Source organism: Balaenoptera borealis, assembly GCF_965194805.1.
Source record: "Balaenoptera borealis genome assembly, chromosome: 4".
Lineage (NCBI taxonomy): Eukaryota > Metazoa > Chordata > Mammalia > Artiodactyla > Balaenopteridae > Balaenoptera > Balaenoptera borealis.
This window is the reverse complement of record NC_138861.1, coordinates 145723238-145867416: the sequence shown is the minus strand read 5'-3', so window position 1 is coordinate 145867416 and position 144179 is coordinate 145723238. Positions and strand designations below refer to the sequence as shown.

Below are 144179 nucleotides of genomic sequence, written 5' to 3'. Positions count from 1 at the left end.
AACTTGTACACAAATGTTCATAGCAGCATTATTCATAATAGTTAAAAGGTGGAAACAACCCAAATATCCACCAACTTATGAATGGATAAATAAAATGTATGTCCATATAATGGAACATTATTCAGCCATAAAAAGGAATGAAGTACTGACACATGTTACAACATGGGTGAATCTTGAAAACATTATGCTGAGCGAAAGAAGCCAAGACACAAAAGGCCATACATTGTAAGAATCCATGTATATGACATGTCCACTATAAGGCAAGTCCCTAGAGACAGTAAGTAGATTAGTGGTTGCCAGGGTCTGAGGGAACGGGAGGAATGGGGAGTGATTGACCATGGGCATAGGGTTTCTTTTTGGGGTGATGAAATGTTCTGGAGTTAGACAGTGATGATGTTACACAGGCTTGTGAATATACTAAAAACCACTGAATTGTATATTTTCAAAGCATAAATCTTAAATATCTCAGTTTTTTAGAATGAAAAAACAAAACCCACTTCAAACTGTATCTTTAACATTCAGAAAGAGATTTAGGGAATAATTCGCATGACCTACATAAAAGCTGTCCAGAGAAACTGGAACTGATCTTTTCCCTTTTAGTAACATTCTTGCAGCTCAGGTATTCAAAAATCATTTCATCGATGGACACAAATGAACCTATATACAAAACAGGAATAGAGTCACAGATGACAGATGTATTATAGAAAACAAACTTTGGTTACTAAGGAGGGAAGCGGGGGGGCGGGGGGGAGGGATAAACTGGGAGATTTGGACTGAAACAGACACACTACTATATATAAAAAGATAACTAATAAGAACCTACTGTATAGCACAGGGAACTCTACTCAATGCTCTGGAATGACCTATATGGGAACAGAATCTAAAAAAGAGTAGATACCTGTATAATAGATTCACTTTGCTGTACAGCAGAAACTAACACAACATTGTAAATCAACCATACGCCAATAAAAATTAATTTAAAAAATCATTTCATCAATGAAGAATTATTTATAATGTTTTAAGCAGAGTATATTTTTAAGTTAAAAAAATAATAAAAAGCACGCAAAAAGGAAATATACCAAAACATTAACAATGGTTGTCTTTAAGGCAATTTCCCCCTTTATTTCTACTTTACTCTGTTTTCCACAACAAACATACATTTGTTCTAGTTGTTTTAACAAACTAAAGTTTAAAAAACAAAAATTATGCAGAATTTAGACCTGCCTCAAAGAACTGTAGAAGTACTCAATAAATGTAAGTGGTGATGATTAGGATGTTTATCCCTAAGAAAACCACTTGCTTGTTTTAGGCTAGGATTGACTCAACGATACCCCTCTTCCCATCAGCCCTGCTCAAAACATTCTAATTGTATCAAAACTTCCAGGAAACAAGAAGTCGTAAATAATAACTCTGCACACTTTATTGGAGAACCGTAAAAGTAAATACTATGTTAAGTGAGGCACTTACAAAGAAGTACAGCTGTCTCTCAGTATCCATGGGGGACTGACTGGTTCCTGGACCCCACAAAATACCAAAATCCACGGATGCTCAAGTCCTTTATATAAAATGGCATAGTGCTGGCATTTAACCTACACACATCCATATACTCTAAGTCATCTCTAAATTACTTATAATACCTAATGCAAAGTAAATGCTATGTAAATACTTGCCAGCAGTGGGCAAATTCAAGGTTTGCTTTTTGGAACTTTCCGGAATTTTTTTTCCCCAAATATTTCCCCATGGATATGAGGGGCCGAGTGTATCTAAAAGGAAGCTTCAAAATTTCACTCACCGAATTGCTAGAACCAGTGAAGGCAGAGGACACAGACACAGTGTTATGCTGCCTGCTGCCTTTCAGGTCTGCACAGGACACTGAGGTGAGGGCCAGCGGGCTGCGGAAGGAGCAGTGAGAGACCCGGCAAAGAAAGGACAGGACAACTAATAAAAACTGTCAGCCACAGAAGGCCAGAGGAAACTTTGACTGAAAGAGAGGGACACATATAGATACGCAGCAGGGAACAAACCTCACGATAACCTAGAAAAATCTTGAGCTTTAGCTATGAGTGGAGTGGTTCACAATGCTTTAAAAAAAAAGAGAAAACGACGCTCTGGAACCTAAGGAAGTGACATGCTTTTGTCCCGGGAAATGTTAAGTTAGGAAGTATTTTCAAAGCAATTTTTCCCAATTTAATACTTAATATTTTAAGAAAGAAAACGGCTCAGAGGTGCTTCTACAAGATATTACTCCCATTTTAAACATTATAAAGATAACATAAAATATACGTTAATAATATTTCATGAATCTCTACTTTAAATTCCAATATCAAGTTCCAACAAAAATGACAACCTAATTGCTAAATACTAAGGGCAGATTCTTTTTTTTTTTTTAACGTCTATTCAATGCTTTGCCCAGTTTTAATTATTTGTCTTTTTATTATTGATAAAGTGTGTGTGTGTGTGCGCATGCACGTACACATATAGATTCTGGACACTAGACCCTTGTCAGGTATATGATTTGTAAATATTTGGTCCCATTCTGTAGATTGTCCTCTTATTTTCTTTCTCTCTTTTTTTTTAAAAATAAATTTATTTATTTATTTATTTATTTTTGGCTACATTGGGTCTTCTTTGCTGCGCGCAGGCTTTCTCTAGTTGCGGTGAGCAGGGGCTACTCTTCGTTGCGGTGTACAGGCTTCTCATTGCGGTGACTTCTCTTGTTGCGGAGCATGGGCTCTAGGTGTGCAGGCTTCAGTAGTTGTGGCACGCGGGCTCAGTAGTTCTGGCTCGCAGGCTTAGTTGTCCCGCGGCATGTGGGGTCTTCCCGGAGCAGGGCTCGAACCCGTGTCCCCTGCATTGGCAGGCGGATTCTTAACCACTGCGCCACCAGGGAAGTCCCAAAGAGCAGATTCTTACTGTTCATGAAAGCTCTTTTTAGTAGTTTTATGACCAAAATGAGAAATGACCTGGCTAAATTGATTTAATGCTTTTTTTGCTTGACTGAAAAGGATAAAGGTATTAGCCCAGATGACCTTTCTTTGTTTGATCAGCTATCAAATTTCCTCTTTCCCTGTTCTTTCAAAGAACACGTTTTTATTATTTTTGCTTCTAAGCAGCCTATATAAAAGATCATCTGGTAATTACATAAAAGTTTCTATTAACAACTTGATGATGTAAATCAACATCATAAGGAGTATAAGTAACATTTCAAGAGAACTCTTTTTGCTTTGGGTATACAGAGTAGAAATATGTACATCTGATGTATAGATCCAAATGGCAAATTTTAAAATTTATTTTAAATTTTAGGGGTTTTTAGCTTCCCTAACAAGGAGGAGTAACAAATTTTGTGTGACTATTTGAAAGGAATACTTCAAAGGAAGAATTTAATTATAGCCTAATGAAAGGGATAGGAAGAGAGTAAGCAGGGAGAGAAAGGAAGCAAGAGCTGGGAGCCCTGGGTTGTAAATTCCAGCACTGCCACCTCCACCTCACCACCACAGTTTAGGGATGGGCAGGTGTCACAATCCCCAATCAGAACCACGGAGTCTCCATTTCAGGACTGGTGTTGGAACTGGCAGAAAGAGAACTTTACTTCTGGGTTTCCAGTTACGTGAAACAAAAAATTTTCATTTTGCTTTGCTACTTTGAGTACAGAGTCCCGACACAGACTCTAAAGCACAAGATCTTGATTACTGATTAAAGATTCCTGGAAAGTAAATAATTCTATCACATCTCACCACCTGAGTACACACACCAATGTTACCACCTGCAAAGATGAGGTACAAGAATCACAGGCTTCTGAAATCAGGCTGGAAGAAGAATGGGACTCTGGCCTGGTTCCAGGGATCCTTCAGATAGTAGAATGGCTCGGGTCTGTGAAACGTATATTGCTTGTACCATACAGGCCTCACCAAACCACTGCAATACAGAATCTCTGTCAGACTAGACCCAAATATCCCAAAGTTTTCTGAGCTAAGGAGTCACAAATTAAGATTCTTTTTAGGGTACCCCAACTGTTAATACTCTCATTCTCTGAATTCCAATGCAAATCAAATCAAGAGGACCAATTTGGTATCTCCCTACCCACCATCACCACATTTTAAGATGAATTATCATTTTAATTCTAGTAAGGTAAGGTATGAGATGATGTCTTATAAAATATGCTTTGACTTATAAACATTAGATGACTTTTAATAAATATCAAGACAGAACAATGGAGAAGCGTAAATCATCTGATTTATATTTGGCTTCAGCATTCATTGCATATCATCTTCATCACGCCATGAAACAAAGCTCTCCTCCACTCCCTATGCATTTAACTAAACTGGGCATTTTGTTCTCATCCATCTATGCTCCCCGGCTTCAACTTCATATTCAAGATTATCTCCTCCAATTCCACACTTCTAGCTGCGAATCTGACATTTCCATTTGAGCACACCACCATCTCAACAAAGAAATGACTATGACAAAACTTTTTACGGAGCCTTCAACGGAAACTTCAATCTTCCATGTTGTACTTCTCACCTCTACTAAAGGCATACCTACCTCCAGCCAATCAGACCCACACCCTCAGCCATCTGAGTCCTCTTCCTTCTCATCACCAAAAGCCAGTTCCTGAAGCCTTTTGGGTTTATCATCAAAATGCCTCTCTTACCGCCTCTTTCTTTCATTAGCTTCCCTTATCACGCCGATTTGGATTTCCAGAGCAGCCTACCAATTGATCTGCTGCCACCAAGTAGGCAGCACTTATCCGAGCCCTGTTTAGAAACTGAGCCAGACACTGGAAGACGTCTACGGGGTTATCAGACACGTGCCCTGTCCTGAACAAGACTGAGTAAGACCTAATAAAAGAGGTGGATGCATATATAGCACAATGAGGAAAGAGAGAGAGTTTAAAGGCGCAGGTAAGGTGCTAAAGGAAGCTGACAGAAGGAAGAAATAGAATTGAGAATGAGAGGCAGGGAGATTCCTAATACAGACACACTGAGTTGAATAAGGAAGAATTACATGTGGTGAAATATGGGAAGGGGGGATATTCCAGGCAAACAGTGGGAAATGTAAGAGGAAAACATAGGAGTCAGGAAATAATTGGCTGGACTATAGGGTACTTGAAGGAAACTAATGGGGAAAAAAAGTTAAGTTAGAAAAGCAGTCTGGAGCTAGAGAAGGAAGGCCTTATGTTAATTTAAAAAGTTGGAACTTTACAAAATAATGGAGAACTACTCAGAGCATCTGAGGCAGGGGAGATTACTCTCCCCAAAGCGCTACACTCATCTGGCATTTTGGCAACAATGTACAAAACAGATTAATTGAGGAGTGGGGTTGGGTGAAGTTGAGCTGCTGCAAGAGAGCAGAGCGTAGAAAAGATGAACTAGGATTCCGAAGGAAGGGTGAATGAGAGAAATCATCCAGGTAGAAAACTAAGTGGATTTAGGGAGCAAAGGAGAGAGGCGAGGCCTCCGGGATGAGGAGGTAACATCAGGACTACCTAGGTCACGTCGAGGAGAAACAGGAGAGGCAGATTTGACAGGGACGATGAACTCACGTCGGAATTTTGCGGGGAGGGAGGGATTATCCAAATAGCCATGTCTACAAAACAATAGGAAATGCAGAATGACAGATGAGGAGAGAGGTCTGGGCCAAACAAAGATTTGGAAGTTATCCTCATAGACGTGACAGGGGAAGTCAAGAGACTTCTAAAGGAGAGGATGTAGATAGAAAAACAGGTCACGGGGCAGATCGAGTCTCTCTCAGGATTCCTCCTCAATCGCTGCCACATTATCTTCCTAGAACACTTGGACTTTTTGCCACGCGTACAAAATCAAGCTACACCCTAGCTGTTTTCCAAACTCTTCAGAAACGTTGCTACCAAAACCTTCACAGTCTTCTCACTTGCCACTTTCCCGCAGGAACCTTTCATCCTGCTGGAGCATCCTGCTGACTTTCCCCATCAAAACCTCCCTCCAAGTGAGAACGATCCCTCCACCAACATCCAAACCAATAACTTGGCCCTCACCTACTGCCTGGTTTTGCTAGTCATCTTTTTTAGGTATATAAATCTTACCCCTATCTAGGACAGCAAATCACCTACGGAGTACATCAGGGTCAGCAAACTTTTTCTATGTTATGTTAGGCTTTGCAGGCCTAACAGTCTCTGTCACAACCACTGCTCAACTCTGCCATTGTTGTGCAAAAGCAAGCACAATATGTAAACAAATGAGCCTAGCTGTGTTTCAATACAACTTTATTTAGGGACACTGAAATTTAAATTTCATAAAATTTTCACTTGTCATGAAATCTTATTCCTTCGATTTTTTTTTTCCTACAACCATTTAAAAACGTAAAAATCGGGACTTCCCTGGTGGTCCAGTGGCTAAGACTCCGTGCTCCCAAGGCAGGGGGCCTGGGTTCGATCCCTGGTCAGGGAACTAGATCCCGAATGCCGCAACTAAGAGTTCTCAGGACACAACTAAAAGCTCCTCCCGCATGCCGCAACTAGAAGATCCCGCGTGCTGCAACTAAGACCTGGCGCAGCCAAATAAATAAATTTTTTTTTTAAATGTAAAAATCATTCTTAGCTTGCAGGCCATATAAAAACAGGCAGTGGTGCATAGATGGTTACTGGACTTATTGTGGTGATCATTTCATAATGTATGCAAATATCAAATCACTATGTAGTACACCTGAAACTAACATAATATTGTACGTCAACCATATTTCAACTTAAAAAAACTAACAGGAAAACAAATTAAAGAAACAGGCAGCAGACTGTATTTAGCCCTGAGGCATGGTTTGCTGATTCCTGCACTGAATCATAATTCTTTGTGCCAAACAAAATGTCTTCTTTCCAGCAATTACTCATTAAATGTTAGATTGACCAATGGGGCAAGAAGTCCTGGTTGTTTTCCTTTAGTTAATATTAACATGGGAAAATTTCATATCACTACAAATAATAAGTAAGCTATCTCAAAGTTCAAATAGGAACTGATGATCCCTAGTTGAGAAAGAGATTAAATCCAACACTAGGCTTTAATGATTCTGCTGGTGTCTGCCATTGTCACACACTGATACGAAAGGAATACGGCTATGAGGAGGACACACATAGAAGGAAGGAGCATGAGGATTAGAGTCGCAATTTAAAAAGCAAATGTATGGGCTTCCCTGGTGGCGCAGTGGTTGAGAATCTGCCTGCCAATGCAGGGGACGCGGGTTCGAGCCCTGGTCTGGGAAGATCCCCCATGCCGCGGAGCAACTGGGCCCATGAACCACAACTACTGAGCCTGCGCGTCTGGAGCCTGTGCTCCGCAACAAGAGAGGCCGCGATAGTGAGAGGCCCGCGCACCGCGATGAAGAGTGGCCCCCACTTGCCACAACTAGAGAGAAAGCCCTCACACAGAAACGAAGACCCAACACAGCCATAAAATAAAAATAAATAAATAAGCAAATATGGTTAAGAAAAAAAAAACCCAAAAAATCAAATGTATTTTTATTTAAGGAATTAATTCTATAATTTTATTTAACTTCCAAAATTCTACAAACAAGATTTTACTCTTTCAATTATACATATATAGTACTTAGGACAGACTAACAAATATAGATTTAATTACATTTCGTGAAACATTTTAAGTGATTCTGAAATAGCACTGCTGTAAGCCATGCTCTCTGAAAAATTTCCAGGCCACAAAACATTTAACACAATATCTCACTTTTATCAAATAAAAATAATGTCTAGAATGTCATTTTATTAGTAAAGTAACATAGAGCTTCCCAGTTTTCACTTTAAGATGAAAAATTAGAAGAAATGTCATTTCAGGTTAAGCTTATAATTTTCCAAAGAAATAATATGAACATTTCAGCAGCACTTAAGATATATTATAGGTTAACAAAAGAGAAGTAGCAGCAACACATGGAATGAAGCTCTTCTATATCACTTCAGGGTTTGTTTTTTTCTTTTTTAAGACACCAAAAAAAACCTTGAAAAAATTTTCCAAAATAGCCATGTCTTTTTCTACTACAGAAATCTCTGAACATTTCTGTAATCTTTTCAACCTCAATAAAAATCTCTCTCAAGTCTTACAGTTGGAGATACAAGTCAATGGATAAGGCCTTAGGAAGAATAAAAAGAGGGAGTTCCCGGGCAGTCCAGTGGTTAGGAAGGACTCGGTGCTTTCACTGCTGTGGCCCAGGTTCAATCCCTGGTCAGGGGACCCCGTAAGCTGTGCGACTCAGCAAAAAAAAAAAAAAAAAGAGGGCTTCCCTGGTGGCGCAGTGGTTAAGAATCCGTCTGCCAGTGCAGGGGACACGGGTTCGAGCCCTGGTCCGGGAAGATCCCACATGCCGAGGAGCAACTAAGCCCCTGCGCCACAAGTACTGAGCCTGTGTTCTAGAGCCCGTGAGCTACAGCTGCTGAGCCCATGTGCCACAACTACTGAAATCCGTGCACCTAGAGTCTGTGCTCCGCAACAAGAGAAGCCACCACAATTAGAAGCCTGCGTACCACAACGAAGAGTAGCCCCCGCTCGCTGCAACTAGAGAAAGCCTGCACACAGCAATGAAGACCCAACACAGCCAAAAATAAATAAATAAATAAATTAAAAAAAAAGAAAGAAAGAAAGAAACTCAGTGTCCCTATCAACTAGGATATCAACTAAGGGACCCTATCAACGTATCAGGTTGAGCTGAAGCTCAGGAAGAACAATCCCAGAGAAAAATGTTTCTCCTTGCTCTTCTCAACCAGAGGGATCAACTCCGTGCTCCCAGCTTCATCACATCTGTGGTTCTGCTTTACTTATCACTGCCACCACTAATCCCAGTAGCTAAGCCTTCGATGTGACGCACCGGACATATTTTATATACTTTTAATATGCTGTAAGTATCTCTTAAATTTGCACCTGATTCACCTGTGATCTTAGAGTATAAATGGCAACCCGGAGGCAGGTAAAGGGCCACTGAACCCCAACTCCTCCCCTGCCTCCATCCCCTCTATTCTGTTACTATCCTGCTTCCATGTGAGGGGAATTTCTCTTCCCTTCAGCTGTGTGCCTATGCCCTACTCCATCTCTGTTTCGCTCTCGGGTTGTGCAGCTGCAGAACTGATGGTGCCAAAGAGAAAAAGTGATGTTCAACCACCAGGGAAGAAGAATCTTCTTAAGATTACCAACTATGCAGCCAGGTGCCTGATGTATGTTCTCGTCTCTCCCTCACATTAGCCTGATGTGGTGCTACTGTCCCAATTTTTCAGATGAGAAAATAGTCTCCGGAAGATTAAGGAAACTGCCTAACGACTAGAGTAACCAACCACCCCAGTCTGCCTGAGACTGAGGGGGTTCCTGGGAACGTGGGACTTCAGTTTCAAAACTGGGACAGTTTTGGGCAAAGCTGATCGCTCTACTAAGGACACACAGCCCTTCCATAGGTTCAGATTTGAGCCAGGTCAGTTGGGCGCCAAAGCCCCTGCACTTTTTCTCAGAACTCCTTCTTCTCCCAAACAAACTCCCTCTCAAACCTCAGAAAGAAGTCCCACTACTTTCCTCCCCCAAAAGGTTCCTGGCCCTAACTTAGTTCTGATGGAAAAGAGCCTCTTGGGCTTCCCTGGTGGCGCAGTGGTTGAGAATCTGCCTGCCAATGCAGGGGACACGGGTTCGAGCCCTGGTCTGGGAAGATCCCACATGCCGCGGAGCGACTAGGCCCGTGAGCCACAACTGCTGAGCCTGCGCATCTGGAGCCTGTGCTCCGCAACAAGAGAGGCCGCGATGGTGAGAGGCCCGCACACCGCGATGAAGAGTGGCCCCCACTTGCCGCAACTAGAGAAAGCCCTCACACAGAAACGAAGACCCAACACAGCCATAAATAAATAAATAAAAGTTTTTTTTTTTAAAAGAAAAGAGCCTCTTATTCTACCTTTTTCTTTGCAATGTATACAAATCTTTCTTAACTCACTAATACGGTGCACCCAAAGGACCACCACTCACAGCTTGAATGGGACAATGAAAAATTAAAGTGAAGATTAAAAGGCAAAAGGCCCTACAGAAGACTGATGTCTTTTCAACCCTATTTCTCCTTTACTATCATTAGCAGTAAAACCCCTTTGGGGGTGGGAAGGTGAGGCAGTGGTTAGGCAACTAAAAAATAAATTGTTTGTGCCTCAAGGATGTGAGGGTGGGAATGAAGTGAGCCTATTTTTTCCCCATGGGGGGCTGAGGTAAAGATGAACATCCTAATTTAAAGTGAAAAAATAAATGCAGTATAAGGAAGGCAGAGCAGTTCCTCGGGCCCACGTGTTTTAAGGGATGGTATCAGCAGGTAGCTGAGGGGTTAGTGGTGGCTCAGACTCAAGAAGTGTGTCTAAGGATTACATCATCAGGAGGCCTCAGCCCTGTCACTGATCCTTACTCTCCAACGTCCCCATTGCAACCCCTCAGAACCCCAGGCTCAGCCTTGGGCTTACTACCTTCTCCACTGTTACTGTGTCTCCAGTCTCGGGAACCACCAGTAAGGCTTAAAGAAGACTTGAAAGCGGGTAGCACCGAGAATGTGCTCTGGCAATCCAAGTAGGAACCAAGTACAAATTACAGAATGTTTCTGCAGGAAATCAGATTCTTCTCAACAACTCAATGTCATACCAAAACTACTGTAACAAAACTGTATGCAAAAGAAGATCTAAGTACCTCCTCAAAGGCAAAGGGGCTTTACTTCCACAGTACCTAGGGCAGTGCTAAAATGAATGTTTAACAAGTAGTATTTCCTTAATGAAATTCCCATGCTTGAGAAATTTCGCTGTTTTTCCTTCGGTCTTACTTCACTAACTCCCAGCACGTGAGACACAGCCCATGACTCAGTGGATACCCCCTACACCCTGGCTACTCAATGTGTGGTCCACAGACTAGCTGCATCTGCATCACCTGAGACCTGACCGAATTAGAATTTGCATTTAGTTAAAAAAAAAAAAAATCCCCAGGCAAATCTCATGCATAGCAAAGTTGGAGAAGCACTGCCTTAGAAGTTTGCTATATACAAATCCTTCCAATACCCAACTCCCATCTCCATACCAGCGTTTGAAAAGATGGAGCGCACGCCCCGCACCGGGCCAGCAATTAACCCACGGAGCGGTTGGGACCCTTGTCATCCCCGGGACAACCTTCCTCCTTGACAGTCTGCCATCCGCTCACCTTGATACGCTCCCCATCAATCTCCACCGCTCGTTCTCGGAAATCCACCCCGATAGTAGCCTCGGTGCGGTCGGGGAAGCGGCCGGCGCAGAAGCGGTAGGTCAGGCACGTCTTGCCCACATTGGAGTCGCCAATCACGATGATCTTGAAGATGCGGGAGCGAGCCGGGGGCAGAAACCCTGAGGCCCCTGACATCGCACCGCTGGACGAGAAGCTCGCCTCGAGCGACGACTCCATCTCCGAAGCCATTCTCCTGCCCCGCCCCAAACCGAGGCGGAGGAAAGGAGACGCAGAGAGGCTGGGCGATTACGCCACCGCCGGCGAGCTCGCCCAGTCCGCGGGCTCCGTCGCTCAACGTCCCGGGAGCCACCGCCCTCCGGGCCGCCAGCGCGCGTGCGCACCTTCCGGCCCCACCCCCGCCCCGCGCAGGTGTGGCGTCCCCCGAGACCAGCCTCGCCGACCCTGCCGCCCGGCCCGCGGCTCCACCCCGGCGTCACTCAGGCCTGCGCCGTCTACCTGGGAAGGGACGGGGCCTGTCGGGGGCTTGACGGTGGCGTGGAAGCCCAGCTGCTGAGAGGCCGAGCAGAGCGCCCCAGGCCCGGCACCCGGGCTGGCCCGGCCCCGCCACGTCCGAGGCTCCCGCCCCCCGGAGGAAGCCGCGCGAGCACTCGGGGGGCGGGGAGAGAAAGACTGCTGAAGGGAAGGAGGTGCCACCAGGCACTCTCTCGCGAGAGGGCCGAAGAGCCGGGGGCGTGTGCCTGCTGAGGACGTGTAAGGTCTCCGGAAGCTTCGGGCGTCACGTTCGGCGCTCTCACCGACGTATCGGTGGGGCTCCGCCGGACCTGGAGGTGGAGGCGGGTTCCCTTGGCTTGCAGCTGGGGGCCGGCTGCTCTGCCTGCCTCCTCCGGGCTCTCGGGACCGCGGGCGTTGGGACAGTGACAGGGGCCGGGGAGGTGGAGGGCTGGGGGGTGCGAGGCTCCGCCGGAGGCCCGCCGGGCGCGGGAAGCCGTTAGAAGCGAGCGCCGGGCCGCGCGGAGCTTGAGTCTTGGCAGGAGCATGGCTGTCAGTGAGCAGGCGGGAGTTGCAGGCCGCCCGCCGCCTCCCCGCGGAGGCTTTCGTTAGGCGCGGGGCACCGGCCCAAGAGGTAGAGCAGGTGGACCCTTTGGCGGCGTTGAACCCGGGAGCTGGTACTAGACGGCCTCTCTGGTGAGAGTAAAACCCACTGTGCCCTAGTTGTGTCTTCGTGCCTGGGTGACGGTAGCGGAGCCATTAAATATTACCGAGCGCACACAGAAGTTCTCTAGATCCATATATCCGAGGAAAATGGTAATAGGCGAGACCAGCCAGCATTAAAGAAGAGTCTCTGGATCACTGAGACTCTTCTGAGGAAAGCTACCATACATTAAGTCACAGAAAAGGTCCAACATGTGCAACCATATCGCTTTCTGTGAGAGGTTTTGTTTTGCAGTGTCAAGACTGGGGCTTGGGGGTGTTTTGTTTTTTCTGTTTGAGCACATAGTTATGCCGTTTGGAAATTCAGGGACTGTGGAGAGGAGGACAGGCATGCCTTAAATAGAATGAGGGCAACAGTAGAGCACTGAACGCCGTAGGGAAGGAGATAGACTGCTTATTTCTTAAATTTATTTATTTATTTATTTTTGGCTGCCTTGGGTCTTCGTTGTTGGGTCTTCTTTGCGGTGCGCGGGCTTATTGCGGTGGCTTCTCTTGTTGCGGAGCAGGGGCTCTAGGCGCTCGGGCTTCAGTAGTTGTGGCTCGTGGGCTCAGTAGTTGTGGCTTGCGGACTCTAGAGCGCAGGCTCAGTAGTTGTGGCACACGGGCTTAGTTGCTCCGCGGCATGTGGGATCTTCCCGGACCAGGGCTCGAACCCGTGTCCCCTGCATTGGCAGGCGGATTCTTAACCACTGCGCCACCAGGGAAGTCCCTAAACTGCTTATTTGAATAGAGAAAATGAAAATGTGGTCAGAGAGAATTTGTGGTAGAACCTGAGCATGCCGAGTTGCCAGGAATTTGCAAAAGCCTTTAATATACAATAATTTCCGTTGCGATAGAAAAACTTTATACAGTTACTGATACACCAACTTAACGTTAGCCAGGAGGAAAAAGTTTACACACCTGGTTGAATGTGTTTACCAATTATATTTATTCAGTTTCCTGTTACAAAACCAGAACATGGCTTGGAAAATCCTAATTGTTTACCTGTGACATTATTTCCATGAAGAGTAATCATCCCAGAAACTATTAGAGGGCCTTGGAATATATTCATCTGACCTATTCTACCTATCCCATTTAAAGGACAGCATCTGAAGATTTAATAACAAAAAGCAGTTGAAGCATTCCAAGCTGGATAATCAGGTAATTTCTAAGGATGGTGAATAAGAGCATCAATGTCTCTGCATCCCAAGACCCTTGCTCTCTCTTTGTTGTATTCTGGCTTTTTTGGTTTAGCTCGTGCTAAACTGCATTAGAAATTCTTTTTCTTGTCTATTTATCCGATCCTTTTCGTATTTCACATCCTAGCTCAAAAGTCTCATCTCTGTGAAGCTTTTCCGGCTTACTTCAGCTCAGAGTGTTCTTGATTTATTCTAAATCTAATACGCTTTTTGGGGTATTGCTCACTGGGCTTTGGAATACTGTCTTTGCTGTTTAAGTTTCATGGTTATGTGCTGTGCCTTCCAACTAGATTGTCAACTCTTGACTACTGACTGAGAGCTCATTGTTACTCAGCAAATGATGAATAAATGAGCGAGAAATTTCTTGTGTAAGCATTGTCAATTTGAACCCTTTGCCAGTTATACACACTTCAGCACCACTTAGTTGGAAAAATCATTGTAGACACTTGACATTGTTATGAAGAGTTTTATATTTTCAATCTGCAGTTTGAGAGGCTACTTATGTGACTAAAGTGTATGTCACTCTTCTTAATTGAATAACCCCAGAACCTGCAGGTTTGATGCTTGAAGGAGAGTCTGCTGTTGGGAAGAGTGGATGGATTACGCAGCCCTGTTTTCTGAGAATTCATTTTGTTCTTGGAGTTTTTCACTACTTGCTGCCACTACCGCTTGGCCTCAAAGTATAAGCATGTTAACCCTTCTTTCCTTAATACTTTACTTCAAAGCTGAGGAGAGACTGAATTTGGATCCTTTAGCAGTACAACTGGAATATTATACATAGTTTAGGGTAAGATGGGTATTTAAAAGTATTTTTCTAATAGGAGAAAAAACTGAATGGATATTAAAAACAAAATAAGGGTAATCTTACGTACAAAATATAACTACTCATGTTCAACTTTTGTTTACTACAGAGATGCCACCTCCCTGTGGCAAAGGCCATTTTTTAACTGGTCTTACCAAGGAATAGCTCCTAGACAACTTCACTCTTTAAGTTCTGGCCTGAGCACAGAGGACAAGAGAGTTCACTTGCTTGCCTATGTAAGGGTTTCTCGACCTTGGCACTACTAACATTTTGAGCCAGATAACTTTTTTTTTTTTAATTGAAGTATAGTTGATTTACAATATTATGTTAGTTTCAGGTGTATAGCGTAGTGATTCAGTGTTTTTGCAGATTAAACTCCATTATAGGTTATTACAAGGTAATGGCTATAATTCCCTGTGCTATACAGTATATCCCTCTTGCTTATGTATTTTATACATAGTAGTTTGTAAATCCATACCTCTAATTTCTCCCTCTCCCTTTTGGTATCCACAGGTTTGTTTTCTATATCTGTGAGTCTCTTTCTGTTTTGGATATACATTCATTTGTATTATTTTTTAGATTCCACATATAAATGATATCATACAGTATTTGTCTTTTTCTGTAAGCCAGACACATAATTCTTTGTTGTGGGCAGCTGTGCTGTGCATTGTAAGATGTTTAGTAGCATACTTGGCTTCTACCACTACCTGCCAGCAGTACTCCACCCCTAGTTGTAACAACCCAAACCATCTCTAAACATTGCCAAATGCCCCTGGGGGGTAAAATTATGTCCTCTCCCCCCATTCATTGAGAATCACTGGCCTATATAAGGGCTCTTCTGGCAATTCTGGTTCCCTGTCCATCCCATTGGACAGCAGGAATCATCTCTCCCTTAAAGACAGAACTCCAGTTCCCCAGAGAAGAACAGCTTTGGTCTTGTTGGCCTCCACCAGGTTACCATATCACTGGTTAATGGTAACCCCAGATATCTTACGAGAGATACTACATTATAAATAACAGGGACTTTAATTTTAGTACCTAAACAGCAAATTACCATCAACATTTTATAGGTAAGTTTACTGAGTTTCAGAATTCTTCAAGTCATATCTTCATAAGTAGGGTCATTGAGGATTTATGAAAGTTAACTATTCTGTATATAGCACTGTGCTAGTGATTGGGGCAGGGGAGAAGACTTCAAAAATTCTAGATGTGTTCAAGTATGGAGGCAGACTAGGAGCTAGGATGGAAGGCCTTCTTGTAGTGGACAGTAAAGATGAGTGTGCCTCTGGTAGTGGCATTCTAGATAATAAACTCAAATTATGAGGAAGCAAGACTTACAAATATTTGATATATGTGCAAAGTGCAGTCACAGTGGCCTCTGTTGTTTCCGTTCTCATTCTGTTTCTCCCTCCTCACCTTTAGAATGTTTGATTATATAGCATTCCCAGTATTTGACATATCAAAGGCAAGCTACAGACAGTAATTTTGAAAAGGATCTAAAGTAGGAGATTTAAATACTAAACTTTCTAACTTGCAGGTAGAGAAGGCACTTTCTTAATGTGCATGTTTATAAAAATTTATTTTTAAAATAAATGCACAGAAGAATCTCAATTTTAAGTTATACTCTCTGATACCAGAGCAATAAAAACATAAGCTTTTTTTTTTTTTTTTTTTTTAAGTAAAAGGATGAAAGAAAATCCATCATCTACTGTACTTGGAAGCTAAGAGGAAAATCTCTTATATAATTCTCGTTCAAGGAGAAAATCACAATTGCTGATTTACAAAGTATTTAGAAATTAATGACAATGAGAACAATAAAATTGAAACATAAGGATTCAGCTGAAGTAGTATATAAAGGAAAATCACAGATCAATATTTTAATATTAACCAATATAGAATGAATAAAAATATACCAAATGGTCTACCTATCACTTATACAGTACTTAATGTGTCAGACAATGTTGTGTTCTGAAAAAATTTACTCATTTAATCTTCACAATATACCTATGAAGCAAGTAACATTCTCCCTCTTTTACAGATAAAGAACCAAAGCTCAGAGACGTTAAGTGTCTTTCTGAAGTTTATTCAGCTAATAAGTGATAAAGTCAATAATCAAACCCAATCTTTTAACCACTACACTATACTGCCTCTTACCTTAAATGAGAAAAACACATAAAGTTTTAAGGAAAAGCAGGTAAAATAATTAATAAAGCAATGAATTAGAATCCAGAAATATAGATCAAAAAAGGAAAGAACTGGTTGTTTGAAATGATCAATAAAATAAGTATGGCAAAATAAAAATAGCAAAGATTTTTAAACAGGAGAGATGATGTTAGAAATTAAAAAGGAGGTATATTCAGATACAAAGGGAATTTTAAATATGAGGGAATAATTTGTATAAGTCCATGTATTCATAAAAATATTTTATTGAGCACCTACCACATAACAGGCAGGCCCTGTACATGTCACTAAGGATACGGTGGTTAGCAAAAGGATGCAATTTGTGGAATTTGCTTGACAGAATACCAGAGAAGAAGGAATTTACTCCAAGAAGATTTACAGAAATCTTGAGTCTTGGGCTGACTGCTAATCTGAGCATGTGTAGAGTAATACTCCACAAGGCCAACCAAAGATCAACTACCAAGGAAAGAACAATTACCCGGGAGCTGTAAATTGAAAAATTCCCAGAGCTCATAACGGACTGAACAACTTCAGAGTTACAAGCTTGAGTAAAGACCTCATTGAACATCTGAGGAATTCAGTAGAGACACCTGAAGGCTTATGCCTTTAGTAATAGGGCTACCCTAGCCCTAGATTAAAAGCTACTCTAGATTTAACCTAACAACATTTAAAAACAAGCCTTGAAAGGATAAAGCTGATCCCACAATAACTTAACTTCCTGCCAAAACAAGACTCAATACTTAAAAACACACACACAAAATCAAGACAATCAGCAATATAATGTTCACAATGACCAATATACAATAAACAATTACTAGATATGTGAAACTTCAGCAAAATTTGATCCATAACTGGGAGAAATATCAGTTAACAGACTAGAGATGACAGAGATCACAGAATTAGCAATAGGACATTTAAAAAGGGCTGACAAGTAAATGTGAACATTATGATAAAAATGGAAGATATGTAAAAGAATGAAATGCAACTTCTGGAGATGAAAAATACAGTATCTGAAAATTTTAAACATCACTGTAGAAGCTTAACAGCAAATTAGACACTGTAGAAGATTGGTGGGAGAGTGAGTCAAGATGGCGGTGTGGGAAGACGTGGAGTTAGCATCTCCGCACAACTAGGGCACCTGCCAGCCGCTGTTGGGGGACTCTGATGCCCAAGGAGATGGGAGGAACCCCAGAGTGAACTGGTAGGACATAGGGGGACTGAGGGGAGAGGAGAACTGGAAGCCAGACAAGATCGGCGCCCCTGAGGCTGGGGAGATCAGGAGAGGCAGGTGGGAGGGACCCTCTGGGAAGAGTAGGAGAGGAGCGGAGGGCGATTGCCCTGCCCACTGGGGCCCAGGGAGCCTGCTGAGCTCCCAGGCTGGTCCCCTGCAATCCAAAGCCCCCTCCAGGCCGCGTGGGTCTTGGGGGCATAGAAGGGAGGCCGGGGAGGTCATGAGAAGCAGGTGGGAGGGGCCGTCCGGGAGGAGTGGGTGAGGAGCGGAGGGCGATTGCCCCACCCACTCGGGAATGGGGGCCTGCTGAGCTTCCAGGCCGATCCCCTGTCCTCCAAAGCCCCTCCAGGCTGTGTGGGTCCTTGGGGGCATAGGAGGGAGGCCAGGGAGATCAGGAGAGGCAGGTGGGAGGGGCCCTCCCAGACCCTAGACGGGAGGAGCAGGAGTGGAGGACATTTGCCCCACCCACTTGAGCCCAGGAAGCCTGCTGGGCTCCCTGGTGAGGTCCCCTGCCCTCTGAGACCAGGACTGGGGGGAATGCCTGGGCCCCTTCTGTTCCTTGCACCTAAGCCCCACCCCCCACAGCCCCCAGGGCCTTTTCCAGCCCTGTGGGTCCTGAGCATTGGCCCCGCTCACTGCCCAAACCTCGCCCTTGCTTAGGCCCCACTCTCCACAACCAAGGCCTTTCCCCTGCCCCTTTTTTTTTTTTCTTTTCCTTCCTCTTTTATACTACTGTGGTACTGATGTACCGTCTGGTTATTGATTCATCTATATTTTTATTTTTACAGTCTTTCTAACATATCTGTTGGTTTCCCTTTTTTACTTTGTTATTGTTCTCTCTTTTTTTTTTTTTTTTGCCACCCCACGTGGCTTGTAGGATCTTGGTTCACGAGCCCAGGGTCAGCGGAAGCTCCTGCAGTGGGAGCTCCGAGTCCAAACCACTGGACTAACAGAGAACCTAAGACCCCAGGGAATATTCATCATAGTGAGGTCTCACAGAGGTCCTCATCTCAGCACCAAGACCCAGCTCTACCCAACAGCCTACAAACTCCAGTGTTGGAAGCCTCAGGCCAAACAACCAATAAAACAGGAACATAATCCCACTCATAAAAAAAAAAAAAATGAGATGGCAAAAAAATATGTCACAGATGAAGGAGCAAGGTAAAAACCTACAAGACCAAATAAATGAAGAGGAAATAGGCAATCTACCTGAAAAAGAATTCAGAGTAATGATAGTAATGATGATCCAGAATCTCGGAAATAGAATGGAAGCATGGATTGAGAAAATACAAGAAATGTTTAACAAAGATCTAGAAGAACTAAAGAACAAACAAACAGAGGTGAACAACACAATAACTGAAATGAAAAATACACTAGAAGGAATCAATAACAATAACTGAGGCAGAACGAATAAGTGAGCTCGAAGACAAAATGGTGGAAATAACTGCCAAGGAGCAGAATAAAGAAAAAAGAATGAAAAGAATTGAAGACGATCTCAGAGGCCTCTGGGACAACACTAAACACACCAACATTCGAATTATAGGGGTCCCAGAAGAAGAAGAGACAAAGAAAAGGTCTGAGAAAATATTTGAAGAGATTATAGTGGAAAACTTCCCAAACATGGGAAAGGAAATAGTCACCCAAGTCCAGGAAGCACAGAAAGTCCCATACAGGATAAACCCTAGGAAAAACACACCAAGACACATATTAATCAAACTAACAAAAATTAAATTCAAAGAAAAAATATTAAAAGCATCAAGGGAAAAACAAAAAATAACATACAAAGGAATCCTGATAAGGTTATCAGCTGATTTTTTAGTGGAAACTGCAGGCCAGAAGGGAGTGGCAGGATATACTTAAAGTGATGAAAGAGAAAAACCTACAGCCAAGATTGCTCTACCCAGCAAGGATCTCATTCAGATTCGATGGAGAAGTCAAATGCTTTTCAGACAAGCAAAAGGTAAGAGAATTCAGCACCACCAAACTAGCTTTACAACAAATGCTAAAGAAACTTCTCTAGGCAGGAAACAAAAGAGAAGAAAAAGACCCACAAAAACAAACCCAAAACAATTAAGAAAATGTTAATAGGAACATACATATCGAAAATAAACTTGAATGTAAATGGATTAAGTGCCCCAACCGAAAGACACAGACTGGCTGAGTGGATACAAAAACAAGACCCATATGTATGCTGTCTACAAGAGACCCACTTCAGACCTAGGGACACATACAGACTGAAAGTAAAGGTATGGAAAAAGATATTTCATGCAAATGGAAATCAAAAGAAACCTGGAGTACCAATACTCGTATCAGATAAAATAGACTTTAAAATAAAGACTGTTACAAGAAATAAGGAGGGACACTACATAATGATCAAGGGATCAATCCAAGAAGATATAACAATTGTAAATATATATGCACCCAACATAGGAGCACCTCAATACATAAGGCAAATGCTAACAGCCATGAAAGGAGAAATCGACAGTAACACAATAATAATAGGGGACTTTAACATGCCACTTACACCAATGGACAGATCATCCAAACAGAAAATAAATAAGGAAACAGAAGCTTTAAATGACACAATAGACCAGATAGATTTAATTGATATTTATAGAACATTCCACCCAAAAGTGGCAGAATACACTTTCATCTCAAGTGCACATGGAACATTCTCCAGGATAGATCACATCTTGGGTCACAAATCAAGCCTTGGAAAATTTAAGAAAATTGAAATCGTATCAAGCATCTTTTCTGACCACAACGCTATGAGATTGGAAATCAATTACAGGGAAAAAAAACTGTAAAAAACACAAATACATGGAGGCTAACCAGTGTGCTACTAAATAACAAAGAGATCACTGAAGAAATCAAAGAAGAAATTTTAAAATACATGGAAACAAATGACAACGAAACACGATGACCCAACACCTATGGGATGCAGCAAAAGCAGTTCTAAGAGGGTAGTTTATAGCAATTCAATCTCACCTCAAGAAACAAGAACAATCTCAAATAAACAATCTAACTCTACACTTAAAACAACTAGAGAAAGAAGAAGAAAGAAAACCCAAAGTCAGTAGAAGGAAAGAAATCATAAAGATCAGAGCAGAAATAAATGAAATAGAAATGAAGAAAACAATAGCAAAGATCAATAAAACTAAAAGCTGGTTCTTTGAGAAGATAAACAAAATTGATAAACCCTTAGCCAGACTCATCAAGAAAAAAAGGGAGAGGACACAAATCAATAAAATTAGAAATGAAAAAGGAGAAATCACAACAGATACTGCAGAAATACAAAGGATTATAAGAGACTACTACAAACAACTATATGCCAATAAAATGGACAACCATGAAGAAATGGACAAATTCTTGGAAAGGTACAATTTTCCAAGACTGAGCCAAGAAGAATTAGAAAATATAAACAGACCTATCACAAGTAATGAAATTGAAACTGTGATTAAAAATCTTCCAACAAACAAAAGTCCAGGACCAGGTGACTTCACAGGAGAATTCTATCAAACATTTAGAGAAGAGCTAACACCAATCCTTCCCAAACTCTTCCAAAAAATTGCAGAGGGAGGAACACTCCCAAATTCATTCTGCGAAGCCACCATCACCCTGATACCAAAACCAGAAAAAGATATCACAAAAAAAGAAAATTATAGACCAATATCACTGATGAACATAGATGCAAAAGTCCTGGACAAAATTCTAGCAAACAGAATCCAACAGCACATTAAAAGTATCATACACCATGATCAAGTGGGATTTATCCCAGGTATGCAAGGAGATTCTTCAATATATGCAAATCAATATGGTACACCACATTAACAAATTAAGGAATAAAAACCATATGATCATCTCAATAGATGCAGGAAAAGCTTTTGACAAAATTCAACACCCATTTTTAATAAAACCCTCCAGAAAATGGGCATAGAGGGAACCTACCTCAATATAATAAAGACCGTATATGACAAACCCACAGCAAACATCATTCTCAATGGTGAAAAACTGGAAGCATTTCCACTAAGATCAGGAACAAGACAAGGATGTCCACTCTCACCACTCTTATTCAACATAGTTTTGGAAGTCCTAGCCATAGCAATCAGAGAAGAAAAAGAAATAAAAGGAATACAAATGGGAAAAGAAGAAGGAAAACTGTGACTGTTTGCCGATGACATGATACTATACATAGAAAATCCTAAAGATGTCACCAGAAAACTACTAAACTAATCAATGAATTTGGCAAGGTTTCAGGATACAAAATAAATGCACAGAAATCTCTGGCATTCCTATACACCAACAATGAAAAATCAGAAAGCGAAATTAAGGAAACACTCCTATTTACCATAGCAACAGAAAGAATAAAATACCTAGGAATAAACCTGCCTAAGGAGGGAAAAGACTTGTACTCAGAAAACTATAAAACACTGATGAAAGAAATCAAAGATGACATAAACAAATGGAGAAGTATACCATGTTCTTGGATTGGAAGAATCCATATTGTGGGAATGACTGTACTACCCAAAGCAATCTACAGATTCAATGCAATCCCTATCAAACTACCCATGGCGTTCTTCACAGAATTAGAACAAAAAATTTTACCATTCGTATGGAAACACAAAAGATCCTGAATAGCCAAAGCAATCTTGAGAAGGAAAAACTGAGTTGGGGGAATCAGGCTCCCTGACTTCAAACTATACCACAAAGCTACAGTAATCAAGACAGTGTGGTACTGGCACAAAAACAGACGTATAGATCAGTGGTACAGGATAGAATGCCCAGAGATAAACCCACGCACATATGGGCACCTAATTTACGACAAAGGAGGCAAGAACATACAATGTAGAAAAGTCAGCCTCTTCAATAAGTGGTGCTGGGAAAACTGGACGGCTACATATAAAAGAATGAAATAAGAACACTCCCTAACACCATACACAAAAATAAACTCCAAATGGATTAAAGACTTAAAGGTAAGACCAGACACTATAAAACTTTTAGAGGAAAACATAGGAAAAACACTCCTTGACATAAACCACAGCAAGATCTTTTTTGACCCACCTTCTAGAGTAACAGAAATAAAAATAAACAAATGGGACTTAAACTTAAAAGCTTTTGCACAGCAAAGGAAACCATAAACAAGACAAAAAGACAACCCTCAGAATGGGGGAAAATATTTGCAAATGAAACAACAGACAAAGGATTAATCTCCAAAATATAAAAACAGCTCATGGAGCTCAATATCAAAGAAACAAACAATCCAGTTAAAAAATGGGTGGAAGACCTAAATAGACATTTCACCAAGGAAGACATACAGATGGCCAAGAGGCACATGAAAAGATGCTCAACATCACTAATTATCAGAGAAATGCAAATCAAAACTACAATGAGGTATCACCTCACTCCGATTAGAATGGCCATTATCAAAAAAGCTAGAAACAATAAATGCTGGAAAGCATGTGGTGAAAAGGGAACCCTCCTACACTGTTGGTCGGAATGTAAATTGATACAACCACTATGGAAAAGAGTATGGAGGTTCCTTAAAAAACTAAAAATAGAACTACCATATGACCCAGCAATCCCACTACTGGGTGTATACCCTGAGAAAACCATAATTCAAAAAGAGACATGTAGGGACTTACCTGGTGGTGCAGTGGTTAAGAATCCGCCTGCCAGTTCAGGGGACATGGGTTTGAGCCCTAGTCCGGGAAGATCCCACATGCCGCAGAGCAGCTAAGCCCATGCGCCACAACTACTGACCCTGCACTTAGAGCCCGTGAGCCGCAACTACTGAGCCTGCATGCCACAACTACTGAAGCCTGCGTGCCTAGAGCCCATGCTCTGCAACAAGAGAAGCCACTGCAATGAGAAGCCCACGCACTGCAACGAAGAGTAGCCCCCGCTCGCCGCAACTAGAGAAAAGCCACGTGCAGCAACGAAGACCCAACGCAGCCAAAAATAAATAAAATAAAATAAATTAAAAAAAAAAAAAGGAGAGTCATGTACCACAATGTTCGATGCAGCTCTATTTACAATAACCAGGACATGGAAGCAACCTAAGTGTCCATCGACAGATGAATGGATAAAGAAGATGTGGCACATATATACAATGGAATATTACTCAGCCATAAAAAGAAATGAAACTGAGTTATTTGTGGTGAGGTGGATGGACCAAGAGTCTGTCATACTGAGTGAAGTAAGTCAGAAAGAGAAAAACAGATACTGTATGCTAATGCATATATATGGAATCTAAAAAAAAAAAAAAAAGGTACTAATGAACCTAGTTGTAGGGCAGGAATAAAGAGGTAGACATAGAGAGTGGATTTGATGACATGGGGTGAAAGGGCAAAGCTGGGGCAAAGTGAGAGTAGCATCAACATACATACACTACTGAATGTAAAATAGTTGACTGGTGGGAAGCAGCAGCATAGCACAGGGAGATCGGCTCTGTGCTTTGCGATGACCTAGAGGGAAGGGATATGGGGATATGTGTATGCATATGGTTGATTCGCTTTGCTGTGCAACAGAAACTAACATGGTATGGTGAAGCAATTATACTCCAATAAAGACCTATTTTTTAAAAAATTGCTGAACTTGAAAGCAGCAATAGAAGCTATTCAAATTATAGCACACAGAAAAAAAGGGAAGAGTTTCAGTTTCCTGGGGAACAATAAATATGAAGTGCTTTAATATACATGTAATTGGAATACCACTGAGAGAGGGCAGTATTTGAAAAAATAATGGCCAAAATATCTCCCAATTTATTTTTTAAATAAATTTATTTATTTATTTATTTATTTATTTTTGGCTGTGTTGGGTCTTTGTTGCTGTGCTCAGGCTTTCTCTAGTTGCGGCGAGAGGGGGCTGCTTTTCGTTGCAGTGTGCGGGCTTCTCATTGTGGTGGCTTCTCTTAGGCACGCGGGCTTCAGTAGTTGTGGCACACAGGCTTCAGTAGTTGTGGCACATGGGCTCAGTAGTTGTGGCTCGCGGGCTCTAGAGCTCAGGCTCAGGAGTTGGGGCGCACAGGCTTAGTTGCTCCGTGGCATGTGGGATCTTCCCAGACCAGGCTCACACCCGCGTCCCCTGCACTGGCAGGCGGACTCCTAACCACTGTGCCACCAGGGAAGCCCCAACCTATAATTTTCTATGGAGCAAACTTATCTTTCAAAACTGAAGGCAAAATAAGGCCATTTTCAAACAAAAGCCAAGAGAATGTGTCACAACAGACCTGTGCTATGTAAAATATTAAAGGAAGCTCTTGAGGCTGAAGGAAAATGATACCAGATGGAAACACAGAACTACACAAAGGGATGAAAACCACCAGAAATGGTAAATATCTGGATACATAAAGACTCCTTTCTCAGTTTAAAATTTCTTTCATAGTTGACTGTTTAAAGTAAAAATAATAGCAGTGTACTGTGGGGATTATAACATATAGAAAGAAAGTGTATGCCCACAATATCACAGAGAATGAGAGGAAAAAACAGAAGTATATATATTACATTATATGTGTTGTAGTATGACAAAAGTAGACTATGATAAGTTAAAGATGCATATTGTAAAACTTAGAACAACAATGAAAATAATGAAAGAAGCATAGCGAAGGCAGCCAATAGAGGAATTAAAGTGGAATATACTACAAATTAGTCAAAAAGAAGCCAAGAAAAGTGAAAAATTAAAAATGTAGATTGAACAAATAGAAAACAAATATCAACTATATTAGTAATTAAATACATTGTAAAAGGTCTAAACCCTGCAATTAAAAAGACATACCTCTCTAACTAAAAAAGCAAGGCCCAATTATGTACTGTTTACAAAAAAAGGCATCATCACCACAAAGACACAGATAAGTTCAAAGTAAAATGATGAGAAAAGATATGCAAACAGAATAAAGCTGGAATACCTATATTATTGTCAGACAAAGTAGACTTTAGGAAAAGGAATTTGGCCTATCTTCAAGACAAGGGATAAAGAGGGACGTTTCATAATAATAAAAGGGTCAGTTCATCAAGATGTAGTTACAAAGCTTCAGATTACATGAATTAAAAACTGACAACAGAAAAGAGAAATAGAAAAATCCACAATTATAACTGAGATTTCAACATTCCTCTCTCAATTTTTGATAGACAAGTAGATTTTAAAAATCAGCAACGATATAGAGGACTCGAACAATTTTATCAACCAATTTGACCTACTTGATATTCATAGAACACTACATCAAACAGTGGCAGAGTACACATTTATTTCAAAATGCATATGGAACATTCACCAACATAGACCAAAAACTGGGAGATAGTTTTTAAAATTCTCAGTAAATTTAGAAATGACTGAAAGTATCAGCCAAGGTCAATCAGAAAATAGAAACCACAGTAATCCGACCATGCAAAGTTTAATATAGAGAATTATTGGGCTTCCCTGGTGGCTCAGTGGTTGAGAATCTGCCTGCCAATGCAGGGGACGCGGGTTCGAGCCCTGGTCTCGGAAGATCCCACATGCCGCGGAGCAACTAGGCCCGTGAGCCACAATTACTGAGCCTGCACATCTGGAGCCTGTGCTCCGCAACAAGAGAGGCCGCGACAGTGAGAGGCCCGCGCACCGCGATGAAGAGTGGACCCCGCTTGCCACGACTGGAAAAAGCCCTCACACAGAAACGAAGACCCAACACAACCATAAATAAAATAAATAAATAATTAAAAAAAAAAAAAAAGTGAAGAGAACTCTAAATATAGGAATATCAGATATAAGAAGTAATTACTACCCCTAGGGCTGAGATAGGTTCCCCAAGGTACCCCCGGTCCTGCCCCCAGCTGCAGGCTGAGATCTAGACCTTGTTAGAGAGGGCAAGGCCATGGCTTATTGACTGGCAGGGAATTTGCTTTGGTTGTGTGCCAGTGAAGCATGCTAGAAATCCACTTTCTGGAATTTACTGAAAATTTACTCTCTAGGGTACCAGAGAAAGCTGTTCATGGGTCTGTGTCTTGTGGGAGCCACTCTGCTCCAAAAGTCTGAAGGTGGATCTGGGGAAGCTGCTGGGTGCTGGGGAAATTGCCCAGAATGCAGGAGCCTGGTGCTGGGGAAGCCACTTGCAGTGTAGCAGCGAGGCACTAAGAAGCTGTCTGTAGTGCAGCAGCCAGGCAAAGGCAAAGCACTGCAGGATGGGGGGTGTGAGAGAAGCTATGTGTGTTTCAAGTGTCAGGCAAGAAAGCAAGCAAGAACTAAGAAGGAAAATGCTTTCCAGCACCTTCTACCGACATAACATTGTGCCAGCTGGCAAAGGCAAAATATTTAAAGAGCACATTTCCTGTTTTAGAGCAGGCAATGAATCTAGGAGATAAAACAATTCTTAATAAATTGCTTAAAGGAGAAAAATCTTATCTGTCATCGTCTCTACACATACTGAAAAGGCATTTGATATAAAAATTTAACATCCATTTTTAATTTAAAAATCTTTGGTAAATTAGGAGTAGGATACTTCCTTTACAAATAAAGAATATCAAATATTTTCTTCCAGAAGCACGGCTGGTAAGGCTCTTTGAGGGGTCCTCCTCCAGCAGAATGGGTATAATCTACATGAGATATGCTCTATAAGGCATCACTGATCCTCAAGAAGTTGAGAAAGTCCTAAGGAAGCCCTACCACCACCACCCACGCACAAACCCTTAGCCCAGGCTGATCAGCAAGCAGATAGGAGGACCTATCAGGATAAGTCCTATCAACAGCTGCAATCTTGATACACAGCCCTGGACCAGTTGCCAAGTGGAAAGCCATGCATGGGGCTCCCTCACTGAAACAAGACTCTCTATGGGAGCTGAATTAATTTTAAATCTGTGTTGCTCCCTGGCTATGAGCAGAAACAGAAGCAAAACTTTTCTGGAAGAAAACATCCCCAATTTAGGTCAAGAGGACTCCCAAGATTAAGGTCAAGCAATGAGCTCACAGTCAAAGAACTACAAGCACCAAGAAGCCAAACTTCTGTGAGTGAGTATCTGCAGAAATAATATTCGACAGATATATAACTCCAAGGACCATAGTAGTGGAGCTGATAGAGTATAGAATAACTATACTCCAAATGTTAAAAAAAAAAGTAAAGGATGTAATCACAAAAGATGAGCAAGGCCTAATGAATAGGCAGGGGGGAGGCAGGTGGGAGAGGGTAGACTTTCTGCACATGAGAAATGTAATTGTTGTAATGACAAAACTCAGTGCAAAGATTAAAGAAAAAATGAGATGCAAATGAAAAGAAAGTTAATAAATGAGAAGATTTATCTGAAGAAATTATCTAGGGTATACTACAGAGAGACAAGGGACTAAAAATATGAAAGCGATAATTAAGAGATGGACACTAGGATGAGAGAGCCTGTTATATAACTAATTGTAATCTCAGAAGGACAGAATAGAATAGAGGAGAAGCAATATAAAATAAAATGTTGACAATAATAGTATATACCTCATGGAATTGTTATGAGGATTAGATGAATTAGTAGAAAATAGAACTTAGGGACTTCCCTGGTGGCCCAGTGGATAAGACTCCATGCTCCCAATGCAGGGGGCCTGGGTTTGATCCCTGGTCAGGGAACTAGATCCCACATGCATGCTGCAACTAAGAGTTCCCATGCCACAATTAAGGAGCCCGTCTGCCGCAACTAACACCCAGTGCAACCAAATAAATAAATAAATATTTTTTTTTAAAAAACATAATAATATCATAATCCAAATTAAAAAAAGACAATAGAACTTATAACAAAACCTGGCATAAAGTAAGTGCTTTGTGAGAGCTTTTAAAAAATTTTTAAAAAGAAATTATCCTAGAAGAATGGTCTGAGGTGCAAGATAGAATGGTAAGTGAATCAAAAGGTAAACTTGTCAACTAAACATTGTCTAAAAAAATGTCTGATTTGTGAGGTTTATAAAAATGTACAGAACTAATACCTTGAATAACACTAGCATGTAGGCGTTGGGAGGAGGAGTAGTCATTTTGTTTAGAAGAAGGGTTAATATACTGTTTACATTTTGTTAAGTTAGAGGTACAAGAAAACTTCTAGAAAGTACAAATATAGTGTACGAATTCCAAATAAAGGGAGAAAATGGAATTTTAAAACTCTGAACAAAAGTTAATTTTTAAAAAAATACCTCCAAAAGAGTGAAAAAGTGGCTCAGAAAAAGCAAGGTAAACATAAACAAAAATGATGTTGAAATAAGTTCAAATACATCAAAAATCAAAATAAATATATACGTATTAAAACTACCAGTTAAAACACAGAAATTGAAATTAAAAGAAAAACCTAGCTAGATGCCATGTATAAAACACTTAGTTCCTCTGGGAATTGGTTCCAGGACCCCTGAGGATACCAAAATCCATAAATGCTCAGAGACCTTATATAAAATGGGGTAGTATTTGCGTATAACCTACACACATCCTCCCATATACTTTAAATCATCTCCAGATTATGTATAATACCTAATACAATGTAAATCCTATGTAAATAGTTGCTAGCACATGACAAATTCAAGTTTTGCATTTTGGAACTTTCTGGAATTTTTTTTCCAAATATTTTCCACCTGAGATTGGTTGACTCCATGGATGCAGAGCCCTCAGATAGGGAGGGCGGACAGTATATATGGGGAAATGGTTTTTCAGGCAAAGGGAAAAGCAACTGCAAAGTCCTAGAGGCAAAAACAAGGTTCAAGGAGTGCAAATATTTAAACTTTTTATATCTGCTTAGAATCAATTTTTTTCCCCCATTTCAAGTGAAATAAAGAACCCTTGGGGCTTCCCTGGTGGCGCAGTGGTTGAGAATCTGCCTGCCAATGCAGGGGACACGGGTTCGAGCCCTGGTCTGGGAAGATCCCACATGCCGCGGAGCAACTGGGCCCGTGAGCCACAACTACTGAGCCTGAGCGTCTGGAGCCTCTGCTCCGCAACAAGAGAGGCCGCGATAGTGACAGGCCCGCGCACCGCGATGAAGAGTGGCCCCCACTCGCCGCAACTGGAGAAAGCCCTCACACAGAAACGAAGACCCAACACAGCCAAAAATAAACATAATAAATAAATAATAAATAAAAATTAAAAAAAAAAAAAAAAAAAGAACCCTTACCACCACATAGGCCCATTTATCCTCTCCCCTTTATGTTCTAGTTGTCATCAGTTACATCTACATGTGTCAAAATCCCCCCTCAGACAATGTTGTAATTTTTGCCTTTAACATCAAACATTTTATGAATTCAAGAGGAGAATAGTCTACCATATTTATACAGGTATTTACCATTTCTGGTGCTCTTTCTTCATTCCTGATGTTCCAGTTTCCTTCTAGTATCATTTCTCTTCTGTCTAAAGAATTTCTTTTAGCAATTCTTTTAGAACAGACCTGCTGGCAGTGAGTTCTTTCATTTTTTCTTCATCTGAGAATGCCATTATTTCACCTTAATTTCTGAAAGATATTTTTACTGCACATACTATTATGTGTTGACCATTCTTTTCTTTCAGCACTTTAAAAATGTTGTGTCCCTTCCTTCCAGACTGCATGGTAACTCAAATTGTTGTTATTCTGTAGGTAATATATTGCATTTCTCTGGCTGCTTTCAAGATTTTTTCTTTGTCTTTATTTTTCAGCATTTTGATGATGATGTGTCTGGGCACAGACTTCTTTATGTTCATTATGTTTGGACTTTGTTGAGCTTCTTGAATCTGTAGGTTTATGTCTTTTGCCAAACTTGAGACTTTTCATTCATTATTTATTCAAAAAATTTTCAACACCTTTTGTTATTATCCCACAGGTCCCTGAGATTCTATTCGTTGTTTATCCAATTTTTTTTCTCTGTTGTTCAGGTTGGATAATTTGCATTGATCTGTTTTCAGTCTCACTGATACTTTTCTCTGTCATCTTCTCTGCTACTAAGACCATCCAATGAATTTTTATAATTTTGGCTACTATATTTTTCAATTCCAAACTAAACATATGTTTCTTCTTTATATTTTCTATTTCTTTGCTGATACTTTATATTTTTCCATTGGTTTCAAAGGTGCTTTTGATTGCTTGTTAAGAGAATTTTTATAATAGCATTGAGAACTTTGAAGGGCCTGGGATTTTACCTTACTTGCAAGTTAACAAGTTAGGCTGCCACAGTTTAATGGATAGTGGCAGAAGTTGTGAGTCTCCTGGGTCAGAGACAAAGGACAATTTATTACCTAGAGCAGTAGCAGGAAGTAGAATATCAGCATTTATGCCAGTTTCCTGAGCCCCAGGTCCCACCAAGTAATGCCAGGAGGACCAGGTGATACCTGCACATGCAGTGAGTTTCATTATAGGAGAGGAACTTTATGGGAAACTCCAATTTGTAATGAGGGACTAGCAAACCTATCCAACTGTGCCCTGGAGAGAGACATTATCTTTTTTATTCTAGACAGCAAACAAATCTGCCCTTGGCCCCAGAGGAAGACATTATCTCTGTCTTCCAAGGATGTTTGCTATACAAAAATCCCTGAAAAGATAGTCTAGGCAAAAAGCTGTTAATGCCCTTGCCCAAAAGACATACAAAAATACAAGAGATCAATGGAGAATTGTCTGTCAACAAATAGCTGCTTCAAAGCCTTTGTCAGATAACTCCACTATCTGTGTTCTCTCAGCATTGACATCTTTTTTGCCCGTGTGAATTCAGATTTTTCCTGGTTCATTGTATGGTTAGTAACTTTGATTTTATCCTGGATATTTTGACTGTTCTGTTTGTTTGTTTTTTTTCAAACTGTATCTGGCTTTATTAGAGATACTTTTCATAAACAATCATGGTATTTCAGGCAGGACATGGGCAGACAATCGTTAACAGTATAAAACAACTTTCAAACTCCCTTTTTCAGTGGACCACCAAAATCTGAAAGCCACTATAAAACCCAGTGAAGTCTTCATGTGATGCTCTGAACAGGGAAAGTTTAGAGTGAGGGTTGACATTTCACATTTAGCATGTTGTTTAACAACTTTTCACAAGCCGACCCTGACTTTCAGGAAATGGAAGTGAAAATGGCAGAAGTATCAATCTGAAGATCCACAACCTGAAAAAGGAACCGCTGCTCTTTTGAGGGACGCCATCTCAGTGGTCACACTGGAAAGTCCAGATTGCCTGACGTACTGGTAACCAACTTTGAGGGGTCAGGTTCCAACAGGTCTCTGGGTTTAAGGGAGTCAAGTCTAGGCTGAAGGTGGAGACGGAGAAGAGGACATAAAAACTAAATTTAGTTTTTCCACACCACAAGGCATTTGTGCCAAGGTGGCTACTGTGTGTCAACATCAAGGAACCCCTCCTTCCTGGGAACCGAGAGGAAGTCTCTCAAAACCAGACGGGAAGGATGTTCTTTTTCCCACGTCAATCCAGCTTCGGGGACAATCTATTAAGTGACATGTGCTCTTCCACCAAAAAAAACAATGAAGTGTTCTGTATGCTACCAACATAGCTTAAAAAAAAAAAAAAGTAAAACAAAATTCTGCATTTTTGTAAAACTTGATAGAAAATAGTACTTCAAACTGTACAGTCAGCAGAAGCACACAGTCATCAAGAATGCACACACTTCACTTGGCATCTCCTGCACCCTCAGCTTTCTGTGCCTGGTCTGTTTGGGCATCTCCATTTTCTGCAGGGTTATTCCCACCCTTGCCTGCATCAGCTTTCCCCTTTTTCCCTTTGGGTACCTTCTCTCCCTTCTTTGCAGGGGCCTTTTTAGGCTTGGGCTCTGGCTTTGGAGGAGCAGGTTTAGCAGATGACCTTGCAGATCTTCTCTGTGGTTCGTCCTTCACCTTGGTTTTATCTCCTTTAGCATCCCCTTCAGCCTTTCTCTTGGGCATGGTGGCGACGGTGGCGGGACGTAGGCGCTGGACACGGGGACGCAGTGGCGCGCGGCTTTGGCCGGTCCAGGGGTCACTCTCACCTCTTCTTCACACTGCTCCGACTGTTCTGTTTTGAAACTCTGTGTATTGTTTAAATTCTATTGAGAATGTTGATATTTTGGTTTTAGCAGGCAATCAGCCTGGGTGGGTTCAGGCTGTAGTGTAATGGTATGCATCTCAAGGGAACTAGGATTTTGGAAGGGAGGGGAAAGGTTTGGATTTGGCAGTGGAGAGCAAGCAGGACTCGAAGGATTTAAAACAAAACAAAACAAAACACCTACAACTTGAGAGTATTGCAAGGAAACAAGGAGACGCCCAGGTTTTTGGTTAGAGTAAGATGATAAAGGGAAGGGTTAGAAGAGTTGTTAAGGGCAACAGGGGATTTGACTCATGACAGCAAAATGAAAGAGTCAGGATAGATTAAGAGAAGTGGGAAGTTAGGCTAGATTAGAGCAAAGCATTATGGGGTTAAGAATCTATATGATGAGTTCAAAAAGAGACATGCACCACAATGTTCACTGCAGCACTAGTCACAATAGCCAGGACATGGAAGCAACCTAAGTGTCCATCGACAGAGGAATGGATGAAGAAGATGTGGCACATGTATACAATGGACTATTACTCAGCCATAAAAAGAATGAAATTGAGTTATTTGTAGTGAGGTGGATGGACATAGAGTCTGTCATACAGAGTGAAATAAGTCAGAAAGAGAAAAACAAATACCGTATGCTAACACATACACATATGGAATCTAAAAAAAATGATTCTGATGAACCTAGAGGCAGGACAGGAATAAAGACGCAGACGTAGAGAATGGACTTGAGGACACGGGGAGGGGGAAGGGTAAGCTGGGACGAAGTGAGAGAGTGGCATGGACATATATACACTACCAAATGTAAAATAGCTAGTGGGAAGCAGCCGCATAGCACAGGGAGATCAGCTCAGTGCTTTGTGACCACCTAGAGGGGTGGGAGAGGGAGGGTGGGAGAGGGAGGGTGGGAGGGAGACGCAAGAGGGAGGGGATATGGGGATATATGTATACGTACAGCTGATTCACTTTGTTATACAGCAGAAACATTGTAAAGCAATTATACTCCAATAAAGATGTAAAAAAAAAATCTATATGATGAACTTGACCTGTTAAAAGAGGCAAACAGGCATTTGAGGTATGATGCAATTATTTCTAATTTTTTTAAAAAGGAAATTATAGCCTGTTGGGATTGTTCTTTTAAGTGGTTTGTAGCCTCTAATAGTGGTCTCTTGGGATTGTTCTCTTAGGCAGTTTATATTGGTGAAGCAGGTAGATTCCATTGAGATTTGGGAGGGGAGGGAAAGTAGACTTGCCAGGAGCACACTGAACTCTGTGAGCCTCTAAAGTCCAATTGGGGTTGTGGCTGGAAGGACTTGTGGAGCCATTCTTTAAGTCCAGAACACTGAAAACCCTAGAAGCGTCCTTTATAGACTAAATCTTTGGTGTTGCTGCCACTGGACAGGCAATCTTCCAGGAGCATGGAAATCCTGCTGTGGGTGGGAAGTGTATAATGATGTATATATATACCTACTGGGAAAACCCAAGAAAAACAACATCATTTTAGGTCTCTCCTCAAACTTCAACCTATCAGAGGGGGCTTATTTGAACATGTTAACTGAAATAGTATTTTTTGTGGTCACTTTCCATCCTCTTACTATGCTTCCCCCACCTTCTTAGCACTTATCACCACCTGTCATATATTTATTTGTTTAGTATTTCTTCTCAGTAGAATATAAAGATCTTGAGAACAGATTTTTTTTTTTTTTTACTGCTTATTTCCAGGACCCAGAAGAGTGCCTGAATATTTACAGAATGAATGAATGGATAGATAAGAATATTAGACCCATTAAGTGAGTTCAGTATCATGGCCAATTACAAAATCAATAATCCTAAAATTAATAGTGTTCCCATATACCAGCAAAAGCCTTCAGAAGAATATTTTAAAAGATAATATTTATTAACAGCAAAAAAAAAAATATAAAATATCCAGAAAAATATAAAAATATATAAAATATATTTATATATAAAATATATTTATATATATATTTATATATATAAAATATATAAAAATATAAAATATCCAGAAGTAAACTAAATGGAAACTAAATAATATGGAAATTTTACTGACAGAATTGAATGAATAGTGACCATATTGCTGGATGGAAAGACATAATATTGTAATGATGAAAATTCCCCCCAAATTAACCTATAAATTTAACACAGTATCAGTCAAAATCCCAGCAAAATTTTTAGGGGAGACAGAGGGGCAAAATTTGATTAAAAGATTTAAAATTTCATCAGGAAGAATAAAGGCTTTAGATAGTCAATTAAATTCTGAAGGAAGGCACTGATAAGGGACCTTGCTCTACCAGACACAAAACCAAAAAATATAGGAAAAGACAAATTTGTGGTATGTATCAAAGCCTTAAAAAAAAAAAAAAAAAAAAAAAAAGGTGCATAACCCAGGCATTCCACTTCTGGAAATTTTTCCAGTCAGTGTTTGCTAAGTAGAGGATGGTTCAAACAAATCATGGTTTAAACAAATACCTGTGGAATACCATGGAGCTTTTAAGAATGACGGTGTAGAACCACATTAATTGCTATGGAAGGTGTTCACCATATATTTTTGTGTTTAAAAAATTGATTACAAAACAATACGTCTGTTATCCTCATTTCTTATAAAATTGAAAAATAATAATTTATATATATATATATATATATATGTGAAGAAATAACCTGGATGGAAGGTTATACATGAAAATTTTAATGGTAGTTCCTTGGGAATAAGGATTACAAATGATTAAAGTTTTTTGTTGTTTTTTTGTATTTGTATACTGAAAAAATTAGGAAGTTTCCCCCAAAATGGGATGACAGTTAAACTCTTCACTACTGCACCTGGTGGCTACCACTGAAAGATATCATTTCTTTTCTATCACCTTAAGAAAAAACACACATAACATCATAACTATAAAGTTGTAAAGAAATCTGCAGGATCACCTAGTTCTAGCCATCATTTTATGGCTGAGAAAATAAAAGGCAAAAACGTTTAAGCCATTTGTCTAGAGTCACACTGTTAGTGAAACTTATTAATAGTAACAAACTCTTGTTGAGCCCTTTGGCTAAGTTCTTTATATAGACTGTCTCATTTTATTCTCATAGGAACCTATGAGGCAGTTCCTATTTTTACTCTCATTTATCCCTATTTAACAAATGTGGATCCTGAGGCTCACAGAAAATGACCTACCCGAGGCTGCACACTCAGGGCAGAGCAGGCATTCTGAGGTCCACAACCCTTTCCTGAACCTCTGCTACGCTGCCATCTTAGTCTCTGAATTGCCCTTGCCCTTTCCACTATATCTCACTGCCTCTTCCTTCAGTGCTTTTGGTGAAAACTCTTAAATATGCCCAGTGTTATGTTCCTCCAGGTTGAAAAGAGAGTATAAACATTTAAGGAGAGAAATATAAAGAAACAAAGTAGTTTTACCCCCAGCTCCTTTTAAGAATCTTGTCCAGATGGAAACAGACTTACTTTGAATTGTTCCAGTGTCCAGATCCTAAGGAATCTTAGAGACTTGGGACCATGGAAAGGCTTCCCTGGGTTCCCTGCTCCAGTCTTCCGCATGCTATGTTCTCCCCTTAAGTTTTCATTTACCAGAGCTGAAGAGTTACTATCACTATATGCAGTTGTCCGTGTACTTCTTCCCTTCTCTCTTCTAGCCCTTGACCAAATTCTTAGGGAAAATAGTCTCTAGCTCTGGATCTATCTTCATGCGTCAAAAACAAATGGCATAAGTGCTAATAAGTGCAAAAATTGTACTAGGGATAAATCTTTTGAAGGTGAAATTAGAAATGGGAAATAACTAGTGCGATTAGCCTCTGTAGCCCTTGAGAACCTAAAAAGTCTTTTAGAATTGTTCCCAAAATGAATACATACCTTTGAACTATCATCTTGTTAAAGCTGACTTTTCTTTTTTTTTTAAATAAATTTATTTATTTTATTTATTTATTTCTGGCTGCGTTGGGTCTTCGTTGCTGTGCACAGGCTTTCTCTAGTTGTGGCGAGCTTTCTCTAGTTGTGGGGGCTACTCTTTGTTGCGGTGCGCAGGCTTCTCATTGCGGTGGTTTCTCTTGTTGTGGAGCACGGGCTCTAGGCACGCGGGCTTCAGTAGTTGTGGCACGTGGGCTCAGTAGTTGTGGCTCGCGGGCTCTAGAGCGCAGGCTCGGTAGTTGTGGCGCACGGGCTTAGTTGCTCTGCGGCATGTGGGATCTTCCCGGACCAGGGCTCAAACCTGTGTCCCCTGCATTGGCAGGCGGACTCTTTTTTTTTTTTTTTAATTTTTTATTTATTTGTTTATTTATTTATGGCTGTGTTGGGTCTTCATTTCTGTGCGAGGGCTTTCTCTAGTTGCGGCAAGTGGGGGCCACTCTTCATCGCGGTGCGCGGGCCTCTCACTATCATGGCCTCTCTTGTTGAGGAGCACAGGCTCCAGACGCACAGGCTCAGTAATTGTGGCTCACGGGCCTAGTTGCTCCGCGGCATGTGGGATCTTCCCAGACCAGGGCTTGAACCCGTGTCCCCTGCATTGGCAGGCAGATTCTCAACCACCGCGCCACCAGGGAAGCCCGGCAGGCGGATTCTTAACCACTGCGCCACCAGGGAAGCCCAAGCTGACTTTTCTTAAGTACAAGTTTGCTTCAAAATAAATTAAATCTTTTAATTTGTACTAGTGCTGTAAAAGTGTTATTTTTCTAAGCTAGTGAAAAGAACTTAGTTGTTAGACAGTCTTGAGTTAAAATTCACATATAAGCTATGACTTTAGTAAATCATTAAATTTAACTTAAATTACTATTTTTTCTTATCTCTAAAATTAAGGATAATAATATCACCAAAGGTGGTGGAGAGGATTCAATGAGATGACACATGAAAATGACATACAGGCATCTAGCAGATACACACTTCCTTCCCTTCTCCCTGTGTTATGTACTTATCTCATCCAAACGTTCTTCACACACCTGGGCTAGGATTTCTTTGAAGGAATCAATTCTACCTCAGCCAGCGTGAGGTGTCTGAGGCTCTTTACTTTTCCTCTTTCACATCCCATCTTCAGTCTGTCAGTAAGTCCTGTGGGCATCACTTTCAGGATAGATGCTCAATTTGACTTTTTTTTTTTTTTTTTTTAACCCCTCCACAGCTACCATGCCGGTCCAAGCCATCATCATGTCTCATCTGACTGGTGCAGTAACTTCCTAACTGGACTCCCTACTTCCTTTCTTGCTCCCTACCATCTATTCTGCACATGCAGCCAAATTATTTGTTTACAAATTATGTCACTTCTCTCTTCAAAACCTTCCAAGAGGTCCCCATCACTCTTGGACTAAAAATCTAAAGTCTTCACCAAAGACTACTAAACCTCTGTGACCGGAACCCTGCCTACCATTCTCATACCTCCCTCCTACCTCGCTCTGCTGCAGCTGCACTGGCCTCCTTACCTTTTTAAAAACAATTGAAGTAGAATTGACTTACACTATTATATTAGTTTCAGGGGGCCTCCTTGTTATTATTCTTTGCTGCTGCCAACCATATTCCTGCCTCAGGACCTGTGTATCTGTTGTTCTCTCTGCCTGGAATGGTCCTCCTAGATCTTTAATGCCTTGCCTTTTCATACCTCAGAGAGGCTGAACCTAGGCACCCCATTTAAACAGATACCCTTCCCAAACTCTCTCTCTCCTTAAGCTTCTTTATTTTTTCTCGTAGCGTTTACCAACTACCTTGGCACTGAAAAATACATACATACATATACATTTCTCCATCTTCTCACTTGAAATGTAAGTTCTGTGGAGATGGAGACTTTGTTTTATTCTCTTTGTATCACTAGCATCTAGAACAGTGCCTGGCATGTGCCAGGCATTCAAAAATATTTGTTAAAAAAATATATTTGTGGAATGAATAAAAAAACTCTTAGCTTCCTGCCATCAAGTCAGCAAACTTGCCTCCTTCTATAGCCATCCTTTCCCCTCTTCCTCCTTTAAGTACAAGAGATGTTTTTCTTCTTGTCTGAGGTTGATGTCTCACCTATGCTGCCTCCTCAATGACCTTGACTTAGCCTTTACATTCCCCTCTCCCGCCTGCAGAATTCTCTTTCTAGCAGGCACACGTCTCTCCCATCTTAAATAAAAATCAAAAGAAAATCCTGTGTCCGCATCTCTTATCACCTGCCACTCTCTCCTGCTCTTCACAGCCAAACTTCTTGAAATATTTCTTTACCCTCCTTGCATTCCTCACCTCTCCCTTCATTCTGGTTTCTCTAAAACTCCTTAGAAACAGCTCACGCCTGCTTTAATGTTTCTCTTCGCTGAGCTTTTCCAAGACATTATTCTCTGAATGTTTTCTCCTACTTCCCTGACTGCTCCTCTTCCTGTCCCTCCCTAAAATTTTGTGTACCCGTGTTCTGATCAGGGTTCTTCTTATTCTACAGATTCTCCCTCAGCAATCTTACCCATGCCCATAGTTTCAGTTACCACCCAAATCTGTATGCCCAGCCCTCATCTCCATCTACCAGGCTCACAATTTATATGACCTACTGCCTACTTGATCCCCACTTGGATTTCCACAACCACCTCAAAACAGAGATGTCATCTTCCCTCTCCTAACTTGTCTCTCCTCCGGTGTTACTTATTTTAGTGAATGGCACCGTCATCCACCAGTTGTTCGCGGAAGCTACCCTTGGTTTCTCTTCTCCTTCAAAGCCCCTCACCCCCATCCAGCCAATCAGTAGGGTCCCATTAATTCTCCTACATTGGGTCAAATTGTTGCCCCACCCCTACCCCCCGAAAGATATATCCAGGTCCTAACTCCTGGCGCCTTTGAATGTGACCTTTTTTGGAAACAGGATCTTTGCAGGTATGATTAAGTTCAGGATCTCGAGATGAGAGCATCCTGGATTTCGGATGGGCCCTAAATCCAATGTCTGGTGTCCTTATGAGAGAAAGGAGAGGAGGGAGAGGCAGATTTGAGGCGCAGGCACAGGGGAGGGGGCCATGTGAAGACCCCTGTGAAGACGGAGGGAGGTTCTGGAGCTATGCCGCTACAGGAACAACAAGGATTGCCAACCCTGCGGACGCCGTGATTGCAGACTTCTGGCCTCCAAAACTGTGAAAGAATGAATTTCTGTTGTTTTATTCCCCAAGTTTGTAGTAATTTGTTACGGTAGTCCTAGGAAACTAATACATCTACCTTCTAAATATCTTGAAATCCATCCACGTTTTTCCATCATCCTTGTCCCCATCTCGTTCAGACCGCGATTACAACAATCTTCTGCCTCGTCTCCCTGCTGCTAGTCTCAGCCGATCTTTCTAAAATGCATGGAATTTACTTCACTACCGACAATCTGTGAGTGGTTTGCCAGTGACTCCTGGATTAAGTCTAGATGCCTGGTCCAGGACTTAAGAGTTTGGCTTCTGCTTACTTGGGTAGCCTTATTTCTCATCTCTCTTCACCCTCACCCTTTATTCTGTGCTCCAGACTTAGTAATAATTTCTTTCTTTTTATTTTTTGGCTACGCCGCACGGCATGTGGGATCTTAGTTCCCCGACCAGGGATAGAACCCACGCCCCCTGCAGTGGAAGCGCGGAGTCTTACCCACTGGACGGCCAGGGCAGTCCCGTAGTAATCATTTCTGATATTTATGGGATACTAACTCTGTGCCAGACACTATTCTAAGAGCTAGATCTCACAACGGCCTATAAGACAGGAAACAGGCTTCTTTCAATGCCTCTGCCTCTGGGACATTGCTCACGCTGTTCTCGCCTGAAGTGCCCGCACTTTGTCTTCCCTTGCCCTTTGTCCCCTCCTCATAATTCACACCCACCCTTTAGGTCTCAGCTTATTCAGCACTTACTCCATGAAGCAGTCCTTGATATTCCTAATCTCGGTTACGTGTCCCACCCCTACCGTCCATATTCCTCTCACACCCTGTACTTCCCCATCATGATATAAAACATTATAACTGTCTATTTACTGGTGTCTTAGTCTGTTCAGGCTGCTATAACAAAACATCACAGACTGGGTAACTCAAAAACCACAGCAATTTATGTCTAACAATTCTGGAGGCTGAAAGTCTAATATCAGGGTGCCAGCATGGTCAGGCGAGGACCCTCTTTCGGGCTGCAGACTTCCCACTGTGTCCTCACATGGTGGAAGGGGTAAGCAAGCTCTCTCTGGGGCCTCTTTTATAAGGGCACCAATCCCATTCATAAGTGCTCTACCCTCACTCATGACCCAGTCACCTCCCAAATGTCTCACTTCCTTGTACCATCACCCTGGGGGCTAGGATTTCAACATAAGCATTTTGGGGGAACACGAACATTCAGACCATCCAATAGGCCCACAGCTCACACTGTATTTTATGTTTCCTGAGGAAAGAGGCTGTTCCTATCTCTTGCCATTGTAACCCCATCCCCAGAATCTAGCACAGTGCCTGGCACATAAGAGATACTCAACATATTTGAGTAAATCAAAGAACCTTGAATAAAGGCTGTTAGTACCATATGTCTCTACTGACATAGAGTAGGAAAAAATGCACCCCTAGACCTAGATGCCAACTGTCCCCTCCCTCAGAATTCTGATGCCTCCTAAGCCTTTGCTTGGGCCCATTCTGAAATATCTTCTCATAAGAATTTCCTGAGACACCCAAGGCCAGTTACTCCTCACTTTCCCATCACACTCAGCACTTCGTCAAATACAAGGCTCTCCAGGAAGCTATCCTCTCCCATTCCACTCTGCAATCCTCCCAAACCCTTCCTCTTCTGGCTCTGTCCTCTACCCTGTGTCCTCTGGAACTCCTGCCTATTCAAAACAAACTCACCTATAGTCTCATCCTTATAACAAAATACTCCTTCCACCTCCTGGTCTTAAGCAGAAACCTGGTTTCCCTTTAGGAAACGACTCTTTCTACTCCCATCTGGGGTGGAGACTGTTAATCTGTCTCACGCTGATGGGGAAGCCTCTCCTTTCAGAATTATATTTTTCAACCATCTACCTCTCCTGCTGGTTACTGCCATCTGCCAACTTCCTAGTTATTCTTTTCTCTAGTTTATGGTCTTTATCTCCGTGTGAGTCCCACCATCATCTGGGATCATTTGCTTGTCCATTTGGACAGCCCTATCTTCTACTTCCTTGAATCCTCTCAATCTGATGACCTTTAACACACTACACTTGATCTATTCCGTGACTGTACTTAGGTTTGTCTCCAGGAACGGCTCTACCTCTTAAATCCTAAATTTCGGTATCTTCCATTCTTTTAGCACATTAATTTTCTTACAAAGTCCTGTCCTGCCACTTCATTTCTTAATCAGCCTAGATGCATGGCTCAGCTTTTCATGATCCAGCTTTTCACAGACACCCTCACTACCTTGTACCCTTGTTTACCTGGCTCAGATGCAGCCTGGGAACAATCGAAGAATTTACTTTTCATCCCTATACCCAGGCTTCTGAGTACTTGCCTGGGCTAGAACTCTTTTGGTTGGTTGGGATGAAAATCAATTCAAAATAGTTTAGAGAAAAGGAGAGTTTCATGGAGCTACCAGAGTAGCTCATGTAAGCAAACCCCAGGAAGGGCAAGAGTACAGCTGGGGCTCCAGGACAGCTGGAACGACAGCCTCCTGCTGCTGGGATTCACCCTGGCTTTTCTGCTTCTCTCAATGTACTGGTTTTCTCCACATGACAAGAAAGAGTCTCAAGCATCATATCCTATGGTTCCTAGAAAGTTACTTTTTCCTCTTATTAGCGTTCAGAAAATCCCAAGGGAGGGCTTGGACCTAGCTTAGATCAGGTGTTCACTCACGGACCAATCACGTATAACTAGACAAGGTACTTGAGTCAGTAGCTTCCATTAGAACGAGATGACAGAATCAAGGAAGGAACAGTTTTCCCACGGGGAGAGAGTAGTAGACACACAGAATAATAGATGGCTGCCTCAGAACTCCTAGAGATCGGTTAATTGATGCCACTGTAAACTTATAATAGCAACTTTAGAAGGACTCTCAGAACTGTCCAGAAGGTCTGCTTGTCCTTAAGGACTTTGTTGAATCTCCCTCTGTTCTTACAGTTCCTCAAAATAGAATTTTGAGCGCTTCCGTAATCATACTGGATTAATCTTTCAGAACCCTGTCATGTAGTACATCTGGCCCTCGAGGTTTTAACTCAGTTATCAAATTTGACCATTTCTAAGCAATGGCTATTGCATAACAGAAGAATTAGGGTTGTCTAAAAGGATTTGAAAACAATAGTAAAAGTGCTTATTTTGAAAAGAACCTATGACCATGTATTGCTTGAAAATTTTCACTGGACCTAACCAGTGGCCTCTGAATTTCTCTCACAACTACGACATTCAAAACGAAAAAAACAACAAGTGCCACCTCTACCTTGCAGAATACAGAAACACGACGTATGCTGCTGATACTACTACTTGGCAAGTGCTGGGTTTCCTCTAGGTTATATAATCCACAGCTCAAGGCATACAGTTACTGCAAGTAGGAATGGGGTCTTATCAATTAAATGCCTGGTTTAGAGCAGTACCTACACTATTGATTTAATCTTGGCCCATGGTATGCTTGGTTTTTTGGCAAATGCTAAAAAGCATTAGCTTTTTCTTTTATAATTTACCTAATTTCTAACCTCACATGAACTGTTAGACTTCGCAGGTGCTAAGCTCTAGCAGTAAGGTTCCTATAACCCCAAGTGCAAGTTGAAATGACAAGTAATCTCTTTTGAGCACCTTCTGGTTTCTTCTTCTGGCTCACTGAGCCAGCTTTTAACCTATGACTGGTTTAAAGTGGATTGGTCATCCTGTATGATGACCTTTCTCATGGTAAGTTAATACATTTAAGCTGGCAGTCTCATTTATTCAGCGGTTTACGTAAACTGATCTCTCAGAGCTTTATTACCAGTGGATAAGCTTTTAAAACAGAGTTCCTAAACCTGTGTTTAGCTGCCAATCATGTATTGGCAGGCCTAACCATGTATCTCAGGCCTAACCCTGCTGTCTACCATTATATGCCACTACTTAAGCAATCCACTAGCTGGTCATATGCAAACTCATAACCACTACAGGTCATATGGAAATAAATTTTTTTTTTTTTTGGTCTCTTTTGCAGGTTGATTTTGATGATGAAAATCGTCCAACTTTTGCTAATCAAGTTAGGGGCATATATAATGTCTTCAATTATTGCATTTCCAGGTGAGATAAAATTCATCCACTTAGTAAATACTCAGTGAGCATTTCCTTTGTGCACGGCTTTATGGTTGGGGTAGTGAGGGACATAACAAGTAAAATCCATGGTCCCAGGTCCCAATCCAGTTTGGGAGAAAAGATCTCTATAAATAAAAATGTAAAATAATCAAGAACTAAATAAGTCTGAGCAGACACAAGTATCAGATGTTCTGATATGAGTAGGAAGGACAGTAAAGCTGAATTTCCAGGAGGGAAGCATCACTGCGGGTGAAAGTGGTCAGGGATGCATCACAGAGAAAGTGAGAAATACGCTGTGCTTGGAAAGGAACAGGAATTGCATGGCGGATTCCATGCTGGAAGAATGGAACAAGGAAAAGCTTCAGTTTTAAAGCTTGGTGTGTGAGTCAGTTTGGCTGGGAGTTTTGACCAGGGCAGTTGTGGAAAATCAGATGCAAAGGTAAGAGGAGGCTAGACTATGCTTGCTGTCAACAACAGATGTTGTGTGCAACTATGAAGAACATCTTATGTTGGATGAATTTCTTTCTTCATCTTAGATGTCCCTACCGTATCAAAAGTGCCCATTCTAATGCTTAGACCACAAGCCTGGAACATGGTGGAATATAGTATCATGGCAACAATTCACTATTTTTTTTTTTTTTTTTTAACAATTCACTATGTTTAATGTTGGTGAGGAATGCTGTATAAAGCTCACATGGCTCCAAATGTATTTAAGTGTTCAATGGATGCTCCCTTTGGAATCTTAGCAGTATTCTCAAGCAGGCTAATAATGGAACTACTTATGACTTTGCAGCTTATTGGTAGATATATTCACTCACGCAACAATTTATTGAGTACCAACTAGGTACCAAGTATTCAGTGTACACTTTGAGGGATTTAAAGATGAATAAACATGATTTCTGCCCTTAAAGAGTTTGTAATAGTATAAAAATAAGATACTCAAAACAGTTTAAGTTAATACTACATATAAAGATGAATAAAAGAAAGATGGAATGTGCTATGAAAGATCAGAGAAGGAAGAAATTCAACTCAGCTGAGAAAAACCTTAAAGAATGGGCAGAATTTGCTCAGTTGGTAATTGAGGAAAGAACATTTCAGCAAGAGTGAGAAATATGAAAAAAGACTTGGCATGGGAAAGCATTAGGAATGTTTGCAGAACTGTGAATAACCTAGTTGTTAACTTGTTTGTTCATAGATTAATGGACAGCAGATTTCCAGTTTTTTAATTATGATGTGCTGACACCTGGGAAAGACACTGTACAACAATGCAAGTGGCCCTTTCTTTTTTCTTTCAAAGGTAATATTTTCAATAAGCTGCCAGTGCGTCCCTCTTGACCACACGATTAGTAAAGCTAACCCTGAGATTTTCATGAGCTACAGTGAAAGAGCACAAAAGGCACAATATTAATGTAGATTCATATCTTTTGGTCCAAAAGGTTCATTTAAATGTTTAAAAAATAGAAGTCCCAAGGCTTCATGACAGTTTCTTCTTCTAACAGGAGAAAGCTCAAAGTTGTTTTTCCCAGAGCATCTCTAGGGGGATATTACTCAACACTAAAAAGGAATTAACCACTGATAACATGCAACAACACAGATGATTCACAAAATAATTACGCTGAGTGAAAGAAACCAGGTTAAAAAAGTAAATACTGCATGATGATCCCTTTTATATAAAAGTCTAGAAAATGCAAACTAATTTACAGATAAAGAAAGCTGAGGCTGGGGGCTGGGAAGGGGAGCAGGGAAGGATGACAGAAGGCCCTGAGAAAACCTTCTGGGGTAATGGATATATGTTTATTACTTTGTGGTGATGATTTCATGGGTGTGTACATGTGTCAGTTGTACGTTTTAAATATGAGGAGTTTACTGTTTACTGTATGTAAACTATACCTCAATAAAACTGTTTTTAAGAGATACACTTCCATTTGAGGACCACCAACTTCATCTTTTATACCATTTTATGTCAAATCTGAGTAAAAGATTAGTGTAACATTTTAATGAGATCTGTGTGTGTGTTTTAATTTCTGAACCAGATTAGATAATCATGACAAAAAAGACAAAAACACTTATATGATTAGGTATAAACTATTACAGTTAAATGATGAAATAAAATGGTCTACGATATTTTATTTCTATAGACTGAAATTGCTCAACTTTATTAGGGAATAAATACTAAGGAATATTTAAACTCAGAATATAAGTAGATAAAGGAATAAACAGTCCTGTTACTACCTCATGCAATAATGTAAAAACAGACCATTCATTGACAGAGAAAATTTAAGTTTAATGAACTTCTCCACTTAGACGTAGAAACAACATTGCCATCTAGTTGTTGAATACTGAGTAGTATATTGTTGAAATATTCTTGACAGTGTTCAACTTCTCTTTTATGTAGCTACTCAAGGAACGTACAGAAGGCCCCAGCCAATTAAACTTCCTTCCTAAGGGTGTGACTGTGACTGCCACAGTGTGGTTATACTGCCACTGTAAGTACAAGGCAGGTGACCGTGTATTCTCTGACTCCTTCATGCTCAAGGCTCTTCTGTGTGACACACACACACCCCCCAAGCAAAACAAACATAAAACAAACAACTTGATCCCTGCCCTGAGGAGATTAGTCAAGTCAGGGAAACAAACAACTAGGCATTTCACTACAATGCAGTGGGTGCGATGAGAGCAGGAGTACAGGTATACCGTTTCGCTTTATTGCTCTCTGCAGAAATTGTGTTTCCAAACTGAAGGCTCGTGGCAACCCTGCGTCGAGCAAGCTAGTCTGTCGGCACCATTTTTTCGACAGCATTTGCTCACTTCATGTCTGTGTCACATTTTGGCAATTCTCCCAATATTTCAAACTTTTTCATTATTATTACATTTGTTATGCTGATCTGCGATCCGTGATCTTTGACGTTACTATTGCAAAAAGATTATGACTTGCTGAAGGCTCAGATAACGGTTCGCATATTTTAGCAATAAAGTATTTTAAAATTAAGATATATACATTGTTTTTTTAGACCTAATGCTATTTACTGTACACTTAATAGACTTCAGTATAGTGTAAACATAACTATTATATGCACTGGGAAGCCAAAAAATGTGTGTGACTTGCTGTACTGTGATACTCTATTGCGGTGGTCTGGACGTGGACCTGCAGTAGCTCTGAGGTGTGCCCATTCAGAAACTGTGTTAGCTCAAAAGAGCACCAGGGGGCAGTTGGGGGTTTAGGGACCACAGCGGGGAAGAAGTTTATCTAACATGAAAGCAGTGAGTAAGGGAAGAAAAGTGATGAAATACTGAGGTTTAGGGAGGTCAGGAAGATGAGACTCTGCAGTGGCCTGTAAACTGTTTCATTCTAGAAGCAACAGGAAGCTGTTGAAGGATTCTAAGCCAAGGAATTAGATTTGTAATTTAGAAGTAATATTCTGGCTGCAGTATGGAGAATAGATTAGTTTAGGCAAGATATGATGATACTAATGAATGAAGAAAACTAATGATGAAAACAGACATGCACCCAGAATGGAAGGAAGATGAGCAGAGAAAACTGGGAAGGATACTCGCTGCCTTCTCACTCCACCTCAAGCTGGCAGAACTCACTCACTGTTGCTCCCTTGGGCTCCCACTCTTTTTCACCTGTGCATCTATCAAGGCACCCCTCATTTGTCATTGAATGTATTTATCTTTGTTTCTCCTTCTACTAAGCTGTAAGGATCTTACAGGCAAGAATCATGTCATATTCGTCACTGAATTCCCAGAACCTAGCACAGTGCCTGGCAGATAGTCTTCAGTAAGACTTTTATGAGAGTCCATGCTTTTTCCACTATATCATACTCCCTCCAAAAGACTGGCGAATGAAATGTTTCTCAAAAGCAGGAAAAAAGGGATTGCATCTTATGTAAAGCACAGATAATGACCCTTATACTAAAGAGGGTGCAGTCCATAGAGAAAGTCCTTGGGTTCTGTCCTCTGGGATGTCTGCTGCATGCCTGCCAGAGAGTGGCAAATCCACGGCTGCTTGTTTTAAACCATAAGGAAGTCCAGCAGAGACCAGGCCAAACACTACCACACGCGTCCTTCTGCATGGTAGCCCCCGCAAGGATCCAGCAATAACCACCCCACCGGGACCTAGAAACACTCCTACAGAGACGAGGTTCAACACTGCTGGGACCCTCGGTTAACCAGGGTCAAAACAACTAGACAGGGCTTCCCTGGTGGCGCAGTGGTTGAGAATCTGCCTGCCAATGCAGGGGACATGGGTTCGAGCCCTGGTCTGGGAGGATCCCACATGCCGCGGAGCAACTAGTCCCGTGAGCCACAACTACTGAGCCTGCACGTCTGGAGCCTGTGCTCTGCAACAAGAGAGGCCGCGATAGTGAGAGGCCCGCGCACCGCGATGAAGAGTGGCCCATGCTCGCCACAACTAGAGAAAGCCCTCGCACAGAAACGAGGACCCCACACAGGCAAAAACAAAAACAAAAACAAAACAAAACAAACAAAAAACAACTAGACAGAAAGCTGAGAAACTGTAGTTCCATCCAAATTTGTCATTCCTGGTCCCTGCTCAGAAGGCAGCCTCCTCACCCAGCGATCAGCTGCCTCTCACTTCTCGTCTCCAGCTCCAGACTGCTGTGTACCTGACAGCACGCCCTCTTGACCCCTCAGCTCTACTCTTCCCACAAAAATCCTCCCTTAGCCCTTTCCAGTGTGGGCCTTGGCCACCTATCCCACTATAAACAAACTCATCGACACATTTACGGCTTTTCTGATGGATGTCCTCGACTCCTTTCTCAAAGATACTACTTCCTTTGCAGTTTCCTCAAACTGTATGTCCCACGAGGCTCAGAATTGGTATTACCCTTTTTTGTCCTGTAGCCTCGTCTAAAGCACTTCACTCTCCTGTAAAAACTTTCATTCCTTTGAGGTTTATTCCATCCGATTTTGCCACCCTTTACCTTGCTTTGTCCCTAACAGCCATTTATCTCCAGACCATTCTCCACAGTAACATTATACCTGGATCATTTTATTCCTTTAAACCCCAATTCATTTCTCCATTTCCTAGGCGATTTCAATATTCGTGTGGATGGTCTGTTAAACACCCAAGCATCACGGTTCCAGGGCCACTGCCACACTCTCTGCTTTATTACAGAGTAGTTCTGAGTGATTTCAATACCCTTATCCTTCCATCCACAGATGGTGTCCTCAGTATGCCTGACCCACAGTCGCATCAAGGCCTTCATTCCTGTGATGCTGCCTTTTCTTCCAGTTTATTCTTGGTCCCATGTCTTTCCATATCTGGCCTGGATCTCTTAATTGGTCATAGGGCCTCTTCTCTCACCGGTGCTTTCAATCCCCCTCCATATTTTTCCTTCCCTGGTGTCTCTCTTCCAACACACACGTCTAGAACAGTGCCGTATTCTGCCAGGACCCACACCTCAGCCTCCTTCCCTTCATCCTCGTCTTTCTCCTCCATCCGTCATCCAGCTCACAATTCTGGGTCAGTCCTGTAATATGCCTGGTTCTATAAGCCATTCAGCTGAGGTACTAGAAGCAATCATAAAACCACTATACTCTCATGATTTCCAAACTCAATTCAGTGGTTAACACTGGTCATTAATGCTTTTTTCTTTAGTCAGCTGAATATTCCAAACTACCTCCATTCTCTCTTCAAATCCCTCCCAAAACTAACCTTTTACCCCCTCGTACTTCACAAATAGCATACTTTCCACTTCACAGAAAATATTGAGACCATCTAGTATAAACCTCTTCTCTCACAGCTATAAATTTGCTTACACCATTCTCTTACTTCCTTTTTGTTTCCAAGAAAGGGTGTCTTTTTCAAGGTCTACCTCCTTTGGGACCTAACTCCATCAATTTTCTCCCTGCTCTACAAGTTCCTTTCATTCTAATTATAATCACGCTCAAATCTCTCAACTATCATGACCTTTCTTTTTACCACTTTATCTTCTTTTTGTTTCTGCCCTCCATCTTCCCTTTCCGTCTCATTCAAAGGTTTTTGAAAAAGCGGCATTCTCTTGAAGCCTCTATGTCCTCACCTCCCACTCACTGCTCACCTCATTTCCCTGGCTTCACTTCCCACTACTCTGCGGAAACCAATTCTGCTACATTTATGAAGGACTTCCTAACTGCAGGATCCAATAAACACTAGTATTTGTGAGTTTATGACAGTTTTCACTAATGCTAATGTTTTCCCCCCACTGCACTCAGGAAGAGTCACTCTTTGGCCTGAAGTACAATATTGTAGTTGGGGTGAAAGGTAAGGTACAGAATAGACCCTGTTATCTTGGTTTTTAATTATAATACTTTAGCAAGACAGCGTGGCAATCTCTAATAATCAATACGTCTATAACATACAGCTCTTGGCCACATTACCACAGGCATCTTAGCCACTGGAGTGGTCTCTTTTGCAAAACACTGCATTTCACTTAAGGGATAAAGGATGGTAGTTTCCAATTCACAGAACTGGTAAATGATCTTATGACACTTGTCTTCACCATCTTAAAAATCCACTTCCCCATTGTAAAAGGAAATCCAAACACCAGCATAACAGGAGGTTATGGGGAAAAAAAGATAAGTTTGAAACATAAAGCAGTGTCATATATATCAAAAAGGGTAAACAAATACTGTGTAAAAATGCATAGTTTAGAAAATACCCATTTTTTAAAAATTTCAACAATTCTTTCTTCTAAGGCAGTTCTAAACAGCACAAGGCATTTAACTTCAGTAATAGCTCTTTAAGCAAATGTATGTGGTCCAGGAACATAGCGTAGTTTAGTTTGCCTTGAAACGAAAACCTGGGTTCAAGTTCCTGCTCTAACATCTAGTTTTGTGAACTTGAACACCCAGCTGATAATGCAAGAAGGAACACAGGGCAAGACGTACACGGGTCCTTTGACCCAGCTCTCTACTACTAGCTGGGCACATTTTAGCAGGTCATGTAACATACCTCCATCTGTAAAGGAAGGATAATAGTACCTACATATAAACACCTTGGAAATTACAAAGGGCAATAACGTTTTAGATATTATTTGAGCCTCTTTTCTTCCTGAAAAATTATGTTACACATCCTGGTAACCCTCCCTCCTACTTTTCTCATCACTCTTGATAAATCAGTAGAAGTACCCTTAACCTTCTGGGAGAGTATAGAAACCAAAGAAGCATTTGTTTCAATTGTTGACTTTTTCCCTACTTTCTGAGTGAGTTATAGTATTATCTTAGTATTAGTCTATTTTTGTCCACCCACTTTTTCAATGGGGAATTAAAAAATTGGTTTTTTTCCCTTAACTTTGTACAAAGTATCCCACATAGACCCAAAATCAACAGAAACACCTAATGTTAACATTTTGCCATATTTATCTCAAACATGTTTTTTAAGAAATAAAAACTAGATCCCCTATGTGGCTCTCCCTCCTTTTAAGAGAACCACTGTCCTGAACTCTGGACAGTGGTTCTGGACAGTTTATAATTCCCAAACCTATTTTTAAACTTTTACTTTATGTGAATATATCCATAAACCATACTTAGTCTTATCTCACTTAAAAAATTTACGTATAAGAAATATAATACAATGCCATTTAACTTGCTTTTTTTGATCACTACTGTTTTAGAGAGCAATCCTTGATTCACTTAATGCTAGCTTATTTATATTAACTGTATGGCATTTCATTAAATGAATATAGTACAATTTATTTGTTTATGTTACATTTTATTTCCAAATTTCATTATTATAAACAATACTGTGATGAACATTCTTGCACGTCTCTCTGGCAAATGTGTGGGAATGTTTACAGGGCATATATGTGTGTGTGTGTGTGTGTGTGTGTGTGTGTGTGTGTGTGTGTGTGTGTGTACATATACACAGACACACATATATGTATATATACACAGGTATATATAGATATATATAGATATCCTAGAGGAATTGCTGGTTTACACACGTTTGATTTTAGTAAATAAATATTGCCAATTGCCCTCATAATGATTATACCAATTTATACTCCCAAAGACAGTACACCTGAGAGTTCCTGTGCTGTTTTTCAACATCTCTGCCAGCACTGACATTCAGACTTCTAAAATGCTACCAACTAGATGGATGTGAATGATCACATCTTGATTTTGAACCTTTTGACCCCAATCCTTAAAAAAATTTTGACTCTTCAGCACTATTATCTTCTACTTCTCCTAGCTTTCTGACTACTACTTCTTGGTCTCTTTGGCTAGCTTCTCTTCCTCTACCCCCTTTTCTTTCAGTATTTGTAAGTCACCATCTTTTTAAATTTTTATTATTTTTTTAAAATTAATTAATTAATTTATTTATGGCTGTGTTGGGTCTTCGTTTCTGTGCGAGGGCTTTCTCTACTTGCGGCAAGTGGGGGCCACTCTTCATCGCGGTGTGCGGGCCTCTCATTATCGCGGCCTCTCTTGCTGCAGAGCACAGGCTCCAGACGCGCAGGCTCAGTAGTTGTGGTGCATGGGCTTAGTTGCTCCACGGCATGTGGGATCTTCCCAGACCAGGGCTTGAACCCATGTCCCCCACATTGGCAGGCGGATTCTCAACCACTGTGCCACCAGGGAAGCCCTCTTTTTTTATTTTTTAACATCTTTTTTTTTTTTTTTTTTAAATTGCCACAGGCCAAGCGCCATGGCTCTCAGGGGGCTTATCTTTTTTTTTTTTTTTTTTTTAATTTTATTTATTTATTTATTTATGGCTGTGTTTGGTCTTCGTTTCTGTGCGAGGGCTTTCTCTAGTTGTGGCAAGCGGGGGCCACTCTTCATCGCGGTGCGCGGGCCTCTCACTATCGCGGCCTCTCTTGTTGCGGAGCACAGGCTCCAGACGCGCAGGCTCAGTAGTTGTGGCTCACGGGCTTAGTTGCTCCGCGGCATGTGGGATCTTCCCAGACCAGGGCTCGAACCCGTGTCCCCTGCATTAGCAGGCAGATTCTCAACCCCTGCGCCACCAGGGAAGCCCTTAACATCTTTATTAGAGTATAATTGCTTTACAATGGTGTGTTAGTTTCTGCTTTACAACAAAGTGAATCAGCTATACATATACATATGTCCCCATATCTCTTCCCTCTTGCGTCTCCCTCCCTCCCACCCTCCCTATCCCACCCCTCTAGGTGGTCACAAAGCACCGAGCTGATCTCCCTGTGCTATGCAGCTGCTTCCCACTAGCTATCTGTTTTACATTTGGTAGTGTACATGTGTCCATGCCACTCTCTCACTTTGTCCCAGCTTAACCTTCCCCCTCACCGTACCCTCAAGTCCATTCTCTAGTAGGTCTGCATCTTTATTCCTGTCTTGCCCCTAGGTTCTTCTGACCATTTTGTTTTCTTTTTTTAGATTCCATATATATGTGTTAGCATATGGTATTTTTCTCTTTCTGACTTACTTCACTCTGTATGACAGTCTCTAGGTCCATCCACCTCACTATAAATAACTCAATTTCGTTTCTTTTTATGGCTGAGTAATATTCCATTGTATACATGTGCCACATCTTCTTTATCCATTCATCTGTCGATGGACACTTAGGTTGCTTCCATGTCCTGGTTATTGTAAATAGAGTTGCAATGAACATTGTGGTACATGACTCTCTTTGAATTATGGTTTTCTCAGGGTATATGCCCAGTAGTGGGATTGCTGGGTCGTATGGTTGTTCTATTGTTAGTTTTTTAAGGAACCTCCATACCGTTCTCCATAGTGGCTGTATCAATTTACATTCCCACCAACAGTGCAAGAGGGTTCTCTTTTCTCCACACCCTCTCCAGCATTTATTGTTTGTAGATTTTTTTGGTGATGGCCATTCTGACTGGTGTGAGGTGATACCTCACTGTAGTTCTGATTTGCATTTCTCTAATGATTACTGATGTTGAGCATTCTTTCATGTGTTTGTTGGCAATCTATATATCTCCTTTGGAGAAATGTCTGTTTAGGTCTCCTGCCCATTTTGAGATTGGGCTGTTTTTGTGATATTAAGTTGCATGAGCTGCTTGTAAATTTTGGAGTTTAATCCTCTGTCAATTGCTTCGTTTGCAGATATTTTCTCCCATTCTGAGGGTTGTCTTTTCGTCTTGTTTATGGTTTCCTTTGCTATGCAAAAGCTTTTAAGTTTCATTAGGTCCCATTTGTTTATTTTTGTTTTTATTTCCATTTCTCTAGGAGGTGGGTCAAAAAAAAAATCTTGCTGTGATTTATGTCATAGAGTGTTCTGCCTATGTTTTCCTCTAAGAGTTTTATAGTGTCTGGTCTTACATTTAGGTCTTTAATCCATTTTGAGTTTATTTCTGTGTATGGTGTTAGGGAGTGTTCTAATTTCATTCTTCTACATGTAGCTGTCCAGTTTTCCCAACACCACTTACTGAAGAGGCTGTCTTTTCTCCATTGTATATTCTTGCCTCCTTTATCAAAAATAAGGTGACCATGGGCTTCCCTGGTGGCGCAGTGGTTGAGAATCTGCCTGCCAATGCAGGGGACACGGGTTCGAGCCCTGGTCTGGGAAGATCCCACATGCCGCGGAGTGACTAGGCCCGTGAGCCACAATTGCTGAGCCTGCACGTCTGGAGCCTGTGCTCCACAACAAGAGAGGCCGCGATAGTGAGAGGCCCGCACACCGCAGTGAAGAGTGGCCCCCACTTGCCGCAACTAGAGAAAGCCCTCGCACAGAAACGAAGACCCAACACAGCCATAAATATAAATAAATAAATAAATAAATAAAATTTAAAAACTGCTAGGTCCACCAGAATCAACCTTTGAAAAAAATAAATAAATAAGGTGACCATATGTGCGTGGGTTTATCTCTGGGCTTTCTATCCTGTTCCACTGATCTATGTTTCTGTTTTTGTGCCAGTACCATACTGTCTTGATTACTGTAGCTCTGTAGTATAGTCTGAAGTCCAGGAGCCTGATTTCTCCAGCTCCGTTTTTCTTTCTCAAGATTGCTTTGGCTATTCGGGGTCTTTTGTGTTTCCATACAATTTGTGAAATTTTTTGTTCTAGTTCTGTGAAAAATGCCATTGGTAGTTTGATAGGGATAGCACTAAATCTGTAGATTGCTTTGGGTAGTATAGTCATTTTCACAATGTTGATTCTTCCAATCCAAGAACATGGTATATCTCTCCATCTGTTTGTATCATCTTTAATTTCTTTCATCAGTGTCTTATAGTTTTCTGCATACAGGTCTTTTGTCTCCTTAGGTAGGTTTAGTCCTACTTTTTTTTTTTTTTTTAACATCTTTACTGGAGAATAATTGCTTTAAAATGGTGTGTTAGTTTCTGCTTTATAACAAAGTGAATCAGCTATACATACACATATATTCCCATATCTCCTCCCTCTTGTGTCTCCCTCCCACCCTCCCTATCCCACCCCTCTAGGTGGTCACAAAGCACCGAGCTGATCTCCCTGTGCTATGTGACTGCTTCCCACTAGGTATCTATTTTACATTTGGTAGTGTATATATAAGTACATGACACTCTCTCACTTCTTCCCAGCTTACCCTTCCCCCTCCCCATGTCCTCAAGTCCATTCTCTATGTCTGTATCTTTATTCCTGTCCTGCCCCTAGGTTCTTCAGAACCGTTTTTTATTTTTAGATTCCATACATATGTGTTAGCATACGGTATTTGTTTTTCTCTTTCTGACTTAGCTCACTCTGTCACAGCTCACTCTTTTAAGTCACCTCCCTTCTGAGTTTCAGACCTATATACCTAGCTGCCTACTACACATCTTATGGGACACATGCCTAAAATTCATGTCTGAAAAGACCTCCTTTCCTCTCAATTTCTTCTTCCCAATTCTTGACTGTGTTTAATGATACTGTTAAAGACAGTGTTGCCTGCCAAAACCCTGGGCATCACTGCTAGCTTTTACTTCTCCATGCACCGCTCTCTTCCCTCCAACATAGCCAGCTGACTGAGGTCCTACCTTCTTCACATCTCTTGTATACTTGGCTGTCTTCATAATGAACTGTTGTTGTCCTTACCGCTTCTTACCAGATGTTATATTAATCAGAAGCAAGCACTCTGTTAGACATACCTGGGCTTGAACGAGGATTTTTATCACTTACAAGCTATGTGACCACAGGAAAATTATGATACTCAAGTTTTCTGTTATGTGGGAATGATACCCACCTCATCATGGTTTCTTCAAGGATTAAATGAGCTAATGGGTACAAAATGCTTACCACATTGCCTGGCACATAGTAAGAACTCAGTGAGTAACAGCTACTATTCACCAGCTCAGCTTGAGTCTTCTGATTAGCTGTTGTGCCTCCAATATTGCTCCCCATTCCCACCATCACAGTGCTAGCAGAATTCTCTCAAACACTTATCATCCTTCCCTAATTCTTCAATAACTGACCTTTGCTTACACAAAACCAAATCCAGTCTTTTAGTAAGTCATCTAAGTCTCTCTTCAATCTGAGCCCCAGCCTCATTTCCCAGATTCTGTGAGGATATTTTACATACAGTTCCTGAATACATTATCTTGTTTCATGTATCTGTACCTTTAGGCACATTCTATCTTTTGTCTGTATAGGAAATTCATCTTTATCTTTCCAAACTCAAGGAACATTCTCTGTTAAGCTTTTCCTAGTCCATACAAACAGAAATCAGTACTGACTCTGAGGGGTTTATATATTGCTGCTGCAATCATTTCTTGATTTGCTTGTCTCCTTCACTAGCCTATGAGAACTGTGAGAGCAAGGACTATGTCATATAGTCATATATGTCATATATCCCCAGTATGAAGCATAGTTCCTGGAGCTGGTAGGCATTCACTAACTACTGAATGGATGGAAGGAAGGACACTGGGACTGGCCTTATTTCATATCTTTTAAATAATTTTAAACAGCAGCATCAAGAAATCTGCTAAGTTCACTAAAGTTTTCATGAATGTCAAAATGATGGAGGTCATTTTCTCTACTGTGTGAAAAGGCAAAATATGTAAAGTGCTAGTACATGTAAAGTAAAACACTAGTGGGAAAAAAAAAAAGCAAAACTTGAGCTGTTAGTATCTAGGAAAAGATGATAAACTATTTCCTGAGTATGCTGGTCCAATGTACTACAAGAGACAAACAAAGATAATCAAGTAGAACACTGACAAGTAAACAAAAAACATTGTTTTGCAAATACTAATATTTATAATGAATGCTCACTATGTGTCAGGCTTTGTGGTAATCACTTTATATACAGTATGTTACTTAATCCCTCCAACAACTATATGAAGTAGAAATTCTTAGTATCTTGCCTAAGGTACCTGAGCCAGGATTGAAACTTAGTTCTGTCTGGGACTTCCCTGGTGGCACAGTGGTTAAGAATCCGCCTGCCAATGCAGGAGACACGGGTTCCAGCCCTGGTCCGGGAAGATCCCACATGCCGCGGAGCAACTAAACCTGTGTGCCACAACTACTGAGCCTGTGCTCTAGAGCCCGCGAGCCACAACTACTGAGCCCACCTGCCTAGAGCCTGTGCTCCGCAACAAGAGAAGCCACCACGATGAGAAGCCCGCGCACCGCAACGAAGAGTAGCCCCCGCTCGCTGCAACTAGAGAAAGCCCGCGCACAGCAACGAAGACCCAACACAGCCAAATATAAATAAATAAATTAATTAATTTTAAAAAAACACACTTAGTTCTGTCTGATCTAAAAGCTTGTTTTAACTACATCATACTATTGTTGGATCAAGCCACAAAGTGTTTATGCCAGAAATTTGACATTTAGTCACAAGGATCAGAGAAAAGTAACTAAAGCATAAAGTAAGCCTTCCATGTGAAGAGATTAAAACAATTTTGACCTTCCAGTTTGCAAAGGTGAAGGAAAATCATCCATGTCTATAAACTCAAAAATGGCAATGAACAGTATCAACCAGTTTCATTTATCAAAATCTTTAACCAGTCAAGAACAAACTAGATAGACTTGAGGGTTGGTCTATAAAACAATTCCTATTTTGTTAAAGAAAAATACTAGACTGGATAAATTTGGGAGATCTATCCAGAATGTCATCTCATAAACTAGGTTTTCATTTGATACATAATTCTGTAGCACGTAAATCTCCTTTCCAGGTTCTATACCAACAAGCCACATTTTGGTTTGAATTCCGTCTGTCCTGGAATCAGGGTTCCTTTCACATCTGAAATTTGTAATAGCAATTCACTCATTTATAGAAAATGCAGTCCTTTAGGGAGAAAAAAAACCATATGTATTTGATTTGAGATTAGGTATGTATATTAGGAGTATATGAATTTTCAGGGATTAATACCTACCACCTATCCTTATTTAAAAGCCTGCGGGAGCTTCCCTGGTGGTGCAGTGGTTAAGAATCCACCTGCCAATGCAGGGGACACGGGTTCGAGCCCTGCTCCGGGAAGACCCCACATGCCGCGGAGCAACTAAGCCCATGCGCCACAACTACTGAGCCTGCGCTCTAGAGTCCGCGAGCCACAACTACTGAGCCCATGTGCTACAACTACTGAAGCCCGCGTGCCTAGAGCCCATGCTCCGCAACAAGAGAAGCCACCGCAATGAGAGGCACACACACCCAAAGAGTAGCCCCTGCTCGCCACAACTAGAGAAAGCCCGCACACAGCAATGAAGACCCAATGCAGCCAAAAATAAATGATAATAAATAAGATTAAAAAAAAAAAAAAGCCTGCAGGCCCCGTGCTTTGCTTTGGTGCTCATGCATTCATCCATCGCAAAACTCAAGCGTCTAAGGCAATTATTGCTTCAGTGGAGACAAGTTACCATGACATCTAACAAAACTATGTAGAGGTGATTTCTTTCTTTGAATACAAGCATCTCATGTAGTACAGCAGCGGCATGAGGGATCTTTGTTCCCCATCCAGGGATCGAACCTGTGTCCCCTGCATTGGGAGCGTGGAGTCTTAACCACTGCACTGCCAGGGAAGTCCCAGCAGCATGATTTAAGCAGGAAAAGCATGGACTTTGAAAATAACCTGACAGACCTTTTGACAGAAAGTTCAAATACAAATTCTTCCCTTTAATGTAAGGCAGGGGAAAGTTAATCTTTTTGCACTTACACAGTTGCTTGCCCTTTGAGCTTTTTGAGGAAAAAACCAAATACTATAAAATATTTTAAACTTCTTCCTCAAAAAAGACAGTATACCTTAGAATCACTGGGGTAGTCTTGAAAGAAAGAGGTAAGGAAAGAAGAAAGGGAGAGAGGGAGAGAAGGAGGATGTGAGGAAGGGAGAAAGGAAGGGAAGGAAAAGACAAGATAAGACCAATGTCCAGGCCTGGCTCCAGATAATTTAAATCAGAACTTTGCAGGTGGGCCTGGGCACTGAGGTTTGTGGCTTTTAAATAGTCCTCCTGGGATTCTAATATACAACCAGGATTAAGTTTATGACTTAAAAAGATTCAACTGCCAATCCTAAGTAGAGAAGATCAATTGTGGACCACAGCTTTGTTGTGATGAACACTGGCTATATATAGGTCAAGTGTCTAGAAATAAGCAGTGCAGATCCCCACCTAGTGTCTCCTTACTTGTAACGATTAAAAGGCAAGATACTAGGCTGCAGAAAACAGAGCCTTACAGGTAAGTGGTTTGTGTGTTACCAGTCCCCTTATACTGTTTGAAAGATGAAAGAAAAACAACTACTGAGTGGCAATCTTTGCAGTAACTTAATTCCACTGGACATGACTGTTACCTGGGTGGTTGGTTGCTAAAGACATGAAGGATGAGTAGATTCACTGCCAACTAAGGCCACAATGAACAGGCAACTGAGAAAGTAGAGGATGGCGCTCCGGTCACCTGCTTCCTACAAGGCCAGTCACAACTGTTCCTCTGACAAACTACAGGAAAAAAACAAAAATTAGATGCGAGACATTCATTCAACATAAATAACGGATCTGTGGCATTTTGAAGAAATTCCTGAAGACCAACAGAGAGGGACAAGGGGAAGATAAACGGGAATACTCTAAACCAATAGATAAAAAATCTATGAGCCTTTGCAGGTGACCTGAAAGTTAATAGTACTTTATTGCTATTTTCTACAATCTATAGGGCAATATTAATATTCACAGCAAATTTAACAAGGATTTGAATATCTACTACGTACTGTCCTAATCACTGTACCTTTATACTAAAATGTACCCAGTGTAAATCCTTAAGATTTCATACATCACATTAGAAATGGATTTTCATGAGTCTGAACCAAAGCATTAATCATTTAACTTCACATTGCAATCAGATATTTCTCTAAAATTAAAGCATCCTAGCAGGTCAATGAACAATGCTATGAGATATGGAATGCATCAGCCAACAGTAAGACTACTCGAAGTCAAATAGTTTGAAAGATGAGAGGTGGTTAGCTTAGTTATTCACTATTAATTAAGAAACACCAGAGTTTTAGAACACTTTAGAAAACCCAGTATCTAGACCAGTTGTGATAAGGCATCAGGCACTAGACAATGGATTTGATAAACTTGCAGATCAAAGCAAACAAGTGGCAGGTTTATCAAAACTCAGTACTAGGAAACTATGGTAGACTGGAAAGATAGCCATAGAATGGTATGCAGACAGGCTTCGTGGTTGTTAGACAATGCACAGGCAACTAAATATAGAAGGCAAATTTAATTATTAGCTGAAAGCAAGCCATGGGATCCAGAATATATTCCAAAAATCTCTTCCCTCCTATGTTGTTTCTAAAAATTTATACTTATTGAGGCCCAGCTGAGCATTTAGCAACAGCAGAAATCTTTATATCACAGATAGGAAAATTTCCCATCATTTTTTCGTCACCATCAATTTTTTTTTTCAGTTAGGAAGAACTGTACCACTTGTATGAAATAATACAGACCCTTAAAATAGACACCAAAAAATGCATATTAAAAAATGTAAGAACTATATTACAGTCTTGTTAGATTGCCAAGTATCAACTTTACTTTTGCTACAAGAAGCCTTGAAACAAAATCTGTACTCTGCTTTTGGCACACAGAACCCTACAAAGAGCACTGAGGATTAAAATTCCAAGTTTATCTATAGTTGACAGTTCAGTAAATTCTAATTTAAATAGTACCAATTTTTCTTTCTCCTGGCTATAATCCCAGGATGGCATCGCTTCAGAGGCCAACTGGATAAACCAAGAGGCTGGAACCCTTAGACCCTCCCTCCTACAACACACAGCCTCCCTTCTCTTCTGCCCATGTTTACGTCACCCGAAGAGGGGCGTGTCCTGACGGAAGCGGCAGCGCCAAACAGGCCGCGTGGTTAACCTAGAGTGCGCAACAGGTAATCCTCTGGTTATCAGAGTGACGGCACTCTTCTCCAGAGCGACCTGCACACTGCCGACATCCGCCTCGCAAGATGCACTGAAAGCTGCAAGTGCAGCTCAACAGAGAGGAATAACCTTTTCCAGAAATGCTTTATTGCTACAAGTTGTGAGGTCGCCAACCATCAACATTGGAACAAAACTTAAGGTTTCAGCCCCCCCCACGGGGCAGCACAGCCACTCCATGGGGCTGTTTTTAATGTAAGTTTGGCAGTGGACCCAGCAAAGTTCAGATGACAGCAGAATGGTATCAAGAAACCTTGCCTGAAACCGAAAGAGGTGGAGCATGAGCTAGAAGAGGAAGACTACCTTCCATCTGAAAGATCAGTCTTCCTTTGAATTCTCTCGGTTAAGAGTAACGTCAAAATTTAAGGCTGGTAGTTACTACGACAAGGATATACGTGATCTGGTAAGAAAATCCAACACTTCACTTTTAAACTTTTTCCAAACAGATGCTACACATGGCAACTGAAATATTCCTAGAAATGGTGTAGAAGAGAGACTTCCCTGAATTTATCACAACCTACCTGAATCTAGACCACACTTCTCTGGCCTCTTCTTAAAATCACATCTTTCGTTTCACAGCTCTAACAGCAATATACCACGGAGTACAGACAACACTGTGAAAAACAAGGGCTTGATGAAACCCACAGAAAAGCTATGCACTAATATCGGGACTACTTTTAGTCATGCTATTAGATCACTTTATTCTTGTGCACAATAAATAGATACAGAAAAATGTTGAAAACGGTATGACTCAACTATCTAATTAAAGCTGAGAAAAACTAACCTAGTCAGATTTGAGTTTTTAAATGAGAAATGACAAGAGTAGTAAATATAAAGAAAAACAAAAAGAACTTTACTTCTCCTATGTTAATACAGGTCAAGGGACCCTTTCTTCTCAAAAGGGTTGATAACACCAGTTCTTAGCAATAGACATAAGGCACTTGTTTAGATTACAACATCACTGCATTTTCTTCCCACTTTTTTTTTTTCTAACCCTGTTTTCCCCACAGTATCATTTTGGAATAGAGTGAACGAGGCAGGTGTGTGATGATCCAGTTGGCACTACCCAGAGCAAGACAGTGCAGTACAATGGTTTGGGGGGGTGTCTGGACATAAAATGAACCCTTGTCAATGTCCTCTGACACCAGACAATGTATCCACTATCAAGTAAACCTGAAAGAAAATAAAATATTTATTCAACAGTTCCAGTAAAATTGGGTTGGAATACAATATACAGGTTAGGAATTTAGCTCCTCATGGGTGGCATCTGCATCAAGAGTTCTTAGTACTTATGAATATTCATTCTAAGACAATCTACATCATTTGAACATCGTCAGGACAAATATATGAATTTCATTTCCATATACAGTAGCGTTTCAACATAAGTCACACATGCGGCCCCTGCCACGTGGCTGGTGCCTCCTCCCAACACCTCGTCAGCGGCGGAGGGAGCCCTAGTGTTCCCTCCACCGACGACGGGAACTTCAGTTGCCGTTCACAGGAGAAGCCGGAAAAGGTTTTGTTTTGTTTTGCCATCTGTTAAGATGTTCCTGAGACAGGGCCAGTTAATAAAACATAACAAAGCACTGGAGTTCAGTCTGTACTTGTCTTTACATCACTAAATCGTTAGACTGGGATGTGGAATGCAGGTCATGTACTATGAAATGTTGAGTTTAGCACACCTGTTCAATCAGTAAAAGGATCAGGTCTCCTGAAAATTCCCTTTAGAATATACTTTCTATAAACTAAAAGTACCACAAAAGGTCAGTTATATATACAATCGATTCATTGTACTTAATCTCCTTATTTGCTGAGATCTTGCAAATGCAAGAGAGCGCTGAGCCTCTGGCCATAGTTCTCAGTGTACAGGTTTAACATTTCAAGGCTCATTTTCTCAATCAAAATAGCAGTTCTCAGTTTTCCTTTCAAATTACTAATTCTATTCATAGTACCTGCTGCCATCCTAGCCCTCAATGAAATCTTAATGCAGGAACAGCGCTACACTTGCATTATGTAATTTTTTTGACACCAACACTAAGCCCAATCTAAAAAGCTCCCCTCTGCACTAGCCTTACAGCACATTACACTGCCTCAGGCTTGCACCTCTGTTTCCACCTGTGTATTTTCACAGAAGCCCAACACATATTAGTTGAAATATTCACACAACTGTTTTTCAAAACAATTTATTGCATCATATTTGGTACCTTATGTTTGACAACAAAAAGGAAATTACATCTGTAACTGCAGGAAAAAGAAGCTGGTCTGTTATTGAAAAAAAAAAATCTTGGGCCCTTTAAAAATTACAAAGTCTTGGGCTTGCCTGAAACAACTGAGCAAGAAATATATTCTTAGAAATGTAGGGCTTCAAGTATTACAAACCTGTGACACTGTGGAAAAATTCCAGAGGTATCTAAACTGCAGCACTTTTTTTTCTGCATGTCGTGAACAAGGCCTGCTGAGGTTTTTAACTGTTAGTCTCTTGATCGGTCACAGAATGGTAGTCAGGAGTTCTGCTCTTTAACTCCAAGCCATGGTAGGTTGTCTTTTTTCACTCTTGGGTGAAAAAGTTCATGCTTGCTAATTAGTTGGTGCCACATCACAGTGCATTTGGTTCTTGCATTACAGTTTTAACAAGTTTGGCCAAAACAATGCTGAAAGGTTTGCATTGTTATTTTAGTTCTTCAAGTTTTAGTTAGAATTGAGATTGTTCCAACTGGTTCCTCCAGTTAAAAACTGTGGTACAAGAACACCAAACTGATCATGTACAGTGAATTTTGGAAACACAAGCGTATTGAACACCCTCTAGGTTTCTTATAATTCTGCTTGGTATCTCTATGTCCCAGCTTCTACAACATCAAGCATCTGTTGCAGGCTTCTCTGTAAATGGCGATTCACACTGCATACTTCCTATGGTCAGAATCAACCCTGTAACAAAATCAGTCAGACGCTAAAGCCCCAACACCTCTTTGTGCTCAGTGAAAGAATCCAGTGCTACAAAACAGCATCTCTGCTGTCTGAGATATAGTGAAATCTCACAAGACAGATTTAAAGTAATATTTCTGCCACACACCTGCTTTGTTAGCTGTAACAGCCTCCAGATTTTATATAAATTAGTTTAAAAACATGGGTGGGTAGGTAGGAATAGGATAAGGTATCTTTTTTTAACCCCTCAATTTTAGCAGCTTTTAATTTTTTAAGAAACTGAACCTATATCCTGTAATATGTTAGATATTTTATATATACTTTTCAGCAGGATAAAAAACGTAAAACACTATTTGAAGGCAAGAACATTTACTCTTCTCATTGTGTGTAAGTTAGAGCAATGCAGCAGGTGCGTGACAAAAATATTATACACTAGATATGGTCCAAAGTCATTCCATTTGCTTGTTTAATGATGTTCAAATTTCATTGGCCAGTTCTTCAGTTTCTGCAGAACTATCTCCGTTAACTGTGATCTTCATGTCCTCTTCATATCCAGGAGGCATGAAAGCCAAAGCGTAAGGGAAAAGCTTATGACAATTTGCTCTGTAAACTTCAGCAGCTTCTTTACAGTCTCCTAGGCTACCATCACACAAGGCTTCTAATACCTCCATACATGTCTAAAGAAAGAAAAAAGGTCATGTTATAACTTGTCAAAAAAAAAAAGAGAGAGAGAGAGATTTTACTGTGAATTTATGAGACATTTCATTATCAAAAGATTTCCAAAATAAGAGGTGAACGTACATATTTAAGATACACAAAAGCATTTACTCCCGCTCTGCCTTCCATTAGAATTAGTTTCTTCAGAACTGCAGGGTTCATACAAAAGGATGGATGTCTAAACAGGGCCAGGACTAAGGTGGGACAAGCAAGGTGTGTGGGGTGCTACATCTAAAGACACTCACTCTCAGCAAGTAACCGCTGGCAACCTTGCCTCAGCCTACCTGGCTCTGTATATAAATGTTGACATTTACATGCCATTGTCAATTACTTTAAACTTTTCAGAGGCTTGGAGCCAGTTGGCAAAATCAAACATTGTTTTTCAACCCTGTATTCAAATTAAAGAGAACCGTAAGGTATGTCCAATGACGAAGCAGGGAAGAGAGTCTCAGAAACACAAAGGGTATACATGCAAGAAAAATTTGTTCATGAAAACTGATAATTCTTTCAATCAAACCTTTACGTAGGTCTGCTTATATTTTTAAATGATTCATGTTAACTTGCATTTCTCAAGTTTTCTTCCTTTACCTTTTCACTTGGAAAATACTACACAGTTTCTGGATATATTATAGTACCCCACAAACTTTGACAGCCTAGAAAGGTTCTAATCTAAATGACGCGTTAATTAGCATCCGAGAAGTAAAAACTTTCTTTCTTAAACATATTTACTTCATTTGCTATTAAAGGAATATATTAAACTGTCTTTCAGCAAGTGCTTTTTTATCTGGCCAAATATCACACAAAGTAGCTGTTCTTTGTTTTCAGCCAAAAGTAGAATCTGTATTTTGCAACACATCCATATTATCTTTTACTCTACGTAATTACATGTATACTGCAAGCTGTAAAATGAGCATTTTAATTTAATCCCTGGTAAATAGATCTTAAATACATCAGAATCGTCACTAAAACCACTGCTTGCTCAGAAATGTATAGATATGAACTGAGATCCAAAATTAATTAACTAAGTTAGTGTGTATAACTTTACCAAAACAAAGTTCTTAAAAATATTATTCAAAATGATTATTCTTATTATTCAACTAGATGTGAAAATAGTTACTGTATGCCCAGTAGCCTGCTGTATGTGCGTGCACACATATACAATCTTAAATAAATTTAAGAGAAGCTCAGTTTCTGAGATGGATTCATAATAGTTTGGAGAACAGTATGCATAAATAACAAAAAAAATATTTGGTGAAAATTATTCTCTTGGTGAAAAGAGAAACAAAAAGTAGTCCGGGAAAAAAAAAAAAAAAGTAGTCCGGTACTCTTACAGAGAGATTATGAAAAGGTCTTTACCTGGAGGTTTCTGCTAGTGAGGGATTCATCAAGTGTCGTTGCCAGCTCTACAGCTCGCTTCTGACTAGAAGGATCTAAATAATAGACCATTTTGGCAGCTAAATGAGAAGGAAAAAGGAAACGTGTTTTATTTCAAGATAAAACCAGCATGTTATCTTCTATCCATTCAACTATAAAATGCAAGGTAGGGGTCCTGTAGTTAAGATTCTGCGCTTCCATTGCAGGGGGCGCGGGTTCAATCCCTGGTTGGGGAACTAAGATCCCACATGCCGTGTGGTGTGGCCAAAAAAAAAAAAAAAAAAAAACAAGGTACATGTGCACACAGAGTGTGGCACTTTATTAGAAAAATGGGAATAACCATTTGAAATATTGTTATTAAAAAAAAAATCCTGAGAGAGTAGACCAGAAACAGTCGAAGTGTCCAAACTAGGAGAATGATTAAGGTAAGAGAGACTATGAAGAAATACAAATATTCTAATAATAGTTGTCTTTGTGTGGTGGGACCATGGATAGTTTTCTTCTTTCTAAAATGAGCATAATTTGGGGTTGAGGAGAATACTTCAGTGTGTGTGTGTGTGTGTGTGTGTGTGTGTGTGTCTGTGTGTGTGTCTGTGTGTTTGAGGGGTCGGGGTGTGGGAGATACCCAACCTTGATGGCACGAGCCAAAAAAACTGAATTCAGAATTCCACAAAGGCATATACAAAGCTGCTGGGCTTCTTAGCCAGGTATTTTCAAAGCACACTACTAAAGCACTACCCACGCAGTCCCATCAAGTCCAGACTCTGGCTCATTAGCACAGACCCTTGCCAAATGATCCTTGCTCGTGAGATGGTTTCAGGTGTGTAGCACTGTCAAGTTTGGTATCTTATATAGCATCAGAAATGAAAGGTGATGGGTTGTATCCAAGTGAATTTTTTTTTTTTTTTTTTTTTTTTTTTTTTTTTTTTTTTTCAAGTGAATTTTAAGAGCATGTTGATGAGAGAAAGAAAATAAATGGAAAGCTCCTCCCTGACTGTATGTAACAGATAGCTAAATTCAGTTTATACTTGCTTCTTTGTAATGCCGATGCAGAACCAGGAGAAACTACTGGTCTTGATTCATAGTAAAAATTTTATCTAAGAAATTTAAAAATTTATGAGGCATATTTAAGCTGCCTGTTTTCATGGGAATAAAATGTGACATGTACGCATTTGCCTCTTCCATGCAAAAAATGTGTAACCTTGTCATTGATCCATCATAATAAAAACTGAAGTTGTTTTAGAGTCTAAGATAAGGACAAAATAAAGTGATTACCTGATAATCTGTGTGGCAATGAATCAGAATTCCTTTTCAGAAAAGTTTCGTTAAAATTCTTTGGATTCGTTGCTCCAAAAAGACGATTCATTTCTTGTTTTAATACTGTTCTAACTGTACCAGGTAAATCTTTACTTTCACACACTGCTGAACAAATTTAAAACAAACTCTATTAGCAGTTAGATACTGATAAAGTTAGTAGGAATTAAAAAATTATCTACCTGATGAGGCCAATGAAACAAAGCAATTATATACAAAGACTAGATAAACCTACTGATAAGTCAACATTTAAAGAGCTAATCTATATAAATTTAAAGAATGTGTATCAGCAGAATAGTCTAATGATTTTCTAAAGGCTATCAAAGACATTTCATTGACAGATGATTCATTTCCAGAAAAGAATTCTATATTGAAAACAATATAGATGCTGAAAGACGAAGTACCACAGCCTTCTAAGCCCCTACCAGCTGCCCCCCTCAACTTTAAAGGGAGTTTATAAAGTAGGGGCTTGATGGCACCTACCTGGTAAGTAGTGTCACAGCAAATATGTAGTGTAGAGGACAACAGAATTTTCCTCACCCTCTCCATCTTCTTCTATACCCAAGTAAGCCATTACAAATTTATCAATTAAAAAAAGTGGTCATTGACCTTTATTTTCAGTGATTATGTGAATTGAGCTATCATTGTATAATAAATTCCGAAGGACCACCGAAGTATTTTCCTGTAATGAATACACTGTATTCATCATACTCCCAGGCTTTGGCATTCAGAGATGGAAAAACTGGCCCCCAACCTCTCTGGGTTGAATCCTAGTTTAGCTTTGTTTCATTATTATTTTGGTATAGAGAGACAGTCTGGAGCTTTGAGCCAGACAGACCTGGGTATGAATCTAGGCTTGGACAAATCATAACCTCTCTGAACCTCTTTCTTGATCGGTGAAACTGAGGTGATATCTAACCCAGAAGGATCACAGTAAGGAAAAGCTACGAACAAAATAGCTAATGATGTAATAGGTATTCCATAAACTGTAGGTACTATTTTTGTCATAGACTGAAGAAAAGATAAATAGATTTTCCCTTATGATTAGGAACTACTGTTGTGGCTTTCAAACTCTGACTACAACTAAGTATCTGTACTCTGGTGAACATGTATCCTATATACATACCTTATTATGGGAAATGAAAGTTTCACAGAACACTGACCCTTAATTTGTGCAACACGTGCTTGGATCTTCCACTCTATTTCTATTTTAGGTTTTCAAGTGCTGAAAATGACCCACTAAACTTCTTTCGTTGTCTCACTAATGGATCATTACCCTAAGTTTAAAAAACACTGAACTCTTGAATAGCGAACATCCAAGTGAAATATTCTACACATAATTAGTAACTGAATAATTGATTGATATATGCCCTTTGTTGGTTGAACAGCATTTCTTCTATCATTCTACAGAACTGGGTAGTTCAAATAAGTGAGCTACTAATTAAATAATTTAGTTTAACCTCCATTATGGCTGTATTTGCAACTTGGATTTGGCAATTTATCAATATCCGTCTTTCGGAGAGGAACTGGCACAGGAGTACAGAGAGAACCAGCAGAAAAATTGTTAAAATAGGTTATAGCCAATTACAATGAACGTTATGTCAACAAACAGGGGTCATCTATAAAATATGTTATTTCCATGGGCCTTATTGGTTTGCTTGAAATGCTTTCAGGATACTTTATATGCAGATAGGGAAGTAATTGTATAGTTTACATTATAGTTGGAAACTACACTTTTCATGTTTTTCATTACTTTCATTAACTTGTTTTCCTCAGATTAAACAATCTCCCCAGAAAAATCAAAACTGCTTTAAAAATTAAAAAAAAAAACTCATACAATTTAAAAAAATACATAAATATGTATCTCTTGGGATGTATCAAAGAGGAAATATTTAATAACTCCCAACATCAACTAATAGCTGTTTCCTTTTTGGGGGGTATTAATAGTTTGTATTAATAAAGCAATTCTTTGTTTAACAGATAAAAAGAATGTTTCCAAAAACATTTCCTTACTAGTTCACAAATCGTTTCTGGCCAACTCAATTTTCTCCCCTAAATCATGTAGATTGGAACTGTAATTTCCAGAAAGATATTAATTACAATCAATCAACCAACCAACCAACCAATCAATCAATTCTACTGTAGCAAAAAAAAAATTTTTTTTAACATTATACACCAATGAGGTGAGGAATTTATTTATTTATTTATTTATTTATTTAGCTAGCTAGCTAGCTAGGCTAGCTGGCTGCGTTGGGTCTTAGTTGCGGCACGCGGAATCCTTTCGTTGCCGTGTGTGGGATCTTTTAGTCGCAGCATGCAGGATCTAGTTCCCTGACCAGGGACTGAACCCAGGCCCCCTGCACTGGGAGCTCAGCGTCTTAACCACTGGACCACCAGAGAAGTCCCTGTAGTAAAATTCAGAATGTCCTATGGAATTCTATATAAGGAAGTTCCACCTGTACCTTTAAGAAAAGGGGCAGCCTCAAATGCCGAAGATTTATTAGGTAAGCTTTTATGGCTGAAGACTAATGAAGGGCGGGGAGTCAATCTAAAAATCCTTTGAAATTGATAAAAACTAACCAAAAAATACTGAGGTCTCAAGAAAGTAAAAAATCTTAGACTACCTAATTATCTTCCACGATACAATAATAAGTCCTGTGAATGAATCAAGAAAAAGAAATAACTGTGGGTAGGGGAATAAAACCTTTTCTAAGAGGCTTATGATTTGAGTCCTCAGATATCCTAAAATTAAAATCATGTTTGGTTCATGCTATTAGCTTATTAGCAGATTAAATAAACCTAGTAATCACCAACAGTTAAAAGTCACACTGAAGAAGGGGCTGATTCTTAGCAAAAGGAGTTTCCCTGGGTTCCCAGGCTAGCCAGCATTTTTTGCTAATTGGGTAGAATATGGTCATATTTTGTGTGAGATAATGACTACTCACTACTAGGTTATAGCACAACCTACTAAGTAATTTACTACTCAAAATGACAAAATAAATAAATGAGAGTATTAATTAAGCAAGGTGGTTTTTTTTGGGTGGGGGGAATACATTAGTATGGAAGAAAAATAATCTGCAGGGAAAAGGAAGAAATGAGTTTGTACAAATGAGAGAGGAAAATGATGTAAGATTCACGGTAGATCAAAGTGATCAAATAATACTAATTTTAAAAGCATTTAAGGGAATATAAACATATAAGGCAATATTAAAACAACTGAATACCTAAGCTCCTATCTTTTACTTAGAACTGACCAGAAATATAATTAAAATTGCTTTAAATTCTACAACTTAAAAAAAAAAAGTGAAAAACTTCAAAGTGGTAATATCATCCTCCTAATTAAAAACGGGGGAGGGAATACCCTATACAGTAAGTGACTTCGTGTAGCAGTTATTATCTACATTGGTAGTATAACAACATTCTGGAGATCTGGAAGCTGCCCATGACCATGCTGAAATGAACCTTCACTTAGAGAAGTCTCTACAACTGATAAAATAAGTGCGGAGGCATTGTTTTCACCTCCCCCCCCTCTGGAAAGGTGTTACTTGTGAGGATTTCTTTGTAAAGAAGTTACTACAATATAACTTAACATGACAAATGTGTTCCTGAAAAGTTACTTCAAAATCAAATCTTCTTCTCAAGAACCAAATATATTAGTTAAAGGAACCCTGTGAGTTACAGTAACAAAGATGCCGAAATCTAGTGAAAATAAGGAAATCTCTTCCTGACAATGATGTCAGCTGAACCCCTGGAGCAATGGGCACAGCTAACATTAACTCCACTCAGTCATTCTAACTTTGAATGCCAGGACCATTCTGCCTTCGTTCCTCTGAAGTCCATAAGCATTTTAATTTTCTGAAACAACTGTTGCAAGAAAATGGTCATATGTTCATCAATCCACACACTCATTACAAGCAAATACATCTAAATATGCCACTTTTAATTTGTATTTCAAAGGAAAGTCTCTAACTCCATAAAATTTATATGTATTATTTTATTACCTTTCAGGAAAGAATTGACTATATAAAAACAAAGTATGTATACATTGAAAATAGTTTAAACGCACTCCATTCTAACTGAGAATGAATTAAATAAGACTTGTTTCTAGCCTTAAAAGTTATTTTTAATACAAAAAAAAGAGACTAAAAAGAAACTCCCTTATTTTCTCTAAATACAGCAATTATTTCTTCTATTTTCTATAATGTGGTTACATTACTTATTACTTCAGAATTTTTAAAAATTGAGGAAAATTTTTCTATGATTCAGTTTCTGTAACAGGAATCATTTTTTTGACAAGCATAAATATGATTTAAATAAGGCTTTACTTTTTCTTAGAAGTCAAAACAATGTTCTTAATTGGGACAATTTAGCATTTTTCAAAAGAATGACCGGGATGCTTGGTTTAATCTCTTTATTTTTATATGATGGATGGGTTCACATGGGGTTAAGTATTCAGCAATGAGATAGCTAATTTAATAGTATTTCCAAATTCTGCAAACTGTTCTATTAAAGATTTAATTTCTCCTTATCCAGTCACTTAAAAAGAAAAACAAAAACAACACTACTTGACTACAGGAGTACTTTATTCTAAACTTAAAGCTCTTGTAGTAGAAAGAACAATATGAAGACCTGGGCTCTCATCCCTGCTTCATTACTAATTATTGATGTTATCTTAAATAAGTAATTTAGTCTTTTAGGGTCCCAGATTTCTCAACTATAAAAGGAGAGATAATTAGCATAAAATTCCACCTTTCGTGCTCTAAAATTCTGTAGCTTTACTTCGCGTTAAAACTAATGTACGGATCTTACTGTCTAAACCTTTGAAAAGTACAACAACTGTTTTATAGTTCTTTTTAACCTGTATTTAGTGACAAAGATTTTATGACTCAAATAACTGTGCTAAAGACATAGATAAACGAGATAACTGGTCAATTTCAAAGAGCTACTTTAATTTTAGAACAATTTACTAAGAAGTTTTACATAATGAAATATGATTCAAAAATTCAACTTGTTAACTTTTTAGAAACAGAAATAAAGGTGATTCTCAAATATCTGGACTGAATGATTCTATGTCAAAATCAGGTAACATTTCTAGCCTGAAAATAAAGACCTTTATCACAAAGAAAAGAACCCTTTTTTTTCCCCCTCAGCTGATTTAATACACAGCAGCCTTAAAATGATTGAGTTTATGATAAACTTGTACAAATCACTTATACAGTCACTATCAACTACTGCAGTCAAATACTTAAGTAATGGAAAACAAAAACATACCAGTACTAAAGAGTCGAATCATACATTCATGAAGCCAGGGATGACTAGAATCAATGGCAAATGCCCTCTTTACTGATTGTAGCATCAAAAGAAACTTTTCTATAAAAAGAAAAAGATATATTTTGATCATTTGATAAAAAGAGATGCCCTCCTTTGGAGGGCTAATTTATTACAAATAGAAAAACTCATTTAGAGTCCATCACATCTGAACTGCAACATATGACTAACGCAAATGATTTCCTCAGATTAGCAACATTAGCTAATATTTTCCACGCAACACTCTTTAAGAAAAAAAGGTTTTATTAAGTATAAAAAATTTAGATAGCATTCAACATTACTTGAACTAATGCCATATAAACAAGAAAATTTTGAAGCCATTTCATGCCCTGACCTCTTTTTTATAGTCAAATAAACGAATTTTTCCCATTACTTAGAAAACGTCATTGTTTACGCTTGAAACTAATACTGTTTATGCCTTTCTTGTGTTTTGTGACACGTGAAATGGTTTCCCTTCTACCTGACTGTTCCTCCCCTGTCACTCCCTGGCTTCTCTTCCCCCTCAAAAGGTATAGTATTCAACAAGGTTATGTCCTCAGTCATTTTCCGAGGACAGCGAGTCTCTCTCAGCACTGCCTCCTCCCACCCCGTCCCCCATGTTTTCCAAGCTTCAGGAGTGTTTCCACCTGATGCATGGAAAATTGCACCCGAATACTCACCACACTTCCAAGTCTCATCCATAACCACCTCTTTGTTAAGACTTCCCTAGTTTGGTATCATTCTCCAAATATCAAAATTCAAAACCCTGAATTCTGACAATTCCTTTTCCCTTACCCCCTACACTCAGAAAGCTAAAAATACTGCTATGTCCTTTGTCATTGCCCATTTCACACTGTTGCAACGCTGGAGAGTGATTCAGAGGTTAGTACACAGCAAAGAAGCCAACTGAATGGAATTTAGATTGCCTTTCACCACTTAAAGCAGAACAGCTTTTGTATTTTATACTCTGGGGCTCCATGCAAGAATATTTGTTTAAAAGAGAGTTGTGTTAACTGTTAAAAGTTTTAAAATTACTTGACTATTTATTAAACTAATTTTCCAGATTATAACAAAATCATTGTGGAAAATAGAAAATATAAAAAAATATTTTAATCACTCAAATTCCATCAAGAGACAATCTCTTATCTTTTGATCTATTTTCTTCCCAGCTACTTTTCTATTTTACATACTCATATAAATATCTTAATAAAGATTAAAATCAAACTATACCTAGTTCTGAATCTTATTTTGAAACGTTATATAGCAACCTTTTCCTGGCATTTGATAAACATGATTTTTAAAATTTATTTTATTTATTTTTTAATATTTATTTATTTTGGCTGCATTGGGTCTTAGTTACAGCACACCGGACCTTCACTGCAGCGTGTGGACTTCTTGGTTGTGGCATGCATGTGGGATCTAGTTCCCTGATCAGGGATGGAACCCAGGCCCCCTGCACTGGGAGCGCGGAGTCTTACCCACTAGACCACCAGGGAAGTCCCAGCATGGGTACTCTACAGAGGTACCATTTTATTCTGAGGTGCCATTTTATTCTATCTCGTTTAGCAGGACAGTTACACTGTTTGAAGCAGTAACTTTTTGTCACATGTTACTAACCAGTTTCCCTTTCCTTCAGTATGTATCACCTCAGTGATAAACTTTTTTCAATGAACCACTTGGATTACATCAATTCAATACCGTAAAATCTTCTTAGTATCTACTACGTATAGCTTATAAGAATTCTAAATCTGGCAACCAAGATCCTCCATTTATCCTTTACGTGGCTCAGGCAATATAGATAACCTCAACATTACTTACACACACTTGTGTTTTCTTCATGGATACTCTTCCCTTCTGTGCATCTTTTCTTTTAGAAGTATGGTACATTCTTCAAGATACACCTCAAACATCACATCTTCTATTTAAAACAATGGCTAATAGCTGACATTTATTTAATGCTTACTGTGTATCAGACACTATTCTAAGATCTATATGTATTTACTAAATGTTATCCACATATGAACATGATAATGCCTATATTTCACCTTAATCCTGGTTATATATTGTACATCTGTTTTTGATGCTAATGTTCCAGAAGAGATAATCACATCATCGTACTTCCCCACAGCATGTTGTCAACAGGAGGCATCTCTGTGAGGAAGCCGCACTGGCATTTGCCAGAACACCCTACAGTGCTGAGGCTGTCAGAACTGGGCGGCTGTAGCTGAGAAATTCCATGATCAGTCTGATCAGGGCCACTGTACCCTAATTGCCTACCTTTCCTAAAGTAAATCTCAAAGGCAAAAAGATGAGTTTCTATCTTGTTCTTCACCAAGTTCTTCAACGGAGTTAAAAATTTAATAGCTTCTTCCAATGGAGTTTCAACCTAACAAAAATAAAAGATATTATACAAATGGAAGCAAGATTTTGGGGGGATGTGAATTTACTCTTTCTATCAAAAACACTTTTTTGCTAAAAATCACTTACCAGTCACCCAGAAATACACTGTCATATTTCACCCACCCATAATCTAAAGGAAGAGGATTTTGAACTCCTCACTGGTTTTTAACTGTTGAGATTATACATTATCTCTGGATAGAAACTATCCAACAAGTAAAGAAGAAGATTAAATAGAACCAAAATGAGGAAAAGAAAGTATGAGAAACAGGTAAGATAGCCAAGGGAAAAAAAAAAAAAGACAGAGAAGGGATGTGAAATAGGATGAAAAGGGCTAAAAACTGTAGAGAACATTAAAGAATGAGTGAATGCTGAGTATAATCAAGCTATCAAAAAATAGTACAATATCCACTCTGTGTTGCTTTGTTCCACTACAAATTCTACAGAAATCTACATTTATTCAAATGCCATACTATTGGTGAGATGTCATTGGAAAAGATTTATATTTACAGAACTCTGTCTCTACCACCCTTCATTAATTATATAAATGTACTAATTACATATCTGTGATATTACCGGGCAAGTATAATGCTTACTAGATAATTGTGCTACTCTACTCCTAGACTGAGTATTGAGACAAGACTATTCTCTGTAGACTGGGGTGGAGGTAGGGAACAACACTATATTTATCAGAAGGGCACTGAACATCTGGGTCCTATATTCACCTTCTCTCATCACAGAGGCAATAACAATTTACCCTCAATGGAATTCGGATATGCCATATCTGTCCAACATGCTTCTGCCAGTACAGTAAATTGTGGTTTCACCAACACATTTTCTGGCCAAGGAAATTATTTAATAGCATTAAAAACAAAACAAAACAAAACAAACAAACAAACAAAACCAAGTCAAGCCATAAACGGTGTCTATAGGATTTACCTTGTACTAGTATGTAAAGCACTGGCCATTATTCTTAAGGACACATGCCAGAAATCAATATATGACAGCATCACGCTAAGAGCTCTAGATATCAAGAGACAGAGGAGAAAACAAGGGCCCTCATAAGTATGCCTTTCTCACATTTGTAAATATTCTGCTTCTTATTCCCATGACTCTATGCTCTACTGAGTTAGAATCTGTGGTATACAGGGGAGAAATGGTTACCAGGGAAAGGTAGAGGACTGGAAACTGAAACTGCCACCCAGGTACATCAAGCTTTTCATTCCTCAAGAGGTACAGACTGAAATGAGGATCACTGTATTGACCAGGATAATTTACCCCAGGCAGATATGGCTGTTATTATTATAAAATAGAAACAAAAAAGGATATTGGGAAGTGGAATCAAGCATCTGACAAGCATTACACTGACTGAAATCAAGTATCTGATTTGGAAAGAAAAAAGAGAGGAATGAATTCTGTCTGCAGTTCTCATAAATGAAAACATACGCCCCCAAAGGAGATGTGGGTCTCTTGTCCCCGCATGCTCCTGTGTGCCTCGCACAGGGAAGATTTTGTCAAGCTAAATCTAAACGATAAAATATAGGTACATAACCAAAATAAAGCTAACTGCATTTCTACATTTACATATATACAGTGCAGTAGAGGGGGATATAAACAAAAGCATGTAAATAGGGATGATGTTCTACAATCAGTGCTTCAAGATTTAAAAAAAAAGTCAAAACTACCCTTGAAAATCCCTGAAGTTGTTGAGACAGACACAGAGATATAGATATGAATATATAATATCACTAGTTCGCATTATATGTATGAAAACCACACATTTAAGTACCAAAATCGCAATCACTGTAGCAAGATAGTCACACTCTGAGAGGCACAAGAACTGAGACGGCAGTCATACCTCCCCCACCTCAAACTCAGGTGGGGTCCTATGTCCACTGAGAGAAGTACTGAATGGAATTGCCAGCATCATGCACACTCTTTTCTGTCTCTGTCTTGAAAAAAAATTACATCCAGTCAAGATCTGAATTTACCTAAGTTAAATAGATATAGAAAGGGACTGCACTGTGTTGACGGGCCATTTGCAAGGGCATTTTTTTAACATGCAATTTTAAAATTTATAAACTGGCCTGAACTCTAATCCAAGTGTTAAAATATGTTGTATAGGAGTGTATCTCCCTATACTCCCAGCACAGCGACACAAAGTCTAACACCGTACACTAGCTTAAGACTGAAGTTTAAAAATAAACACTATACAGACAGAGTGCTAAAGACTTATTACCCTTATAAGGAACATGTGTGTGCATAGAAGGAAAAAAATCCAGTTGAGATGAACACCGGCCAAAGGCACGGAGGAACATAGGATGGATGGTACACGAGAAAACTCATAAATACCAACTACCAACTACTGCCTCATGATAACCTGGATAAACAAGCAATAGAGATTCCACCAAGCTTTCAGATTTATACTCAGTTAATTCAATATTAAACTCACTAACTAAACCTCTTCCTATTTTCCTTCTCTCCTTCTTCACTGGAATAACTGCTAATTTGACAATGCTTTTAATTTATTTAAATTATCCTGAACTGGTGAACTGAATTTATCATTTACTACCTGGGAGAATGATGAAATGTAACCCCCCTCCCCAAAAAAGGCAACTACAGATTATAGACCCAGAATTGGCAGGCAGTTTTTTAAATAGCCTACAGCGTCCCTCCTGATTATGAGGGTTTGGTGTAATCTGGCCTTGCCACCTCACTGCAATATGGGTGAGTGTGGATGCTATCAGATGGGGGCAGCTTGGAGGCAGTTATCCTGGGAAGAGAAAGGTGTTATGTGCCTAACAGGTAAGAACAGCATATACTGAAGAGCAGTCCATGAAGCCGGGTGCCTTCCACTAGGCTCCTTTCCAATAAAGCAGTCAGAAGCACTTTCTGTAGGCATTATTTTGTTGTGAGACTACAACCCTCTAGCTACAAATGATTAGACTACAACTTGACATCTGGCCCCAAAGCAGCCATTATAGGTGAAATACAAAGAAAATGGAATAGTGTATAAGGAGACCTGGTACAAGAATTCTGCTCTGTGGGGTACTCCTTATTAGACACTGACTAAATCCAAACAGATCCCCTCTTTAAGAACTATAATGCGAGACGTAAAGAGCTACAAGAAAAAAGTCATTAAGTAAAGTTGTGGGACAGAGAGAAAGCAAGTGGAAAGAAGGACAGTGGCAGGCAATCAGTGATGGTGGTAAAAGTGGTAGCAAGAAAAGAAGCTGAGGCATAAAGATGAAAAGCCCCTAAAGTTGGTATTATCCCCGAGTAACTCTGTAGTTTTCCATGGGGCCTAAAAGGTCAATTTTCGGTGCTTCTTCACATCCCTGTATATTCTTCCCAACAACAATAAAAAGGCAGTATCTTTGTTCTTAGAAAGCACACAATTATTTGTAAATACAGCTTTGTGAAATCCAAGCTACGTTTATCTATGCTTCTTAAATAGTAATATTGCCACGAGATATTACTGTCCATCTGCTCTGATAGAATTCTAAAAATATTTTCCAACTCTATTCGGTAGGTATTATAATTTTCCTTAGTTATAAAGCAATCAATGATTTTGAATTTTTAGTTACTAGTAAGGCTAAACTGAACTCTAGGGCAATATGCTTACTATATTGCTTTAACATAGTAAATCATGCAATTATCTGCACGTGGAGTAGGAGGGTGTCAAGGGCCAGAAGAAAAGTGCGTATGTATGTTACTGATGAAAATGATTCACAGGACAATGAATGCCTTGGTTTCAGCTTAATAGTTAAAAATGGCAGATAAGATTTTGGCTTGGGGAAAATATTTGAGGACTTTTAAGATATTAGGTACAAATAGTAAATATAATAAAGAAATACTGTAAACTGACAACATGAGTGAGAGAGAGACATACAGAATTCACTTTTTAACGAGCTCAATTTAGGCTAGATATAAAAAGTTCAATGTTACCACTTACAACAGACACTACATTCTTTACACATATATTTTCTCTAGTCCTAACATTTCTGCCTAGTAGGGATTTTTCCAAGTCCCATTTTATATTTGAGAAAACCATCAGAGAGGTTAGACAAAATGTCCAAGATACACAATGAAGTGTAAGAGCTAATATGTGGTCCCAGATCAGAATGACTCAAAAGCCAAAACTTTCCAATATACCATACTAGATTACTCTGGATCAGAATCATTATTTCAAGTTTTAAATGTGAGATACAATCAGAAAAAAAGAGAGAGAGAAGAAAAGGAAGGAAGGAAGGAAGGAAGGGAAAGCAAGCTAAAAATTAAAGTGATTTTTTTACTCTAAAATCTATAATCAAATTGGCTGAATAAGACCGTATAAAATGACAATAGGTGGTCATGAAACTTCACTCAATGGTGCCAAACACTATTCTTAAGTACCTTGGCCAGCTTCTCGGGAATAAGTTCTTCTTTTGGACCTCCAATTTCCTCATCATCGTCGTCCTTCTTCTTTTTCTGATTTCTCTGCTGCTTTTCTTTTTCTGCATTTTTTTTCTCTTCCTCTATCTGGGCTTTCTTTTGAGCTCTTCTTTGTTTATTACGTAGCTTCTTTAGCTCTTTGTCAGACATGTTTGCTGTAAGCAGCAAGTGTTAATAAAATTATCAGTGTGTTAATCAGATTAGAAGTGATCAATTACTATGTAATATCCCATATAAACGCCCACTACAAATCTTCCCTGTTACACACGTTCATGTGCCTATGCGTACCTTTTAGTAGCGCCACCCTTGTTAAAGAACACTGACCTCCTCAAAAAACTTGTGAGACCCGGTGAAGCCCTACTGTGGCGACCACAGCAAAGCTCAAAAGCACATGAGCTCCTCCAGCAACAGTAAAGCGCCTGCAATTCTAGGAATGTGACCAGCTGCTCCATAACTCTATGGCACTGCCCCATGCCTTCTTAGTTATGCCTTCTCTAATCCTGTCAAACGGTGCTGCCACTGTGCCTCACATATTCTGCTTGTCAGAATACTTTGTTTATACATCTATTTCTCTTTTAGACCGTGAGTTCCTTGGTGGAAGAGACCTTGCTTTACTCGTAATCTTTGTATTGTCAGGGCCTAGCAGCACACCAAAACACAGAGAAAACACTCAAATATTTGTTGAAGGAATAATGAATAACTACACAGTAAATTTAAAATTTGACATTAAAAATTAACAATATCCCTTGAGGTACAACTATAGAATGTTTCAAAGAAAGACTGGAGATCACTGATAAACAAGCCATAATAAAGTGGAAAATCTGTACTGTTTAGACTTAAAGCAATAAATCTGAAAGCTACATGTACAATCAGTATTTATTTGGAAAATACTTGTCAATAATGAGAAATGAAAAAACTCATTCTAAAATATACCACCACTGTGGTGATTTTTAAATATGCCCACAAATTCTTCCCTTCAAAAAGTGGAGCCTATTTCCCTTTCCCTTAAATGTGGGCTATACTTAGTGACTCACTTCTCACTAATAGAATGTACTAGAAATGAAAGTGTATGACATCCAAGATTAGGACATAAAAGCACTGTGGATTCCTCCTTGCTTTCCCTTGGAGCACTCAGAGGAAGCCAGCTGTCATGTTGTGAAGAAACTCAAACCACCTTATGTAAAGACCCATGTGGCCAAGAGCAGTCCTCTGGCCATGCCATCTTGGAAGCAGATTCTCCAATCCTTCAGGTGCCTTGGCTGACATCTCAACTTCAACCTCCTGAGAGACCCTAAGTCTTTCCAATCATACAGCTAAGTGACTTTTGAATTCCTGGCCCCCAGTACCTCTGGGAAATAAATGTTTGTTGTTTAAATCTGCTAAGCAATTTGTTATGTAGCGATAGACAACCAACATATTTTGGTCCCTGGAAGTGCGATGCTGCTGCAATAAAACCCTACAATGTGGGGAGTGGCTCTGGGACCAGAGAGCGGCCAAAGGTGAGAAGACTTGGAAAAGAGAATTAACGGAAGCTTAAGAGCCTTAGACTATTAATAGATATCTAGATTTTGAAGAGGCTGCAAGTGAGGGCTAAAGTGAAGTGAGGAACACTTATAATCACATAGAGGCAGACAGCTTAGCAACACTTATAAAATGCATCAAGTGAACTGGATGATCCCGTTAGGTGGATTTCTAGGCCCCAAAACATGGGGGGGTGGGGGGGGGGTGGAGAAGAGGTTTGAAGATGGCACCTGATTCTTCTTGCTGCTTCTAGCAAAAATGCAAGAGAAAGAAACTAAAGGAAGGAGCAGGGACTTGAGGGTTTTGAAAATTCTCAACCTCTCCAGAAATGGCTGCTGAGCACAGATCAAACGCAGGGCACTGACAGGAAAACATGTCAAAAGGGAGAGCAGAGAATTTGGCTTTAAAATCTTTTGTTAAGACTCAGAATTCAGAAAAATGGTGCCTTAGTTACCAGTCAAACAAAGGCTCTCTTAAAAATTTTAAGGGTGTGATCCACAGATCCTCTCAATCACACAACAGACCTTCTAAGAAACTTAGAAGTTCTGTCCTCTCAGCAAAATCTCAAAGTAGACAAAGATACTTGTGCATGTGGATTTCAATGAGATTCACAAAAGATCCATGAAGTTTAAAAGAGAATTATAACGGTAGAAACACAGAAACTTGGACTGAAAGGAACATAGTATAAAATGAAAAGAGGTCTTCAGACAACCCACCCCCAAATTTTGGAAGCAGATTAAGACACTACTTAGCTGCAGACAAATGCTAACTTTCAAGAAAAAAGAAGGATTCAGAAGGTAGAACCAGGAACCCAGAGGGCAGAGCCAAGATCCATAAAGAATTATTCCTAGGTCTCGAGTCCTCATCAAAGAACTGCTAACCTGGACCCAACTGGACTTGAGAATTGACATGAACCAGTAACTCCAATGTGCCTCCCGTTCCCCACTCACCACCCCTTTGTGTCTACAGTGTGTGCCTAACCTCTCTCTCACCACTTTATACTGGTTCACAGGATTTCCTATCAAGAACTCTGCTTGAAGAGCTACACTAAAGAACCATATTCAAAAAACCTCATTCACAAGATAACAATCTGGACTTTGAGCTAATGCTGTAATGGGATGAGACTTATGGAGGCCTTGAGAGGGGCAAGTATATTTTGCATGTAAGAATGTAAATAATTTGTGTCCAGAATGCAGAACATGGCAGTTAAAAATATGTCCACAAATTCTTTGATTTCTCCTTCCCACTCAAGTATAGGTTGTACCTGGTGACCCACTCGACCAATTAAAATGTAAAGGAAGTGGCAGGGTGTTATGTCAAGAGACGAGAACAGTAAAGGTGTTATGGCTTCCTCCTGGCTCTCTAGCGTGGCCATGTCTTGAGGAACTCAAGACACCCTCTGGAGAGACCAAGGAATTAAGGCCTCCTGCCAAGAGCCATGCGAGTAAGCCATCCGGGAAATGGATCCTCCAGCCCCAGCCAAGCCTTCAGATGACTACAGCTCCAGCCAATATCTTAGCTACAACTTCCTAAGAGACCCTGATCCTGAACCACCTAGATGCTTCTGAATTCCTGACCTATGGAAATGGTTGGTTCCAGATGCTAAATTTGGGGGTAATTTATTATGCAGCAAGAGATAAAAACAAATATATACCTGTTTCTCTTTTTCCTGGTAAAGAATTCCTTACTACTAGAAAAGAAAATTTCAAACAAGAACTAAAAATTACATCCTACATTACAACACAAGACTGCGTGAGTGGCCACATAAATTCTGGCCTTTTAATGATGTGTGAAATAATTGCTACCACTTGCATCCTTACTGCAAGACTAGATACAATACACACATTATTTTATTTAACAATCTCACAACCTCATAATATTATTTTATGTATCAGAAAACTGAGTTTTCAGAAGAAAAATAATGACTCAGAGTGATAGTAAAAGGCAGAGCAAGGATGTAAATCCACTTCACTTTGCCTCCAAAATCTAAGCTCTCTCTTTCCACTATGCTACACCAGGGGTCAGCAAACTTTTTCTTCAACAGGCGAGATACTAAATATTTTTCGCTTTGCAAGCCACAGGTCTCTGTTGCAACTAAACTCAGCTGTCATAGCACAAAAACAGCAACAGACAGTATGTAAATGAATGGGCTTGGCTAGGTCCCAATAAAACTTCATGTACCAAAAGAAACTGCAGTATGGATTTGGCCCATAGGCTAGTTTGTGACCCTATTCTGTAATACCTGTCACTGCCTTAAGAGGACTCAACTCAGTTCACAATAATTGCCATACCAAGATAGAGAAAGGAATCCACATAGGAAATTAATATAGACATTAAGAGTCCTAATCCTGTTTCACATAATTTAGCACTAATTATCTGGACAGGCACTGTCTCAAGTTTACATAAATTAGCTAGTACTTGTGTGAACTTAATAGAGACTCAAAATTTTAGCTTAGGAGGAGCCAAAGGAAAATTCTACTACACTAGAATATTGCATTATCTTTTTTTTTTTTAAACTGAAGAGAGGGGTTGTTTATTTATTTATTTATTTATGACTGTGTTGGGTCTTCATTTCTGTGCGAGGGCTTTCTCTAGTTGCGGCAAGCGGGGGCCACTCTTCATCGCGGTGCGCGGGCCTCTCACTATCGTGGCCTCTCTTGTTGAGGAGCACAGGCTCCAGATGCGCAGGCTCAGTAATTGTGGCTCACGGGCCCAGCTGCTCCGCGGCATGTGGGATCTTCCCAGACCAGGGCTCGAACCCGTGTCCCCTGCATTGGCAGGCGGATTCTCAACCACTGCGCCACCAGGGAAGCCCGCATTATCTTTTTTAAAAAAATTTGGGTTTGGGTATATGTGAACATATGCAGGTATATGTGTATACACAGAAAATAACATCTGAATCTAGACTACTCTACCCAGCCAAACTAACGTACACATAAGAAGGCAAAATAAAAGAAATCTGGCCATATGAAGACTCTTAAGTTTACTGAAAGGGTAAAAACATGAGAAGCAAAAGATAACTTCTCAAGCAAATAAAGGGTACCTACAAGATCTTTGCTATAAATATCAAGCTTTTTGGTGAACCATTAGAAGCACTGTGTCTAAAAAAAAAGGCAGCAAGCAAACTACTGTTCCTGTTAATCAGCACTATTTCAGCAACCCTAACCAATGCAATAAGGCATGGGGGAAAAAAAGAGGTATAAATACTTAAACTGCTTACAGATTAATATAACGGCCTACATAGAAAAATTTTTTAAATCAACTGAAAAATCTACTAAACCTAATATCAACGTTCAATAAGGATACCAACATACAAAAGCTGTAACAATATTCATTTGGAATACTGTAATGGGAAAGGGGGACATGTAAGGAAAATGCAAAGAGTAAATCTGCTAAAGTTATAACACAACAATTACACTAAAAAGTAAATAGGAGATACATGCATTCTAGTATGCGAAGACTCAATGTTGTTTAAGATTTCCTGATCCCCAAACAGTAATTTATATGTTAAATGCAATTCAAATTAAAACTCCAAAAGAAACTTTCTGGAAGATCAATTAACTCTACAGTTCTTACATAAGCAAAAATTAACATAAACCAAGAAAAATCAAAAGACATAGTGTTAGATTAAGAAGAGAAAAACGGATAAGAAGAGAAACCCGTATACTGATGTCAATACAACATAGTTTTACTGTGTCTTTATAGTAAGTTTTAATATATGTGAGAACAAGACACCATGCCCACAACCCACCAAAGTATTTTTTCAGAGCTTACTTCAGGATAAAAGTGGCATTTTAAAAGAGTGGGGAATATGGACAACCTATTTAATAAGTACTATTTAGGAGTCAGCAGTCTTTTATGTGGGGATAAAAAAAAGCTACCCTCCACCTCACATCACATATAAAAATTATCTCCAGATGATTAAACAGCCAAATGTAAAAATAACAAAGCCAGTATTATAAGAAAACATAGAAGATATTTATAAATATATTTTACATTTTGAAGGAGAAAAGCCTTTCTAAGCAAGACCCAGAAGCCATAAAAGACTAAAAAACTTTGATTTCAGAAAAATTAAAGCTTTTACATAAAGAAAGACACCCACTGTAAATAAAGGTTAAGACCTAAGTGACAGGAAGAAAATATTTGCAACACATAAATAAGGATTACAGTCCTGAGTATGTACAGAACTCCTACGAACCAAGAAGTTTCAAAATAAAACGGGCAAAAGATATGAACAGGCAATTCACATAAGAAACCTAAAGGCCACATGAAAACGTACGCAGGTGTTCCACTCTTAAAAATCTAGGAATTATAAATTAGATGTTCTCCCCAAAGTAACAAAAATGTAAAGGATGGACAATTTTCAGTGTTAGCAATAAAATAAAATATCAGTACACTGTTGGTGGCAATAAAAACCTTTTATGGAAGGCAATTTTATACATTTCTCATACTCTCTGACCTAGCAATTTCCACTTCTAACAATCCATAATAAAATATGTGCATAATGATGACCTACAGGACATTTACTGTAACACTGTAAGGGGTTGGGGGGGACCCACATGGATTCCCACATAGCCATTAAAATGACTGATGATGATATTAGCTGTGCCCAGACATGGAACAATACTATAAAAAGAAGGGGAAAAAGTATAAATTTCAGAACACTATGAATCATATCATCCCATTTATGGGCTACAAAAATAAAACGAACAAAACCACCACAAGAACTACCCTGAAAGGTGTGTGTAGAGCATGTGTGCACATAAAGCTCTGAAGATGGTAATTGTGCACAAAGGAAATTGAACATTTCATAGGGATAGCCCTTTGAAAGAAGATAGCCTGTGGGTAGGAGAAAAGGGAAAGGGGATTTTCACGTTTGCTAGTTATTTTTCTAAGTTGTTTCAACTTTGTATGTTAAGAGTTAATTGTGCATTATTTGCATAATTTGAAGAAGAGGTGGAAGGCAGGAAGAGTGAACAGGAAGGTAAACAGGGACTTCCCTGGGGGCGTAGTGGTTAAGAATCCGCCTGCCAACGCAGGAGACACGGGTTCGAGCCCTGATCCGGGAAGATCCCACGTGCCGCGGAGAAACTAGGCCCAAGCGCCACAACTACTGAGCCTGCGCTCTGGAGCCTGCAAGCCACAACTATTGAGCCCGCATGCCACCACTACTGAAGCTCATGTGCCTAGCGCCCGTGCTCCACAACAAGAGAAGCCACCACAATGAGGAGCCCATGCACCGCACGGAAGAGTAGCCCCCGCTCACCGCAACGAGAGAAAGCCAGTGCGCAGCAACCAAGACCCAACGCAGCCATAAATAAATAAATAAATAAGTTTATTTATTTATTTTAAAAAAGGAAGGTAAACAAAAGAAGCCAGAGGATCACTGCTCTCAGCTTCAATTATAAATTGTCCTGTAGATTCTCATTGGCATCTTCTTGCCAGTTGAAGAAGCGAAGACAGATAGATTCAAGTGAAATCTGTCTAAGGGTTTCTATATGTGACCTTAGAAAGTTCTAAATTGTTCTTAGGCAACAGGAAATATAATTTAACAACAAATTAACAGAAAGATCCAAAGGTCTTTAGCAGGAGGAAGTATCGAAAGTAACCAACATAACCTCAGGAGAGGCATAAGCTCAGGACTGAAGAAAAAAAATCTGACACGGTTTTTATGTCCCAACTCCTGTAACATTTTTGCCATGAAAATGTCACAAAATATTTGGATGAACAATTAATTTTTTATCTTTCTACATTCCTAGGTCACTTTTATGCTGAGATCCTTTCCCAAATAATTAACTAAGGAAGACTTCTCCCTACACATCCTGACATCTTGCTATAAAAATGGCATGTTAAAACTGGTCAAATGGTAAATCATTGAGCAATTTTACTGGCTTAATTCTAAGCTGGGTTTTAATGTTCAAGCAGTATTTACCTTTTAGTAGGTTAATTATTCATTATTACTAAAAGGAGAAATAACTAGATATACTGACGGCCAACACTAATGTGGAGTTCCAACACTAATATAAAATTAGTATAGTATTGCACTTAACAATTTATAGTATTGGGTAAACCAGATATTAAATGTAAAGTTCATGAAATTCAACTCCTTAAAAGCTAATGATCAGTTACAAATTAAATTCTTGCTTAACTTTTGAAAGACTAAAGTAAACGGTATTTTTCTTTTGCTGCTTAGAAAAATTCACAAAACAGTCATCACCATTTTTTAAAGCATGTATAACATCGTCCCACAAGGTGCTTAATAAAAAGCTCAGGAAATGGACTTCCCTAGTGGCTAAGTGCTTAAGAATCCGCCTGCCAATGCAGGGGACACGGGTTCGAGCCCTGGTCCAGGAAGATCCCACATGCCGCGGAGCAACTAAGATCCCACATGTGCGCCACAACTACTGAGCCTGCGCTCTAGAGCCCGTGAGCCACAACTATGAAGCCCACGCGCCTAGAGCCCATGCTCCACAACAAGAGAAGCCACCGCTATGAGAAGCCTGCGCACCTCAACGAAGAGTAGCCCCCGCTCGCTGCAACTAGAGAAAGCCTGAGTGCAACAAAGACCCAACGCAGCCAAAAAAAAAAGAAGCTCAGGAAAAATCTACATTACACAAAAACATAAGTACACACATACATACCACAGAAACAATAAGAACTCTTTATTATACCTGTATCAGCTTCACGTTCTTTATTCTCATCTGTAAGGGGGTTGTCGTGAAGCTTCAAATAGATCTCTATAGCAATTCTTGCTGCCTTGAAGTAAAATGGATGCTGTCGAAGTACATCTTCTAGTTTTAATAAGTCCACATATGATCTAAGGGTAATCTTCCTCATACAGTATGTATGAAAGTCAAACTGGTCATCAGTGATTTCTATAAAATGCTAACAAAATTATCTTTTTTATTACAGTGAAGTATAGCAATAGCAAAGAAACTACAAAAATGAAAGCCTTGGAATTACTTGTTTCCTAGGCATGAAAAAAATCAGTAAAATTTTAGAATATTAAAAATGACAATAATTCAATTTAAATACTTTGCATATCAAATAAGCAAATATAATTGGCCATCACCTAGCATAGTATAATGGCATATATAAGGCACTGAATTACTTGTTGAATGAAAGGAAACACAATGCTTTAAAATATATATATTTATTCCTTCCTTAATCATACTTAAGTAAAGCTATCAGGACAAATCCAACAGAATTTATTAGCATACATAATAGTGCAGTACAGTAGATTTACATGTTAAACATTCAGTCTTTATATTTAGAACAATTTGCAAAGGATTTTAATACTGCAGTATATGGTAATTTTTCTGAGAATACAAATCTGAATTCTATGCAATGAAATGCTGGTATGTGGGAGAGAAATCAATCAGTGAGTAAGTCAAGCAACCAGAAGCTAACACATTTCAACTAAGCTCTGGGGTTCTCGACTTAATAACAGAACAAGCATGAAATTATATAAATTATTTTTATATATGAAAATCACAAAAAATGAAAGCCAACTACTAGTGATAGAAATGACTCAGAAGTGAAAAGGACTAAGAAAAGAATAAATTTATCATAACATGAGGAATTACATAGGTTACAGAAATACTGTGAAAAGGCTTCAAAGCTTATAAATAATATTTATCAGGGCATAAGGCACCACCAATCAACAGCTTTCTGGGATAGCTTAATGAGCTTTGTATGTATTAATGAAGAAGCAGAAACATTCAGAAATCAATGAAAACACAGCCAAGATACAAACTTTCCCTTAAGTTTCTTACAAGAATTCCGGCAGGAAGAGTAGACAATGGGGAAGTCTGCTTAATATAGTCTATATTATTTCCATTATAAAATTTGAAAAATATGAACACTGGTTTTTAGAAATCACTTACTATACATTATAAGGTGAGAGAAAAGAAAAAACTATAGGATTACCTCAAAACTTTCAATGTGTAACAAAATGAAATGAGAAACTTTTATGTATGTGGTACTTACTCTCTCAATCTCATGACATTTCTTAAGTGCTTCACCAAATTTATTCATTGCCTTATAAGCTTGGGCACATTCTGTCTGGAACCACATGCACTGCATTTCATTTAAATTCTCAACCGCTGATGTTCCTTCCTATATGAAAAGCACACATACTCAAAGACAATTTCTTATCAAATACATTATTCCACCATAGGATTTAAGAAGGAAAGATGGTCAACTGATTTGAATTCTTTCAAAATAATTTTCTAATTTTTTAAACCATTCTCAGGGTAAGAGGGAATAGTTAATATGTGAAAGAAATTAGAATTGTATTTCTAACCACTAAAAAAAATATACATATATAGCCTTGTAAATGATTAATCAGAAGGTCTACATAATTGGGGATGGAAAGTAACATAAGAAACAGAACAGTAACACACGGCAGATGTTCAATTAATATTAGTTCCCTTCGCCCTTAAAAATTTCAATTGAACATACATCAATATAAATCAGAGTTTAAAAACCCACTGCACAACCATATTAAAAAAATGTTGTTTTATACTAATATTGATTTCAGTTTTTTCTGATAAGGCAACTTAATTAAAATCCTGTCTTGATATTAAAAATATCAGATGTAAACTCTGAAAACTAAACAAGGTATACAAGTATGAACTATTTATTCACAAGCAAGAAAACTAGCTGTACAAACCCTTGTAAACTTCGAGCACATTTCTTCAGCCTCTTTTATCAGATTGGCTTTTAGCATGTATTTTGCACACTTGGAGTTGATAAATCTGTCTGCTGTGTCCAAGGCCTGGGCCTCATCCATCCACCTCGCAGCTTCTTTAATATTCCCAGCATGCTAATAATAACAGGGTACAAAAGCAAAATAAACCAGTCAGAGTATGCTAATTTTACTATGCAAGTAATTAGTTTCCTGTTCATAAATAACTAAAACACAAATGGAAGAAACAGTAATCTTCTGTCTCTTACGACCCTAATCAATGTAGATGCATACATTCTACAGAATGCATACATTCTAACTTATCAGAAATATAAGTTCTGATACCTTTCTGGCGATGTAGAATATAAGCTCTCTGATAGTAAAGATTTGTTTTAAAAATTTTGTCTACTGTTATAACCTCATTGACTACACACTACAACAGTGCCTGGCACATAGTGAATGCTCAAAAATAATTGTTGAATCAAAGAATAAATAATAATCAAAATCTTTAAGCCAGAACAACATAATTTAATGTAAAGGTCATAAAAGGCAAAAGGATGGTCAAATCTCTACTCCACAAGAACCATGGAAACATTACATTAGGACCACTGGTGGACAATGAGCCTCATTCTACTTCGTCTAACTAGTCCATTCGGCAAGGTCACAAAACTAATGAGCCTTACTTGGCTTTAAAAAAGTGCTTTTAAAACATTACTTGGGGGACTTCCTGGTGGTGCAGTGGTTAAGAATCCAACTGCCCATGCAGGGGACACGGGTTCGAGCCCTGGTCTGGGAAGATCCCACATGCTGCGGAGCAACTAAGCCTGTGTGCCACAACTACCGAGCCTGCGCTCTAGAGCCCACGAGCCACAACTACTGAGCCCGCGCGCCTAGAGCCCGTGCTCCGCAGCAAGAGAAGCCACCGCAATGAGAAGCCTGCGCACCGCAATGAAGAGTAGCCCCCACTCGCCGCAGCTAGAGAAAGCCTGCGCACAGCAACGAAGACCCAACGCAGCCAAAAATAAATAAAAAAATTAATTTCAAAAAAATTACTTAATTTCATAACTTTTTGGTAAATGAATTATTGGTTTACAATCTCTTCCCCAAGAGCTTTTATTACTAAATTGTATTTGTATTAAGATAGTAAAGCAGTAACTTTATTTTAAGATGATTTTTCTCAAGCAAGACTCAGAAGTTGAAGAGGCAAAGAGGTAATATGTAGAATTCATAGTAGACATCTTCAGTTTCATTTTAAGATTACCAGATACTGATATATATGAGCTTACTGAAATGTTAATAGAAACAAACATTTCGCAGCAAATGTAATTATTTTTTATTATCTATAGCCTTGCTACTTAAAACCAAGAAAATAACCAGATACGTGTATGAACAACCATATATATGAATGACCATATGTATATATGTATACTTGTGTTTGTACATAAACTGATACAGATGGGTGAGCAAATGAGCATGACCACGACAAGTCTCAAAGTAATCAGACTGAGAAATGTACTATATCTGTTGCTCCATGTTTTGCGAGCTATCAAATACGCCATTTCTCTTACCGCATTCAGACTCTATAGCATGTGTTTTCTTAATTTGTGTCTCACTGCGTCGTTAAGAAAAGAGGAGAAAAGATTTTTACCTTATAGATTTTAGCTTTCACAAGAAAGAGTTCTATCAACGTGGGTGTACTTTCAATAGCGGTATTTATGTACCCCAGAGCAACAGACGGCTGCCCAGTCCTGTCGTAGTGCTGTGCCAAGTAGTACTGGACCCAAAGTAACGTGGTCGGCGGTTCTTCCTTCCCATCGTCTTTGAAAAGTGGGGGGGCGGGGGAGGAAAGAAAGCAAGCTTAGTCATTAGAGATATTAGTAACAGACTAGCCACCTCAAAGTGGCTCTATCTTTATTAACAAGGGAAGCAGCTCAAACCATGTGATTTATGCATCTGGTTATGCAACTAGCTCTAACCCTACAAAATCTTTGGAAGGGACCACGCTTTCTGCTCTGTATCATTATAGCTCCTAGCACAATGTCCTGCATAGTAATAACTTCATATAGTAAACATGGCAGATGAATGAGATCAAAGCTATAACAAATTGCCTAAAAAGAAAACTGAGGGGAGCGAGGGGGAGGGGAGGGTTTGGGGTGGAGGGAGAAGACATGACAAGCTGTACTAGAACTATGAGTATACTGGTCAGGATGTTATGTATGAGGGTAAAAAATAAATAAATAAAGAGAAAATTTCCATTAATGTGATGGTAAAAAAAGAAAAAGAAAAAAGAAAGGCATGACTGCTTAATTGGGTTTCTAGCTAATGTACCAAACTATACATAAATATACTTGTGATGTGGTTATTTTGAATTTTGGTGATTATAAGATTCTTAATATATTTTAATATTATTCTGAATATGCAACAATGCATAATTTAGGTTAAATAAAAATTATACCCAGAAAATGAGATGAGTAAAAATACTTATTCTGTATTTTAGTTCATAATTTTATTTTTTATATACTCACAAGAAAGTGTGTAAGTTAAATATACAACCCACACATTAAAAAATGATTTTTTAATACAAATTTCTAAAATCTAAGAACTGTTATTTGCTTTCAAAGAAAGCAACAGAGTGCTTATTTTTATCCTAGTAGAAGTAGGATGGCTCAGTGGACAAACAATAGGAGTGGAACTCACCAACTCCCGTTCTGATAGATCTGCAACTAAAGTGCTGCATATTCTTGGGCATGTCATTGAACCTCTTCCACATTTGTAAAATATGTAGGAAAATGCTGATAATCAAAGGAACATCATGATGATTAACCAATGAAACCATGGTAACGCCTTCTAAAAAGTACTATTTAAATTCATCTGAGACCTAGAAACAGTGATCAACTCAATAGCAATAAGCACCCCAGGTCCCATACTGGGCTTTCCCACTGTAGGAAACACGGCTCCTTGGGAAAAACAACTGATTACATGTCTGCTGTGGGCAGTATACAAGATGAGCTAGAATATTTTGTCATACCAAACTGCAAGGAAGCTATCAATTACTATCCTAGTATGTGAAGGCTTGAACCATTTGAAACTGCAAATATGTTTAAAGTCATGAATTCATAATAATACCTTTAAAACATGTATTGGCCATCTTTGAAGAATGCTACTAAACCAATTCATTATTTTGAAAACTGGTAAAGAACAAAAAAGTAGGCTAGGCAGGGGAGAAAAAGCAGCATTTATCTTGCTTTTTCTATACAAACTGAAATACTGCATAAGCAGATAACAGATAGTGTCTCTTTTTAAGATAATAAAAAATGAATGGTAGAATATCACTAGCTTATAATTCTTAACAGTTCTTAACATATGAAACAAATACTTCATGCCTCCTGATCAAAGAACACACCACCATCTTGAAATAATCTTGCTCATCCCTTTGTCTTTAAAACAAAAAGGAAAAAAAAAAATCAAATCAAATCTTATCAAACCTGCAGTCAGACCTTTCCATTAGAAGTTTCTGTAATGATGGAAATGTTCTGGATCTGCCCTGTCTAATAGGGTAGGCATTAGATTTGCATTAGCTATTGAGCAGCACTTGAAATGTGGCTAGTGTAACTAATTAAATTTTTTACTTAACTAAAAAAATTTTAATAGCCCCATGTGGCTAATGGCTACCATACTAGACAGCACAACTCTGCATCCAACTACCAATTTATAACAAATCCAGAGGACAGAGAAATAACATGTTAAGCAACACCATATGGGTATATTCAGCAAAATCTATACTATAGAAAAACTCAAGGAAAAAAAACTAACTTCTTTAATAAATAAATTGCAGGAAGAAGAGAAGATAGAGGGAAAACCTACAGATTTATAAAAAAGGGTTAAGAGACATATCAAACAAACTCAAAGTGTAGATTTCACCTGTATCTTCATTCAAACAAACTTCAAAAACAAAGAGAAAAAATGCTATTTCCAAGATACCTGGAAATGTAAGCATGGACTTTTTTCTTTGATATTAAGAAAGTATTAATGTTCAAGTATGGTGATGCTATTATGGTTATAATCTTTAGAATACTGAAATATTCATGGATGAAATGATGTGATGTTTGGGATCTGTCTTAGAATAACATGGGAGTAAGGGAAGTAGGTAAGAATATAGATGAAATAAGTTTGGCCATGAGGTAAAAACTACTGAAGTTGAGTGGCGGGTAAATGGAGTGTCATCATACTATTACATCTAGTTTTGCAGGTGTTTTAAATTTTACATAAAATTTTCTTCAATAAGCTACTGTTATTATCTTCTTACCAATGTACATTTCACATAATGTGTACATTAATGCACCTTCATCTTAAAGGGAAAAAAAGTTTAAATATACTAAGCTTACTGACTAAATAATGAAAAATACTGACCTTCTGGTCAAGAATTTCGCAACATATTAAGTTTTTCAAGATTTTTTTAAAACATAAAACTTGAGCACTTACCACTGGGGTTAAATAACCGGCAGCTTTTTAGAGATGTTTCATAACCTACTACTAATTCTTCTATGATTGCCACCTAGAGTACAAACACACAAGCACACTTTAATAAAAAAAAATAAATATATAGTTACTATGCTTGTGCAAAATGTGTTATTTACTACTAGAGGGCTAAATAAACATTCCGATTCCCCCCTCCACCTATCTCTCTCTCTCTCTCTCTCCCCCTCTCATACACACACACAAACCTTTTTATAAATCTCTTAACCTATGGATAAAAATTTAAAACCATACATTTATGAAGGTGTGTTTTAAGGCAAAACTTTCCAAAAAACTTACTGGCAACTCCTTTCCCTGCTATAAAATAAAGCATCAAGCTGAACTAGAAATCGGGAAAAGGTTGGACAGAAAGAGGTAATGTTAGGGATGATTTTTATCTTGGTTCATTTTTACCTCAATTCACATAAATAACACTCACAGTTAACATTTGCACTTCAGGAATCAAGAATTAAATACTGTGTAAAAAGAAAATTCCGCAAGCATACGACAGCATCCACTCTCAATTTCATCACCAAGGGGAAAGCATCAGTAGAACAGAAGCAGGGCGCCAAGGGTGGGTTTCTGAGATCCAGGAGAGTGAGTGGCCATCCCAGTTCTGGTCTCTCCTGAGTCATGACTGTACTACTTACTCCTGGCTTCGTAAGAGATCTGTGAATACTTTTAATTTATTAATTCCCTTCTTTGCTTAATCCATCTATAATGAATTTGTTACTACAGAAGCTCTCTTAAATGACCTCAACTTAACTGACTCAACAGGTTAACACCAGCTCTCTCCATCACCTCAGAAAATTGTGAGGACTGAATGGCCACAGCTAGGTTATTCTGGTGCACCCATGTTCTTCTCCCACAAGGTGAGCTACATGCCTACTAAGAGGTTTATTTTCCCAAACCTGTTTGAATTAGTTGCATTCATTATCATCACTGCAGAATTTAATTCAATATTATGTAAACTTAAGAAATGAGAACAAAAAGAAAGAACTGCTTCTATTAAGTCGAATACCATGGAAAGACTCAAAGATAAATTAGACATTTTTTACCAATTTAGGTTTAAAAAGACAACCATAAAGGGAAAAGTCATAACAATATATATGATTCTACAATCGAGATTGCTTCACAAGCATCACGTTCTCACTGTACCAAAACTAGAAGTAAAATACCATATTCTATCAATGTGATTTAATCAAGGGGGAAGAAAGGTGAAACAGTCATCAATAAAGCCCACCATATCTTGGACCTCTCAACAAAAGACTGGCAGATAAGCGCCCTTTATATGCTTTAGGTTTAAATGTTTATTTAGCACGTTTAATCTGTCCCACCTTTAAGGTGTTTTTTTTTTAAACCCAGCCAACATGTCTGATGCCACTGTACTTATAAACAAAATAATCTAAATTAAGATTAAAACACCCTTGGGACTTCCCTGGTGGTCCAGTGGTTAAGAATCCACGCTTCCACTGCAGGGGGCACGGGTTCGATCCCTGGTTGGGGAACCAAGATATCGCATGCCATGCAGTTCGGCCAAAGAAAAAAAGATTAAACACCCTTTAACGAGCGTTTTGAATATTGTAATACACAGCTGAAAGAGTAAGCTAACTTACTGGGACAGCAAACAAACTCCTCTGACAGAATATTTTTTCTACCAAATAGAAAGGAGAAAGATTACTAAGCTTCAACCTAGTTCAAAAAAAAAAAAAAAAAAAATCACTTCTGGCTTTCACCATGAGCAAGAATTAGAGAAAATATTGAAGAAATCACTACCTTACCAAATTTTCATCCCTGTACCGACTCATTAAAAAGTACACATCAGAAACAAAAGACAGAACAAATAAGCAGTAATTTATTCAGCTAAAGAGAGCAGAGGATGAGAAGGAAATAAGAGGCACAGAAGCATTTAAACTGCAAGCTAGGAAGACTGTTAGCAGATTCACAATGTGTATACTATGTGCACAGGTAGCCAAGATCAATTATTCCAAATACTGAGCAAAGAAATGATAGTCAAAACACAAAACCAAACCAAACCATTGTATTTTGCTTTACCTTTTCTTTATCTTTGTATAGAGACCTCAAAGTATTGAAGACTGGTGGACAACCCTTGCTGAAGTTCATCCTTAGGAACTTATCCAAACATTCTTTAAATTTCTCACCTTGGAAGAAAAAACTCCTGTTGACTTACATGTACCCAGACAACTCTAAAAATGCATACATTAAAATCTTAACATGCATACTCATATATTTAAAACCAAGGAAAGATACTGTATATCATAACACCATTTTCATTCCTTCACAGTTATTCTCACTTACCAGATAAGAAGTTTAATGGCAGTCTTCTTGGCACCAATCCCCTGGGATACTTAGTCCAGGCCTCCTCATAAATTTTTAGTCGTTCTAACATATTAGCTGCAAACCAAAAAAAATTTTTTTTTCATATGTAATTAAAACATATTTTTCTAGAAAATTACAAATTTCTGAAAATATATAAAAATTACCATATTAAACAGAAAATTTGAACATGGGAAAAATTATTCATAATCTAACCACCTAAATATATCAACAATCATTTTAGAATACTTCTAATATTTTCATATTTTAACCTATAATCATATAAAATACATAATTTTCCTTATCCTGCTCTGCTTTAGGTGGCCTTTCAAAATCTGCCTGCTCTACTGTAGTTCCAAGAAAGGCTCGGTTATTATGTTTCCACCTATGGCTTCTCTAGTATTCTCTTCAGCCTCTCCTCTAACTCCTCTCCTTTGATTTATCTTGGAGCTTCTGGATTTATCCTCTATCTTCCATTTCTCCATATTTCTTTTATATTTTCTTTTACTCTCAGGTAAGAACTTTCCTTGTTCAATCTTTCACTTCACTAATTTTCCTCAGCTGTGGCCCCTCTTATATTTAATCTATTAAGATTTTCATGTCACATCAAGAAGTAGGTTTTTCATTTCCCAGATTCCTAACAGGCACTTTCTCTTAACTATGCATATTTCATTGCCTCTCTTCATCTTAGGCTTCTCTATGATCTCTACTCTCCCTTTGGCTGGCACTGACGATTACCTTTCCAATGCTGGTGTTACTACAGAGGATGACATTCTTTGTACAAGGTTTCTCTCACATTTATACCAGGAATAGTACCAGGAATAGTTCACTATCAGTCTTGTGGGAAACTTCGCTTCAAATTAGATCATCCTGGCTAAAGACTCTGCCTTTTTGTAGATGACACATTTCTGGGCTTGTCCTCACAAGTAGGTCCTATTCATGGGAGAGAATGGTTGGGGAGAAGAGTGTCTCTGGACCAGGTTTACCTGAGTCCTTCTTTCCACATAGGAAACAGTGCTTCCCTTTCAGCTTGGCAACATTCACTTGCCCCTGGCAGGCCACTCTGCTATAGCCACAGGTTATCACAGAAGTGTCTCTTTTGGGGAGACATCTCCATTTCTACATTTCCCTTTCATGTTTCTGATGCTGCTATGCATTTGCAAATTTTTCAAACTTGTTTCTAAAATTCTTTTCACAACTCTTTCTTTGAATTTGTAGTAGAAGAGAGGTTTCAGAAAATGCTTAGTCTACCATATTAAATGGAAGTTCACAAATGTACTTCTATACTCAGATTTTGAACCAATTCTTTTTTTTAATTAGTTTTTCTCCTGGTAACCTTTCTCTTTTTAAAATATTTATTTATTTATTTAGGCTGTGCCAGGTCTTAGTTGAGGCACATGGGATCTTCGTTGAGGCATGTTTAGTTGTGGCATGCGGACTTCTTAGTTGTGGCATGCATGTAGCATCTAGTTCCCCGAACAGGGATTGAACCTGGGCCCCCTGCATTGGGAGCGCAGAGTCTTACCCACTGGACCAGCAAGGAAGTCCCTGAACCAATTCTTAACCAGTTCTTCTAGTTATGATTTTCACTGAGTTAACACAATATATATTAACAAAAGAAGCAATTAAAACTTAGAGAGTAAGTTTTAACCAATGCTACCTGGCTTGAGTGCCTTTTCCAAGCCTTTGTAATAGGCCCAGTTTTCAGGATTTCTCTCTTGTAATCCTCTGTAAACATCAGCTGCATCTCCCAAACGACATAATTGCAACAGAAGTTCCCCTGATAAAAAACAAATTAAATTAAGTTATCTTCTGGTTGTAACTTTAAGTTTTCCTCAAACTTTCTCTTAAAACCTCTTCAATTTTGGGAAGTGGGTAGATTTGGTATCCTCCTGAGTTCTCAATTCCCTTCAACAAGACTATTTACCATGTTACTTTATTGTCCCTCCTTTTTGCAAGTTCATGTGTAGAAATGTCATCCTCTTCACATCCTCAATTTATTCAGGTATTTTTCTAACTCCAGGCTACTCTCTCAAGGTCACTGAACACAGTCACCAAGCCATCATCTACTACTCAAGTATTCCTGACAACATATGGACAATTTCAAAATCCAAATTAATGCCCCAATCCAATACCCTAACCTTATGATGCCCTAATCAACTAGGAAACGATTGTGCTCTAGCAGCCCATAAGCATGGCCACATTGTCTCTCTTCCCACTACTGTTTTTTCTCTTTTCCAACTACCAAATATGCATCTTGCTTTAAGCTTAACTATCTTGACTTTCTTCTTCTTGGCTCACTAATCCTACCCTCCAACCCTAGAGGAAAACCGTTCCCTTTTCTTCATGCCTTTCAGCAACCTGTAGGCTCACTGCTTATCTTCTCTGGGTTGCATGACCAATCCCATCCCTGAATGACATTAGCAGCCCCAAATATGAAAACTAATCTCAAAACCTAGGCTCCCTCATTTACCAATTTTAAGGCCTGGGTCATCCCGATTGCTTGCTTGCTGTACACCTTCTCATAAAAGAAGTCAGCAGATGAATGGACTGAGGCACTGGTTTCACTAGACATATATGAGCTCCAAACTCACACAGGCCTCAAACACTGCTCAGGAATCCTTTTCCCTACCTTAATGGGCTCCCATTCACCAAAGGTATTATTTTCAAACCAGGACTTCACCCTTGCACCCTTTCTATTATCAGATAATAAAAATGAACACTTACTGAAAGTGAAAGTGACTTTCAAATGTTTCACTTGCATTACTTAATTCAATTCTCAAAGCTCTATGAGATAGGTTACTATTATTTGTGTCATTTTAAAGCAGAGAACATAAGTAAACTTGTCAAGGGTCTTTCAGATAGTTAACTGTTAAGAGTCAGGATTTGAACCCAAGCAATTTGGCTAAATGAGCCCATATTCTTAATGTTTATACCCTCAGTGGTTCTCAACCAGGTGCATTTTTGCCATCCATGAGACATTTAGCAATATCTGGAGACATTTTTGGTGTCACAGTAAGGGGAGCAGGTGCTATGGTATCTGATAGGTAGAAGCTACCAATGCTGCTAAACATTACACAACATACAGGAGACTTCCACCTCCAGCACCTCGGTCCCAAAATGTCAACAGCACCAAAGTTAACGGTCAGCTCTACACTAACCAAAAGCCTCCTTCACCAAAAACATAAATAATATTTTGCAACTTTTCTCCCCTACGCTACACCCATCCACATTTCCTTCCCTTAATCTTCATCCACCTTTCCCTTGTAGAAGAAACTGATGGTATAAGAATTAACAATGAAACTTTCTGCCTAACTATGCCCACTCACCCACGCCAGGAAATTCCTAAATTATCCTGACTACCCACCACTAACATCAATGCCTTTTATTACTGGAATATCCAACGATTGATGATTCTACTCTTAGTTCTCTTCTATTCTCTTTATATACCCTGTCCCCAATACCTGATTCACTGGAGATATCAAAACATATTTTGTGGAACGAACTGATGGCTCTGTTTCCTATTTCACTGAGAAAATGGAAGCAACGAGAAGAGAACTCCCAAATACCCACTACATCGACACACCTACTTGCCCATACACTCTACCATCTCTCATTACTGTGGATGAACTATTCATTTTGCTATCTAAGCCCAACCTTTCAACTTTTCCACTAGATCACATACCCTCTACTGTACTGCATATTCTGTCTCATTATCCAGTGAGCATAAGCAAATGCTGTAAAAATCTTCTTTTGATCCTATAACCCATTCCATACACCACTACCCTATAGGTGTTTCCTATACAGCAAATCTACTTGTATGCATCATTTATGCATGCTATCTTCAATTCCTCTACTTAAATCTCATTTAAATCTACTTGATTTGTTTGGGCTTTTACTACCCTCCTTCCAAATGTTCAGAACGTTTTTCTGTTAAGGTCATCAGTAACTTCCAAATTGCTAAATCCGTGGGTCAATTCTGAGTCCTCAGCTTGAGCTGTCATTCTTCCTCACTAATAAAGTTATAAAAATAATAAAACAAAACAATGTACTTAAGAGTATTTTGAACAATGTCACATATTTCCATAAAGAAACTGAGGCTCAAGTCTTGCCCCTCATCATTTAGCTGGTTAGTAGCCAATGAAGGAACTCAAACTAGTTTTTTCAACCTCATGATCTTTTCAAGAAGTCAGAAACCTCCTCCTTTATAACTAACAGACTGCTAAGGGATGATCAACTCAAGTGCGAGAGGGCTGTCTTGGACCTACAGCTCACAAATGAGCTCCAGGCGCCTGAGACTTCCATTCTTTTCTTGCCAGCAGCACTATCCTCTGCTGAAAAGTTCATCAAGCAAATGGTGGCTATACCAACTCTGCACACAGATACCACACTTTCTAGTATTCAACTTCAAGGGAAGCCAAAGAAATCTGAAACCAACAAACTTCAGTCGCCTGGTCTCACAAAGGTAAAGGAATATTTCAGATGGCAATTCTTAGAAAATACTCATATTCTCAATTACTTGTTATTTTTCTTTCAGTTTCCATAATCAGTTCCTCAACTTTTAAAACTACAAAGACTCCTTCTTCTCAACCCTCTAATAAACGGCAGAACTGGAGATCTTTATTTAAGGATCTACCCATCCTCCTACCCTAATCCACACATATAAACCCGAATCTCTGGTTTCAATTCAAGTTCTGTGTTCAGAGAGACATTCAGATAAACCATAAAGAACCCTAGGAATGTCCCAGAAGCACTTTAGTAAAGACTGATTTATCAATATATATTACTGACAATAAAGAAATGTGTTGTACACATTCAGTTTCGCCAATAAGCAGTTTCTAAGAAAATCCTCTGTCTTATAAAATGGAGCAATTGCCTCCAGTGTCTTAATCAACTCTAAGTATCTTTGATCTGAAAATACTGTAAAGAGAAAATATTGTACTGAGTCACTTCATTCAATGATTTATTGTTCACAATTTTTTTTCCTATAACAATAACCATTGTTTGAATGTGTATTTTCCCACATTACAAATTATTCAAAGTGCATGAGTAAGAAATAGATTTTGACATCAAATCAAGAAGTTGTGTTCTATGCAACTATCAGTAGCAACTAGATTTTTCAGTTTTGCTCTTTGTCATAATTAAATACCGGAATAAATTACACTCTTTAAAAAAAATACCTTTGGTTTCTTCTACAGCAAGTTTATCACAAATCTGCTTTTCATAGGTACAAAGATGTTCCAGAGCTTCTCTATAGAGACCTGCTTCCCGAAGAACTTGATTCTGATATAAAAGGAGTTCACTATATTCATAATCCACTTTATCAGGGGATGTCTATATATGGATATAAGGAATACTAACAGTAAGAATTTTGTTTTCATATTAGAAAATTGCTCACACACTCAAATACATACAAGAAGTCAAAGGATAATATATAATGGACAAAATTCATTTTTTTAAAATTCCTAAATATCTTTCTAGGGAGCAACTAAGTAAATAATGTCAATATTAACTTATAACCCACTGAATAAAATAATCCATTAAGTCCTTACATATAATAAATAAATAGGGGAGAAAGGAAAGCCCTTACTTAAGAATAGAATGTCAAATAAATCTAGAAGGAACAAGACAGAAAAATCACCCTTTTGAAACTATCATAGGAACAGTAGATTCAGGCAATAATCATAATCAATGAATGCTAAAACTAGTGGTGAAAAGTTTGATGAAGAACAGACTATTCATAAAGTCTCAAATTGTTTATTAAATACAAAGAGAAAAAAATAACAAGTTTATAGTGAAGAAACCTGGCAGACACCACCTTAACCAAGTAATCAAATGGAACACACACCACGTGACTCAATGTGGTGAACTAAGAAGGGCTTGAAATCACTTCTGTAGTTTCCTGCCAAAAATGCATAACAATGTCTAATAATGAGAAAACATCAAATAAATCCAAATTGATGGACATTCTACGAAAGTACTGCCATGACTCTTCAAAACTACCAATGTCATGAAATACAAAGAAAGTCTTTGAAACTTCCAGATTAAAAGAGACTGAAGAGAAATGACAACTAAATGTAAGTTATGATTCTAAACTGGATCCTGAAATGGAAAAAAAAAGTCCTAGAAAGGATATAAACAGGCTGATTAGTAAATTTTGAATATGCGTTGTGGATTAGATAATAACAGTCTATCAATGTTAAATTTCCTAATTTTTTGATAATCTATACAGCAGTATCTATAGATTTGACAACTATAAAGTTATTTTTAGGAAATACCACACCGAAGCACTTAGGAGTAAAAGAGCATGGTATCTACAATTACTCTCAAATGTTTCAGGAAAAAAATTAAATAGCTAAGTAAATATAGAGACTGTAAGTAAATGTATCAAATATTAACAATTAGTTAATGTGAGTGAACTTCTATATGGAGTTCTTTGTACTCTTCTTGCAACTTTTCTGTAAGTTTGAAACTATTTCAATTAAAAAGTAAGGCTATATACACTTCTCTCTTTGAGTTATATTAAGAATAAGACCTAGTTTACTAGGTATGACTTCTGGTTGTTACCTGTTGTGTTTTCCTAAATTCTTCTAAAATCTTTGCTGCCATTTCATAATCTTCTAATAAATGGTAAGCAATAGCATAACCAATCCACGATGCTCTCTGTGCAGGTCGAAGCTGAAGTAATTGATATCTCGTTTCCTTTAAGAGGGGAAAAAAACACTTCTTAGTTTTACAATGAAAGTAAATGCGTCTTAAAAAGATCATGTTCATTTACCCCACAACACTGAGCAATCTGTAACACAAGGATGAAAATCATAACAGAAAATAGTTTCAAACATCCACATTGTGTAGCTTTACAGAAGCAAAAACGTATTTCTTAAGAAGCACAATGAAGCTTCCAAGATAATCTTGTAATTTTTTAAAAGGTTAAGACATGGTACCCTTTATTACTTACTGATCTACTTACTCTAAGAAAAGAGGACATGGGGAGGGGGAAGGGTAAGCTGGGACGAAGTGAGAGAGTGGCATGGACATATATACACTACCAAATGTAAAATAGATAGCTAGCGGGAAGCAGCTGCATAGCACAGGGAGATCAGCTCGGTGCTTTGTGACCACCTAGAGGGGTGGGATAGGGAGGGTGGGAGGGAGACTCAAGAGGGAGGAGATATGGGGATACATGTATATGTATAGCTGATTCACTCTGTCATACAGCAGAAGCTAACACACCACTGTGAAGCAATTACATTCCAATAAAGATGTTAAAAAAAACCCCAAAACTATGGGATGCAGCAAAAGCAGTTCTAAGAGGGAATTTTATAGCAATACAAGCCTACCTCAAGAAACAAGAAAAATCTCAAATAAACAATCTAACCTTACACCTAAAGGAACTAGAGAAAGAAGAACAAACAAAACCCAAAGTTAGCAGAAGGAAAGAAATGATAAAGATCAGAGCAGAAATAAATGAAATAGAAACAAAGAAAACAATAGCAAAGATCAATACAACTAAAAGCTGGTTCTTTGAGAAGATAAACAAAATTGATAAACCATTAGCCAGACTCATCAAGAAGAAGAGGGAGAGGACTCAAATCAATAAAATTAGAAATGAAAAAGGAGAAGTTACAACAGACACCGCAGAAATACAAAGCATCCTAAGAGACTACTACAAGCAACTCTATGCCAACAAAATGGACAACCTGGAAGAAATGGACAAATTCATAGAAAAGTATAACCTTCCAAGATGGAACCAGGAAGAAATAGAAAATATGAAGAGACCAATCACAAGTAATGAAATTGAAACTGTGATTTAAAATCTTCCAACAAACAAAAGTCCAGGACCAGATGGCTTCACAGGTGAATTCTATCAAACATTTAGAGAAGAGCTAACACCCATCCTTCTCAAACTCTTCCAAAAAATTGCAGAGGAAGGAACACTCCCAAACTCATTCTATGAGGCCACCATCACCCTGATACCAAAACCAGACAAAGATACTACAAAAAAAGAAAATTACAGACCAATATCACTGATGAATATTGATGCAAAAATCCTCAACAAAATACTAGCAAACAGAAACCCACAACACATTAAAGGGATCATACACCATGATCAAGTGGGATTTATCCCAGGGATGCAAGGATTCTTCAATATACGCAAATCAATCAATGTGATACACCATATTAACAAATTGAAGAATAAAAACCATATGATCATCTCAACAGATGCAGAAAAAGCTTCTGACAAGATTCAACACCCATTTATGATAAAAACTCTCCAGAAAGTGGGCACAGAGGGAACCTACCTCAACATAATAAAGGCCATATATGACAAACCCACAGCAAACATCATTCTCAATGGTGAAAAACAGAAAGCATTTCCTCTAAGATCAGGAACAAGACAAGGATGTCCACTCTCACCACTCTTATTCAACATAGTTTTGGAAGTCCTAGCCACGGCAATCAGAGAAGAAAAAGAAATAAAAGGAATACAAGTTGGAAAAGAAGAAGTAAAACTGTCACTGTTTGCAGATGAGATGATACTATACATAGAGAATCCTAAAGATGCCACCAGAAAACTAACAGAGCTAATCAATGAATTTGGTAAAGTTACAGGATACAAAATTAATGCACAGAAATCTCTTGCATTCCTATACACTAATGATGATAAATCTGAAAGAGAAATTAAGGAAACACTCCCATTTACCATTGCAACAAAAAGAATAAAATACCTAGGAATAAACCTACCTAGGGAGACAAAAGACCTGTATGCAGAAAACTATAAGACACTGATGAAAGAAATTAAAGATGATACCAACAGATGAAGAGATAAACTATGTTCTTGGATTGGAAGAATCAATATTGTGAAAATGACTATACTACCCAAAGCAATCTACAGATTCAATGCAATCCCTATCAAATTACCAATGGCATTTTTTACGGAACTAGAACAAAAAATCTTAAAGTTTATATGGAGATACAAATGACCCTGAATAGCCAAAGCAGTCTTGAGGGAAAAAAACAGAGCTGGAGGAATCAGACTCCATGACTTCAGACTATATCACAAAGCTACAGTAATCAAGACAATATGGTACTGGCACAAAAACAGAAATATAGATCAATGGAACAAGATAGAAAACCCAGAGATAAACCCACACACCTATGGTCAACTAATCTATGACAAAGGAGGCAAGGATATACAATGGAGAAAAGACAGTCTCTTCAATAAATGGTGCTGGGAAAACTGGACAGCTACATGTAAAAGAATGAAATTAGAACACTCCCTAACACCATACACAAAAATAAACTCAAAATGGACTCAAGACCTAAATGTAAGACTGGACACTATAAAGCTCTTAGAGGAAAACATAGGAAGAAGACCCTTTGACATAAATCACAGCAAGATCTTTTTTGATCCACCTCCTAGAGTAATGGATATAAAAACAAAAATAAACAAATGGGACCTAATGAAACTTAAAAGCTTTTGCACAGCAAAGGAAACCATAAACAAGACAAAAGACAACCCTCAGAATGGGAGAAAATATTTGCAAACGAATCAACGGACAAAGGATTAATCTCCAAAATATATAAACAGCTCATGCAGTTCAATATTAAAGGAACAAACAACCCAATGAAAAAATGGGCAGAATGCCTAAATAGACATTTCTCCAGAGAAGACATACAGATGGCCAAGAAGCACATGAAAAGCTGCTCAACTTGACTAATTATTAGAGAAATGCAAATCAAAACTACAATGAGGTATCGCCTCACATCAGTTAGAATGGGCATCATCAGAAAATCTACAAACAACAAATGCTGGAGAGGGTGTGGAGAAAAGGGAACCCTCTTGCACTGTTGGTGGGAATGTAAACTGGTACAGCCACTATGGAGAACAGTATGGAGGTTCCTTAGAAAACTAAAAATAGAATTACCACATGATCCAGCAATCCCACTACTGGGCATATACCCAGAGAAAACCATAATTCAAAAAGACACATGCACCCCAATGTTCACTGCAGCACTATTTACAATAGCCAGGTCATGGAAACAACCTAAATGCCCATCGACAGACGAATGGATAAAGAAGTTGTGGTACATATATACAATGGAATATTACTCAGCCATAAAAAGGAACGAAATTGAGTCATTTGTTGAGACGTGGATGGATCTAGAGACTGTCATACAGAGAGAAGTAAGTCGAAAGAGAAAAACAAATATCGTATAATAACGCATGTATGTGGAACCTAGAAAAATGGTACAGATGAACCGGTTTGCAGGGCAGAGGTTGAGACACAGATGTAGAGAACAAATGTATGGACACCAAGGGGGGAAAGCCGCGGGGGGGGTGGGGGGGTGGGGATGGTGGTGTGCTGAATTGCACGATTGGGATTGACATGTAGACACTGATGTGTATAAAATTGATGACTAATAAGAACCTGCTGTATAAAAAAATAAATTAAATTAAATTTAAAAATTAAAAAAAAAGATAGTACAAAGGAATAAAACCACTTTTTTAAAATACAGTGCCCAACTACTGAGCTAAGATCTATAGAAAACAACTCAACAGGTACTACATGGAAAAATAAAAAGAGGGACTAAATAAATCTGATTTAATAGACTGATTTAAGGGTTAAAATATAGCTACAGTGGTGATCATTTTGTAATGCAGAAAAATACAGAACACTATGTTGTGCACCAGGAACTAATATAGCATCATAGGGCAATTAAACTTCAAAAACTCCAACCCACCAACCAAACTCAGAGAAAAAGAAATCAGATTTGTGGTTACCAGAGGTGGGAATGGGAGTGCCGTGGGGAGAACGGGGTATTAAATGAATGTGGTCAAAGGTACACACATCCAATTGTAAGATAAATTAAGTACTAGGGGTGTAATGTACAATATGATTAATATAATTAACATTTCTGTATGTTATATGTGGAAACTGTTACAAGAGTAAACCCTAAGAGTTCTCAGCACCAGGAACAAATATAATTTTTCCTTTTTCTATTACCTTGTATCTATATAAGATGATGAATGCTTACTAAACTTACTGTGGTAACATTTCATCATGTAAACAAAATCATTATGCTGTACACCTTAAACTTATACAGTGCTGTATGTCAATTATATTTGAATAAAACTGGAAGGAAATCCCCCCCCCCCGCACACACAATGTAGCTACTAAGACAGAATATTAATCTCTATGAAGGTAAAAGGAATAAACAAACAAAAAATATATATATAAAAATGTTAACTTTTCACTGAATTGATTAACTCAATCTTATACAGTAATCCAACTCTGCCTCACAGTAAAATAATTTTTAAATCTGATTAGTCCAGTCATAAACACAATCACTACTGGGGGAAGAGAGCAAGATTCAATTAAATTTTTTTTTAATGGAAAACTTGTTATCAGAAAGTACTCAAAAAAAGTTTTAAATATTTAAACAATATTTCCTCCTTAGAATAAAAAAATTCTCTACTTACCCTGTAACCCTCAAGATCTCGCATTTGAATCTGTAGTAAAGAAAGGTCCCTTAAGATTTGAAGATTGTCTTTATCCCATTTTAGCGCATTTCTGTAACACTTAATGGCTTCATCATATTTCTTGTCTGACCTCTGGAGAAGGCCATAAACATGCCAACCTAAAGGATTTAGTTAAGGATACAACCTCCAGGTCAAGAAATAAAGTTCCAATAATATTCTCTATGAAACTCAGAAAACTACATCTATTTATAAAATTACAAGCTTAAAAAACAGAGAGAATATAAAGACAGGAAGGTAGTCTGATACAGTGGGGGGAAAAAGCACAGCTCTTCGAGCCAGAGAAAACAGGTCTAGCCTGCCTTATTAGCTCTGTGACCTTAAACAAGTTAATTTAATCTTATGTTTCCTCAATTATAAAATATAAATAAATAGAAAGCCTATACAGCAAAGCACAGCAGTTTGGTGACAAAATGGAATAACATATAAAGTGCTCACTGGCTTGCACAAAAATAAATGCTCAATAAATATTAAGAATTATCTTTACTTTTAAAAGGAAAAAGAGGGAATGGGTATCCATGACATGTAATTGTTTTAAATCAAGTGTATTTTCTTTTCCTTAGCTAACAAGGTCCTTGGGACAGACCCTTAGTGCAGTATAAAGTTCCTAAAAATCAACCACTTAAATTTAGGGTGCAGGTGGCCAAAATGGACAGTCTCCTATTCAAAGAACTTAAAGTCTAGTAAGGGATACAGATAAGTAAGCAAAATTACAGTAGGCTGTAAAACTGTGCTACAAAGGGGGGAAAATATGTAAATAATCCCACTCCCCTAATACAGGTCTTTTTCACTTTAGATCTTGACTACTGCAAGTCACCCATCCCCCTGCCTTCAGTCTCTCTGCTTTTACTCTCACCTGCCAGAGTAACCTTTCTAAAACACACACAATCAAAAGAAGAAAGTCTACTTCCCTTTCCAGAAATGAGTAATGTTTCTCTCTCAGATCAGATTCCAACTTTTCAATCTAACAACTTCTACACTCCTTAACAGAGTCAGTAAATACAGAATTTCTAGGGTGACATGTATAACTGAAAATACATATATAATGTTATAAATTTTATTCGAAAAATAATCTTCATTTTCATTATGCAAATGACAAAGTAAAGGTTAACAAATCTTCTCAGTTGGTTGAAACATGGTTTTAAAAAGCCTGAGATACACTACCCTTCATAATATGGCACCCATTACCTACCTTCCTATTCCCCGCACCCCCATTTCAGGACTTGATCAACTCTCTTGAGCACTGCAACACCTTTTAACTGCCTTGAATCTTCTTCTTCTAAAAATCTATCCTCAAGGAGTTTAACACTGCCAAAAATTTAAAGAAATTTATGTTCATCAAGAGGAACCCAGTTAAATAAAGCATGGCAAGTACATATAGAACACTGCACCAACATTAAAATGATGAAAAGATAGCTACAAAATCTTATTACTTAATCCTTTGCTTACCTTTTCAGTTTCTGGTTACTCTCAACTCACTCACTTCTGCTTTACTGGATTAGTGATAATTGTTGAACAAATTATAACATTTTATGTAATACTCAGAAGTGTTAAGCTTCTACCAAGTATCTTCCTTCACTAGACTATAAGATCCTTGACAGCAAAATCCATATCTTTTCTTAGTCTGTATTATTCCAGACTAACACTTGAAAATTTGCTAAGTGTTTCAGCACTTCATTGTGTTAGCCAACAAAATAGGTAAAGAAATATGTTAAAAACTATTTAAAAAACAGTAACCCACAATTTTTTCTCTATCTTCCCTCAGACATTTGTACTTGATCCTACTCTCACACTTCCCTTAATAAAATAAAATTCACCTCACACAGTACAGCATTATCAGGGACTATGTTAAGCATCATTAAATCTTTACACCACCCCAGTGAAGTGGGTATGAGTATTCTCATTTAACACATAAGGAAACTAAGCCCTAAGATCACAGTTAGAAAGAAGCTGAGCTGAGATTCAAACCAAAGTGAAGCCTACTCCAAACCCTGGGCTCTCAATCAGTATACTCTACTGCCTTCTCATACTCCTTATCGTATATCCTTCTCTAAATTCATGCTATGATGGAATCGGCAGGGTACCTCTTTTTTTAAGTGTGGGAAGAGCTTTCATAGATATTTTAAAAGGGAAGTCCCATTTATCTGTGACTAGATACAATGGTAGAACATGGTAGGTATACAAAAATGTTTCCTGAATGAATGCAGTTGCTATTATTCAACTGAAGAAAGAACCATCTCCTCTGGAGTTACACAGTAAGAGAGATCTAAAGCTTCTGACTCCCAAATTGCTGCCTTAGCTCAAGACACCACAATCCAACCCTTAAATATACAAAAAGGATACACACATGACTCTTCAAGTCATTTCTCAAACCTCTACGAACCAATTCATAAGCTTCTTCCTTTTTTCCCAAACAGTTCAATGTTAATCCTTTCATAGCCAGGGTTTCTATTTTTAAAAAAAAGAAAAAGAAGAAAAGGAAGAAAAAAGAAAAGGAATTTAAAGATAACTAACAACAACAAAAACGGTAACCATAATCTCAAATACAAATGTTACATTATCCTACATATTTAAAACTTCAAGGAGATTCCTGGGAAAATGTCCAGGTTTTTAAAGAATTAAAATATTTGTTAAATTGACAAATGAAGTAACTACACATTTCTATACTGTAGGCCTCCCTAGATTTTTTTTTTTTTTTAGATAAAAAGATACAAAAATGCATGAATATCTGGTAATCCATATGCTAACAAGATAAAATGATTTTCCTACTGTTCAGGGGAATCCCATGACCTTATTAAATCACTACTTTAAAGTATGAAAAACTTTATCTTGAAACAGACTATCTCTGTGAACCCAAGTTACATAAAGGTTAAATTCACTGTTCAACTATTTAAATATACACATAAATTACATTTCTGGTTTTCATAAATTTATTTTAAAATGATTTTTTGGGATTACTATTAAATATACAAGTAAAAGAAGATGTCAAACACCTGTCGTTCACAATCCACAGATTAAAAAAGAGTTGAGGAAAATATTTTCAGAAAGTGAAAAACAATATTTCTAATTTCATAATGTATATTCTATGAAACACAAATGAATATAAAATATTCATTATGATTAATTTGCCTTTTAGGACTACAATTTAAAATTTATAGAAAAATTAATTAGGAATAAAAGATAAGGATTAAACATATTATCCTGAGGAAAAGTCAACATTTATAGTAAAACACAGATAAAGAAACGGAAGCAAAAAAAAAAAAAGAAGGAAAAAAATGTGTACAAAATCATCAAAAATAATGCATAAATTTAAAGGAAAAGGAAGCAAACAAACAAAATATATTTGGCAAGTAGCCAAATTAGCAAGGTACTGTAGAAAGTAATACTTTGTTGTTAAACAGGTAAAATCTATTCTTGCAAGAAACAACTTCAAGTGTCTTAATTAATGAAAACCCAGGTTGTCAGTAAGTATAGAACAAATCATAACTTATGTACTGTTAAAAAGTATTTTCGGGCTTCCCTGGTGGCGCAGTGGTTGAGAGTCTGCCTGTCAATGCAGGGCACACGGGTTCGAGCCCTGGTCTGGGAAGATCCCACGTGCCGCGGAGCAGCTGAGCCCGTGAGCCACAACTACTGAGCCTGCGCGTCTGGAGCCTGTGCTCCACAGCGGGAGAGGCCGCGATAGTGAGAGGCCCGCGCACCGCGATGAAGAGTGGCCCCCGCTTGCCGCAACTAGAGAAAGCCCTGGCACAGAGATGAAGACCCAACACAGCCAAAAATAAATAAATAAATAAAGTAAACAATGCGTTTAAAAAAAAATACATTAAAAAAAAAAAAGTATTTTCAATTAAATTATGATACTTCATATGCAACCTGATTTCAGATATGTTAAAATATGAAGGGAAATTGCATTTTAGACACAATGAAAGTTGGTACTCTGCTGTACTGAAACTCTATGGTGACTATACGACTAAAAGTTATATTACCATTATGCATACTTTTGGAATGAATATAAAACAACCTAATATCCAATCGGCTAGCAAAACTATTTTTTAACAAGGAAATGGAGAGAGAAAATTTTAGATACTTTATTCCCACTGCTTTCCATCTTTAAACAATTTTATTACTATAGTGAAAGTACGCGAGAGTAAAGATAGCTAACAGGGAACTATTGCTCTTTCCCTCTTCAATACTAAGAGAACATTATCAAATTAATTAACAAAGAGCCATGTTTCCTAACTACAAATCAGACCTGTGAAAGCTTATTTTTCCTTTGCTTCTTTACAAGTTTATCCTACAAACATCTCACTGTCCAATTTTGTACCCTCACACAGGCAAAAGCTATGTAAACTTTCAAAATCATGTCTTAAACATGACTGTCTTGAAAAACTAATTAAGATACAATGCTAAATAAGAAGGTGCTGGTTCATGAGCAAAGACCCAAATGGATACTTTCTGAATAAGCTTATTGTAAGGAATAAAATTTCTCTAGCTCAACCAAAGTTCTCAAGCAAAATTTTCTTGTAACATTTTAAATAAACTTATTTATTAAACTTAAATTAGCATATTTGTCTTACTAGGTTCTTTTGCCTTTCCTATGGTGCTAATATTCAAAATAGGAATAAATCAGAACTCAAGTAGATTGTGTTATCATTTTCTCGACAATAAATTCAAAGTATTAGTACTAAACATCTCACAGGAGTCAAGGATAAGAAGGTCCACTCTCTCTGGAAAACAGTCTAGGCAGCTGGGATTAACAGAACCCAAATAAGTGAAACCAGACAAGTAAGCAAAGCCTTACCTACTTACGCTTACAAGCAAGTGTACAGTATTTACACTTACCTCCATGCTCAGCAAATTTGGGGTTAGAGAGGATTTGTTTACAGAATTTCAATCCATTTCTGTACTGTTTATGTTCATAACATCTCTGTCAAAACAAAAGAGAAAACTTTAAGTTTAGCAAGAAATGCAAACAATTTTAAATTCGGTGCTAAATTTTTGATTCTGTTAAATACAACAAAATGATCACGTTATTTCCATATTCTCCTAAATCCCACTAAAACGCAGTTTAAAAAAAAAAATACAGGGAGTTCTCTGGTGGCTTAGTGGTTAGGATTCGACACTTTCACTGCAGTGACCGGGGTTCAATCCCTGCTCAGGGAACTGGATATCGCAAGCCACACTGTGCAGCCAAAATTTAAAAAAAAAAAAAAGGAAGGTTCAAATACAGAAAGTAAAAGCAAGACAAAGGGACAAAATATACATTAGAAAAAATAAGAAAATCATTAGCTTACTCCAAAAGGTCCAACAAGTGTTAATAATATGAAAACTGGAAAAAAAAAGAAAGGTGTAGAAATTATATTTTAAAATAACATTTTCTTTTTGCTGAAGGAAACAAGTCTCTGAAGCCACAAGGGACAAACAAGTGCATGCAAATTAACAAAGGGGAAAAAAGACCCACACTATGGCACACCATAATGAAAATTCAAAGCCTGGAAATAATGGTCCTTAAAAACTTCCAGAGGGGCTTCCCTGGTGGCGCAGTGGTTGAGACTCTGCCTGCCAATGCAGGGGACACGGGTTCGAGCCCTGGTCTGGGAAGATCCCACATGCCGTGGAGCGACTAAGCCCGTGAGCCACAATTGCTGAGCCTGCGCGTCTGGAGCCTGTGCTCCGCAACGGGAGAGGCCACGATAGTGAGAGGCCCGCGCACCGCGATGAAGAGTGGTCCCCACTTGCTGCAACTAGAGAAAGCCCTGGCACAGAGACGAAGACCCAACACAGCCATAAATAAATAAATAAATAAATAAATAAAATTTAAAAAAAAAAAAACAAACAAAAACTTCCAGAGACAGGGGTTTCCCTGGCGGCGCAGTGGTTAAGAATCCGCCTGCCAATGCAGGGGACAAGGGTTCGAGCCCTGGCCCAGGAAGATCCCACATGCCGCAGAGCAACTAAAAGCCCGTGTGCCACAACTACTGAGCCTGAGCTCTAGAGCCTGCGAGCCACAACTACTGAGCCCACGTGCCACAACTACTGAAGCCTGCACGCCTAGAGCCCGTGCTCCGCAACAAGAGAAGCCACCACAATGAGAAGTCTGCGCAATGCAAAGAAGAGTAGCCCCCGCTCACCACAACTAGAGAAAGCCCATGCGCAGCAACGAAGACCCAACACAGCCAAAAAAAAAAAAAAAAAAAACTTCCAGAGAGAAAAAAACAAGTCACATAAAAAAGATCTGTTATCAGAATAGCACTGAACTTTTACTCCAAAGTAACAATGGAATATTGCTAAAAGCTATAAAACTACACACAGCCTTCAAAATTCAGAATTCCTTACCTAGTTAAACTGTCAACCAAGTATATATAAGTAAAATGACAGTTTAAAGCTTCTCAGAAAGTTAAAATTTTCTCTCTCTGCACTCTTCCTTAGGAAGCTATTAAAAGGAATCAAAACAAAAAAGATAACATGGGACTTAGTAAATAAGTAATCTAATGCAGAAAAAAGAACTAGAGAACAACCACTCCAAAATAAAACAGGACGCCAATGGCCACCATGGAATAGGTTTCTATCAAGGACAAAAATGGAAAATTTTATTTATAAACACCTGACAGAAATACAGGCACATTTGGGGAAAATGAGCAATGGGTCTATAGAAAACCAGGCAACTGAATAAGTAAGATAGGTATTAGCTCCAGGAGAAATAAAGGCTTATATAAGAGAGTGTGGTGGTCTTAGTGGTCTTAGTGTAATATTTGGCTCAACAATAAAAAAATACATGTATAGTTATAAAAATGTAAATATTTAATACTGGTTTATCAAAATATTGTGATATAAGTATAAAGAGAGAAAGACAAGAGAGCAAATGTGTGAATGATGAAGTTCCAAGCCCTCATTTTCCATAAACAGAAGTCAATAAATGTCTAAAAGTCATGAGAAATAATGTTATAGGGACTTCCCTGGTGGTTCAGTGGCTAAGACTCCATGCTCCCAATGCAGGGGGCCCGAGTTTGATCCCTGGTCAGGGAACTAGATCCCACATGCCACAACTAAGAATTCTCATGCCGCTACTAAAGATCCTGCGTGCTGCAACGAAAATTCTGCGTGCCACAACCTAAGACCTGGTGCAGTCAAATAAATAAATAAATATTTTAAAAAAGAAGAAAGAAATAATGTTATATTACTAAGCAACAGAAAAGCAAATACCAGAGAAAATAGCTAGAAGGACTGAGGGTGCTTGATTCTGGTGTGGGAAGGTATGGAGGGGATGGGGAGGGAGGGTGAGTTGACAAATTCTTTTTCATCATAAACCTTTCAGTGCTATCTGACTTTTAAGTATCACCATGTGCTTTCATAACAATAATTATTTTTAAAGCACTGTATTCATTACAGAAAACATCTTAAAGATATGGTACTCTATGCCAGATTTCACTGTCATTAAGTTTAAACAAATTTTACTCACAATTTTTAAAACAATACATTCAAAATCTGGGAGGGGTAGTTAATGCAAATGATAATAAAATCATAGAAAAATGTGGAGAAACAAAAATGTAAAATTTTACATTCAGCACCATGAAATCAACTGCTTAAAGCTCAATGATGGAGCCAACTACAGAGCTGTCTTATAATCAACTAGGTACTCACCATCTCTATTTTGTTGTTCACATCTCAAACCTAATACACTATCCAAAACACAACTGATTTTCCCCCCAGAATCTATTCACCAAGTCTTCACTGTCTCAAGAGATGCCCTTCCCTCAACTCACCCTCACTCAGATGATGAAGCAAAAAACCTAATTATCCTCTGTGCTTTCCTTCCCTGACACTTCCATTCTCTAGTAGATCCATCAGTCCTAGTTTCTCTGCAATAGCTTCCTAACTCTCAGCCCTTCCCACAATCAACAGGCAAAGTGATCTGGGGGATACGAGGGAGGGGAGAGCAGAAGCAGTAACGTAACCATATGCAGCCAAAGAAACATACGACTAAGCAACTAAATTTAGTGTTCCTATTTACTTAGCAGAAAGCCTAAAAATAATTTTTCTTATAATAATTAAAATATTAGTAAAAACCATTAAAGGAAGCTATGACATAAAGACTAGGCTAATTAAAAGTGACACTCCTAACTTGTCACTGTTTTCCAGGAACTACATACATAGAAAGAATAGTTTAAGCACACTATTCTTTTTTTTTTTTAATACATCTTTATTGGAGTATAATTGCTTCACCATACTGTGTTAGTTTCTGTTGTACAACAAAGGGAATCAGCCATATGCATACATATATCCCCATATCCCCTCCCTTTCGAGCCTCCCTCCCTCCCACCCTCCCTATCCCACCTCTCCAGGTCATCGCAAAGCACTGAGCTGATCTCCCTGTGCTATGCTGCTGCTTCCCACTAGCTAACTATTTTACATTCGGTAGTGTATATATGTCCATGCTACGCTCACTTCACCCCAGCTTCCCCCTCCCACCCCATGTCATCAAGTCCATTCTCTATGTCTACCTCTTTATTCCTGCCCTGCAGCTAGCTAGGTTCATCAGTACCTTTTTTTTTTTTTTTTTTTTTAGATTCCATATATATGTGTTAGCATACGGTATTTGTTTTTCTCTTTGTGGCTTACTTCACTCTGTATGACAGACTCTAGGTCCATCCACCTCACTACAAATAACTCAATTTCGTTCTTTTTATGGCTGAGTAATATTCCATTGTATACATGTGCCACATCTTTATCCATTCATCTGTCAATGGACATTTAGGTTGGTTCCATGTCCTGGCTACTGTAAATAGTGCTGCAATGAACACTGTGGTACATGTCTCTTTCTGAATTACGGTTTTCTCAGGGTATATGCCCAGTAGTAGGATTGCTGGGTCATATGGTAGTTCTATTTTTAGTTTTTTAAGGAACCTCCATACTGTTCTCCATAGTGGTTCTATCAATTTACATTCCCACCAACAATGCAGGAGGGTTCCCTTTTCACCACACCCTTTCCAGCATTTATTGTTTCTAGATTTTTTGATAATGGCCATTCTGACTGGTGTGAGGTGATACCTCATTGTAGTTTTGATTTGCATTTCTCTAATAATTAGTGATTTTGAACATCTTTTCATGTGCCTCTTGGCCATCTGTATGTCTTTGCCATCTGTATGTCTTCTTTGGTGAAATGTCTACTTAGGTCTTCTGCCCATTTTTTAATTGAATTGTTGTTTTTTTGATATTGAGCTCCATGAGCTGTTTTTATATTTTGGAGTTTAATCATTTGTCTGTTGTTTCATTTGCAAATACTTTCTCCCATTCTGAGGGTTGCTTTTTGTCTTGTTTATGGTTTCCTTTGCTGTGCAAAAGCTTTTAAGTTTAATTAGGTCCCATTTGTTTATTTTTGTTTTTATTTCCATTACTCTAGGAGGTGGGTCACAAAAGATCTTGCTGTGGTTTATGCCAAAGAGTGTTTTTCCTGTTTTTCCTATGTTTTCCTCTAAGAGTTTTATAGTGTCTGGTCTTACATTTAGCTCTTTAATCCATTTGGAGTTTATTTTTGTGTGTGGTGTTAGGGAGTGTTCTAATTTCATTCTTTTACATGTAGCTGTCCAGTTTTCCCAGCACCACTTATTGAAGAGGCTGTCTTTTCTCCATTGTATGTTTTTGCCTCCTCTGTCATAAACTAGGTGACCATACGTGCATGGGTTTATCTCTGGGCTTTCTATCCTGTACCACTGATCTATATTTCTGTTTTTGTGCCAGTACCACACTGTCTTGATTACTGTAGCTGTGTAGTATAGTTTGAAGTCGGGGAGCCTGATTCCTCCAGTTCCATTTTTCTTTCTCAAGATCGCTTTGGCTATTCGGGATCTTTTGTGTTTCCATACGAATTGTAAAATGTTTTGTTCTAATTCTGTGAAGGATGCCAGTGGTAGTTTCATAGGGGTTGCACTGAATCTGTAGGTTGCTTTGGTTGGTATAGTCATTTTCACAATACTGATTCTTCCAATTCAAGAACATGGTATATTTCTCCATCTGTTTATGTCATCTTTTTTTTTTTTTTTTTAATAATGAGAGCCTCTGGGAACTACAGTTTTGCCTTTTATTTTATTTAATTTATTTATTTATTATTTATGGCTGTGTTGGGTCTTCGTTTCTGTGTGAGGGCTTTCTCTAGTTGTGGCAAGTGGGGGCCACTCTTCATCGCGGTGCGCGGGCCTCTCATTATCGTGGCCTCTCTTGTTGCGGAGCACAGGCTCCAGACGCGCAGGCTCAGTAATTGTGGCTCACGGGCCTAGCCGCTCCACGGCATGTGGGATCTTCCCAGACCAGGGCTCGAACCCGTGCCCCTGCATTGGCAGGCAGATTCTCAACCACTGCGCCACCAGGGAAGCCCTGTTTATGTCATCTTTGACTTCTTTCATCAGTGTTGTATAGTTTTGTAAGTATAAGTCTTTCACCTCCTTAGGTAGGTTTATTCCTAGGTATTTTATTCTTTCTGTTGCTATGGTAAATGGGAGTGTTTCCTTGATTTCTCTTTCTGATTTTTCATTGTTAGTGTATAGAAATGCCAGAGATTTCTGTGCATTAATTTTGTATCCTGCAACTCTACCAAATTCATTGGTTGGTTTTAGGAGTTTTCTGGTGGCATCTTTAGGATTTTCTATGTATAGTATCATGGCATCTGCAAACAGTGACAGTTTTACTTCTTCTTTTCCAATTTGTATTCCTTTTATTTCTTTTTCTTCTCTGGCTGCTGTGGCTAGGATTTCCAAAACTATGTTGAATAAGAGTGGTGAGAGTGGACATCCTTGTCTTGTTCCTGATCTTAGTGGAAATGTTTTCAGTTTTTCACCATTGAGTATGATGTTTGCCATGAGTTTGTCATATATGGCCTTCATTATGTTGAGGTAGGTTCCCTCTGTGCCCATTTTCTGGAGAGTTTTTATCATAAATGGGTGTTGAATTTTGTCAAAAGCTTTTTCTGAATCTATTGAGATGATCATATGGTTTTTATTCCTTAATTTGTTAATATGATGTAAAGACTAGGCTAATTAAAAGTGACACTCCTAACTTGTCACAGTTTTCCAGGAACTACATACATACAAAGAACAGTTTAAGTACATTATTCTTTCTTTTTAAAATAAATTTATTTATTTATTATTTTTGGCTGCATTGGGTCTTCATTGCTGTACATGGGCTTTCTCCAGTTGTGGTGAGCAGAGGCTACTCTTTGTTGCGGTGTGCGGGCTTCTCATTGCAGTGGCTTCTCTTGTTGCAGAGCACGGGCTCTAGGCACGCAGGCTTCAGTAGTTGTGGCATGCAGGCTTCAGCAGTTGTGGCTCGCGGGCTCTAGAGCGCAGGCTCAGTAGTTGTGGGGCACAGGCTTAGTTGCTCTGCGGCATGTGGGATCTTCCCAGACCAGGGCTCGAACCCGTGTCCCCTGCATTGGCAGGCAGATTCTTAACAACTGCGCCACCAGGGAAGCCCCCTAAGTACACTATTCTTAAAACCCTCAATTTGCTCTCTAAAAATTTATTTCTGTAAAAACGTAGTAAGGGAACTTCCACTTTTAGCCATGATGGAGTGAGGCTGAACTTGTCCTTCTAACGTAAACAACAAAACCAGACAAAATATATAAAATAACTGTTGCCAGACACTGGACAACAGGCAGTGCAGGATTGTGAACCACGGGTTGGGGGGACATGATACACTTGGTAATGTCACTGTTTTACAGATCATAGCACAGGGAGAAGGAGCCGAAGCAGAGCACAACAGTCCACAGAGTTGAAGAAACAAAGATTGAAGTTCACGGAGGCTGAGGTATTCTGCAAGGCAGAGTACTGAAAGTGATGGAACTATTCAGAGAAAGACATCCAAAAATCTGCATGGGGTCCTCGTGCATCTGTTGCCAGAGATTACAAACCTAGTTAGTGGCAAAATTCCTAGTTAGTGTTGGCGGGCCTAACAGTCTAGGTCCTCTGAGTCCCAGTTAAGAGCTCTTTCCACCACATACAGAAATTTTATTACATTTTATTAACATAAATATTATTAAAGCCGAGTTTTCATCTTTTAACAGATCTTCTGGTCAACAAATTCAACTTTTATCTCACCTTTTGTTCCTTTGCTTACTCAGTACTATAATCAAATAGGCAATAAAAATGCCAAAAATAAGGTGACAAAAATGAACACACACAGATTAACCAATTTGATAAATCTCCCAAATAACTGAGTTTACCAAATGAAAATGAAAAACCGAACTCCACTTTCTTTGAATGAGATAATAATACTATACACTTAGTTTTTTATTTTATCAAACTTCACAAAAGTAATTAAGTTTCAGTTCCTAATGATTATGCTCCCAATTCATGAAATTTGGCGGCTGCTCATATTGAAATTATATTCAATGCCACTAACCCAATTATCTTCTGTCAAGGTGACCCATAAAAATAATTGAGAATGGCATACCATTCAGTGTGCATTTAAGGAAACAGACCTCAATCTCTTTTTTTCCTAAAAGCACTACTCTTACAACAGGTCACTCATAACAAATGAGAGTAGTATTCTCACAGTTTAATGGAAAAAGTAACAGCAAACATTCAATTTACTTTACCCCAAAAAATGTCCTTGAAACTTCTGCTCTTGCCCAAAGATAAACTCTAGTAGCATACAGGGTTTACAAGAAAAATAGGAAGTAGTATATCATATTCAACAATTTCTTTCCTCCAAACATATAAGGCCAGATCTATGTATAATTCAGCTTTAACACAGGTTTCTGTCTAATCAAAATGGAATCTTATAAAAGCAGTCTTAAAGTATAACAGAAGATATAATCATAAGAAGTCCTTTTTTGAACTATTCAAAAGGCGTAAATGTACAAAATGAAAAAAATAATTTGCTTGTTTTTAAAAATCCCATGTAACACTATCACCAAAGTTAATTCTACAGAATCATGGGAATAAAGCTACCATGATAAGATTCTTTTTTTTTTTTTAAACCATAAGATACTTAATGCTGCTTTAATCAAACCTGTAGACTTAAAGTAAATCTTTAGAGAATTTACTTTTATTTAGGTTAAGAGAGATGCAAATACTACATACAGTATACTTTGACCAAAGGTTTCACATCAATTCATTTAAAACAGGCTTTGTAAAACGACATTGTGGGCAGACATGTTAAGTTCTCCATAGTAGAATCATCAAATTAAATAAAAATACATGTCTACAATCCCATCTCTGAAATTTTTGTGTTTGGGGAGTTCTTGAAATTTCAGAATTATAAATAAGGGGTTCCCTTGGTATGGAATGAATGCCATAGTATTCTGTTTGTCACCTTGCCTGTAACATGAACATATGTTAATTCAAAATTAAACATAATAGTTTCAAAAATATTAGAATATTGTAGACGGTTAGCTTTCATTAGCAGCTAAATTTTAAAATATTAACACTGTGCTACAGAAACAGTAAAGCAAAACAGGATATAATTCAAACAGAATGAACTGTTCAAATCCTGTGTGCTAAATGCTGGCACCATACACTGAGACTCCTGCTTCTAAAACGTCTAGGAATAACTGATACCAGCTCATGCTCCTGCCAAGCATAAAACTGGTTAAGTAAATATGAAATAATTATTTTCAGCCATTGGACAATAGCCAACACAGGACTGTGCTCTTAGAAGGGAAACAAGGTAAATCCCAAGAAAATCTTTTTTTTTTTTTTTGTCTATAGGCATTTTCCAGACTGCAGAATAGAGAGGAGGAACACAAGTAGAACATGGCAGTCTTACTGACCTAAGCAGATATCTGAGATAGAAAACGCCTGAAGAGCTGAAACTTATGGAGCAGGGTATCAGAAAGAACTGTACAGAGATGAAATTTCAGAAATCTGTACAAGAGTTTTGGTCAAATATTAAATTGATCAGGCACACTGCAGAATTCTACTCAAGTTGGCCAAGAACAACTACCAAGTAGCATGAGCTGAACAACTATTGATGCTTATACATGGCTGGGAGACATCTGAGTTCCAAACATCCAGTTAGAGACTTCATTAAACGCTCCAGGATTCATCAGAGACCCAGAAATGCCACACCTTGGGAATAAGGATAATCTAGACCCACTTTTATTAAAGCTTAAAAACAAGAACAAGCTGATGCACAAGCAAATTAACCATCTGCCAAAACAAAACTCTATTACAAAGGACAACAAGATCCAGATACTCAATATCCTAGTGTCTATAATACACATTACAGAAAAACAAAAATTATTAGAAATGTGAAGAAACAGGAAATTGTGACCCATGACCTACAGAAAAAAATTAATCAACAAAAACAGATTCAGAAATAATGATAGAAATAGCAGACAGACATTAAAACAGTAACTATTAAGTAATATTAAAAGATTGAAAGGAAAACATGAAATAATCAGAAAACAAATAGGAAATCTCAATAGAGAAATGGAAACTATTAAACCCACAGAACCGAGAATCTCAACAAACTTCAAGCAGGATCAACTAAAAAAAAGAAAACAACAAAACAAAAAGCAAACAAAAAAAGAGGCACACCACAATCCAAATGCTAAGAAGTAAGGACAAAAGAGAAAATTATAAAAGTAGTCAGAAAAAAGCCTGTATTCTAAAAGGTCTCCAATTATCATATCAGCTTCCACCTTAAGAAAGTAGAAAAATAAGAGCAAATTAAACTCAACATAAGCAGAAGAAACAAAAGAAAAAAGAACAGAAACAATGAAATAGAAAAGAGAAAAATAAAGGAAATCAGTGAAACCAAAAGCCGGTTCTTTGAGAAGATCAATAAAATTGATAAACCTCTAACCAAATATGGGCATGATCACAAAAGTACACAGCACAGCGAAATAACTAGAACCCCAGCTTTCTAGACAGAGGATGAGAAGAGGAGCCCCAGGGAAACAAAATATCAGGAAGATCACAGAGGAGGCGGAACTGGGGAAAGCAACCCCATAAAGTTGTTTATGAATTCCAGGGTTCATAAACATGCAATCTTATTCACAGCACACCAGACTTTGAGAACTGAACTAACAGATACATCATCCAGGCCCCAGGCCAGCTACTGGATGGCACATTAGCAGGACAGATCCAACCAGTACTACAAAGATTTTAAAAACAGAACTGACAGTAGAACTGTGACATGGCAAATAAAGAAACCAGGCTATTTACATCAATAGAAGATAGTGATATATAAAATTTAAATATAATACATACAATTTATGGGGGGTGGGGTTGTTTTGTTTTGGCCACACCGGGTGACATGCAGGATATCAATTCCCTGACCAGGGATCGGACACGTGTCCCCTGCAGTGGAAACGGAGTCTTAACCGCTGGACCGCCAGGGAAGTCCCAATACATACAATTTAGATTTGGCATTAACATTACATAATTTTCTTTAGTATTAAATACACCTTTCTATTGTTTTCCTTCAGCTAATACAAAAAACATTTTATCCATCAAAACTGATTAAAAGGAATGCAGCCTCCAATCAAGCTAAATGATAAAAGCCAAACTTAGCTTTAAAAGTCAGCCATTTTGAAATGATGCCTGGGATTTGACAAAATAATCCAGGGGGTAGGAGTCATAGATGAAAAAGAATGCACTGAAAGTTGGTAATTGTCAAACCAAGGAGACAGGTTCATTATATTATTGTCTTTGTTTTCATATGTTTGAAATTTTCACAATTAAAAAGTTAAAAAGAAAATGAGCCTTAGCTATGCCACAATCAACTCAGGAAACATTTATTAACTTACTAGGAGCCTGGCTAGCACTTAGTAGTGCCAGTGTACTGGAACTACTTTTAGTAGTCCTACTTCTGTAGAGCAGACAGGTATGGAGAAAGGGCACCTACAGTCTTTAGACTCAGAGCTATAGCTATTTAACGTTTTAATTAGCTAATATTAAATAAAATTTAAATTTCTTCAGTAAACCTCCTCAGTCACACTACCCACATCTCAGGTGTTCAATAGCCACATGTGACTAATGGCTAACACAGGGAAATTCAAATGCAGAACATTTCCATCATCACAAGAAACTCTATTGGACAACGCTGCTCTAGAGTCTACAGTTCAAATCTTAGAAAACACTTAGACAGGTTTGCATCACTGGCTTAATTAAACTTATTAGAGCCTCAACTGTGTCACCTGCAAAATGTGGACATTAACAACCTTGCAGGGTTAAGGTGAGAATTAAATACAAATGTATAAAAAGAACCTGAGTAAGCACTCAATAAAATGTTTAAATAAAGCACTACGGTATCAGTTACGGCTTAAAATATTTAGACTCAACACAGTGTGACTGATTATAGAGAAATCTGAAAGCAGAAACTGAATTAAAATATACAATCAGGAGGAACAAGGTGTCTCTTCTGAGATGGTGTAAATGCTCTACATCTTGAAAGGGCCACAGGCTGCACTGGTTTGTGACTTGTCAAAATTAAAGAGCAGCATGCCCAAGACAGCTAATAGAACAGTACACTCAAAACCTGTGCACTTCACTGTAGGTAATGATACTTTAAATTTTTAAATGTTTTTTGAAAAGAAAACATAGGAACGCTGAAAAACTACCTTTATCCTTCCTTTCCTTTAATTCTTTTAGTTAGAGCTTCCATTTGCAGACAATATGTTAGCTTTTTATATCATACAATTTCTGGCAAACTATTACAACCATGAAAACAAATCTTATGAATGATTTTTCCCCCTCCTAGTTTTATACTATTTTTAAAAATACGTTTGTCTTAATTCTATAGTAAATGTCATCTGGTGCAAGTGGTCACACAGCTCTTGTTGGCGCCAGCTTGCTCTACTGAAATGTTTTTAGCTATATTGAGCCAAACTCTATCACCCTCTAATTTCTGTTGACTGATTCTAGCTCTTAAGACTTCAGTTTTCTCTTATTCAAGCTAAACATCTTTGTAATTTTAGCTGTTCCTTATACGAAAGTTTTAAGTCCTTTGACCTTTTGTGCCACCCTCTGAAGTCGATACAGTATTGTTCCTATACTTGTATATTTTATAAAACTAGTAAAATTTCAAAAAAATTAGACAGTTTAAATGGGGTTGGGGACTTCCCTGGTGGTGCAGTGGTTAAGAATCCGCCTGCCAAGGCAGGGGACACGGGTTCAATCCCTGGTCCGGGAAGATCCCACATGCCGCGGAGCAACTAAGCCTGTGCGCCACAACTACTGAGCCTGCACTCTAGAGCCCATGGGCCGCAACTACTGAGCCCGCACGCCTAGAGCCCGTGCTCCACAACAAGAGAAGCCACCGCAATGAGAAGTCCTCGCACCGCAACAAAGAGTAGCTCCCGCTTGCTGCAACTAGAGAAAGCCAGCACGCAGCAACAAAGACCCAACACAGCCAAAAAATAAATAAATAAATTTATTTTAAAAATGGGGTTGCTTAATTTTTATTTTTCTAAATAAACAATCTTTTAAAAATCTGTCAGTATTTCACAAAACAAAAGGCACTTCAAAAATCTAAAGTAACAAGTACATAGTCTCAGAACAAAAGACAAGAAAGGTCTGTGGGAATTTTACACCAATATTTTTGTGGTGTGTCAGCATTACGGAGTCGTTGGTCTTTATCTCTCGAAGTTTTGGGTCCAGAAGTTAAAATTACAGATGAGGTCTTACTAGCCACAGAATTGAATGTGACAATCACCATCTGCTTTCTGGATACTAAAATCCTGTTAATGCATTATAAAACGTGCCAGACTTCTCTTACCTTACTTTTTTTTTCCCCCCAGCATTAAATTATGTCACTTGAGAAAAGAAAATTGGAGGAAAATTTAGGATTCCTGCTTAATATGAGTAGAACTCTGCTATGAACTCTGATTGCTTAGGGATAGGACAAAATTAAATAAAACTCAAGGTATATACATATGATTGAAAGTCAGCTATTTAATAGAACCTCATAATTATTTCAATGATAAATAATCCCAAAGAGTTTAAAGAAAACAATGGAGTGGTCATGGGGACACAGCAACAAAAGTATAACCAATTACTCAATTATATAAAACCTGAACTGCAAATTATATTAAAGCAAGCACTACTATTTTCAAGCATAACACATAAAACCAGAAATGATTTACAGGATAATGGCTGCCCCCTAATTTCTAAACATTACACAAATCCTCATAACAACAGGTTGGGGCTTCCCTGGTGGCGCAGTGGTTAAGGATCCACCTGCCAATGCAGGGGACACGGGTTCGAGCCCTGGTCCGGGAAGATCCCACATGCCGCGGAGCAACTAAGCCTGTGCGCCACAACTACTGAGCCCGCGCGCCTAGAGCCTGTGCTCTGCAACGAGAAGCCACCACAATGAGAAGCCCGCGCACCGCAACGAAGAGAAGCCCCCGCTCGCCGCAACTAGAGAAAGCCCGCGTGCAGCAAGAAAGATCCAACTCAGCCAAAATAAATAAATAAATAAATAAATAAATAAGTTAATTAAAAAAAAAAAAAAAACCATACAGGCCAAGAAAGGAAGCAAATAAAATCACCCAGAGCATTACAAAGACAACTAAAAACTCTAATTTACATGTAATTGCATAAACACTGAAGACCAGAAGTCTCATGTTCCAATGGGAACTGTCCAAAAGAAAAATACAGCAGGGTCCTCGTGGTGACTGAATGGGTAATATTCAGGATTTACCCAAGTTCACCCAAGCCAGAGGTCAAAAGGAAGTACTGAGAGACATGGTGGATGAGAGCAATGGCTACTGGGGAGTCAAAATGTAGAGGCTCAGAAAGTCTGTAAGACCAAAGGTGGCAGTTTTAGTAAGGCATAGCTTTGGAGGAGAAAGAGACACCTTAGAAGGAGAAAGTGTCACTTGAAGGTTTGATGGAGAGGGCAGCACTGAAGATCAAGGCCTTATTAAACCAATACAGAACAATGTGGGAGAGGGGACTTATTTTAAAAACTGCATTTGACTGTAGCAACAAAGAGGGTACTCTTGAACTAAGAGACTGAAGAAACCACCCAGCCTCACCCAAAAATAAAACTGTCTATATTGCTGGTGCAGTAAAACCCATCACAAATAACCTGAACAGAAAAAAGAACCCAGCATTCATACCAAGTTACTTACATAGAGTTTTTAAAAGTGAAAAATTTGGGTAGATGAAAACACACCAAAAACCATAGCGATAACACATTGGAAAGATGTAACGCTCCATCACAAATTAGAAATAATTAAATAACAAGTGCAGACATAAAAGAACACCTCAAATCAAATATTCAAAATTTTAAAGAGCAAACAAGTTTTAAAATAGGAACAAACTGAACTTAAGAAACAGAAAAAAACAAAATCATCACAGAAATGAAGACTAAATTACAAGATGTATGATCTAAAAAGATAGAAAATAAGACTTCTCAAGCAAATGAATAACAGAGAAAAAAATTGAAGGAAACGTAATATAAAAGAGATGCAAAGATCCAATAAGCAAAGATCACTGAAGAATGAAACAACTGACCAGAACTAATATTCAAAACTATAATTCTTGACTCAAAAGAAAACATCAATCTACAATCTGAAACCACAAGGGAAAATTTATCCAGAATAGTCAACACAGAGACATACCTAAGTAAATCAATTCAATTTTACAGATAAGAAAAATTCAAGTCTTCGAAAAGAAAGACCAAGTCATCGACAAAGAAAAGGAAATCAGTTTGGCATCAGCAACATATAAGCAAGACAACAGGGGGTCAATTATTTTCAAGAAATGTAAGAAGATGTGAATCAAGGATTTTAAACCCAGCCAAGCTGTCCTTCAAACATCAAGACTGTAGGAAAACACTTTTAACATCTAAGACCTTAAGAGATTTCCACAAGCACTGTTGAGGAATCTATACTAGACAATAAGCTTCATCCAACCAAGAGATGACTGGGAAAACTTCTGAAAGAGGTCTGTTGTTTAATATTAACTATATTTAATTGTAGAATTAAATCTAAAACAAAGGTATTGATGAGGGTAGAATAGTACATAAAATGGCATGCTCTCACAAAGTAAAAATAACTTTAAAAAGTCAGAGGAAAAGAGACTAGAAAAAAAATTAAGTAGAATAAGCTCATTCACTGCCTCACACATAAGAAAATGGATTTACCGCCTGCCAATGCAGGGGACACGGGTTCAATCCCTGGTCCAGGAAGATCCCACATGCTGCAGACCAACTAAGCCCGTGAGTCACAACTACTGAGCCTGTGCTCTAGAGACTGTAACCCATAACTACTGAAGCCCGCGCGCCTAGAGCCCATGCTCCACAACAACAGAAGCCACCGCCATGAGAAGCCCGCACACTGCAACGAAGAGTAGCCCCCGCTCGCCACAACTAGAGAAAGCCCGCACACAGCAATGAAGACCCAACACAGCCAAAAAAAAAAAAAAAAGCTTCATGACATTGAATTTGGCAGTGATTTCCTAGATGTGACTCCAAAGGCACAGAAAACAAAAGAAAAAAGAGAAAAAGTAGACTTCATGAAAATTTAAAAATTTTGTGCATCAAAAGATGACACACAGGGACTTCCCTGGTGGTCCAGTGGTTAAGACTCCGTGCTCCCAATGCACGGGGCATGGGTTCGATCCCTGGTTGGGGAACCAGGATCCCGCATGCTGTGTGGTGCAATAAATAAATAAATAAACAAACGAACAAACAGGTCTGGGGGAAAAAAAAGACTACACACAGATGGAAGAAAATAGTTGCAAGTCATATATCTGATAAGGCATCGATAGCCAGTAAATAGAGAGAAATCTTACAACTCAACAACAAACAACCCAATTAAAAAATGGGCAAGGACTTAATTAGACATTTCTCCAAAGACAGCATACAGATGGCCAATAAATACATGAAAAGACACTCAACGTCACTAATCATTAGGAAAACGAAAATCAAAATTGCGATGAGATACTACTTCATGGTCACTAGGATGGCTATTATGAAACAAAAACAAAAACAGAAAACAGTAGTGTTGGCAAGAATGTAGAGAAACTGGAACCCTTGTGCATTGCTAGGAACCACTATGGAAAACGGTATGGTATGCCTCAAGAATTACCATATGACCCAGCAATCTGCTTCTTGGTATATACCCAAAGGCATTGAAAGCAGGGTCTTGAAGAGAGATTTGTACACCCATGTTCACAGCAGCATTATTCCCAATGGCTAAAATGTGGAGGTAACCCAAGTGTCCATTGACAGATGAATAGATAAACAAAAAGTGGTATATAAATACAACAGAACTTTATTCAGCCTTAAAAAAGAAGGAAATTCTGACACCTGCTATAACATGGATGAACCTTGAGGATACTGTGCTGAGTGAAATAAGCCCATCACATAAAGACACATACTGTATGATCCCACTCACATGCAGTTCCTAGAGAAGCCAAACCCATAGAGACAGAAAGCAGAATGGTGGGTGCCAGGGGCTGGGGGAGGAGTGGTGATGGGGGAGTTGTTTAATGGGTGCAGAGTTTCAGTTTGGGAAGATGAAAAAGTTCTGGAGATGGACGGGGTTGATGGTTGCACAATGATGTGAAAGTGCTTATTAACGCCACTGAACTGTACACTTAAAAAATGGCTAAGATGGTAAATTTTATATTATGCATATTTCACCATAATTTTTAAAAATGGGGGAAAAAAATGGATTTATTTTATAGGTGACAAATAAAATAATAGCATAAAATTCACAATCACAGCATAAAATTCCCTCCCCTCCACACCCTAAGTAAGAAAAAAAGAGGACTAAAGGAATTTTTTTTGGCCGCGCTGCGTGGCTTGAAGCATCTTAGTTCCCTGACCAGGGATCAAACCTGGGCCCACAGCAGTAAAAGCGCCAAATCCTAACCACTGGACCTCCGGGGAATTCCCAGGAATTTTTAAAGGTATAAGCATAAAACTGATTAAAACAAAAATATAAACCTTCTTAAATACCAAAAAATATACAAAAGCAAAATAAAAATATTAAACAGAATACAAAGCATAACATAAAACCAAGATGAGATCAATTCAATGAAAAAGCTAACGTCCTTAATAGACTACACCTATAACAGATGTTTACTAATACATATGCTTTACCATTTACCAAGGACTTTTATACATATCTCACTACCTGACCAGTGAGGTAGGTCAGAAAAGTACTGTTTCTCTCTTTACTCAAATTTACAAACTAAGGCTTAAAAAACATAAAAGATAAAGTAAAGCAAAGTCAGGATTAAAACCCATCATCTTTCTATTTTTCTTTCCACACCAGGCTTCCCCCATTGAGCATCAAAATTGTTTCAAAACACAAATTGAAGAAACGTATAATATTTTATTTCCTGCTTTAAAAGTGTTACTTAGCCACCCCACAAAAATCTTTAGAATGAATTAGCCTGAAACTTTTGATACTCTGGGTGCAAAGCTTCTTCTAACAAAGAAAATGTTGGAAGAAGTTTAAGTCTCCTTAATGGCAGTGGCAACTAAGTTGACAAAGAATGTGACACTATCTCAGATACTAGATGCAAGAATAGACACACTTCAGGGGACCTCCCTGGTGGCGCAGTGGGTAAGACTCCGCACTCCCAATGCAGGGGGCCCAGGTTGGATCCCTGGTCAGGGAACTAGATCCCACGTGCATGCCACAACTAAGGAGTCCACGTGCCACAGCTAAGGAGCCCTGGAGCTGCAACTAAGGAGCCCACCTGCTGTAACTAAGACCTGGTGCAACCAAAATTTTAAAAACTAATAGTAACAGACACACGACAGAGTGAGGGAAGGGTTACCCAGACCCAGGCTGTGTGACCTCTAAGTAAGTTCAGGTATGGCCAGTTCCCTACAATGCTAGTTTTGAAAACACATATTTGCTCCCACACGATTGATAATTTGACGTTTCGAGCAAACTAAATTTCAAATTTCAAGTTTGCTTCTGTGGGATTTGTCCCCCAGAAATACTAGATGAACACAGAAATCTGCGCCCCGCTGAAACGAGCTGCATAGGCACGCAGAGCACAGACACACGCCTCAAACATCTAAGCTCCCTCAGTTCACCTTGTGGGTTATGAGGTGTCACAACTTCCTCTCAGATTTAAGATAATTTTCCTTCCATCACTTCATAATAATTCACCAGCTGCAATCCTTCTGACACCTACTTCTACAAGCAAACTTCAGGTCTTTTCCAAGGTAAAAGGCAGTATTTACATTATAGTATTTCCATATTGGTTAGCCATTTTACATATGTAAAACTGTGCTATCATTTCTATTAGGTTCTTACCTTGGTTCCTAATTTGGCATCAATGAAGTTTTTAAGTGTTGTGCCGACTCCATTTTTCCCACAAGCCCTATGGGTTTTATTACCTGATTTTGCATAGCGCACTGACTTTTAGGAACCCGTATGTTCTGATATAGCACAACTGACTGTATATAAAGCAATCAGAAATATACTTTAGACAATGTAATCATAAGTATTGCCTATACTTATTACAATTTCCTCAAAGGAGTAATGCAAGGTTTATATCAGCTAATGTGGAAAAAAAGCCTGGCATAGAATCTGGCTCAAAATAGATGATCAATAAATGCCAATTTACTTCATTTCCCTCTTCTTAAAGATTTTGACTCAGTTCCCAAGCACCGATAACCAAAGGTGATCTTGTAATCTTCAATGAGATCTCTCTGAAAAAAAGGGTACCATATTAAGTGAAAGCCATTAACATAAGGGGAAAATTTTTTTTTCTTAAATCAGAACCACCACCATGTGTGGAAGTACACAACCAGCCCGGAGGGGTTTTTTTCCCCCTAGGTCTATTTTTTTTTTTTTAAACACATGGGCATACTTTTTTTTTTTTTAGCTGCGCTCAGGCTTTCTCTAGTTGTGGTGAGTGGGGGCCACTCTTCGTTGCGGTGCGCGGGCTTCTCATCGTGGTGGCTTCTCTTGTTGCGGAGCACGGGCCCTAGGAGCGTGGGCTTCAGTAGTTGTGGCACATGGGCTCAGTAGTTGTGGCTCACGGGCTCTAGAGCACAGGCTCAGTAGACGTGGCTCACGGGCTTAGTCGCTCCGCGGCATGTGGGATCTTCCCAGACCAGGGATCAAACCCGTGTCCCCTGCATGGGCAGGCGGACTCTTAACCATTGCGCCACCAGGGAAGTCCCTTAGGTCTACATTCTTAAAAGCAAACTTTCATCTCTCCTTTTATACACAATCAGATAAAACAACTCTTACAGATTACACAGAGAAATGCTCATATAATCTCCTCTATAATAAAAACAATCTTTAAGATTAAAATTATCACTGGCTTCAAATAAGATTATAATTTCCCCAGTAGGTTTTAGTAGAAATTTCAAATGATCTCAACTGAAAATGTGTTCCTATTATACTTACCAAAGAAAATCTCAGTGGAATAGAGCATATCAGGTAACAAAAACATTAACCTCTCCATCATTTATTTCTATATTGCAATTTATATTTCACTTTTAAATAGACAAAAGATTGCTTTTATTAAAGTAAAATTTTATGGAATTATTTTAGTTCCAAATTAAGTAGTGAAAATACAATTCATATCTTACCTAAAGGGGAAAAACCACATGCAACAAGTTAAACTTGTTTTTTTTTAAGTTACAACTTCAATACAAGTTTGTACAGTATGCATCATAAAACAGCTTAAATGTAAATGTACAGCTGACATTCCAGGGAAATTCCCAGAAGTCAAGAATACAGTCACAGGACTTCCCTGGTGACGCAGTGGTTAAGAATCCGCCTGCCAATGCAGGGGACACAGGTTCGAGCCCTGGTCCGGGAAGATCCCACATGCCACGGAGCAACTAAGCCCGTGGGCCACAACTACTGAGCCTGCGCTCTAGAGGCTGCAAGCCACAACTACTGAGCCCGCGTGCCACTACTACTGAAGCCTGCACACCTAGAGCCTGTGCTCCACAACAAGAGAAGCCCACGCACCGCAATGAAGAGTAGCCCCTGCTCGTCGCAACTAGAGAAAGCCCCCGCGCAGCAATGAAGACCCAATGCAGCCAAAAATAAATAAATAAAATAACTTAATTAAGGAAAAAAAAATACAGTCACAGCAAAAATTGCCTCCCCTCTACATCCTAATATATATACTAACAACCATCACTCTTTTAAATCTCTTCACTTGTTCTTCTTACCGTCAGCACTGGCAACTGACATTATTTCTAAAACCATTTTTCACTAAGAATCTTCAGTTTTTCTCTCTTCAATAGGGCTACTGCCTACAAATAGAGAGCAAAGTTGGATTTAGATGTGGATGCTGATGGTTGGCTAGGGTCACTGATCAGTTAAGTGGCTTGCTCTGCCACACCAGCTTCCCAGCATACCTTTCCCAAATTCCAAGAATTCAATTTGAGTTTTAAATTTTCTAAAAAACACTCACAAAGCGACTGTAAATTACAAATGTTCTCCCTTCTAACATTTTATATTCCTGTCTCGTAATATCATATACAGGGGTCCTCACCCCTGACTCTGTGTCAGAATCAGTTTTAGAGCTTTATGAAACTACAGATGGCTGAGTTTTACTACTTGATACAACAGGCTCATGACAAACATCCTCATTTAATCCAGATACCATTTCTCCTCCAGTGCTAACACAACCAAAAAAGAAACAATAAAAATTTCCTCTTATGCTTTTGTGATGGGAAAAAGGGCCATGTAAACAAACCTGATACCATGATTCATTCATAAATGAAACTTCCAAGGTCTCACCGGGTAATACAGGTTCTGCCTGATACCCTACAATTACCTCATATAACAATGTATTCTACAATGCCAAGGCCCAGCTTAACTCCCTTCTCCAAAAGTCTTTATGCAAGCACAAAATCCAAAGATTACGGTTTCGCTCTCCTGCCCTGTAGTCACTGTCTTAACACTGATTCTATGCAAAAATATTTCTTGAATACGTATTATGGTACGTTATTCTAACTAATGGGGGTATAGCAATTAACAGAACAAAATCCCTATCCTCATAAAACCTACATTTTAATTATGGTAGACATGTGATAAATGACTTGTATACATATGTCAGATGGTGATAAGTGATGAGAAAAATAAAGCAAGGAAGAAAATCAGAAGGTTGGGCTGAAGAGGACTTCTGGTCAAGGAAGACCTCAGTATGACATTTAGAGGACATCTGAGCAGAATTCTGAAAGGAATAAGAGAAGAAATGAACCATGCAGTTATCTGGGGGAGAAAATTCTGAACAAACAGTCCTCTGCATATGATCCCTTCTATAACCTAGCTTTTTATGTCCAAAAGCACTTTTTTGAACAAAGAAAATATATTTGAATCAATGCTAAGAAATGCATTATCAGAAGCAGAAATACTAAAGGAAATTAGAATGCACACTAAACAAAGAGATCCCTTCTGTTAAAGCTGGTTGGCCAGTAGCTCTCCTGTCCACCAATCATACAGGGCACCATGTCTGCCTCTGTGGAAACTGCTTTTAACCAGTCTTCAAAGTAATAGGTGGGATGGCAACTCTATACCATCAAATAACTTAGTTTGTGTAATCCCCAATAACGGCCAAGACGGCAAGGCTTTGAAATACTCGCATAATCAAACGTTAAATTCAGTTCCCTATTAGCTTTTGTCTGCTTCTCTGCACATATCATGTTGTCCACTACAAGTGAAAACTAAACTGTAGTCGTTCATTTTTTTTTACCAGAATACTCTATTCTAGAAATAATCTGCACAAACAAGTATTTTAATCTACTTTTAACCCAAAAGAATCATGTCTTGAACATTTCAGGTTTCTAACACAATAAAGCATTTTAAAATATATATCCTTTGTCAATTTACATAAAAACATATACTTCTGTGTTCATTCATACTATATCCATTCCAGAAAGGATTTAGGATAGAAATCTAAAAGAAAACAAACAAATCAGTGAATTTGCAACATTATCAGATTTTTCTTCTCATAAGATTCTTTACAGACTTTTAAAAGAAGTATTTTGGAAGTTTCATAAGAATGTAGTGTATTTACATTATAGCAAAATTGCATTTCGTTTTCTAATTCACTTTTTTTTTATTAAGATTTTTTTTGACGTGGACCTTTTTTTTTTTTTAAGTCTTTATTGAATGTGCTACAACACTGCCTCTGCTTTATGCCTTGGCTTCCTGGCCGCGAGGCCTGTGGGATCCTAGCACCCCTGACCAGGGATCGAACCCACACCCCCTGCACTGGAAGGCGAAGTCTCAACCACTGGACCGCCAGGGACGTCCCTCTAATTCACTTTTAAACAAATTTATTCTAGTTCAAACATTTGATTACCTACTGTATACAGAAGAAAGGGGACTTCAGAGCAGGTAAAACTTTGTTTCCATTTTTTATTTTTTCTTTGTTATATTCTAAACACATGCAGTACGGGTAAAAGTATATTAAGACCAATTTCAAGGTCACTGTCCTCACTCGGTTGCAAAACTATTATTGTCACATAGAAACTAAAGTCAGCGGACCTTCCTACGCACATATGGAAATCTACTTGTTAACAATTCCTAATTTTAATTTCATCTGCAACTAAGTCCAACCTAAGTATCATTAACTGTAGAAACAGCACTTTTTCCAAAAGCAATAAATAACATGTAATAATTTACCTACAATATTTGTAGGTACCTACAATATGTGTAGCCACCTAACAATTACTACAACTCCTTTTACCTAACAAAGAACTAGGCAGGTGTGGTGTAAGTGCCCTGAAAAAAAAAGTTTCAGGACTTCCCTGGTGGTTCAGTGGTTAAGAACCCGTCTGCCAATGCAGGGGACACAGGTTCGAGCCCTGGTCCGGGAAGATCCCACATGCCGCGGGGCAACTAAGTCCATGCGCCACAACTACTGAGCCTGCTCTCTACAGCCCGTGAGCCACAACTACTGAGCCCTCGTGCCACAACTACTTAAGCCCGCACGCCTAGAGCCCGTGCTCCGCTACAAGAGAAGCCACCGCAATGAAAAGCCCGCGCACCGCAACGAAGACCCAACGCAACCGAAAAAAAATTGCATTCCTGACCCTTACACTAGCTGTTAGCCTTAATCTCAGGGTGTTCCTTAATCTTGGGACATTTTGAGACTAAAGGAGGATTCTACAAGTGCACTGTCCAAAATGGTAACCATTTACCACATGTGGCTATGTGAAGTTAAATTAATTAAAATTAAGAATTCAATTCCTCAATCACACTAGCCATATTTCAAGTGTACAAGAGCCACATGTGGCTAATGGCTATCATAATGGAGAGAACAACAACTCCTTTAAAAGTTGTAAAAGTAAATAAATTGCTGTGGTAAAAAGGTGCTATAGTCCTACCTACACGCCAATTAGTCTTGAAACCAAAAAAAATGGCAATAAGGACTTCAAGGTGACTAAGAGTTAACACCGTATTGGATGCGACTTTCCTACACGTTTCCACACGAACTGACTAAATCTGTAGGCATATGGATATTTCTGTAAAATCAAAGTTAGTTCAACATGGGTTACTTTCCTTTCTCTAGAAAACCCGGATCCTCAGCGCTGTTATACTTTTCAAACAAATTAAATACATTTAAATTACAAGAGGAAAGAACTAACACTTTCGTACACACACTCCAAATTTGAAGTCTTAAGTCTGGCAAATGCAGTTAATCCTTTCATAAAGAAGTGTCTGCATGAAAGCGGCAACCCACACACTAGATGCCAAACAAAAAACGTGCTACAAAGTATTAATTATAGCACCAAAGCTACAAGGCAGATGTTCCAGTGTAAACAGTCCCTCCAAACATCATCGCATTTACGGTTATTTAAAAAAAAAAAAAATGCAAACGGCAAACATGTGAAATGCAGGAAATTATCGAGCCTGAGCTAGCGTCAAAAAGATCCATTTCATAAGTCCTTATATTCTCTTTTCTCTGCTGCTCATTTCTTGCGTCAGTGTTAATACACTTCGGTCTACAAGAAAATCTGTGTCCAGAACTTCTCCGCTGAAAGCTCTTAACTTTCCACTTCCTACTGGACCGCCCCCTCGCAATGGGCCCCACCTCCCAAGGAGGGTGATGTTTCCCGCTCGGAAGCTAAGGAATAAATGTCTCTCCCCTACTCCTGAAAGGAGGGAAGGAGGCCGAGAAGCTGCAGATGCCAGCATTCCTACTGACTCCATCGAGGCTGTCGTTTAGAAGCCTTCCTCTCCTCTTCTGAACTCCTTTCTTCCTTCCCTCCTCCCAGGTCATTCAGTGACCCCGAGCCGGGCGGGGACAGGTGACTCCCAAGAGGAGAGGAAGAGGGAGGGACGGACGATGGAGGGAGAGCCGCGCTTGGGCAATGAATGAGCTGTGCCGCATCCGCACCACCTGTTCCTTCCAAGGGTGCCACCCCGGCCTGCCGGCAGGGTTCCCAAACCACCCGGGCCGCCGCTCCTGCCCGTGTCGCCCGCTTCCCCGCTGAAGGCCAGGCCTCTGCCCCCTTCGCTCAGGGCGAATGAAAACCGGCCGCTTCGAAGCCAGGAGAACGGGGCCTACTCCGGAACCACGGCCTCCGGAGCGTGGGGACGGGAGGAGGAAGCCCGTGGCCCCTGGCGCGCGGGCCCAAGTGGGAACCCCGAGGAGGGGACGAGGCAGTGCATTCGGCCTGACTAGGAGCACGAAGGCGGGGTCCCGGGCGGCGGTGGCCCGGTGCCCCTGGACCGAGGTTAGGGGTGACAGGCCCGTGTACCGGCTAAATCCTCCTCACTGCTGGTCCGGAGCCTTCCACTTACCAAGATTCGCTTGAAGAGCGCGTTCTCCTTGGGCGGGAGGCTCACGGCCGGCATCGTTCCGGCTCCTCCCGCTGCTCCCGCCACCGCCCGGCTCGGTCAGTCTGTTTGTCCGACCGCCGCCGCCGCCGTCGTTCCCTGGCTGCTTCAGCCTTGATTGCCCCGATCCACCGCCGCCACCGGGCCTCGGGTGTCACCGCGTCGCCCAACCCAGACACCCCCTTCCCCTCGTAGTCTTTTTTCCCTTCTCACTTAGCACTGCCGCCGCCTCCTCCCCCCCCCACGGGTCTCCGTCGGCGGTTCACGTGGTAACTGAACAGACCGACAGAGGCAGCCAAAATGGCGGACGTGGAGAGCTTTCCCACCCGGGTCACACCGCCTAACACGCAGGCGCGATGACCTCCTTTCCCCACCTCCTCTGTCCTGGAGCTTGCTGGGAAACCTGGAGGCCCGCCCAGGTCCGCGCAGGCCGCGAGGGTCGCGGCAGGCCCCGCCCATCCTTTCGGTTTCTTGTCTCCGAGGCGCCGGGGAAGCGAGGGGAGAGTGGCCAACTGCGGTTCCGACCCCCTCCGCATCAAAAGGAGCGATTCCACTACTTCTTGCTAGATTGGCTTTTCATTCATTGGGTAGACTCTTCCAGTCTGTATAATCATAGTTTGAGCCTAAAGTGCTAAAATCTCGGTGTCCAAAAAAGCGCTGTGTTTGATCGTGGACCAAGTGCCTAATTAAGCAGCAGAGGCGGAGGGGAAATGAAGGTTTCACCCCAGTGGGGACTTGTAAATAGATCCAGAGAGGATGGGGCTTACTAGAGTCTGAAAAGCGTGAAAGAGTTAACCAATTAAATGGGCCTGGCTGGGGCATCAGTGATTTACTTTTATTACTTTAAGAGGACCCTGGAAAGGTAGTCAGCCAGATCCGAAGTACCATGTTTGCACTGCCAAAGAAACATCTGAAGGTTAAAGCGTCTGTTTTTATTTCATCGCTGAGTTCATGCAATGCAGTGTTGGGGACTGTATGAATCACCTTGGGTTGTGAAGAATTCAAGGTCACTGACTCCCCTGGAACTGGCTTCAAGCTGGTGCTTAGTACTGTGACTCCCCGTCACTAGAAATCCTTAAATCTTAGGAAGCCGAAGAGTATCTGGCAAGGATACTAGAGAACTGCTGCAGTAAGCAAGGTCAGACTGATACCGAATAGAGTCTCTTCAAGCCATTTCACTAAAACTCGACAGTAAAACTATTTTAAAAGTGGCATTCTGTTGATGACTACAAATTTTTACATCATATGAGCCATTTTTATCCTTGATTTTTTTTTTAATTAATTAATTATTTATTTATTTATTTTTGGCTGTGTTGGGTCTTCGTTTCTGTGCGAGGGCTTTCTCTAGTTGCAGCAAGCGGGGCCACTCTTCATCACGGTGCGCGGGCCTCTCACTATCGCGGCCTCTCTTGTTGCGGAGCACAGGCTCCAGACGCGCAGGCTCAGTAATTGTGGCTCACGGGCCCAGTTGCTCTGCGGCATGTGGGATCTTCCCAGACCAGGGCTCGAACCCGTGTCCCCTGCATTAGCAGGCAGATTCTCAGCCACTGCGCCACCAGGGAAGCCCCCCTTGATTGTTTTTGATTATCTCTCTCCAGATCCTGAATTCCATCAGTAGTAGCATTCTTTGCATCATGAATCATTATACAATATATGCAGTAGCTTTGATTTTTTAATCATAGTTACACAGATGTTTTACTGTTTTCGGCTTGCTCTTCAATCCTCCATGGAAGGTGTGAGTTGAGTAAGATGTTTCCCAGGGGAAATATCTGCGACTAATACTTGGGTTTTCTAGCTGCTATCTTGCATGCCCTCTCCTTTTGCCTGGGGCATAAGATTTTAGAAGTCAGATCCTGGAATTTCTTCAAATTCTGTGATGTCTCTTTAAAAGTTTCATTAAGAAAATTGTATGTACAAGAAACCATTTTTGAGTTTTGAAATATGGCCAGTTTTTTAACTTTAGCTTTAAAAAAATATATAAAACTAAGAACAAATTTAGAATTCATAAAAACGGCTGTTATTTAGTGGTAACCTTCAAACTTCACCGCCCCCAACAGGTCTTTCAACTATCTGAACTATTAAAAAGTAGAAAAATTGTCTAACTTAAGGTGATAATTTTAGCTTAGCTACTAACTTGGGTTTCCAAATCTCTAGCTTCATATCCAAAAGTCCTTCTGGCAATATTAGTTGCTATGTTTTTCTAAATTTCTCCTGTAAATAGTATTCTATTTTCACCTTGGGGGAAGAAAATTTCTGGTCTTTGAAACAAACTGTAGTTTTTACCAGAAGCTGAGTAACTGAATAGATGAGATAGCAATATAGTTTGGCAAATATATTCCTTTTGGCTAATGACAAATAAATGACAATCTTTAAGACTCAGTGAATACTAGTCTGATTCAACATTTATGTGAGTTCCATACATCCCAGTTAAAATGCACCTACAGATAGTTAGACCACACAGTCAGTGATTTGATAGCCTGAACTCAGTAAAATGCCTACTCTGATAGATCACCACTATTTGACAAATAGCGATCCCATTTAACGGCTTACGCTTTGAATGACAGCTATGCAGGGAGTTAACATATCCAAGGCTAGGTGTGATGATGATGATGGTGGTGGTGGTAGTTATTTCATTCATCTTACACCATGTGTCTGCATATCACTTTTGTGATAAATTCACCATAAATGAAGAAATAACTTTGCAAACTTTAATTCTACAAAAGGGATACATAGAGTGAAATTCCTCCATCTTCATATATGTAAGAGGTTCTCTATTGACACTTTTACATCTTTACATCTTTACATTTTCTAGAAACAAACATAAAAGAAATCTATGTATTTGCCACCCAGATTTACAAAACGTTAACGTTTTGTGATTGCTTCTTTTTTTTAAAAATAAAAACTTACAGATACAGGTATCCCTCTCCACATTCTGAATTTGATGTATAGTATTCTCATGCTTCATAAATCAGTAAACATGTAGGAAGCACTTTTACCTTTTATACTGTTTTCAACTCTGGCTTTAACTCTTCCCCGGGAGATGTGAGTTGAGTAAGATGTTTCCCAGTGGAAAAATCTGGGACTAAAAATTTGATTTTCCAGCAACATGGATGGACGTGGAGATTATCATACTAAGTGAAATAAGTCAGACAGAGAAAGACAAATATCGTATGATATGGCTTATATGCAGAATATTCTTAAAAAATGATACAAATGAACTTATTTACAAAACAGAAACAGACTCACAGATTTAGAGAACAAACTTAACTACAGTTACCAGGGAGGAAGGGTGGAGGGGAGGGATAGACTGGAAATTTGGGATTGACATGTACACACTGCTGTATTTAAAATAGATAACCAACAAGGACCTACTGTATAGCACAGGGAACTCATCTAAATATTCTGTAACAACCTAAATGGGAAAAGAATTTGAAAAAGAATAGATATGTGTATATGTAAAAATAAAATAAAAATTAAAAAATAAAAATTTGTAAAAAAATAAAATAAATAAATAAATAAATAAAAAATTGATTTTCTAGCTGCTAACTAGAAAGGGGGAACCCTTTGCCTGGGTCATAAGTAAGGTGTTAGCATTCAGTTTCTGGGGATGCTTAAATGAATGTCACATAGCAACTTCTACCAAAATATCACAGCTATTATCTCCTGGCTGAAATTTCTTCATCAGGATTCTTTTCAAGATGGAGTTTCACCTACAGCTGCCTACTCCAAGTGTAGGGTTCCATCAGCTCTAACATGCTGAGAGAAATGTGCTTATACTTCATCACTTTCCCAAAATATACACTGGTAAAAGGATACAGGGGGCAAAAGAACAAAACAGCCTTTTCCAATAGCAGTAGTGAAATTTGATAATTTGCCTAATGGTTTCGTATGCTCTGACTAAATGTGGCTTCTGTTCCAACTTGTTAGATTCTAGCAAAAGCTGTGTCAGGACAAGCTTCCAAGGGATGGGGTAGAAAGGATATACTACTGACAGGTTGCTGAGTGAACAAGATGCCAAGAAATTGAGAACCAACATCTGACTCAGCATGTTAGTTGGGTGGTTTGTTTACTTGAGCATGAGTCCAGGAGGCTCAAACTACGTTACAAACTATAAAGTGACTCACAGTTTAGCAATCTATGTAGCCATCAGTTGCATGTAAAAATGAGCCAGAAAACGTAGAACGATTATTTTACTTTTTTGGTTAAAATTTTTTTTTCAATAACATTGCTAAGGAAAGTATAGAAAGAAAAAGAGATTTGCTAACATTTATTTTGCTCTTAAAATGAACCCAAATGACATTAGGCTTAAAAGATTAAACCCAATTAAAATATGTAAAAATATACATATTTTTACATGGCCTTTAGACATCAGTTTGAATCGAGAATTAAATGCACAAAAAATCTGGTTCAAATGTGAAAGATAAAACCTATTGGTCAGTACAAGAGGTATCAAAGAGATAGGCAAAAGCAAGTTGTTTACAACTACCAGACACCCTCTAAGCTTCCCAACGACCCTATAGCGTAGGTGTTCTGTTCCAGATATCAAACTGAGGCATGGAGAGGTTAAGTAATTTGCCTAAAAATCATATAGCTAAAAAGAGGTGAGCAAGAATGGCGCTTTGAACTTGGCACTTTGAGCGTGCCCCGCAGCTTATGGCCTCAGGGGACTGTCTAAACCTGTTGGGTGGGCTAAGTCCGAGTCCCAACTTCCCCAGCTGTGTGGTCTTGAACTGGTCGGGGCACTTCTGAAATACTAGGATTCTCTTTTCCTCACAGGGTTGTGAGGCTTTACTATGCTAGTGCGTATAAACAGACTTTGGGAACTGTAAGAGGTCGTTTCAAATATGAGGTATATATAATACGTCACCTTGGAGGAAGAGCTTGTCTTTTGAGCTTCATCTATAAATTGAGAATAATAATCACGGCGTGTCCTGCGGCCGTTGTGAAGGTGAAATGAGATAGTGCATGTAAATCAAATGATGCATTAAGGCACAGTGCCTGAAACACCGAATTCGATCAAAATGCTACTATTCAACACCCTTCACTTGCAGTTTCCCGGCTTACGCAGGAAGATTTTGGTAACTCTCTCTGTAAGTGTCCCTGGGGTGGGAGTCTAAAATAAACTCTCCGAGGACAGAGACGCGGCTAAACTACCTTTTATTTCCCCCCTTGTAATCATCTCCTTCGTAATCCCACTGTGCAGATTGAGGGCTGAGACCAGAACAGCTAGAGTACCAGGCGGTAACTCCAATTCTTGGGGTGAGCGCCCGCACGCGGCGCCGCCGCAGAGCCCGCAGTTCCGCGCCTCCGCCCGCCAGGGGGCGCTCGGCCGGACGCCCACCCCCGGGAGCGGCGGGGCTGGAGGAGGCGGAGCCCAGCCCGGCAAGATGGCGCCGTCTGCCTTGCTGCGCCCTTTTTCCAAGCTGCTGGCCCCGGCCAGGCTCCCGAGCGGCTGTAAGTGTCCCTCCTCGAGCAGGCCGCCCCGACCTTCCAGCCTGCGGCTCCCAGGGAGAACCCAGCCCCGCGGGGGCAGGAGGCGGCTGCGCCCCGGGCTTTTCCTGCAGTGACCTTCGCCGGCCCGCCTCCCGGAGCCCACGCCTGCCTCCGCCCGCGACTCTCGGCTCTCCGTCAGCCGCCGCCCACCCTCCTCTCCCAGTGCCATCCGACCCCTCGGGGTGTCGGCGAATGGACTTTGAGTCCCTCCTCCTGCAGACGCGGGAGAGGGAGACCCTCCCGGGGGCGCTTCTATCCGCCCACCCCCGACACTTCGGAGGGGCCGCCAAAGCCCGTGTACGAGGCTTTGAAGGCGCCACCGCTCTGGCCCTGCTGGTGGCCCAGGGCGAGTTACTAGGCCTCTCTGAACCTTTCTGTGGCTGTTTAAATGAGGAAGTAGAAGGGGGAACTAAAAGCGACAATACGCATGTAAATGTCAGGTTTATTCCTACAGGGGGGTAAGTTATAGATTTAGAGACCCTTTCTGTCCCCTTTCAGCTTCAGCGCGGTCAAAGTTCTACATTCGGGAACCACCACATGGCAGACCTGACTGGCTGAAGGTTGGACTGACCTTGGGCACCTCCGTTTTCTTGTGGATGTGTGTAAGTATATACTCCCTTAAATCGTGGTA

General features: G+C 39.1%; 3 protein-coding genes, 1 long non-coding RNA gene and 1 pseudogene across 7 annotated transcripts in view; 2 read left to right on the top strand and 3 right to left on the bottom strand.

Annotated features, from left to right (window-relative positions):
- RAB33B (RAB33B, member RAS oncogene family) overlaps positions 1–11831 on the bottom strand; it is a 22277-nt gene extending 10446 nt beyond the window's left edge. Inside the window, exon 1 of the mRNA XM_082389842.1 lies at positions 11166–11831. Coding sequence (XP_082245968.1) covers positions 11166–11414 — 249 coding nt within the window. The 5' untranslated portion in view covers positions 11415–11831. The remainder of the gene's footprint in view (positions 1–11165) is intronic.
- A 19717-nt stretch (positions 11832–31548) lies between these two features.
- On the bottom strand, positions 31549–32701 carry LOC309627680 (non-histone chromosomal protein HMG-17 pseudogene; annotated as a pseudogene). Its single transcript has one exon. The product of its transcript is annotated as a non-histone chromosomal protein HMG-17 pseudogene (transcript).
- An 11236-nt stretch (positions 32702–43937) lies between these two features.
- Positions 43938–62832, top strand: LOC309627685. Its single transcript, XR_014243911.1, has 2 exons — positions 43938–45240; positions 61020–62832. It is a non-coding gene; the product is annotated as an uncharacterized lncRNA (long non-coding RNA).
- Positions 62415–138377, bottom strand: NAA15 (N-alpha-acetyltransferase 15, NatA auxiliary subunit). 3 transcript variants are annotated; one of them, XM_082389800.1, is made up of 21 exons: positions 138020–138376; positions 131862–131946; positions 113158–113242; positions 110659–110763; positions 108259–108416; positions 103341–103475; positions 101954–102107; positions 98434–98553; positions 96756–96851; positions 96492–96598; positions 94404–94476; positions 91570–91739; positions 89907–90059; positions 89222–89350; positions 87904–88117; positions 79673–79866; positions 75158–75266; positions 72845–72943; positions 67535–67681; positions 66242–66339; positions 62415–64845 (listed from the first exon to the last, which is right to left on the bottom strand). In XM_082389800.1, the coding sequence occupies exons 4-21, from the start codon at positions 110750–110752 to the stop codon at positions 64645–64647; spliced, it is 2451 nt and encodes an 816-aa protein (XP_082245926.1). In that variant the 5' UTR covers positions 110753–110763; positions 113158–113242; positions 131862–131946; positions 138020–138376; the 3' UTR covers positions 62415–64644. The 3 variants fall into 3 exon arrangements, with proteins under 3 accessions (XP_082245926.1, XP_082245925.1, XP_082245924.1); XM_082389799.1 differs by lacking the exon at positions 131862–131946 and having other exon boundaries at positions 67535–67678; positions 138020–138377; XM_082389798.1 differs by lacking the exon at positions 131862–131946.
- A 4978-nt stretch (positions 138378–143355) lies between these two features.
- The window catches only part of NDUFC1 (NADH:ubiquinone oxidoreductase subunit C1), a 6324-nt gene continuing 5500 nt past the window's right edge, over positions 143356–144179 (top strand). The window contains exons 1-2 of the mRNA XM_082389848.1: positions 143356–143509; positions 144047–144150. Coding sequence (XP_082245974.1) covers positions 143443–143509; positions 144047–144150 — 171 coding nt within the window. The 5' untranslated portion in view covers positions 143356–143442. The remainder of the gene's footprint in view (positions 143510–144046; positions 144151–144179) is intronic.

What these genes read in the sequence shown, in the direction of transcription:
- NAA15 (XM_082389798.1), bottom strand. Translation starts at nt 138,073, where the DNA reads ATGCCGGCCGTGAGCCTCCCGCCCAAGGAGAACGCGCTCTTCAAGCGA. An exon ending in TGAAAGCTAAAATCTATAAG is followed by an intron (nt 90,060 to 91,569) that starts GTAAAAATCTTT and finishes TGTTATTATTAG; the next exon opens with CATGCTGGGAATATTAAAGA. An exon ending in AGAACGTGAAGCTGATACAG is followed by an intron (nt 79,867 to 87,903) that starts GTATAATAAAGA and finishes TGCTGCTTACAG; the next exon opens with CAAACATGTCTGACAAAGAG.